The sequence below is a fragment of the Mustela erminea genome, chromosome 4 (assembly GCF_009829155.1).
Source record: "Mustela erminea isolate mMusErm1 chromosome 4, mMusErm1.Pri, whole genome shotgun sequence".
In the NCBI taxonomy this organism is placed as follows: domain Eukaryota; kingdom Metazoa; phylum Chordata; class Mammalia; order Carnivora; family Mustelidae; genus Mustela; species Mustela erminea.
This window is the reverse complement of record NC_045617.1, coordinates 13,848,280-13,992,458: the sequence shown is the minus strand read 5'-3', so window position 1 is coordinate 13,992,458 and position 144,179 is coordinate 13,848,280. Positions and strand designations below refer to the sequence as shown.

General features: G+C 37.3%; 1 protein-coding gene and 1 long non-coding RNA gene across 7 annotated transcripts in view; one reads left to right on the top strand and one right to left on the bottom strand.

Moving 5' to 3' along the window:
* VIP (vasoactive intestinal peptide) overlaps positions 1-8,525 on the top strand; it is a 9,151-nt gene extending 626 nt beyond the window's left edge. Inside the window, exons 2-7 of one of the 2 annotated variants that reach the window (XM_032338687.1) lie at positions 856-970; positions 2,758-2,880; positions 3,690-3,794; positions 4,738-4,869; positions 5,947-6,032; positions 7,793-8,525. In XM_032338687.1, the coding sequence (XP_032194578.1) occupies positions 864-970; positions 2,758-2,880; positions 3,690-3,794; positions 4,738-4,869; positions 5,947-5,989 (510 nt within the window). In that variant the 5' untranslated portion in view covers positions 856-863 and the 3' untranslated portion in view covers positions 5,990-6,032; positions 7,793-8,525. Of the gene's footprint in view, positions 1-855; positions 971-2,757; positions 2,881-3,689; positions 3,795-4,737; positions 4,870-5,943; positions 6,033-7,792 lie in introns of both variants that reach the window. The other variant, XM_032338686.1, reaches the window with a different exon arrangement.
* Positions 8,526-73,621: 65,096 nt separating this feature from the next.
* LOC116587708 lies at positions 73,622-125,225 on the bottom strand. 5 transcript variants are annotated; one of them, XR_004284594.1, is made up of 6 exons: positions 125,058-125,225; positions 118,919-119,006; positions 113,285-113,365; positions 103,881-104,116; positions 96,532-96,587; positions 73,622-74,106 (listed from the first exon to the last, which is right to left on the bottom strand). It is a non-coding gene; the product is annotated as an uncharacterized LOC116587708 (long non-coding RNA). The 5 variants fall into 5 exon arrangements; XR_004284596.1 differs by lacking the exon at positions 73,622-74,106 and adding an exon at positions 91,655-91,750; XR_004284592.1 differs by lacking the exon at positions 73,622-74,106 and having other exon boundaries at positions 96,465-96,587.
* Positions 125,226-144,179: the final 18,954 nt, after the last annotated feature.

The following is a 144,179-nucleotide window of genomic DNA, read 5'->3' as shown; positions in this document are numbered from 1 at the left end:
AACCAAGGAAGCATTCGTTTTCCTCTTTAGGTCTAAATGCTGTGATTTTTATACACAGCAAGAAAAACAAAGCTTAAATTCTAAGTTTCTATCTATGAACTATTTAGAAATGAAATCTGTAAGTGGATTAGATGTAAAAAAGCACAAACATTATTTTTAATATATTTTTCTTTTTGTGGTAAAAATTATTTCAATGGTAATATGCAGTTTAATAATTTTTGGTATTAATTTTCACTATTAAGTTAAGCTTGTTCAAACCTGGGCATAAGAAAATAAATTCCTAATAATCTCTATAGTTAAAAAGGGCAAAAGAAATGTATGTACAATTTTTATACTGATATGGGTATATATATATATATATATACACACATACACACATATACACACACACACACATACATATATAGACCCACATTATTAAATAGATGATACTCTCCAGTGTTATATTAATTAGACACTAGAAAGATAAACTGTTTCTTTAGTTAGAAAAGATACCAAGCATGCATGGTACAACTCTGTTACAAGAAGATTATTCCCACGGATACTTCCAGCACTATGAAAGTATGGCATTCCACATATACTTGGCCCCACTAAGTGCCTAGTGAGAGACAGGTAGCAGTTGAAAAGGACCCTAATTTTTATTCAAGCAGCTGTCACCAAAGAAACAAAACAAAACAAAACAACAAACTTCTTGATTTAAAAGTTAATTATATTGCAGTTTAACTCTTTCTATAAGATGAGAATTACTTTTTGCTAACCCTGCAAGAGCCTTCAGAAATTACTACTAGACACTCAGAATTACTTTGCTGGTGATATCCTTGGCTGGAAAGCTGATGTGATTCTCTCTCTTTCAAGGTACAAAGATGGAAACCAGAAGTAAGTCCCAGCTACTTTTGCTGCTAACACTTGCCAGCATGCTCTTCTCTCACACATTGGCATGGCCTCTCTTTGGAGCACCCTCTGTTCTGAGGTAATTATGCAGACAGTTGAACCTTCCTTTTTTATGTATATGGTAATTCTCTATATATTATTTTCGACAATTCAAATTTTTAAGTTCGTATTATTTATTTAAATTTTTGGTTGACGTGGTAAGCAAGGTTTTTGAACATCAGATCGACATGACTATTCTGTATCGTGGGGTCCACTCCCAGAGCATGAGTGACAGTGTCAATGACTAGTTGTAAGGATAGGTGGACACATTTCCAAACAGGGAGGAGGAAGGATTTGATTTTCTTTTCATTCAAAACCAGTTTTAGATAAGAAATAAGCTTTTATCCATTATCATCTCTGTTCAGTTCAGTTTCTGATAGAAAAAAATAGATGTTTAGTTGCCTACCTCATTATAGTTCATTTTCAAGATCAATCAGTAAATAATCTTAACTAAATAAGTAAATAATCTTAAATAATATTAAGGTTAGTGGCTAATTAGTGAAACATATATTCCATCATGCTGGACAGATCTACCTATCTAGCCACAATCAATTTGCCAATATCATAAATTGTGGAATAACTGATCTACTGGGATACCCTCCCCCAGTGAGTGAATTTTAATATACTTGGTTTCAACCCTAAATTCTTAGTTTCACTGTTCTATGTGTTGCATTTCATATCTCAAATTCAGAAATTATAACACAACTCTTTTTAAAAACTTTATCTGAAATAAAATAAATTTATCTTAAAGAAGTGAACAGTAAATGAAAACTATAGTAGTTTCATATTGTCTTTCCAGTTATGGGTAATACTGAATAATCTCTTAGTTCTTAGCATTTGTGAAATCTGCTTTAAGCCAGATCTTATGTTGCTTTATAACTACACAGAATGATCTGATCTGAATGGTTATATCACATAACACAACAATCACAAGAGTGTTGAAGTTTGCATTGATTGCTAGGCTTCATACAAAGAGGGTTGCTTGTTGCTTCTACCAACTACTACATCATCAAAAGATGCACAAGTACCCAGAAGCTGATCCACTCCTTGGAGGTTTACACTAATAGTCAAAATAGACAAAATAGACACACTCATAATTTTAATAGTGTGCTGGTGTTTAAAATGTGCAAGCACTCAAAAATATAGTCATATTCCATGTATAAGCATGACTATTCTTACTCAGTAAAGCATTGTACATCACTAAAATAGTATTAATACATAAATTAGAAATAAGAAGACCCTACAAAATTTATTGAACTTAAGTAACTACTCAGAAATGGAGAGATTCTTTGTACTTGATTAATACAGAGAAATATATCACACTAAGGTGAATCTTTAGATTAAATGTACAGACCCAGATAAAGAAAAGCAGTAAATATCTGCCTCTTGAGAAATGTTTGACAAATGATACTAAACACCAACAAATACATGAATTGTTCTCGGTTTTTATATTGAACATTTAAATTTGTTTGAAGTTTCTCTTTTGTACAAAATATTTCTACCTGTGAATAACTTTGCAAAGTGAAGATATTGTTAACAAAGTGTACTTTGCTGAATGCACTGAAAAGATTGATCTAAGTAACCCTTATGTTTGTTACATATACCTTGTAAAAGTTGCATGGCATCTATTTTATGGGATAATAAAAAATTTCCCTATTTATTTTCTAAGTAGAATATAGAAGCCAGTAAATCTAACTATGCTATCCATATATTGTGAACGGGTAATTCTTCTCAGAATATCATCTTATTTCCAATGGCTGTATAACCATAAACACTATCTTCTGAGAAAGGAATAGATTATACCTCTACTATATGTTTTCCTAACAGGTTGGATGACAGAATACCACTTGAAGAGGCAAATGAACCTGATCAAGTTTCATTAAAAGTAGACACAGACATCTTGCAAAATGCTTTGGCTGAGAATGACACACCCTATTATGATGTATCCAGGTGAGTATGTTTTCATTGACTTTTATTTTAGAAAATTTATTTTTGAAATAGAAACGACATAATTTGTGTTACTGTGAAACTACTCTTACAGTACAATACTACAGGTTCCCATGCTCCTTTGCTTCATTCAGACTAATTTATTGAAGCTCTAGCAGCTGTACCTGATTATCACGTAGAAAGGGTGTAACAAGCTAGGATCAAAAAGTCCTTCCCTTGCACAGAACCATTTGTTTAGAGCAACATAAAAGTATAGACAGAGCAGTTATATACTGGGACAAAGTATAAAAATTCCTGATTTGGATAGGAAAGTTGGCTGACCCTCCCTAAGGGCCTCTCTCCCTTAAGAGATTTTGTTTCCAAATATTTTGGCAGGAGAAAGAGCAAAAAGTATAATAAAGTTTTTGCTAACATTCAGGATAGTTTCTCCTTGTATGTATCTTTATTTGGCATAGAAGAAACAAAGCACCATAAGTAAATAAAGAGAAATCAATTTTAATATATTATTTTTCCATCAATATTTATTGGAGAATTAGTTTTAGAGTCTCTATCAGAAAGCATTACCTAATATTGAGATAGACTTCTAAATATTTAAATTCTTTTAATTCTTTAAAGTTTTGTGTGAGAAATACATCTCTCAGTATAAGTGACTAGAAAATGTTTTATTAAGTTGTCAAGAAACTTTCTTTTGGACTTACATTTTCACAAGAAGCTTTCAAATAGCTGATACATTTCTTTCTTGTTTAACGAGGCAAAATAATATTTTAGGAAACCATTTACAAAATAATGGCTGTCCCTCCTCCTTCTTTTAGGAATACCAGACATGCTGATGGAGTTTTCACCAGTGACTTTAGCAGACTCTTGGGTCAACTTTCTGCCAAAAAATATCTTGAGTCCCTTATTGGAAAGCGAGTTGGGTAAAGAGAATTTATGATTTTATCAAACACATTATGATTATTTAATCTACAAGTTATTTATTATTATTAATTTTTTTTTACTGTTAACAATTTCCTTATTTGGCTCAAACCTGAGAAGCCTTGATGATGTGCAGTTTAGTTGAAAAATAATTTAGATTCTTCAATAAAATATACCAGGCCCATGGACTAGGAAATCAACTTTTTAGTGATGGCCTACTGCTCACTGACATACTTATTCTTCTTAAGCAGCAATCATTTATAAATCGGTAATCAAATTTATCTAGACACAGTAAAAAAAAAAAAAGGCATAGTATAAACTGAAGCAAATTTTATTTTATTTTTTAAAAGATTTTATTTATTTATTTGACACAGAGAGAGAGAGAGCACAAGCAGGCAGAGGGGCAGGCAGAGGCATAGAGAGAAGCAGACTCCCTGCTGAGCAAGGAGCCCGATGCGGGACTCCGTCCTGGGATCACGACCTGAGCCGAAGGCAGTCGCCTAACCGACTGAGCCTCCCGGGGTCCCTGAAGCAAATTTTAATATTTATTACAGTATTTGTTTTTAAATTCCTGATCCAACCAAGCATTAGACGTTCTTTCTTTAAATGACCAATGGCTGAATATTTAGATGGCACTATTCAGCATGGCAAAGCTTGTAAAGAATGTATTGTTAGAGAAAATTTCCTCCCAGTGGGGCAGAACACAAGTTCAAGTATTCCCCCATTTTTCTTTGATAAATTAGTTTCTCAGTTAGTACAGAATGTGAATTCAGACTCAGCAAGTGCCAGAATGTGCTGGTTTATTCCTTGCTCTCCTGTACTTGGGTTTAGATATATCTTTTAGTCTTTTTGTAAGAGAAAAGGACTGGGCACTGGAATTCTGACTCCAAGACAATTGAAACATTGGCATGTTTATTTTGGTTTCCTTTCACTTACATTCGTTAGCAATAGCCTCTCAGAAGACCGGGGACCGATCAAACGGCACTCTGATGCCGTCTTCACCGACAACTATACCCGCCTCCGAAAGCAGATGGCTGTGAAGAAATACTTGAACTCAATTCTGAATGGGAAGAGGAGGTAAAGGGACAGAGAACTTGCTAAAATGAGAAATTATGCATGAGTTTGGAAATAGAAGCTCCATATGAAGACATTTATCTCTCTATCTCACGATCTATAGTCTGTGAAGCAGTAATGTTCAACCTTGGCTTACATTAGACTACCCTGGAGAATATTTTAAAATCCTGATGTGTGCCTTACCCAAAACCAACTGCTAGAAAATTAGTACCTAGGTATTGGTATTTTTTTAGGAGCTTCCCCACTAGATTGTACTGTGCATCCAGAGTGGAAAATGAGATTGTAGAGACATCTACTCTGAATCTGGGAACAGGTTTTATCAGAAGTGCTAATTTTTTTTTAAGGTTTTAATTTGAGAGAGAGAGAGAGAGAGTGTGTGTGTATGTGTGCACGTGCATGCAGAGAGAGGGGCAGAGGGAGAGGAAAAGAGTCTCAAGCAGACTCCGTGCTGAGCCCAGAGCCTGTCATGGGGCTCCATCTCACCACTCAGAGATCAGGACGTGAGCAGAAACTGACTGAGCCAGCCAGGTACCCTCAGAAGTGCTAGTTTATTAAACATGTTAAGTACCGTCAATTAGCAACTTGATACCATATGGAACTCCCTTCGTATGCATACACAATAACTTTATTTTACCAAATTAAGCCATAAGTTCTTTTGTATTCCAAGGTTCTGTAAGACCCATGTTTCTCTATGGTGAATAAGTGTTGGATTACAATAAGTAGGAAGTATGTACTTACACAATAAGTATATAATTACTTATTATAATTAGTAGGAAGTGGGATGCTCTTTTTATCCCAATTATTTTTGTTTAGATGGTATTAAGAACAAACTTGTTTAGGCAAGATCAGACAAGATGAATGACTTTGCCCACCAGATTATAATTCTGTAAATAAAATTTTAGACACTTTATGATTGAGGATAATCTTAGGTAATAATTAACCTCAAAGACAATTGGTTAGTCCTCAGGACACTTTATAGAGCAACAGAGAGCAGCGAAAGTCACACATCATCAGTTCCCTGGAAGCTTTCTCATCGAAGAACCTTCACATGCACACTTTTCTTTTTCTGGTCTGCAGCAGTGAGGGAGAATCACCTGACTTTCCTGAAGAGCTAGAAAAATAATGGAAAAGCTCTTTGAAGCAAAGCTGCTGACAACTAACCAGTGGTGAGTATATCTATGCATTCTTATTCTTATTTTATTCTTAGAGCAGACATCTAATTATTTCAATAGGTGAGAGTCACTTGATAAAAAACAGCTTAGGGGTCTTACAATGAGGCCTCATGGAAAAAGACACTTCTCTATGGCACTTCTATCTTCTATCTTTCAGTAAACAGCTGAAAATGATTCATGCAGTGCTCTAATAGCAAAAAAAAGAGAAAGCTCACAATAGGCCAACAGTTTGCCACCTGAATAGTACTCCTAGTTTACTCAGACTTATTTCTAACCTTCTGTTGAGATATAAAACAGAGGGATCTGACTCACGATAATGGGAAAAACTGGATTTTTCTTGAGACTTGAGCCATGCTGCTTTTAATAATTTAAAGTTTAGCCCCATGAATGACTGTTAGCACTTCATTTAATTTAAGTACAGGGAAATGTTGACCAAACTGCAATATGGTTCGTTATTATAAAAACACCAAGGCACTCTGGGTTTATTTGTATTCCTTGAACCATAGCAAGCTTCATGCAGCAAAGTTAAATGTAGCTTCTTGTACCTACAAAGTGAGTGTAGGTGCTATGATCCAATAGTCTTTATATTTCAAATACTTTTTGAATAGAGAAAGCACAAGTAGGCTTTTTTCTTTTTTAAGTGATAAGCTTGTTTTCCCAGTTGTTTATGTATATATGGATACAAGACATAATTCTTTCCTGGGTTACAATAATGTTTACATTAGCTCATAAAATATATTTATTTATATAATACATTATATATTTATATATTATATATACACATTTATATAATATACATTATATAAATAAATATATTTATAATATTTGGCCAGTGCCTAATGAAATTTTATGTCATCATTGTATTAGAGGTTGGTTAATTTTTTCTGTAAAGGGCTACTGAGTAAATATTTTTGGCTTTGTGAGTTATATGGTTTCTGTTATAACTACTCAAACTCGGTCTTGTAGCAGGAAAGCAGCCACAGATAATATGTAAAATGAATGGGAGTCACTATTTTATTTGTGAAACCTCAAGTTAGGCTGGACTACATATAACCTCTGACTAAGTCAAGGAGACTAAACTAGACCCACACGCAGAACGAAAACAATCCATGGTCTTTATGAAATTCGTGGCGCAGAAAGCTCAGGTTTTTGTGAGAGTCATCAAGCATGAGCAGTGTCTGAGAAGACACCTGCCTGATTTGTTGCTTTTGTCCACTGAAAGACATGTTCAAGGTCCTGCACTGGCCCCCTCCTTACCAGGTACAGATATTTCAGAGAAACAAGTCCCTTTGCTCAAAGAAGAAAAGTCATACATCTTCCTGAAAACGTTTACAAGAAGAAGCTTGTTTCATTTAATTAAGAAATACAAGAGGAACCAAAATATAAAGGAGGATTAATTGTTCTGTCTTTTGTAAGCTGTAAGATCATTTACGAGATTCCATCCTCCCTTCTTTTCTTTTCCGAATGGGTAATTTTGGGCAGATTCTTTTAATGGGAAATCCTGTGTGTCAACCACGGGTGAAAATTACAAGTGGGTAATTATAATGACAAATTAAAGCACCTCTTCATATGTCAGTTTCTTTCTGACAATGAGTCCTTTGGAAGATACTTTTCTGATATCCCAGAACATGACAGGCTGTTCGCAAAGGGTAAAGGGAAGTAGATGTGATAAAATGAGTGGATGAGTGAATGAAACTAAGATGCTGTAAATAAAAATATTTTCATGCTTAAAACACCGTTTTTTTCTTTTTCAGAATTCGTGAAGGAAAATGATCGGCGGAGTAATTATATTTTGAGTTCTACATGTGTAATTCAAGAAAACAACTTCAATATCAAAACCAAATAAAATATATTGTGTTGTGAATGTTGTGATTTACTTTATCCTAATGTAATAACTGTGATGTTTACATTGCAAGTATTATTTGAGCGTTCTAAAACTTGTCTTTAACTCAAAAAAATCCTGTAATTTCATATGCTGTGTATCCTTTCTGACAAAAATATATTTAGTGATAAGTAAATACTAGGTTAATTCCAATTATGTGAGGCTTTTGGGGAAAGTAGTAATAGAACACAAATGATGTGTTTATTTATAGAGCATACTTAACTATTCAGAAGTGTGGAGCACATAATCAGTGAGTCTAAATTTGAATGTTAAGCAGCTAGAATGCTGTGTTCAGTAAACTGCAAAATGTCTAAGAGAAAACCAAAAACAAAGATAGAAAGACATTCTTTGAAACAGATTTTCAGGAAGTGGTATGTATTTTCACATTTTTAGGCATCATTTATTTTGAATAAGATTTAGTCTCTCCCATTCAGATCTCTTATTTGCCGAAGGCTCTCTTCTGTTGTGGTGTATCAGTGAAAGATAATGGCCTCTGTTTCTGACATCCGACCTTTCCTTTCGGCTTGTGTGAAGTATGTGTAAAATGTAAACTGAATGGAAACTTTGTTTTTCTGTAATAAATTTTTTTTCCATAATTACTCAAATAATGCTTTGGTCATCGGCTTCCTTCAGTGAAAGTATATTTGGAGACATGACTATTTTTCCAAAAGGACTGTAGGAAATTAAATAGAGAAAATAAAGAACTTTGATTATCATTCCAGACACTTTCTATTGTTTTGATTCTGTTAAGTGATACAGCAGTAACTCCTTTTAGCTCCCAAGGCAGACATTAGACGGTCTTTGTGATGTTTGAGGTAGGACTATATTTGATTCTGTGTAAGTTCTAAAATCACAATGACTCAAATATGAGAGAAATTTCTTTCTCACATAATGGTAGAAAGGAAATATCATGGGTTAGTTTGAAGGTATTGTTCCATGAAGCCTTCAGGAAACTAAACCTCTTCTCATGATCCAAAATTGTAGCTGGAGTTCCAGGCATCATGTATGCATCCTAGGCAGTAGGATGGAAGAAAGAGCATAGAAAAAACCAGGGACAAAGAGTGCATGTAGGGACGCCTGGGTGGCTCAGTTGGTTAAGCAGCTCAGGTCATGATCCCAGCGTTCTGGGATCGAGTCCCACATCGGGCTCCTTGCTTGACAGGGAGCCTGTTTCTCCCTCTGCCTCTGCTGCCACTCTGCCTGCCTGTACTCTCTCTCTCTCTCTCTCTCTCTTAAAAAAAAAAAAAAAAGAGTGCATGTAGGTTCTCTTTTAACTGATATTTTATGCTAATGATCTCTTTGACTAGAACATAGATTTATGATCAGAGTCATTTGGAAAACAGGCCAGAAAATGTTTTTGTTTTTGTTTTTTTCTGGATAATCATGTGCCCTACTAAAAACTGGGGTTCTGGTAATATAAAACAAGGAAAGAAGAGACTTCTGCAGGATTTTTTTTTTTTTTTAAATCTTGGGCTATGGATCTTAAATGCTTACCAAAAGCCCTAGAGAAATGATGAAGAAAGTGACAGTCAATAGACCATTTGTGAGGAATAAACCATTAATGAGGAATCATTCTCATCATAAGACAAATTTTGTTCAGGTTCATTTGCTATAATTAGAACAAATGCCTATATAAGGGAAGTCTAGTCTAGAAACACCAGTAAATGCAAAGCAGTTGAAAGAATTTTAAGTGAATTGGACTAACTATATCTTTTGCTCATTTCTGATTCCACTAATCATTAAATATTTGTTGAGTGAACTTTCTGTGCAAAGCATTTACAGTGAAAACCAGAAAATTCTAGTTGTTATTTGCACATAAGAAGCTTGTGAAGATCCAATGGGGACATAATTGTAATGTAATTCAAGTATGTATCTAAAGAGTTTTAATTTCTTATTAATGTGAGTCTTTTTAATTTAGTCACTATTCCTTCACGAAATATTGATCAAGTGAATCTGATGTGTAATTTAGATATCTGAGAGATGAGTGTTCTGGGCCTAGAAAACAGCAGGTGCAAGTGAGGGGAAAATCCTGGCATATCTGGACAGTAAAAAAGCCAGTGTGGCCCGAGCAGTGTGAGCTGGACTGGGCAGAATAGGACATGAGATCATGAAGATTTCCAAGGACCTTGTGGGGCCCCGCAGGCTACAATAAAGACTTAGCAACCAGAGGAGGAGATGTGGCAGTGTTTCAGACAGTGGTGTGATACTATCTGAACTGTACTTTAACAGAATCATTCTGGCTCCTGTGTTGGGAATATGGTGACGGGGTGTTGAGGGTGGAAGCAGGAAGAGGAATGGAAGAGGCTGTTGCTAGAAATCAGGCAAATGATGATGGTGGTGACGGAGGTCCACACAGTGCAGGTGGTGAAAAGTGGAGTCTGCATCTGTCTCAAAAGTAGTGTCAGATTTTTTGTTGATGGCTTGAAGATATGGAAAAGAAAAGTCCAGAATGATTCCAAAGTACATTGCCTGAGCAACTTGAAGAATAAGAGCTATGAACTAGGATGAAAAAGACCAGGGGGAGTTGGGGAAGGAGCTTCCAGGGGAGGATGGGTTTAGCCTTGGACATGTTATGTACCTGAGGGGCTCTGAGGACATGGGGTTGAAGGCCAAAGGTTGGAAGACTTCAGTATAGCAATGAGATTTAAAGACACAAATTGTGAGATCGCAAGGGACTAAATGTAGTTAAAAAGAATCTCAACACATAATCCCTGGGTGTGTTAATTAACTTGGGCTGCCATAACAAGGTACCACAGACTGGGAAATAACAAAGAAAAATTTATTGTCTCACAGTTCTGGGGGTAAAGGTGTTGTGCAAGGTGTCGGTGAGGTTAGTGAGGTTGGTTCTTCCTGGGCACTGAGAAAGAGAATCTGATCCATGCCTTCCCTGACTTCTGATGGTCTGTTGGTAGTCTTTGGTTTATAGACCATCACCTAGATCTCTGCCTTGATCTTCACTCTTGTCCCTCTGTGTGTCTTCGTATTTCCCTTTTTTTTTTTTTTCTTTTTTTATAAGGACCTGGGTCATATTGGATTATGTCCATGTTATTGATTTCATTTTAACCTGGTTACCTCTTATCAAAACCTTATCTCCAAATAAGGTCACATTCTGAAGTACTGTGGGTTAGGACTTCAACATATGAATTTGTGGGGGTGTGAGAATACAATCCAACTATAACTGAAGCACTCCAACATATTTGGGTTGGAATATTGAGAAACAAGTGGGGTAAAAAGAACTGAAAGGAGAAGCTAGGAAAATAGGAGAAAAATTAGAAAACTGTGTAGTTCTGGAAAATAAAAAAAAAGTCTTTTAAAGGAAGAAGTCATCAATTACCAGATTTATATATGTGCCACTATATAAAATAAGATCCATTTGTTGATTTCTTAAGCAAGTATTTGTGTCCCACACAGTTCTAATTTCTGATAATATAATAGTGAACAAAACAGACACAATTCCTGCCCACAGAGAGCTTACATTCTATTGAGGGAAACAGACAATAAACAACATAGTTAAGTAAAATACATATTAAGGTAGAAAGTGGTAAGTGCTAAGGGGAAAACAATAATTCAGGGAAAGAAGATATGAAATGTTGAAAAAGAAGGTTGAAATTTTAGATAAAGTTTCTATAGAAGGTCTCACAAAAGGGTGAATTTGAGAAAAGCCCTGAAAAGAATGACAAAATTAGCTGAGTGTCTCTATGGGAAGAACATTTCAGACAAAGGGAATTCCAGATGCAAAGCCCTTAGGTGGGGACTTACCTAACATTTTAGGCAGAGAGGAGGCCTATTTGGCTTTAAGTGGTGAAAATGACTAAGATACAATGTAAGAGAGAAGTTATGAGGAACCAAGCCACATAGCACATCCCAAGTCATAGCAAAACTCTGGCTTTATTTTGAATCAGATGAGAAACTATTAACAGAATTGGTTGCCATCAGTAGCCTTCATATTGTAATATTGGTGGGATAATGTGGATAGAAGATGGGTTGGAATGGGTCCAAGAGAATGGGTAGGGGGGTGTATATACTGTGAATACTGATGACTCTTTGAGGTGTCTTCCTGCATAGGAGAGCAAAGAAGAGGGGATGGATTTGGTGGAAAAAGAGAGATTGAGTAGTTTATTTTTATGTGGGAGAATATTAAAAGCATGTTTGCACTCTGAAGGAAAGATTGAAGAACAGGAGATCTGGTGATGCTGTAGATAAAGGAAGATCTTAAGATGAAAAGCAAGTGAATGACACACCAGGGGCAGGCTTGACATTTGAGGGGCACAATACTCTGCAACAGGCAGAGTGTTTGGGCCAAAGGTGGATGCAAGGGGGAATGAGGTGGTGGTGAAGTTATGGGTTCCAAAGCCAGGTTCAGCTGCTCGCCGCTTGACGATCAATACTGGAGAGACAAGTAGGAAAGCAATGTTTGCTTTATTCAAGAACTGACAACCTGGGAAGATGGCAGTCTAATGTTCCAAAGACCATCTTCCCTGTCCAGGTGAAGGTGAAAGGTTTTAAAGGTGGGGGGCGGGCAGGAAAAGGGAGAGGGGCTCTGTGTAGGAGAAGCTGGTGCCCAGACGGATACTCAGATATTGACATGACCCTGGACAGACTTGCTGGCATCATCTTCAGCTATTCTCAAATGTGGTCAGGTCTTATCTTCTGGGAAGTTTAGTCCTTCACTCCTTAAGGCCAGTGGTCTACACATCTCAAGGAACCTAAGTTAGTTCTGGTATGGGCCAAGGGATTAGGTTAGTAAGCAGGAAGTGCATAAGCTTGAATCAAGTTGAACTCTTGAGACCCGGTTGGGGTGTTCTTACAACAGAAGCTCATGAAATGCATCTTGAGGACACCTTTACTCCAGGAAATAGCTTAAAGATAGGTAAGGAGATGGTGGAGATGTGAGAATAGTTAAAAGACAATGAAATGGTTTAGTAGATGAGTGGGAAAGTAAATGAACGAGGAAAAATTCTTTTCTGATCTGAACAATCCAGTGATGAATGAAATGATTTAGAAACATGAATCAATTTAAGTAGTCTGAGATTTCTTTTTTATTATTATTTTGAAAGTCTAATGAAAGCTAAGCAGCTTTTCCAGAAGTATGCACGCAATAATTTTTGTGCTTTTAGAACAGTTCCTAAATCTTTTTTGGACCTAGAATTTTAGGGGATTCATTGATTGGTCTTTAAGAATCAGTAGGCTGCTAGTCGTTCTGTTTGGAGTTATGTGGAAGAGACCCTGCAAATAGGGAAAATGGTATGAAGACTGTTAAAGTCATCCAAAGGTGAGACAACAAGAGGTTGGAGCATACTAGTGGTCATGAGAAAGGAAAGGACTGATAGTAAGAGCTAACATTTATTATTATATAGCACACACTTCCCTAGGGTCTTTATGCTGTAATATCATGTCAAATATATGAGGTATGTATTATTTATTCTTCAAGCCAGATGAGGAAGCAGAAGTACAAAATAGACCACAAAAACATGACCCTGGAAACCCACATAGAAAAGCTCCATACAGTCCTCTAGTGAGCCTTAGTGAAGGACCCGGAAGGACTAAATGACTTTCCCCAGGTAACATAATTATTTAGTGGCAGAGTAGGGAATAGGGCTCAGAAGCTTTCTTCCCCTCACTCTCTTTCATGCCCAGTACTGAAATTGTCAAAATTCAGTGCATTCCACACAGATTCCTTTGACGTCTACCCCCGTCTCCGTCCCATCTCTGCAGAGCCTGCCTTGCCCTCCTGGTGTCCCAGAAGCCAGCCTGATAAGCAGCCAGAGTACTCACCTCAGTGGTCAGGCTTTTCTAAACATAGTGCTCCGCTTCTCTTTCCACGCCCAGGGAGCCTCAGAGACCCACGCCCACTCTGTGCTTTAGCCATGACACGGGACGGCAGCCTTTCCCATCCTCACACCCTCCATGGGACGCAGGGAGCCGTGTGTCCCGGGTGTGCCACTCTGCGAACTCCCCTGTGTCCTCTACTTGCCTGAGCTCTTCGATTTCAGAAGCCTTAGCCTGGAAACCCAGCCTCAGCTAGCTCGTGCCCCACTCTTTGCAAAACCTTCCCCCAGTTCCCCTGGGGCTTTCCTTACCTTGTGTGGAACACGAGGGTGACTTGGGAGTGCCTCAAAGGGGCCTTGTCTATGAACAGGGCTTTTGCCCCTCTTTTTCCTCCCACATTCCAGCTTTGTCCTTGGAACTCCGTCTCTGTCTGCCATTGGGCAAAAGTTGCAAAGGTTCACAAAGCTTTTATTTGTGAGTGCGGGTGCAATTCTGAGCAGCCTGCACTATTTCCCACCTGGGATATTCTCACTTCCATTTGTTCTCTCCCTCCGCCCTGCTCTCTCTCTGCGCCCTGCATGTTCTTGTCGTGGCAGACTAGTGCTCTCCTGTGAGTTACTGGAAAAGAAATCTCCAAGAGGTTTAGGTTTTGATATATTTCAAACAATAGAAAATCCCTACCCTTTAACCCATCAGCCGATTGTGCCCGAAACCGTACAAACAGCTTTTTTAGGAACACTTTCTAAAATGATAATCTCTAAAGAAGTTGCCTCTTGATTTACATATGATGTGAATTTAAAAGGACTCGTTTTGGGATGCCTGGGTCTCTCAGTCGCTTAAAGTTAAGCCAGTTAAGCTGGTTAAACCGCTGCCTTAGGCTCAGGCCAGGATCCCAGCATCCTGGCATCTAGTCCTTGCTCTGCAGGGAGCCTGCTTCTCCCTCTGCCTCTGCCTGCCTCTCTGCCTGCCTGTGCTCGCTCTCTGACAAATACATAAATAAAATCTTAAAAAAAAAATAAAAGGACTTGTTTTAATATATTATACAACATTCATCTTAGTGCTTCGGTCATTGGTTGAGGTCCTTTCTGCAGCTTTAATGCTGTGTCTGACTTGGAAAATGACGAGTTTTCATTTTTATCCTGGATTACATTTATAAATTAATATGTAGTACACAATTAGCAATACATTATCCCCTTGCAATTTGAATTACATTTTAAGGTGCCTGCAATATAAGGGCTAATTAGCAAAAAGCTTATTTTGGGGGACACCTGGGTGGCTCAGTTGGTTGTGTCTGCCTTCGGCTCAGGTCACCATACCAGCGTCCTGGAATCAAGCCCCACACAGGACTCCTTGCTCAGCAGAGAGTCTGCTGCTCCCCCATCCCTGCTTGTCCTTGCTTGATCTCTCTTAAAACAAAAACAAAAAACCTTAGTTTTGGTTTATTTTGTAAGAGGGTAAGTATTTGAAATATTAACTGCTGTGTTGGTATTTTATATATCATAAATTGAGTTTGCCCCCTCATCAGGGTAGGCAGAAAAATGGCCCCTGAAGATGTCCATCCCTTCATCTCTGAAATTTATGAATATGTTACCTTACATGGCAAAAGAGACTTTACAAATAAGATTAATGTAAAGATCTTAAAATAGGAAGGTTATCCTGGAGTATTCAAGCATCCCAGTGTAAACACAAGTCTCCAAAAGAGTGAAGTAGTAGTCAGTAGAGTCAGAGAAGATGTGACAATAAAATAGAGATTAGGGACATGGCAGTGCTTGGAGTAGATCAGGGATCAGAGAATGCAGGAGGTTAGAAGCTGGAAAAGGCAAGGAAAAAATTCTCTCCTTAGAGTTTCAGAAGGAATACAGCCCTGCCAGTATCTTGATATTAGCCTCATAAAACGAATTTTTGGATTTTTGATTTCCAGAATTATGCAATAATAAATCTGTGTTGTTTTAAGCCAGGAGGCTTGTGGTAACTTGCTATAGCAGCAATAGGTTACTAATACAATTGTCCTTCAATCACAATAGAACGTGAGTCTGGCATCCATTGTTTTAGGGTAAGTTGATATAATCACTGAAATTAAAATTTTCTTTGAATTTTATGGTATAATCCCAGGGAAAAAGCAAGTTCAAAACCTGAATTTGTTAGGTAAACCTGAATTGACTGAGATGATAATAAATTGAGATTTATAAAAAATAATAAATGCAATGAATGTTTGAGATACAAATTAATTTGTTATAAAACAGTCATATTCTTATATACCTGAGTTCAAAATTTGACTAAGATTAATGTCTTCTAAAATTACATTTATAGACTTGAAAAGAATACTTGTTTCTTCCTTTGCCTTTGTTCTATACACACAAATCTACCAAAAAAATAACAATATTTCAAGGGTTTTTCATACCCCAAATGGTAGACTAGCCTGTGAATATGTTTCTCCTTATTCCTCAAATACCATTCACCTACTGGGAAGTGTAAAGAAATATTATTTCATATAACAAAGGTAATTAAAAGGGAACTATGCGTGGTCAAGGAATAGCAATATATTTTGGGAGGAAGATGGGCAGTGTATTTAAGGGTAGATCCGTGGAACAACTATGGGAGCCTTGACACTGATCTCACGTGACCAGTCTGCAGCTGATGATTTATCCCACAGACAAGCTCAGATGTCCTTGTCATTAGACAAGTACAAAGAATATTGTTTTCATGTTGAAATCCCTCCCTGGAGTTTATTAGAAAACTTGTATTCTTGTTTGAAGGAATTCACTTGTATCTGGGGACCCTCATAACAAAGTACCATAGATTAAGTGGTTTAAACAACAGAAATAAAATGCCACAGAGTTCTGAAGGCTAGAAGTCTAAGATCGAGGCATCATCAGGGTGTTTCCTTTTGAAGCTTCTTTCCTTGACTTGTACTTGGCCATTTTCTCCATTTCCTCACATGGTCTTTCTTCTGTGTCCAACTTTCCTCTTCTTATAATGACACATATGGGATTAGGGTATATGGGATTAGGATATATGGGATTAGGACCCTCCCTGATGATCTGATTTTTAACTTATTTGCCACTTTAAAGACCCTATCTCCAAATGTGGTCACATCCTGTAGTACCAGGGAGTTAGGAATGGACATAATTCAGCCCATGATACCACAGATCTCAAGTCAAAAGCAAGAACAGGAAATGCTGATACATGGAGTTCACTTCTTATGTGTCTTGTTACCAAATTTTTATATCAGGAATAAAAATGTTTTACATGTTACTGAAATATATAATTTTGTCATAATGTATCAGTATAAAATAATAACACAACACGTACATTTATTATTATGTTATTTTTAAAAAAGATTTCTTATTTATTTGACACAAAGGAAACAACAGAAGTAAGCAGAGAGGTAAATAGAGAGAGAGGGGGAAGCAGCTCTCTGCTGAGCAGAGAGCCCAAGGCTGGGCTCAATCCCAGGACCCTGAGATCATGACCTGGGCCAAAGGCAGAGGCTTTAACCCATTGAGCCACCCAGGTGCCCCTATGTTATTTTTTTGTTATAGAAAATCTCTGATTTTAGTATGATCTTATCACAGAAAAATCATTACCTTTATTGTGATTTTCATCATTTGAAAAATATGTAAATAATTTTAATGAAAAATATAAAACATACTTTTGGAAATTCCTGAGAATTTCTGCCAATGCTGAGTAATCTTTCCTGAGTACTAAATATTAATATTTGTCAAAAATGTGACAATACTACAATTGAGGGCAAGATTCTGGAAGAGCTGATGGATAAGTTTATATAAAGGATTGTTGCTCTCTCATACTTGCTAAGAATGCTGAAACCCCTGAGTCCTGAGGAATAAAACTTAGAGAGTTATTCTCTAAAGAAATGGAAAAAAAAAAAAAGAAAAAGAAAACTGCCTGAGGAGAACTAGCATGGTTAGTGTGAGTTGATGCCCCAGAATTAAGCTTTTTCTTTTGGGCTCATCTGAGTTATGTATAGTTCTGTCCTGCTCAGCATGGAAAGAAGCCTGCTGTCAGTTAACTTCATCCACATAGACTGATCCCATCAGACTCTCTTGCTTTTGTTTTTCCTCCTTCTTCCTTTAATAATATACTTAAGCAGAATTTAAGTTAATGGTGGCAGATGCTATTATAAATGCTGAATGTGAGTGAAAAACCAAAGATTTACAGATATCTGAGGAAAATTTGAAAAAGGAAAGACCAGAGTTCAAAGAGAGAGAGAGAGAGAGAGAAAGAATATGGATGAAAAAGACATGTTAGAGAAGAAAAGATAAAATCTAGTCTCAGAGATCCTTAAGAAAAAAAAAAAATGCATATATAAAACAAGAACACGATGTAGGAATAGAGAAAAGAAAAATCTCTTGGACTTTAAAACTGCCAAAATGCAAATAAAATGTAAAAGAAGCGTGATATGTCAAAGTCAAGAAAATGTCTAGAATATTAGAGACAAATTTAGAAATAAAAAAATGAGTCATAAATAATATATGAAGTTTTGCATCTGACAAGTAGAAGTTTCAGGAAGAAAAAAAAGTAGAAAAGGGAGGGGAGAAAATATTCAAAGAAATATCAGAAAAGTCTTTTTTACCTTCCCTACATTATACTTCATGTGGGATCTGACCATGAGCCTCATAGAATCATCAGTAAATGCACATTGGCTACCACGGAAACGATCCCAGAATGTCTGGTTTGTTGAGTTTGTCAATTTAGGACTACATGCTTTTGTGAGGGCACAAGTTTTTCCCTAATAGTGAGTTACAGATATAGCAAATGTACTCTTAACAATGTTTCTATACATTTTAGTTATGTTTATATTTAACTTCCGGTGGGGGGTGGGGCAGGGGGATAAATCCCAAATGTTTTGCTTTCTAACATCTCTATAAAAATTAAAGTGAATTTATCCAGTCTAACAAGCAAAGTTACATCTTTTCTTCTGTTAGTTTTAATGTAAAAAACTTGATAGATTACTTTTAATATATAGTAGTATTAGTATATAATTAATAGCTGTATATAATATATAAAGAATATATAGTTATATTAATAGAAGTATATTAATACTATCACACACACACACACATACACACACGGTTTCTGGGTTTTAGAAACAGAAACTATTTTATAGGGTAACTTAAAGATAAAAACTAAGAATTCTACAATAATACCTAAGAATTCTTGAGAATCCTTGGAGGTGTAGATTTTAGTTGATCTAGATTTCAGAAAAACATACTGTAATTATTTATTTGCCTCTTGTTTGGTATTCCAAACTCAAATGATATCCTCTCTGCTTAACTGATAAGAGGTGCTCCTGAAAGAGACAGGGAAAGACACATTTAAAAGCATCTCCTTTTTCACAAGGTCTGTTTTATGACTTTCTCTCCCTGACTCTCAGAAGGAAAATATTTCCTTGGTCCTTCTCTTTTGCTCTGTGTAATTGCAAGTTTCTTGCAAGACGCGTCTCCTTTCATACTTCAACTTTTCTCATTTTTTTCCCTCCTCTCAATTGTGCTCTTCCTTTCTCTCTTCTTTGGAAACTCGCCCTGGTTTCATAATTTTGCTTCTTTCTCCTTTGCACTTCTGTTCGCTATAGAGTTGTGGGTTCATTCACTTGGGCAGCTTGATCGGCTTCTTGCTTTCCCCATGGTAACCTCATTTGTTCCAAAAGTCATACAGATCTCCCAAGATTTCTCTTTGTCTCTTAGATTTTCTTCTCATTAGGGCTTAGGCACACAGGTGACACTTTGAATGAAATATTTTGTAACTTACATTTTATTTATCATTTTGGTTAGAAAACATGGAGTATTTTGAGCTGGAAGTGGCCATTGCCTGTAAGGTTAGATTTTACTACTAGGGCATAATGATTATGTCATTCTCTTTTTTTTTCCCCCCATGGAATTCCCTTTTATTATAAAATGTATCATATGTACAAAAATGTATAGAATACATTGTTATATATGTAAAAGAATATGAATAAGATAAGCATATTTCTTATAAGATCTTTAAATTTATACTATTATTCTTTTTTTTTTAAGATTTTTTTTTTTTATTTGACAGAGAGAGACCACAAGCAAGCAGAGAGGCAGGCAGAGAGAGAGAGAGAGAGAGGAGGAAGCAGGCTCCCCGCCGAGCAGAGAGCCCGGCGCGGGACTCGATCCCAGGACCGCGAGATCATGACCCGAGCCGAAGGCAGTGGCTCAACCCACTGAGCCACCCATGTTTACTCCAGAGATGTTTTCCACTTACCTTGATGCTTACCCACTTTACTCTCACACAAACACTTTCATCATATTCTTGTAGACTTGAGAAGAGACGAATGACCTAAATGTTTGGAGCAGTAGACATCTTTCAAAAAAAAAAGAGAGAGAGAAGTTATCATTGAAAAATGAGTTTATGGTTCACGAAGGGACGGGGGGTGGGAGGTTGGGGTACCAGGTGGTGGGTATTATAGAGGGCACGGATTGCATGGAGCACGGGGTGTGCTGCAAAAATAATGAATACTGTTATGCTGGAAATAAAGAAAAAAAAATTTAAAAAAAATGAGTTTAAAATTATGTGCAGGTAGTAAAGTTAAGACTAATGGACTAGAATTGAGAAAATTCCCATTTTAAGGTCTTAGCTCTTGTTAAGCAGCTGTTTAGATGAATGGATGTTGGCCTGAAAATATATTTTAAAGTAAAGTAAAGGCACATGAAATAAGTCAAGCAGAGAGAGTCAATTATCATATGGTTTCACTTATTTGTGGAGCATAACAAATAGCATGGAGAACAAGGGGAGATGGAGAGGAGAAGGGAGTTCAGGGAAATTGGAAGGGGAGGTGAACCATGAGAGACTATGGACTCTGAAAACCAATCTGAGGCATTTGAAGGGGCGGGGCTGGGAGGTTGGGGGTACCAGGTAGTGGGTATTAGGGAGGGCACGGATTGCATGGAGCACTGGGTGTGGTGCAAAAATAATGAATACTGTTATGCTGAAAATAAATTAAAAATTTTTTTAAAAAGTAAAAGCACATGGTAAATCAAATGTGATAGCACACTGAGTTCAATGTAGAAGCTAGTGTAGTAATGTTACTTTCAAATGTTATGATGAAGCTGTATAAGATTTTAAAAATGCAGTATATGAGTATTTTATTTCCCAAGTTGAATGTCATTTACTAAATCATGGGACATAACTGCCAGGTTGTTTATAACTAAGAAACTAAATCACAGTGACTAATTTTATTGAAATAATATTTTATGGGTCATTCCAATTCAGAGAATTAGAGATGAAAAGGTAAATTCAAGTTTTTGCCAAGGTTCTCACTTTTGGGGGAAATAATGCACAAGTATCTATGATAAGAGATGTATTGGAAGAAACAAGAAGGCAGAAATAACATATTTGTTCTGTGTGTGATGGTTCTTAATGAGGTATGAGCAGCATGGGCTAAATAGAAAAGGTTGTTTCTCACTGGATAATATCCAGGTGGCCAATGCCTTCTACTCATTAGCTTGAATAAATGAGAAAATCAGTGCCATTAGTCACTGTATATTTAGGATAATCAAAGATGCAAACTGCTGACTCTTTCTTACAGGCCATATTGTGAAAAGGAAAACATGACTTTTTTACAAGAGACCAGTGACTAGTGAGTAACACATCCAAGCATTCTTTGCCTTTCCAAGTGCTAGAAAAATGTCAGCCCCTGAAATTAAATGGCTTTGGAATGTAAAGATAGATGCTCCAGGAAATTCTCTTTTCTATAACTTCTATTGTCTCTATATATCCTCATTGGGACCTAGGAACTCATTCTTGGGTTTGGCAATGAAGCATGAAAACCACAGAACTGGGAGCCAGAGTCTATTACAGAACCACATTGAACTTGACAAGAGAGCAACCTAAGTGACTGTTTCTAATTTGAGCACGGGAGCCATGGTTGAACCAACTTTAGTGCTACTTTGTTTGCCTCCTTAAGGTTTTGAAATCCTACAAGAAAAGATGGAGGTGAGATTTCCCCACTAAATTAAGGAGTCATGAGGACATCAGTCCTACTACCTAGAATGCACAAAAACAACTTCCGCTTTAGGACTCTAAATTCATGTTTAGGAACTGCGCTGCTCATCTCCAGCTGCAGGCAGACCAAGAAGCAAGATTAACTTTTCCAGGAATCAAACACTCAGAGTATTAAAGCGGGAGGCTGTTTGCACCAGGGCTCCTTCCCCAGGGCCATTGGGCAGCTCAAGAGCTGCTTGAGTCACAGATTGTATTTAGTCTCTATAGGCACAGTGACCTTTCTTTAGTCCAATCGCTAGCACAGGGCCAGCACTTCTGCTCTGAAGGGGGCTGAATGGCCTCCAGAGTCTGCCTCAACCTTGGTCAACAATTCATTTCTGCTCAGTGCTGCACTGCAAAGATCAGTTGCTTACTGTTCTGACCTGCAGATCAACTTAGAGACAGAAATAGCTCTCCCCCGCTCCCTTTTAACTAAAACACAAAGAATATTGACTCTTGGCCTTTATTTTTTCCTGAAACAAAACTACAAGGATGCACATAAATGGATCTTTATTCCATGCTTAGTTTCCACATTTCTTTAACTCTTTTCACTTATTATGCTAGAAATGATGACAAGAAAAATCACAGAATAGGTGTTGGGGAAAAGGAAATTATTAGTGAAAGTAGTTCATGTATGAAATGTAATAATAATTCACATTATTATAATTACCACAAAAATATATAATTTGGATGAAATCAGAAGGAATCCAATCTTAAATTCTAACCATGATTCAGAACACAGAATATTTTTTGGGAATTTGGGGTTATTTAACATGAGTTAATTCTGTTCTATCTCACTATAATGAGCTCATTTTAAGTCATAAATTATTACAACAGCCAAAACTAAAGAAATTTTATAGGAAATATGTGGTAAATAGGACAATAAAAGTACTGCATATGCTTTACTGTGGTCAAAACCCAGCGTTCTCACTAGTAATATAGTGCACCAAATCCCTACCAAATTCCAAATTCCCTATTCAAATAAAGTAGTAATTAGTTAACTTCGTTATCCTATGTTTAGAACTGCACTTCTGTAGATATTGCTACTATAAAAATTTCTTTCTCCATCAATATTTTCAAACATTTTATGACCGTCTTAAAAAATAAAATATAACAACAAAAACACAAAACTTGTGGTCCAGTAAAAGTAGAACTTAAAAAAAGTAAAAGCATTTGGGAAAATGCTGTGGCAATGACTGAATTTTCACAGATATTACAGTCTTCTTCCCTGTCCCTACTACTCTCTGAGGCTACCCAAGAATATAGAATTACATGAATATTTCCCATTATTTGTTGAACTAGAGGGGGCATAGTCTACAAGCTGCATCTGAATTGCTGGGTCTCCATAGTCAAGTAGAAGGGTGACTGAGGAAGGGATTCGTTTGAGCGTGGGGGTTTGTGGGAATGGGGACATTGTGAGGATCACTGCTCACCTAGTCTGTCACTGGACTCTCTTAGACAAGTCAGTCCTACTGCCTTCTGAGAGATCTCAGCAGCTTGAATGAAATGGCTATCTTCTCACACAGAAGAGGATTGACTGGTTCTCTCAAATTCTCCTGCTCTGAGGGAAGCTTATGAACTTCTGGACTCCTCCCTGACCCCTCTCACGTTGAGAGAATATCTTAAAGGTCCTTCCAACCTCAACTTTAGCAGAAACAGAATAATTCTTTCCAGTTCATACCTTACTAACTCATAACAGCTTGAAGGAACCCATCAGCCAGATCTACATAGTACTAAGAAAATAAAAACCTAAAACATAAGGTTTTCAAGTGGCTTCAAGAGTCAGGTAGTTAAAATAAATATATGAGAATGCATATACTATTATACCATAGAGACTGGTAGAACTTTGATCTATTGGAGAGGGAATATGCTATATAAAAGAATTTATATAATTTTTAGAAGCATGTATATTGGCCAAGCACACCAGGTCTTTGGATCAAATTTAGACCGTAGGGTTAGTTTATAACTCCTGAATTTTTGAATTTTTACAATTTTGAATTTTTGACATTTGAAGAGTCACTACACAACAAATTACTCTTATACTGCTATGGTATAATTAAAATTGAAGAAGGTAGCTTAGAGCAGGGAGATGTAGTTGAAAAATCGGAGTTAATGAAAGAAACAGGAAAGACCATGATGGGGGATCTCCAATAGGAATATAAATATATAAATACATAGTATATAGGATTTTACCTTCGTAAAACATAAGCCAGATCCCAATAGTCTTAGAAGTTAGAAAATATCAATAGAGACAAATGAATAGTAAAAAAAATGAACACCATTGGAAAGTAATAACCCAAGAAACCAAATTAGCTCAGAATGCAAAGAAATGAAAATTATGAGAGGAAAAAACTGTTAAAAAACAAGAGACTTGGGGGCGCCTGGGTGGCTCAGTGGGTTAAAGCCTCTGCCTTCGGCTCAGGTCATGATCTCAGGGTCTCGGGATCGGGTCCTGCATCGGGTTCTCTGCTCAGCAGAGAGCCTGCTTCCTCCTCTCTCTCTCTCTGCCGGCCTCTCTGCCTACTTGTGATCTCTGTCAAATAAACAAATAAAATCTTTAAAACAAAAACAAAAACAAAAACAAAAAAAACAAGAGACTTGAGGGCTACATCCAGAAGAGCCAATATCTGAAAAAGAGACAAAAAAGGAAAGAAAGAGTAATCACAAGGAAAGCAAAACCAAAGTACTAAGAGAAAGACTTTCAAGGAAGAGTTGATTCCATAGCTAACAGAAACTCTCTATATACAAAGAAGGCACAGGAAAAAATGTTAATCAACTTAGCTATTCAAAGAAAAGGAAATTTTATAAGCTTCCTGATAGTTTATCTTCAAACAGTGAAACTCAAACAAGCCTTGGACTTCTGTAACAATTTATGTGAAATAAGACCTAGCGAATTAGGAGTGAAAAAGAAAGTTAGAGTAGAAGTACACATTCAGCCAACTAAGTATTCATGTGAATGTAAATAAGTACATATTTGGGGGCATTAAGAAAACCACTCAAGGAATTTCTTTTTCCAAGTGAAAATTGGATCTGAATAAACATTTCAATATAGGAAAAGTGATCACATGGAAGAAACAATGTTAAGTCAAGAACTTATATGGATAAGAGTTAAGATGGCGGCTGAATAGGAGGACCCCAGGCCAGTCTTGTCCATGGAACACAATGAGATAACAATCAAATCATCCTAAATCCCAGAAATTGGTCTGAAGAAGGACAGAAAAAAACTCCACAAATAATGGGAGAGAAGAAGCCTTATCGAAAGAGTAGGCAGGGTGGAGACATAGTTTGGAGAAGAAAGGGACCAGAACTGCTGTGGAGGAGAGGAGCCTTGGTCGAAGAGACGAGATAGAGAGAAAGACAGACAGATCACTAGAGGACCACACAAGAGAACCCACAAGGACAACATTTCCCCAAAACCATCTGCTGGGAAAAAGAGACGGGCTGATTTTTGTGAGTTCTTGCAACCAGCAGGGCTTTAAGCCTTGAGTTTGAAGGTTGGTGGGCTTGGCTGGTCTAAAGTCTTGAGGCTACTGCCCAGGTTCTGGAGAGAAGGCAGGCAAGTACCCCTGGGGGCAGAGGGCACAGCTCTCTGAAGGGTGCTTGTAGTGCCCAGGGAGGAGATGATTCGTCCTTCTTGGAGGAATGGCAGAGAGGTAGTTAGTATTCCTGGAGAGGCCTCTCTGGCACACAGGAGCCCACTGACACCTTTTCTTTCCCTGCCCTTCAGCGGAAACACAGATGCACCAGCAGGAGGCAGCACTGGGCCATTCGGACTGCTTCACTTGCTTCCATCAAACAGTACTTCCCTGTACTCCCTGTACTGAGACTGACTTACAGGGTCAAGCTCACCTCATTTCCAGCACAGTGAGACCCTCCTCCAGAAGACCAGAGCAAGCTCCTGCCCACATCATGTCCTTAAAGCCTGGAGTTGCAAAGTCAGCAGACTTGGCTGGGATAGAATCTGTAGGGCTGGTAGGAGACAGGCCAACAAGCCAGGGGCAGGTGGCCTGGATTCAGCAAATGGGTAAGGCCTGGGACACACCAAAGGAAGATGATTTGTTCTTCTCAGAGGGCTTTGCTGAGAGGCAGCGGGCTTGACCCTGCTTTCCAGGGACGAAGAAGGTGGTGCCATTTTCCTCCTCTGCCCCTCAGCATCAACACAGAGCCACCTGGGACGGTAAGCAGCACAGTCAGGATGGGACTGCCTAACCTGCTGATGGAGAAATGGGAAGTTAATTTTACATAGGAAGGTGATTAGAAATAAAATAAGAAGAATATCTTTTATGCTGATAAATTTGAAAATTCCTGGAAAATATAACTGGACAAAACATATTCAAGTAGGAATAGAAGAATAAATTACTTTATATCTATTAAGAAAATTAAAATCATTTTTAATATTGTCGTGGACTGTTACTGCTCTGTCTCTCCCCTTCATATGTTGAAGCCCTAATCCCTAATGTAATAGTGTTTGGAGATGGAGTCTTTGGGAGGTAATTAGAGTCATGAGGTCATACGAGTGGGACCCTGATGATGGGATTAGTGCCCTGATGAGAATAGGTACCAAAAATATTGCTCGCTCTCTCTCTTTTTTTTTTTTCCTTCCTTTTGAGGACAGCAAGAAGATTGTCTAGAAGCCAAGTAGAGTGTGCTCACCAGAAACCAACCATGCCGACACCTTGATCTTGGCCTTCTAGCCTCCAGAACTATGTAAAAAGAAATTTCTGTTGTTTAAACTACCTACTCTGTGGTATATGCTATGGCAGCCCCAGATGACTAAGACAAAAATAATTTCACAAAGGAAAGTCCCGATTCATGTCTTGGATATTTGCATTCTATCAAACATTCAAGGAGACAGATCAGTCCAACCTTAAATCCATTTCTAGGCAATTGAAAACAGATCCACTATTCAGCTCATTCTATAAAGCCACAACTTTTGATAACAAAAGTAGATAAAAAGCACATGGAAAAAAGAACAGTGTAGGCCAATGTCTCTCATGAACATAAATGCAGAAAACTCCAAACAGAGGGGCGCCTGGCTGGCTCAGGTAGTTAAGCAACCTGAGTCTTGACTCAGGTTATGATTTCAGGGTGGTGAGATTAAACCCTGAGTCAGGCTCTGCTCAGTGGGGAGTCTGCGGGAGATTCTCTCTCTCTCCCTCTGTTCATAGGCACATATTCTCTCTCTGTCTAAAATAAATAAAATCTTAAAAAAAAAATCCCAAACTAAGTGTTAGCAAACCAAATTTGTTGCCAGATGAATTGGGAAGACCTTGAGCCCTGAGGTCTTGACTTAGCCTGTCCCAAAGATGAAGGTTCTCAGTTTCATCATGAGAAAGAAGTCAAGGACAGACACAACACCATAGATGAAGGACACAAGCAGGAAAATTTATTAAAGCAAAAATGTTACAGGACTCCTTCCCCTTGAGTGTGCACATTTCTTGGTCACTTTGCTTCAAAGGAAGAGGTAGACCAAAGAGTGGTGGGCAGCAAGCAACATTTACTGAGTGATGGTGAAGTTTATTGAATGAGAGTACAAAGCTCCCAAAGAGATAGGGGACCTGAGAGGGTTGTCACTAGAGTTTCTAAATCTAGGGTTTTTATGGGCTTGTTGGCAAGCTGTTTTAATCTGATTAACTCTTCATGCACTTGTCACCCAATCAAGTTTTGGTCATCTATCTATCACATGGGAAAGGGTGCACGACTCCTTTCAGGGTGGTATAAAATCCTTTTAAGGGTGGTTTCCTTGTACAGTGTGGGGCCCCTTGTCCCCGCCTGCCTTTCTGCCAACTATTTTTCATCAAAGCTATACTCTTGAGATGTGACAGCAGGCAAGCTTTAGAGAGAGAGAGAGTTGTGTGCCCTATTTGGTTTTTTTTATCTTTTATTGAGAGTTGTTAACTAAGGAGTGGAGTATTTATTACTTGGGGCAAGGATTTCTTGGAAGCAGCGTTTCTATTTCCTTATTTGGTCAGGAGTTTCTTGCCATGCACCCACCATTCTGGGCCTATCCAGAATGTTGATCCAATTTTTTGTGGCTTTGTTTTGAAGTGGGGCCAGCACCCACCTCTTACTCCCTCAAAGCAGGCCGTTATTTCCTCTTTGCTGACCTCCAAGCATCCTGTTAGAACCTAACTAACTGCTTGTATAGCAAATTCATCTGTGTTTAAGAAGATAAAACAATAGATTAAGTCAGATTTATCCTAAGAACACAATAGTGTTTAAATATTAACAAAATAAATCTTTCCACTGATTCACTAATTATTTTTTAAAAATACTTTGAAAATATGGGACATCTGGGGGGCTCAGTGGGTTAAGCAATTGCCTTTGGCTCAGGTCATGATCCCAGGGTCCTGGGATTTGTTCCTATGCTGGGCTCCCGGCTCAGAGGAGAGTCTGCTTCTCCCTCTCCTTCTCTTCTCCCCTGCTCATACTCTCTTTTTCTCAAATAATTGGTAAAATCTTAAACAAACAAACAAACAAAAACCTTTAAAACAATTTTAAAGTATTCACCACAAGCAGATGAAAACACCTAAAACTGTATAACAGATGCCCATAAACATGTTATAGATCCCTATATCTTTTGTGCTAAAAAAAATAAAAAAATAAAAAAATAAAAATATATAGTTTAGTAAAAGTTACATACCCAAAACATACAGTACATGATTCTCAGTGAGAAAACATTAAAAACATCCTCATTAAAATTAAGAACATGTCTGAGATGCTTGAAATCATTGTTTCTATTGAAATTTGTACAAGGGGCCCCAGTCAAAGAAAGAACATAAAAATAAACTCTTGCACATGTCCACTATACAAGACCATTCTTGGCAGCACTGTTTGTAAAATCCTCAAATTGGAAAGAGAAGCATAAAACACAGATACTGTTTAACTTACTTGTCTGGGATCCTTGTATAGTTTAATCTTCTCTTCCGGTTATTTTATCCTTTCCTTGTTTGTGGGAGACAGATTCTTTCTTTTGTGAATACACAATGCTTAGTAGCTAAATCAATATGTTGTTTAAAGTATTTTAAAAAATCTTTAGCAAATTATTAATTTAGCAATAACAATTCGATGTAAAGTTAATATTTCATATTTTATTTAAGTGTAGGTGTATAATTTTTATAGTGTATGCTTATAAAATTATCATGTAACATTTGAAGCTAACATCATTTTTAAAGATTTATTATACTTAATATTTTTTGTTCTGTGACTAGTTTCATATAATCCTCATTTGGATCTCCATAAATTTGAGAACAAGTATCAGTGTTTTGAATGAAAATAAGTATAAACACTTGAGTATTTTAATTGAAAATAAGTATAAACATATTTGAATATCCTTCGTTCTTTATAGATGTGTGGGTTATAAAATTACTCACATAGGAAAACATAATGATGCCTAAAGGGAACATGAATATTGCAGATCATGGCTAATTATACTCTTAACGCTCATGGAATTGGTTAATCATATTCATGATTAGCAATGAACTTACTAGAATTTCTACTGCACCCTCTATGCTAGTGAACAGTTACAGTGTTGCCAGTATAACAATCCAATGCCAGGAATGTAGGTGATTTTAGTTGACTGGCATTGAGGAAGGCTTAATGTAATGTAATTTATGTGCAATTAAGATATCATATAGAGCCCAAGAAGATAAGACAATAGAAAGCTCTTGAGATGCCTTACTTTCTTTTCAGTGAAAAGCATAAGCTGAGCTGAGACCACAGTTTAAATTGTGAAAAATGCGTTGTTATGTCCCCCACCTCACTGTTTTTCAACCCCAGTTCTAGCGCCCAGAACCTTCAGGCTGCCTAGAGCCACCCCTCAGGGCCATCCTGCTAGATAGAAGTCTCCCCTGGATCACACAACAGGGTAGAGGAGAGCTCATTTGAATTTTATTTAAAATCTCATTATCTTAACCATTCTCCTGTTCTTTAATATAGTCTCTGAATTCATCTCTGGGAGGCAGAGACATATGTCTTTCTGAGTGATGGTGAACATGTTGATAACCTCTGGGGAAATTTAGCGGAACTCTTCAGACCCAGCACTGATCTGACATTCACAAGCTGTTTGTTTTTCAATTGCTCTGGAACTAAGATTTTGAATTGTCAGTGCCACCAAAAACTGATTGTATCTCTGCAGTCTGATCTTAGAAAAGAAGTAAGGAAAGAAAGAAGGAATATTACATTAGACTGGAAAGTTTATGGTAACAGGATTTTTTTCCAATTTGTTTTAGTTCATTGGTGTATCTTCAAGGCCTAGAAAGTGTCTGGCACATATTTATTCAGTAAATATTTGTGCACGAAAAGAAGGAAAAAAGAAAGAGAGCAAAGAAACACAAATGTTAGCAAATTTCTCTGTGCAGACCATCTATCTGCCTTGTCCTTCTCTTGGTCGACCTGGCTTCCTATTTTTAAAAGGTATTTTTTTAGTATCCAGATACCTCCTAAGGATAAGTTAAACAAACATCAGATCTGCCCTGCTTACTAAGCCATTTTGAAAATATGCTCCAGTGACGACTTCTGACCAGAAATTTAACATTTAATTGAGTGACATGGACTAAATCATCAATTAGTTTAATTAAACTTTCCAGTGGAATTAGTTACAGGTGTTGAAACTCCAAAACAATATAAAGCTATTGAACAACAAGGAATGTCACAGGTAGTGTGAATGCAACTAAATCTAAGAAAATGTCAGCAAAGGAAACACGAAAAAATATCAGAAAATCATATTGTCAAATATAAATTTGAAGGATAAGTCTTCTGTTTTTCTTTCTACAGGTAGAGCTACTCCTTACACAATCCCAGCCGTGGAAGACCTTTCTTGTTTAAGAAAACTTAAACAACTGGCCAACTTCACACTCCGGTCATAAAAAGTCTGTAGTGGTTAGGGGGCAAACATTCTTCTGACCTGCAGCGCGGAAGACTCTCCTTTGACATACACCACCAAGCCAATGCTCAATTGCATCATGTCAAAGCAAAATTTCACCAGGTCAAGTTAAACAGGCAAGGGAGACGTTAGTCAAGACTACTGCCATAGGGGAGAGAGACTGAACTCAACTCTGCTGAAACAAAAGGCAGAAAGGTTTTTAAGAGTTGAATGAGCGGGCACCTGGGTGGCTCAGTGGGTTAAGCCGCTGCCTTCGGCTCAGGTCATGATCTCAGGGTCCTGGGATCGAGGCCCGCATCGGGCTCTCTGCTCAGCAGGGAGCCTGCTTCCCTCTCTCTCTGCCTGCCTCTCCATCTACTTGTGATCTCTCTCTGTCAAATAAATAAATAAAATCTTTAAAAAAAAAAAAAGAGTTGAATGAGCTAGTGGAGAAAGACTGCAAGACATTAGGAAGGAGATTGATCAATGGAAGTAGGCCATCTGTCTTTGCTAATTGATACTCATCAAAGTTAGGCTCCTACTTTCCCGTGACACTGGGAGACAGAGACACTATCACATTCCACGATTACATTTCAAGGGGATGGATCCCAGATCTTTGTTAAAGATATTTCTGGGTTGTTAGTCTAGCAGGAGGCAGGGAAAAGATGAGTGTACATTTCAAAGGGGGCAGAGAAACAATGCAGTCACAAATTCTCTGAAGTAAGAACTCTTAAAGAATTCAGGAGCATATAGTTGGGAAGAGATCTGTCTAAAATTTTATTGGGGTGAAGGAACATTAAGGCTGTCTTGGTTAAGCAGTCATCATAGTTTATAGGAAGCCCCCATATATCTTCATTTCTCTTCTCATCTTTGACAGATAGAACGAATCATTCGTGTCCTCAACAGATTTTCCTTTAATCCCAACCCTATTCCAGGCATTGGGCCCTGAGAACAGAATTAGAAATAGGGGTTTGTAGTGCAATGAGAAAACAGACAAAAGATACATACTCACCTGTGTACCGATAAATTACAAATAAGGCAAATGTCATCAATAACGACCTATCCTGGTCTGTGAGTTTGCACCAGGGTGACCTGACATAGTTTGAGTGGCAGGGAGAATTCGTTCAGGAAGCAACGTTTGAGCAGAGATTGGAAGGGCGAGTAGGAACTGAGTGAGGAAGGGAGGAAAATTTGTAGGGTGAGCTGACAGCTAGTAGAATGGCTCCGAGAATGTGGGTGGAGAAGGGCTGGGAAATAGAGAAAAATGAAAAAGACCGGGGTGGCTGCAGCAGACATTGCCAGAGACAACCCAGCAGGACATGGGCCGGAGGCTGGAGCTGTAGGGGTTGTCACTCACTACTCCAGGGATCTGAGATGGTTAAAGGGAGGCCAGGTTGCAGTTAGGAGTGTGAACCAGGAAAGACCATCCTATGTAAACCTGTGGTTTATCTCCCATGCATTGGCACAGTTTGGAGCATTCTTGCCTAGAACCAGCTTCTTGGGCTCTCTAAGAGCAGGGGGTGAGCAGGAGGTGATTTGACTCACTCTGTTCTCTCACACCACTTCTCCGGGATAACTCACTGATATTTTGGATCTTGGTCTCCCTCACACGTGTCATAGCCAGATAAAGAGTAACGTCAGTATGAAATGGTTGGACTATCATCATGTACACTGGGAAGAAGTCACGCTAACACGTGGAGGTGCACTTGTGAGTAAGGGCAGCAATGAGCTCTTCTCCTGTGTTCCCCACCTTCCAATCTGGCTCTGAGGCACCTGTTCATTCCTTTTGCATCTACGTCATCTTGGGTTTTTTGAAAAACCTAGGAATCAGACTATGGAGACTCACTAAAATGTTAAGCCTAACCAGTTATTACATGTGATGAAGATAGTTTCAAGTTATATTCATCAAAAGTACTGTGCAGTTCTTTTTTTTTTTTTTTTTTGAAAGACTTTATTTCTTTATTTGATAGAGATCGCAGGTAGACAGAGAGGCAGGCAGAGAGAGAGAGGCAGAAGTAGGCTCCCTGCTGAGCAGAGAGCCCGATTCGGGGCTCGATCCCAGGACCCTAGGATCATGACCTGAGCTGAAGGCAGAGGCTTTAACCCACTGAGCTACCCAGGTGCCCATTGTAAAGTTCTTAGAAAGGTACACATGTGACCTATACCATGTGCTGAAACAAAGCATGCAGTAGTTCAAAGAAATAAAAATAGTTTAAGGAATTATTTTATTTCACCTTCTTTCGATGGCAGACTGATGCCTTGGAAGACATAGGGTTCTCACAGAAAGGCGAGGAGTTGGGCTGAGTCTCAGGTCACAGCCCCGTCACATATAATGAGTATGCTGTAATACCAGGATTTCTAAAAAATCATTATTATTATTACTACTATGTTCTCCATTAATGCTCATGGTATTCTCGTTAGCCTTATTGGTGGCCAGATGTGACAATTTCCTGAAGAGCAATGAAAGATGTATTTATAACTGGATACCAAAAACCATTTTGTATGTTATACCGGAAAACACACCAAACTTCTAATTGGTCTGTCTGAAAATATCACATTAAAAAACCACAAGCTAAGGTGAAGGCCGATATGCCCACATGTTTTTAGGAAGTTGTAACAAGCAAAACCGCTAAAAGACTCAAGATCATATAACCTTACCCCAAAGATTACATAGGATTACATAATTGCAGTCTTTCTCTTTTCCTTCCCTGAAATAGAAAATCTTCTAAGAAATAGAACTTTTAAAATGTAAGAATGATCCTTGATGATTTGTGGCCATTTCACCAAGATTTCTATCAATAAGTTGGATCAATTTACTGTTTGCTATTTCTTGTCAGAGATCAGGTGTACTTTGAAAGTTTTCATAACATTATGCTAGCTGTCATTTTAGAAAACCTTCTGGGAGAAGAGAGAGGGTAGCAAACAGAATGGGTCGACTCCTATTGTAGATGATTTTAGATGAAGGAATTCAGGCATGTTTGGGGTCATTTTTCAAAGCCATGCCATTACAGTCAGGATCCTTCAATAACACAAGTTGTTTGAGGCTGATCCACTGTGCTCTCTGAATACACAAAATCCAAGAAAATCGAACACTTTGGTTTTTAGAAGACATCTTTTTAAGAATTTAGGTATAGGTCATGAGATGCTTTGTAGCTAATCTAAGGCCTCATCTTAATTATTGGATCTCTTCTGTAACAGGGGAAAACTAGGTTAGTGTCCAAGTATCTCTATTAGTATCATTTATTTCTATGGCAGATTGTTGGATTTCAAATTAGCATTATTTATCTGTCTGTCTTCAGCTTATTCATCCATCCACCGTCTGCTCATGTATTTATTCTCTTACTCATTTATTCACTATTAATTCAGGACACTTTGGTAGAACATCTATCTGTTATATAATTGGGAGAGGGTAAGCTGAAAATAAATATGAGTAAAACACGGTCTCTGCCCTCAAAGATACCACATTTGTATTTACTTTCAAGCTTGAACTAAACTGGTTTCTAACTCCATTTTTTTTTGTTCTCCACTTACAAGCTTAGTGGTCCTACATTTTCTATCTTTCCCCAACATTGACCCCGATTTCCACACTGCGGTCACTTTTGGGTCCAATCTTTGGCAGCCCCCAGTGTACTAACAACGAACTAAACTCTAGTACTCCTCCACCTTTACTCCACCCTGAAGTGTCTAGCACTAGAACAGTACCTCAGTTTCCTTTTGGGAGAATTATTTTTACCCCACTGGATTTCTGTCTGTTTAATGTCTTACTAAATGCAGCCTGTCAAACAAGGTACTTCCGCTCTGTTAGCCAAAGAGTGAGCATGTGACTGAACTAGGCTAATCAGTTGTTCTTCCTGGAATTTAGGTCACTAACAGAGTGACAAGGAAAAATGTGGAGCTGAAATTCATGCAGGCAAGTCTGTAGGTGCCCATAGCTGCACCGGTTCCTGGCCAATTCTCCTGCCTTCCCCTTAAATCTGTGAGGAACCCCATTCCCTTCCCAGCACCCTGCACCCTACTTCCTATTGCACTGCTCTAATGAGTTTCCTTACTGTGGGGTCACCTGAGTTCCTTTCTGCAGTTCCCAAACAGAAACCCTTCAGTGACAGAACCTCTATTTGTGAAATCTTTATATCCCCGGATTATGTGTAGGGTCTTGCTACTAACATTTTCAAGGAAATCCTGAAAAAAGTCTCGTATGTGCTCACTGTTCAGTCCTCTCGAGTTTCCAGCCCTGCCTCTAGGCATGATGAGCCCCCGGAAGTGTGGTCCCTGCCCACTAGAGCAGACCTCTGGCACTCAGCTACACTCTCCACGTGTCACAGCTCTTCTGACCTCTGAACTTCACATAAGGAAACTCTTCTGTGGTCTTTGCCAACATGGCGCGAAGTTCTTCACGGATAGTGCTGCTTTGCTACGTGGGTCTGTGTTGTGCTGTCTCTTCGTGGTCTTACAGGTACTTAAATTAAATAGTGCTTCCTATTTTCACTTCAGTTTCTTGTCCAGATAATTGAGACAGAAGTCCATGGGAGCTGGGTCTTGGAAAGACAGTAATTAAACCAAACTTTACTTGTGTTATTACACCATGGTAGGGTGATTAAAACTGTTCTCTGTGGGCTAAACGTGTTTCCTTTAATTCTACAGAGAGGTTTTGAAACAACTCTGCCGAAATAGACATCTGCTCATCTGAATAATGCATTTGAGTCTCAATGAAGGTTTGCCTCAATGTCTAAAATATTTAACTGTTTAAAAGGTCAGGTGGGAAACACTTATGAACTACATGATTATATTTGGAATGTTTCCCTTTTATGATATTGAATAACGCCCATTCCTTCTGGTTTATAGGTGTGCCAATTTCTGAGTCTTCTGCAACATTATTATTCTTTGTCTAAATTGTCTCCTGTATTCTGGATCATCATCCATTTCTGTTTGCTTTGTTTAAAAATATGGTTATTACTTCAGATTCCTTTCTTATCTTTTGTTCACCATAAGAAAAAAATATTCTATGGCTGTTGTGCTAATCAAATACAAGCAATGATAAAGCACACATTGTTTTTAGATTTTTAGAAGTGTAATATTTCTTATTCTTTATCTCATAGTTTCCTGTGTCACATGTTTAAATGTTTTAACTTCTGCATGAAATATCAACCCTTATCAATATAGACTCCATTATTAATTCACGTTTTTCTATTGATTTTTAATTTCAATTTCTTTCTTTCTTTTTTTGTTTTGTTTTTGATTGTAATTTTTATTTTTTTGAAGATATTATTTATCTGTGACAGAGAGAGAGTGAAAGAGAGAGAACATGAGCCTGGTGAGGGACAGAGGGAGAAGCAGAACTCCCTGCTAAGCAGAGAGCTGGGTATGGGGCTTGACTGATCTCAGGACTCCACGATCATGACCTGAGCCAAAGGCAGATGTTCAACTAACTAAGGCACCCAGGTGCCTATATTTTGTTTTATTTTTGATGGGCATATACTTTATTTATGAACTGTATAAAATTTTTAAATTAAAATGTAAATTTTATTTTAAAGTTTATTCTTTGTGGTAAGTTGAACAAATATGAAACTTGCTCTTTTGTATCTGTTTTCCTAAGAAGTCAAAGGAGGTATGCTAGGGTATTGGTAAGAAATAGACAGCCTGCTATAATTTCTTTCTATTTCATCTTGTTGGACTCTATTCAGTATTTATATAAGCTTAGAAGAAATGTAGCATTAATAGTTAATTATATACCATAGATTATATGCCAACTCCACTAATCACCCAGTGTTACTTATGCTTCCATCAAAGGTTCAACTCTGTGACCTGCTGTGAGCAAAGTCCAACCTGTTACCCAACCCTTATCCTTCAAATGCCAAGGAAGAAAGTTGGAGAGACGACTTATCATATATAAAATTATTAGTGTACATAACAAAATGCACAAATTTAAACTTTTAATGAATGAACTCTAAAGGTAGAGCAATTATGAGCTGGGGGAAATCAGTGAGGCTTGGAGTACTGTGGGATTAACCTTATGGAATCTGTTTGATGTGAGGCTGTTGGGGCTGACCCAGATCCTCTTTACCAGTCCAATTATCTGTTCCTCCTCCATTGCTGAATGGGTGCTGCCTCTTCTACTCAGTCATTACTCTCAGAGAACAGCCAGAAGTTAATGATTGACTAATCCAAGAAGACAAGGCCATCTCTTTGGTTTAACAGGAAACCAACTCTGGGGTATCATTCCTGATTTAGAGCCCCTATGGGAACAGATATCTTGAGGTCCATTTTCAGCCAAGATGACCTCCGTGCTTGCTTTCTTACTGTTTTGTTTCCCTCACTCCCTGTCTGGCAGAGTACTCCTTGACACATCACTCTTACAAGAATCATTCTCTCAGGATTTGATCTGAGGAATTTCTACCTAAGAGAGTTGGTATCAGACATGGACTTGAGAAGCAGACTCTAATAAGGGAATTCTAAAAGTGGACCAATCACTGACCAGATGGCAATCAGGACACCATTCCTAGTGGAAAGCAGGCTTTTGATAGTGCTAGCATGCTACAGCAGTGGGATTGCTAATGATTTTCACCTGTGGTGAACTTTGGCAGAAAATAGATGAGAGGAGGTGCACTAGCTGGCAAAAAGTCTCTAGCATTTGAGAAATTTAAGGGAACAGTACTCAGGACTATAGAATTGAATGCTTTGATAAGTGCCATTGAAGCACTGAAGAGAGCAGGCTTAAGTATATAGACCCACAATTTAAAACAAAATGTGAGTGTTGGGAGCCTCCTTAGCTGCATTGACAGAAGCAGTTATGTCCTGCAGACAGGAGACCAACGGGGCTGAGACTAGACACTTGATCTAATTGAAAGAATGACAGATATTTCAAAGAAGACTTAATTTTGAACCTAGACCATTCTCCCAAGTCAAAGCCTTGCCCTGACAGGAAAGAAGTGGGATCTGAGACTTATGACCACGTTCTTGAGGGCTCTTTTCTGATTGAAAAGTTGTGCAGAAATCTCAAATGAGACATTTCATAAGACAGTCAATGGTTGCCCTGCTTTGGACTTGCCCTTACTCTCCCTCATGGACACCAGAGAGAAAACCAAGGTTAAGGATCCACATGCCCCTACTGGGAAGTGCGGGGGTGGGGGGGGTCTGCAAAAGTAGTAAAGGGCTCATACCCTAACAGAGCCATGAGCCTCACCTTCACATGTTGGTGGGAACCACAAAGCAGATTTTTGGAGAGAAATTCTCGTCTAGGATGTAAATGAAACAAATTAACCCATAAGGGAATTTAGGTATGGTGGAACAATTAATGTCTCTGCTGTGATTGTCTGTAAGTTTTATTCTAGTGTAATGTTGTGGATTACAGTGTTTTTCTGACTTAAAGAAAAAAATTCCCATTACAAGCTTCTTCATTTGAACAGTAATAGTGCCTACTTACTAGTCTCTCAGACAGCCATGTGCCACCACTGGTCACCAGTTTGGCTAACTGCATACTTCTTGATAAAAAGAGGAATAAAATAAAACTATATTTTATAGCTAGCATCATTATATAATCTAGCTACATGTTTATTATTGGCACCAGAAAAGTACCTTTTAAAAATTTACTTATACGGTTGCCTGGGTGGCTCAGTGGGTTGAAGCCTCTGCCTTCAGCTCAGCTCATGATCCCAGGGTCCTGGGATTGAGCCCCGCATTGGGCTCTCTGCTCAGCGGGGAGCCTGCTTCCTCCTCTCTCTCTGCCTGCCTCTCTGCCTACTTGTGATCTGTCAAATAAATAAATAAAATCTTTAAAAAAATAAAAATAAAAATTTATTTATTTATTTGAGTTATTTATTTATTTAAGGATTTATTTATTTGAGAGAGAGGGAGAGCTCATGCACTCAGGCACACACTAGTTGGGGGAGGGGCAGAGGAAGAGATCCCAAGAAGACTCCCCACTGAGCACAGAGCCCGAAGAGGGGCTCCATCTCACCACACTGAGATGGCTACCTGAGCTGAAACCAAAAGTAGGACGCTTCACCGACTGGGACACCCAGGTGCCTCCAAACTGTGCTTCCAAACACTATTCATGCAGCAACCATCGGCACATTTTTATGTTCTTAACTTTATACGTTCTTTTAATTGTGCCTGTATTTTTGGTCAGTTCTTTTGTGCCTCCTCTTTCATAGCCACACCTTCCTTTCACAGTTCCTCTCAGTAGCCTGAATCTGAAGAACAGTTTCCTCTCATCCTCTTCAGTTTCTCTTTCATGGTTCTTCAGCCATCAGCAGAGTTTCACTGCTGTCCCTGAACAGAAATACAGGAGCAGGGACTCCCTGAGTGCTCGTGGATGATGACAGAACAGCACATTAAAATGCCATTTCCTGTGTCCCTGGATAAGAAAATGTCTTGTAGATTTGTGTGTGTGAATGCTCTCTTTCAAACTGTGATGCAACAGTGCCATCATACCCAGCTGAAATAATCATGGACTGGGGGAAATAATGTGTGGACAAGGAATTGTTTCTGTCCATAAGGAAGTCATAACTGAAAATAGACTTGCTAAACATTGGCCATCTACAGTGAATAAAGAATAAATTCTCTGTATAGACCATTTGTGAGGGATGTGTTGTGAGGTATTTTACTTTCTGCCAATTCTTCATACATAATTACCATACTGTATATATTGTTAAATTTAGATGAAAAGAGCAGTCATATGTCTCCAGGTAATAGTTGGAACTGGTTCTTTTTAACAGTCCATTTACTGAAAAACCAAGACATGAGAATATTCTATGCTAACCATCCTTATTTGGAAACTCTAATGCTATCCAGAGTTGATCTATGTAAGTTGGAGTAGGGGAAAGGAGAATTTTCTAGTAAAGCTTTTTTCAGCTGTAAGGGCCTATTTAGCTAGAGCGATTCCATCTGGTTAAACAATGATTTTGTTGTTTATGCAGTAAAACTTAAACTGACCCTGCCCACCCACCCCTCCGCCTGCCCCAAAGGGAACTTACTTAAAAGCAAGTCCGGGAAACCAGTCCCATGAACAAAGCCCAAATATAAGGGCAGGTCAGGCCAGGTGGAGATATCCAATCAGTGGGGCACATATACTGTCTCCCTAGCTACCAAGGAATATGGGCCCCACCTTTTGGGCACCTTTTGGGCGCCAATTCTGACCAAGGTGATAGGTTAGTTCAAATAGCTACTATAGGGTGATTTGTAATTCAATTGGCCACCTGTGTGTGACCTAGCATGACTGTGCAGCTTTTTCTGTGTGTTGCAATCTTATTGGCCACCTGTGTGTGGCTGGGCTCAACCACATGACCCCTGCCCTTTAAAAGTTAGTTGGCAAGGTAGGGAGGGGTCACCCTTTCTGTAAGAGGCGGCCCTGAATGGGGTTGGTTTGATTCTCCATGCTTGGCGTGAAATAAAGCTTTGCTTGACTTTCGCTTTGTATCAGTCTCCCTCCTTTGATCATGGACCTTTCATTGGGGGACCTTTCACAACCTTAATATTTGGCATAAGTATTCTTTTTATTTATTTATTTTTTGGTTATGTTTCAAGATTTTATTTAAATTCCAGTTAGTTAACATATAGTGTAATAGTGGTTTAAGGAATAGAATTAAGTGATTCATCACTTAAATACAACACCCAGTGCTCCTAAGTGTTCTTTTGAGGGTAGAAAACACTTTGTAGAGGTGAGTATCTTAAAACAGTTTTGGTAAAAGTTCAGGCCTCCAGGGCATAGGTACTATCAGGAGGCAAGGCAACATAAGAAATGGCCAAATGATTTCTTAACAGAGTGATTTGGGCTTGGGGGGTTTTGTTTTTGTTTATTATATTTAGGGAGTAAATGAGAGAGACAAAAAAACAAAAACAAAAACAAAACAAAACAAAAAAAAACAAAAAAAACCCAAAAAACGCCAGAGAAGAAAGAGAGGGAAGCTGAGAACTTGGGCTTGCTTGGAGAAGACAGGCAGAAGGCACCTGAGTTGGGCAATTGAAGGACTTGAGAACAGAGTGACTAGCATTGACACTGTGCTGTAACACTAGGCATTCTGCTGTTTTCCTCCACCAAATCATTATTATTATTTACAAAGATTTTATTTATTTATTTGACAGAGAAAGTGAGAGATGGAACACAAGCAGGCGGAGGGGCAGAGGGAGAGGAAGAAGCAGGCTCCCCACCAAGCAAGGAGCCAGATGCGGGACTTGATCCCAGGACGCTGGGACCTTAACTGCAGCTGAAGGCAGACCCTTAACTGATTGAGCCACCCATGCACCCCCACCAAATTATGATGTGTGTTCTATTTCTAAACTCTAGGCAAAGTCTGTGGGGTAAGGGAGATCATGGATAGCACTAATAAGATACATGTCATATCTGATTGAATGTGTTGCCCAAACAGAGATAGAGCATCAGAGAACTCAGGGTAATCTTTTCCTATATTTCAAAGATCAACCAATGTATCATTAGAGGAATACTCAAGATGGACAAAATGGGTGAACAGTATTTATGTGAGAAAGAATAAAAAGGCAAATATTTAGTCAGTGTGGTGCATGTGGCTATCTCATTGTCATTCAATTAATAAGTCATGAGAATCAACATATAATAAAGTTGATATTACTATTCTACCAGTGGATCCTTTATAATAGCTTCCACAGCCCTCTATCTCCCTCTCTACTCTCACTGTAAATAGTCTTCTCCTATAAAATGAAGGGCATTTATTTTCCAGTGATACTGACTTCTCAAAGGGGAATAGTCAACCATAAGCCTATGATGAGTGAATAAAGAAATTGTGGTGGATGTAAATACAGTGAAATATTATTCAGCCTTAAAAAAAAAAGGAGACTCTGACTTTTACAACAACATAGATGAACTGGGAGTACGTTATGCTAAATGAAATAAACATACACGGAAAGAAGATAGTGCATGCTCTCACTTCTATGTGGAATGAGAAAATGGAATACTCAGGGATGCCTGGGTGGCTCAGTGGGTTGAATCCTCTGCCTTTGGCCCAGGTCATGATCTCAGGGTCCTGGGATCAAGTCCCGCACTGAGCCCCCCATCAGGCTATCTGCTCAGCAGAGAACCTGCTTCCCCACTTCCCCAACTCTCTCTGCCTACTGCTCTGCCTACTTGTGATCTCTGCCAAATAAATAAATAAAATCTTAAAAAAAAAAGAAAATGGAATACACAGACATAGAGAGTAAATGCTCCTATGAATGTAACACTAAGTAGAAACTGTATAAACCATTTTCAAGGATACGTTTGCAGTAGGATTATATTTTACTTAAGGATTATTTCTTAAAGTTAGCAAATAAGATCAGAATAGAATTAAATCCAAATTCCTCTAAAAAAAAATTATCCCTTAATCTGCCCATGATATACTTTACACATTGCTCATTATATTTATGTAAAATATGAACCTATATCTAAAAATGGATTTATCAATATACCATATTTACCAAAACATAGAGTATATATGTTAAATCTATTCTATAATACTTTAATTGCCCCAAAGAGAAAATAAGTGTAATTGAATTTGTGTAAGTTATGCTCAAAAATACTGTAAATCTTCATAACGTATATAAGGATTATATGCCTTGATACTATACACACACACACAGACACACACACACACACACAGACACACACATATATATACACAGATTATATGCTTTTCATACTTTTTTCCCAAAAAAGCTCACTGAAGATATATTTTTTTCATAAAAGTATTCTAGAGTGAATAAGTTAGAAAAGTGTGAGTTGTGATTCTCATGATGAATAATAGGAATGAGGGAAATTGCTTTGGGTTGAAGGTGAGGAGCTTTTAGAGACTATCACATTGGAAAGTTGTACTAAAAATATGTTTCCATGTCTGGTGAACTCAAAATTTTAATCTTCTTCAAACTCGGATTTTTCTGAACCAACACAATTTAAGGCTCATTCCAAGTATTCTGTTTATAATGTGTTAGGTTAACCATTTTAAATTCTCTGTCCCTGTCCCAAATGTCAGTGAACTAATTTGGCAGTAACTGACTTCTTTTACAGATGAATGCTATTTCCTGGTTCCATCTAAGTCAAAATATTGGACCATAAGCATAACCCTTTCTGTGGCTCTAATTATGATTCACAGCAAAAAATAAAGGCAGAAAAAATTAATAGTCTCAAAATAGAGGCACTTTTGTTGTTTGAAGGAAACAAAATTTTAATTCATAACATTGTTTACACTGACCTTAAATAGGCATTCCTTCTTAATAAAATTTGGCATGGAGCATTTCTTGCTAAAGAAGAAATATTTTTAAGGATCAACAGCAGGTTTTTAAAATCTAGACAAAAGCTAGGTGATGAGAAGAATAAGCCACTGCTTTGTTCAGAGTTGTTCATGCCATGGGCACATACCAAGCACTGTGAGAGCAAAGTGCTCTATCAAAATGCACGTGTGTGAATGACATGATCAAAGACACAGGGTGGTAGATGGTGAGTGTGGGGTTGAGGGAGAGTTTCTGAGTTTTGTTTTTGTTTTTGTTTTTTTTTAATGGATGTTGAGCTAGTGTAGAAGGGAGGTCTGGGTAAAATACTCTCAGACCTATCTCATATACAGCCAGCCTAGAAAGGACTCCAGTTCTCTTAGATTTCCATTCCAAATTAGACATATTCAGAGAGCCACACCATATTTCCTGATAACTTTCTGGTATTACCTGTCGCATTTTGATATTGTTCATGGTCTTGTGACTCTGTGTTATTGTGGGAAACAGCTTCCCTTGTGGAGAATGTTAAATTCCTATTCCATTTACCACTCCCTGGCCCAGAGAATTTCATCTCCCAAATTTTCTCAGTTTTGAACCAGGGTTGTGTCTGTTTAAAGCAGAGGGAATCCGACGTGATTTTTAACACAAAATTTAGTCCCTTCTAACAAGGACCTATTTCGACTGGCAAGAAAAAAAAAATATTTTCCTCCACTAAGAATTCTTTCCCTTGTCTAAGAAGTATGATGCATGAGTCAAAGATGGTGACTTCGTAGATGTTTGGGTTTTGAGCTTGGATGAATCAAAAATGACAACAAATCTTATGATTGTATTTCTTCAAATCTCTAGAGGATCAGAAAGCATAAACATTTATATTTATCACTCATTCCGGGCTTAGAGGGTCTTAGGAAGCTAGCCTTGCTGCATGACATTCCTCAAGGCTGACACAAAACTAACCTGTCACCCCACCTACGCCTCCACACCCTCAGACTAGCATCTCAGACCCATACATCTAAATGTCAAAACCCAGAACACGAGCAAACTGGTATGTATCACTTATTTGCTAGTGTAACTTGGTAAATTACATGAAGAAATTTGGTTGAAGGAATGCATTGTATATATTTCTCTTTCTTAAGAATTCAAGGATAGGAAATGTGACATAACTTGGAGAAATGTGATGATCTTTAAGGACTTAACATTGCCTAGTCAGCTGGGAACATGCTTCCTAATGTACAGAAGAAATGTATTGGGTTTGCCTGGCTCACTGGGGGGACAGAAAAAAAATTCCCTACCCTCAGCTAAGAGGAGCATTTTTCCCAGAAGGCACTACCTGTGACGTTTAAAGAAAAAGTTCTGTCAAGTCAGTAACCTTTTGCCTCTTTATACCACCTAAAACTGCTCTAATTTATCAGTGACAGCCTGAAAATGCAATCCAGTTTAAACCCAGTACTGAAAATCCATTCTCATTCTACTTGACCACCCTCTAGCAAATGAGGCTGAAAAATATTCTTTCTCAAACCTCTTTCTCCTTCCTTGGAATCTAGTACATAATTATCCCATGTACCCCTTATGCTTCTAAAATTATCAGCTGTCATTCTTTTGGGGGGATTTTTGTTCTTGAATTTAAGCCAACTGGGGAAGAAATAATATCTTATTAATCACAACATATCCTACAATATCTAGTACAACTAGTACAATGTCCACCAAAATGAATTGATTTCTTAAAAATCGATTAACATTAGGGCTGAGGGGAAAATAACATAACTTGGCCCATTCTTGAGACCTAGAAACAGAGATGAATAAAAATTCAGATCTGTCTATGGTCACAGCATCAGTAACAACTGAAACATGTAAACCCTGAATTCATGTAAACCCTGAATTATTTTCTTTATACCATGTGCTAAGTGCTTCTTCCTTACTAATAATAGATATAGTTTAAGTCACAGATATTTTGTCTAAAATCCCATAGAAATCTGGGACTGGAAAGAGCTCAAAGGGACCATACCATTTAAATTACCTCTTATTCATACAAATAGAGAATTCATACATAATAAAATACAGAATTCATACATAATAAAAATATGCCACTAAAATGCCTGGTTCATAATGTCCTTATAAATTAAGTCTTTCAAATTATTCCTCCAAAGGCTTTTTCTTTATTTTTCTTGAATATTCTTCAAAATTAGTCTACATTTGCCAAACAGTGAAAGGGTTACAATGAGTCAGAAAATGATGTTGGTTCTTAAGCCACTAAATCACTTAGAGGATTACATTTTAAGGAATATTAAAATTCTAGAATCATCTGATTGGAAGGGACCAGAGAGGTCCTCCATTCTGAAATGTGCTAAAGCAGCACTTGGTTCCCAGTTGATCTGGAATAGAATATTGTACTGAAATCTTGCTGCATTTACTGTCATTTCTTTCAGCAGAAGTAGGTTAACAATGATGATATCTTCTCTTTCCAGTAATCAAGGGTTCCCGACTTTTTATAGTAGATTTTCTACACATTGCATGAAATGTATTTTCTTTCTCAGTAGCCTCAATATTTCATGGGAGGCATGAATGGGCTCTTCAGTGCAAAACAGTCTGAGCTCAAACCCTTTTATTGTCACTTGATAGCTGTGCGATCTTAGATTAACTAATGCTTCTGAATCTTGGTTTCCTCCTTTCTAGAACAGAGGTGCTTAAACACAGAACTAAAAGAAGGAAGGGTTGTCTTCATGCCACACAGTGACAAGTGTTCAGTAAGGAGTAATTATTAAAATCATCATTATGTACAGTTATGTCGAGTCCTCTCTCCTCTGTCATGTCCTAATGCTGACAATTTCTTGGTGGAGTCTTTGAGTCTCTGACTTCCTTTTGGTTCCTTTCTTCTCTTTAGAGATTTTTTACTCTTTCCAAATAGAGTGAACACTGTGGAGCTTTTGTAAGCCCTTTTATGTTCTCTACACTGAGGTTCGCCAACTTCCACGTAGAATTTATATCTCATCGCGACGCAAAGACAAACAAAACGTCTTTCTAGGAAGGCACAGGAAGTCTTCCCTGACACTCATACTTCAAATTTCATAGGTCCTATGTCAAACTAATTCTCTCAGGATCCCCTTTGAAAATTCCACATGTTAATTTCAGATTATGTGAAGGAGCCTCAAAGTTTTTATTGTAAATCTACTGGATGGCTATCCTCACCTTGATTCTTCCTGCTGATTGTCAGCTGTTGACCTTCCTCCTTTGGGAAAACATAAAAGCACCTGCCTATCACCCCCATCACCCTGGAAAGGACTGTTGCTTTTTTAGTTTCCCCAGGCCTTGGGATTTCAATTGAATAGCCTCACATTTAATCGGCTCCTCTTATAATAGCTCATCTGTTTTATCTTTTTTCCTTCTTCCTAATTACAGCCTATTACCTGATATGTTTTTATTTTGCTATATTCTTTGTTAAAAATTCATCAGTCGATGCTTGGCATTATACATCTACTTTGCTTCCTGAATGTTCCAAACCTTTGTGAACTTCTTTGACCCTTGTCCATGCCTTTCAACTAAGGGTTCATTTTTTTCTACCAAAAGTTAGGTGATTTTTTAAAAAAAGCTTTTATTTATTTATTTCTCAGAGTGAGCATAGGCAGACAGAGAGGCAGGCAGAGGCAGTGGGAGAAGCAGGCTCCCCGCTGAGCAAGGAGCCCGATGTGGGGACCTGATCCCAGGACCCTGGGATCATGACCTGAGCCGAAGGCAGCCGCTTAACCAACTGAGACACCCAGGCGTCCCATGTGATCCTAGTCTTATTCCTGATATGAATTCTAGTTATGAACTGATTAATATCTTGGAGAAAGAAAGCTCATGGCTAAGCCAAAGCAAAATTGTGAACAGTTCTGTCTCTCTTTATACTTTCTGTGCATGGTCTTTCTTCCTTTCTTCCTTCCTCTCTCCTTCCTTCCTTCCTTCCTGCCTTTCCTGCTTTCCCAGTGCATCCTAACCTGAGGAAAACTCTTTCTCCTCCTCACTGGGACTAACCCTCCCCTAGCCCATATGTTTCTACTCTCTTAGGATTATATTCTTGGGCAAAATTTGGAAACAAATGAAATGTTTCCCACACCATTTCCCTCAACAATACCACTTTGGAATTTACTCTAAAGAAACAACAGAAGTAAAATGTCAGAATCACAAAGAAATCCATAATATTTACAATGATAAACTGTAGCAACCAAAATACCATATATCTACTAGGTCGAATAATAAGTAGTATCACATTAAAGACTTTGTAGTAACTTGGGAAACTGTTCGTGGTATAAAATTAAAAGATCTATAAAATTAAAATTATATGCCAGAAATTATGAAGTTTAATGTCACATAACACTTGATTCTCATGAAGGAGGACAAATAATGTGTTTTTTTCCCTCCAATTTACTTATAAGTAGAATAGTTGTTGTGCATTCACTTCAGGATTGCCCCCTCTTAACTTTTTCCATTCCCAAATAACTCAAAATTAATTTTTTAAGCTCTAATGGAGTTTTAGAAATTTAGTTTCTACTATTTTCTAATCTCTTTAGGTTAAATTGAACATATTTGCAATGGAAGTTACTCTTAATTTTTAGAGTTCACAAAATACTACATAGTAACCTGCTAGCAGAATCTTGAGATTCTTTTTCTGAATATGTGTATTCACCATATCTTAATACTCTTTAATGCTTGTGTTGCATAACTTCCCTTGTGAAAATTGTACAAGTTATGTAATCATAAATGAACCAATCCCTACACTTCTGTACTTTTCTGATTGAGTCACAGGGAGCAAAAATAACTCTAGATCTTTTCTACCGGTTGAGCTTCTTGTACCTACTAAACAGGAGTGGGAATTGGAAAAAGGATTATGGGTCCACACTGAGAACCTGGAAACAGACACATTACTATAGCAGAAATGTTTGCCATGAATCTGAACAAGCAGGGTGTAAAACGAAAAGTTTTAAATAATGGAGTGCTGAATACTTTGCTACTTAGCTCTTTGAATAATTCATCTTTTTTAAAACCCAAGAACAAAGAAATATGTAGCAAAACTGTATCAAAGAAGAAGCCATGGTATGTTATGTTTCCAAAAAAAAGGAAAATAAAGGAACCCTTGAATTATTTAATCAATCATGAATATAAGAAAACAACAAGGAGAATAGTTTTAATTAGAGGCTAACTTAAGCCCTGGCACAGAGCCCTGCTGAAAAACCAGAATTTTAATTCATTAGAGGAAAACATTATATACTGATCTGTCATACAAATTCAAAATTTCATTATAGGCAAGAGAAAACTGAATTTCTGATTGCTTTTAGAGCTGCTGCCAAGTGAATTAGATCTATGAAATTAAAGGTAAAAGATATTTGCTGTAGTTTTAACTTTTTTATTAATAAAAAGCTTACCTCATGACCATGAACACTGAATCAACACATTATTCATTTCAGTAGATTTTTTTGTAAGTATTTAAAAACTTAAAAGATTGTATCATGTGAAATCTGGAAGTACCAACTGAATAAAAATTTTAGAGTTTGGCACTTCTTTCCCTGTCATCTGGCTTGTATTGTTCTGTTAAGAAGTCGTCCATTGTTAGGTATAGCATAATCATCCTGGGATCAAGTCCCCCTGGGCTCCTTGCTCAGCAGGGAGCCTGCTTCTCTTTCTGCCACTCTGCCTGCTTGTGTATACTCACTCTCTCTCCCTCTCTCTGACAAACAAATAAATAAAATCTTAACAAAAAAAAAAAAAAAAAAAAAAAAAACGGAAAACAAGAAAGCACCTGTTCTCTTTCAGATCCCTTCTCTGTAGGGGGTCTATTTCTTACCCATCCTTCTACAATATGGGTAGTACTTGGAGTACAAGAAGTTATTTTTATTTTTCTGCTTATTATCCCAATAATTCCACAAGTTTTAGTTGTCTTTGGGCATTATCTCTGACCTTTCTGTCCCCAAACCAATGAAATCTGAAGTTCAAGCTAACCCAGGATGGCAAATGTCCTCAAGGCAAAAGCTTTATTCCATTTAAGAGCTGTTTCATTTACATTTCTTTTTTTTTTCCATTTACATTTCTGACTTTACTTATTCACTTACTTTTTGACCTTTAAAGATTTCTCTTTTTTGTTTCCAGCTCATCCATGTATTTAAAAGATCTTTAAATTTTTTTTAATCCAGTAATTTTAGTTTTCTTTTTACTTCTTGCAGTGCGAGAGTTAATGAAATATGTAGTATAACTAAGCTAAGAGATATAGAAATATGACCTAAGTTTCTTGGCCTCTTTAGATTTACATACGTAAATCTAATAAACTCAGACCATCTCTCACATGACTATAACATGTTATCACCTGAGTCTGTACTCCTTCTGAAAATTTAAATTCAAAATGCTGTTCTCTTAGTGCAAACTTCTTATGCTTCTATTTCTCCTTGTCTTCAATATCGTAGACATTCACTGCCTATCAATTTTTCTGTTTCCCTGCGGTTTCCGAATGTTTTCCTATTTTCCTTCCTCAAGTGAACCTGTATTGAATCACTCAGACACTCTCTGATCAGCAAGATCATGCCCCCGAATTCCTTTTTACTTTGTCTATGATCCAAACCTCGATCTCTAGACCAGTTATGTTCATCAGCTCTGCTTCCATGCTCAGGCTGATGAAAGTGATGGGGAAGCACAATGAGCTTGTGTGCATGGATTATCATGATTCCCAACCATAGGCTCAAACTGGGTAACTTTTCAACCCCTTTCACATAGTCCTGAATGACTAATAAATATATTAATATACATATTAATATATATTATATTAAGTATAATATATAAACATATATACTATATTAAATATAATACATATAAAAACATATATGCACATATATAAAACCATTCTCCAGCCATGTATCTTACCTCTACTCTTGTTTTTCTCAGAAAATTTTACCTCATATTTTATAGGAAAGTGTCCTTAATTTCCACCTTTTCCTACCGAACATATTTAAGGCCACAACCATCATTCTCATCAGGAGAGTTGTTCTTCCTGTTCATAGACAATCAGCTACTTTTAAAATCCAATGGTTTCTTTTCCATCAAACCTCTTTGTATCTGAAGATTGGCATTCCTTTCTCTTGATTTCATATCTTTCTCTTTCTTAAAACTTCCATAGTTTACTTTATTGGCTTCTAACAACCCCTTAAAGTTTGGTTTTCTTTAGAGTTTCATCTTGTACTCTTCTATTTTAGTTTTATGTACTCTCTCTGGTTGATGTCATCAACTCCATGATTCCCAAATTTAATTCTTTGCTCTAGACCTTTCTATAGAGTTTCAGAAACATATATTTATTGTCCTACCTAACATTTCCACCTGTATATCCTGTGTTCACTTCAAACCCAATGACATATCCTGAGTATCCATAAAAAAGATGAAGAATAGATGTATTACTATGAATGAATCAAAATGGTGAATATTTGGGGGTTCTAGGCCAAGTTACACTCGGAGATTCTTGCCTTTCTTCAGGTGAAATCATCCAATATGACTCATGCTTATGTACCATATCGCATCCAAGGCAATCTACTCCTCACTGTCTGGACTCTTAAAAGTGCTTTTAAATGAACTCAGATAAGAAACATGCCATTCATTGGTAAGAGCTGTGTGTTAGCCAGGCACGGACACTAAGCAGATCTTTCAGCAAAGAGATGGATGATATCAGACTTTTCATGAAATTATTAGCAATGGTTCACCCAGATCATGTCTAGATTCATTACCTCTCCCTGTTCCTATTTAATTGCAAGAGTAGATTATTTGTTAAATAACATTTCTTAAGAATGAGTGTCACAAAATCCTATAAAAGTCTTCCAAATCAAAATTTGACTTTTATATTAGATTCCCTTTAAAAACAAATATTCATATTTGACTCTTGTTTTCAAGGAAATTATACAATGATTTTATAAATTGAGTCCCAAGTAAAGTGAATGAGCTCTCCAGCACACAATAAAACTGATATGTTAAAGTTATTTTTATAAAAATTCTTATATCTCCAAGATTTTTCAAGAAAATAATAGAAATGTATTACATAGCAGTAGTGCTTAAAAGGGTGATAACAAATAGAAGGACTGATTGAATAAAGTTCAAAAAGTAAGCCCAATATATACAAATTACATATGGCATGAAGGTGGTACTTCAAATTAGTAGGACTCTATAATAAGCTACTTTTCAATCTCTACCTCATACCATGCAGAAAAATAAATGTCAGGAGGATTAAAGAATCAATGGGAAAATAAAAATAAATGGGAAGTCAATTCACATAAATTTTAAATAACAACTAGAAGAAAACACAAGGCAGTTATTGTTACCCATTTTTCTAGGAGTTTTTATCAATTACATGGGGCTTAGTATTAAACTCCAAGTTTCATAATGTCTGTCATGTCCATCAACCCTTTCTAAAGGACGTGCACCTCCATTTTCCTTGTACATAACATGCCTTATAGGAACAATCTGATCTTTCCTCTTAGTGCCATAACTGATGTTCCATGAAAGATTGTAAAATCCAAATCTCAGTTATAAAATTATATGAATCTAATGAAAACAATGCAGCCTGAACAAATAAGCTAATCCAAAAATAGTAATGTGAATAGATCTTAGAATCATAAAGTTAAATAAAAAGTAAAATTAGAGAGAAAATTCATTTATAAATTTGAAGTGTCTTCTATGTGTGAGGAACTGTATTAGGTACTGGGGACAAGTCAGCAAACAAAATAACCAAGTTACTCAGGAAGATTACATTCTAAAGATGAGAACTATGATAAATATGTCTATTTATCCTTCAGACCCCCATGAAACAACACTATATATTTCAGGGATATATAATATCTGATGAAATAAAAACAGATGGAAGGTGGAATTTTTTCTTTTCTCCTAATTAGCAAGTGGGTGAAAGAACTTGTGTTGAAATGATAAAGCCCAGATCTCTACCAGGAGTGAAGTTTGCCAGTAGACCAAGCTCTACATCAGTGCTTCTCCTGATGTAAGTCCACAGAATTTTCACCAATCTATCACAGAACATACATCTGTAATACAAAATAATAATAATAATAATAATAATAATAATAATAATAATTTTATTATAATAAAATTATAATGAAGATATAATTATTATTTACCATGTAACAAGTATGGCTACGTGCTTTTCTAAAGATAATTTTTTTAAAATTTATTTATTCGAGAGAGAGAGAGCATGAGTGAGGAGAAGGTCAGAGGGAGAAGCAGACTCCCTGTGGAGCTGGGAGCCCGATGCGGGACTCAATCCCAGGACTCCAGGATCATGACCTGAGCTGAAGGCAGTCGTCTAACCAACTGAGCCACCCAGGTGCTCCTAAAGATAAATTTTTTTATAAAAACATCCAAATACACTCCCATATTTTTTATAATTAAAGTACACAAATACAAATGTATCCTCTCAAATTTCTGTAAAGTTTCTAAAAGTGTACTCTTATATCATGAAATTGTCTTGCAGTCAGCATGTAAAAAGCAGCTCATAGACCAGCGGGGGCCAAGTCTGTTTTCCAGTAACTTCTCCCTGGTAGCCATATGATTCATTATAGGGGTACTTAAACATCATCACATTCAGTGGGCTGTTTTGATAAAGTCACAGAATTCCACGCCACCAAAGTGATGGCTTCACCTTCCCTCATTATAAGGTGAAAAATGGGCCTTGTGTTCTGTTCTCATAAATGTTGTCAGTTATTTGTTTGACAGTTTTCAACAAAATAAAAAAGGGGCCATGCACATTAATTTTCTGTTTTGTGTTTGGAACCAGCAGAGCAGGTAGGTGGGCAGTTGTCAGAACTACTTGTATGTAGCTTTCAGCATTGCCTCTCCTTTCTGAGAGTCAACTCTTTGTTCCATTAAACTTATACGAAAAAGCTACAGGGGTGAAGACAGAATTGGCTAGAATCCTAGCTCACATATTTATCAGCCACAAAATCTTGGCAAGTTATTCTCAGCCTTCGTTTTTTTCCACTCTGAAATAGGGATAAAAATGCCTTCACGGTGGTGATGTAAAGATTGAATGATAAATGGTATAGAAAACACCTAGCACCACACCTGCTACGTGGTCAAAAGATTCAACAAGTCTTAAGTTTCCCATCATCAATGGGATCTAAGATAATTTTCAAGATAGAGCTCAAACTTAAAACGTATTCAGATTTTTCCTTACAGAAAATAAAACTATTTTGTTTGCTCAAAAACAATCTTAAATTATATTACACTAAAAAGAACTCTTAAAGATACAATACAGACTTCAGGTGGGACTGTTTCTTTCAATATCACAAAATTGTTTTATCTCTTTCTCCATTAGTTTTTGAGTAAATAAATAAAACTGTGTTTTATTAGGAATAATAAAGAGGATAAAACATCAGTGTGTCTTCGAAGGAGATTAGAATGAGTAAAAGTTTCAGGAGCATCTTGTTAATAAATTCTATTAGAATATAGGGGATAATATGCAAACAGAAAATGAAATATGAGTCACAGTTGCAGCTAAAACTAGATAAGCAATTAACTGTTAAACCAATTGATAATTTAGAAAACAGATAATTTAGAAAACAATTGATAATTTAGAAAACTTTATATCTAAAGTGTAATATAGGTAATAGCAAATAAAAATCCCAGTAGCAAAAGGGATAATTGACAATTCATCAACAATCAAATCCAAATGTTTAATAAACTTGAGAAAACACTCAAACTGAAAGTCACAGAAATGCAATATTAGCGTGATATATTTTCTACCTATTAGAGTATTAAAAAAGCTTTACAGGAACCTTACTGCTGACAGGCACCAGGAAAAAAAGTTTTCTAATGTGTTACTGTTATATGATATGCAATGGTTTTAAGAGCAGTAATATGCAATCATCTATTAAATTAAAAATACTGTGTCCACTTACTTGTGGAGCATAAGGAATAACACGGAGGACATTGGGAGATGGAGAGGAGAAGTGAGTTGGGGGAATCAGAGGGGGAGACGAACCATGAGAGACTGTGGACTCTGAGAAACAAACGGAGGTTTTTGGAAGGGAGAGGGGTGGGCGGTTTGGTGAGCCTGGTGGTGGGTATTAAGGAGGACACGTATTGCATGGAGGACTGGGTGAGGTGCATAAACAATGAATTTTGGAACACACACACACGCACATTAAATTAAATTAAAAAAAAACAGTTTTTGATAAAAAAAAATACTAAGTCCTTTGATCCAATGGTCCATTTGGAAATCTATCCCACAGAAATCAAAGTACCAGTATAAAACATTGCTCATCTGGAAAAACACATCAATAAAGGAATAAATGGACACATTATGGTATACCCATGCCATTAAACATATACTCTTTATATTATGCACCCATTAAAAAGAATAAATCATGCTACTTAGGTTGCCCATAGGAGTTACTGAGTGTGTAATGATACAGATAAGTGTGTAAAATCTCATCCCATTTAGAAAAAGAAAACATGGAGAAAATATGGATTGATATGTACTAGGTTGTCAATATGAGTTACCTGGGGAGGAGAGTGTTAAGTTGATGAGGTAAGGAAAAGAGAGTAAAAAAAAAAGGGAGAAAAGAAAAGAAAAAACTGCTTATGGCCATTTCTATGAATGTGTATCATCACATTTAAACAAAGTTATATGCATGTGTAAATAATAAAATTTTAAAATGAATTAGAAATGGTTTTTGAATCCAAAATTATCTCCATCCTCTGACTCTAGAAGTCCCATGTGGTTTAGCTGGTTGAAAGCGAATCTTTCATTTAGTCTTTTCTAGTGTAAGATTGTGGAGAAGCTCTTTGTGATAGATAATGGTAGAAGGTAAATAAATATGTATGTTCCTCAATTCTGAATTCAAGGAATTTTCTTGTCAACTTTTTTCTCCATTACAATTGTTTTATTAATTCATGCTCTGAAAATGCCACTAAAGAATCCGACTCTATTCAGGAACCTATGGGATGGGAAGGAAGAACATTCTGTTGTTAAATGACCAAAAAGGGGCCCCTTTGTGGCTCAGTGGGCTAAAGCTTCTGCCTTCTGCTTGGGTCATGATTCCAGAGTCCTGGGGTTGAGCCCCATATTGGGTTCTCTGCTCAGGAGGGAGCCTGCTTCTTCCTGTCTCTCCGCCTGCTTCTCTTCCTACTTGTGATCTCTCTCTCTGTCAAATAAAGAAATAAAATCTTAAAAAAAATAAATTAGATAAATAAATGACCAAAGAAAGAGAATATTTTTTAAAGATTTTATTTGTTTATTTGGCAGAGAGAGACACAGTGAGAGAAGGAACACAAGCAGGGCAAGTGGGAGAGGGATAAGCAGGCTTCCTACTGAGCAGGGAGCCCAATCCCAGGACCCTGGGATCATGACCTGTGCCAAAGGCAGACACTTAACAACTGAGCCACCCAGGGGCTCCAAAGAAAGAGGAAAAGGCAACATGGGTCTTTGCTTAAAAATTCTCTAAGAATTAGTCATATTTGTAAATGAAACATGAACAAGGCAAAACTAAATGTTCTAGATGAATGTGAAAATTCCAGGGAAAAAGAGAAGAAGGGAAAAAACATCCTCGAGAAACAGGCTCAATATACAACATGCAATATTTTAGGGCAAAATATTATGTATTTCCAGGACAATAAAACAAAACATCACAGCTAGGAAAAAAAGATCATAAGTAATTTTGCAAAAGAACAAATAAGATTTTGGGACGCCTGGGTGGCTCAGTTGGTTAAGCGACTGCCTTCGGTTCAGGTCATGATCCCAGCGTCCTGGGATCAAGTCCCGCATCGGGCTCCTTGCTCAGCGGGGAGCCTGCTTCTCCCTCTGCCTCTGCCTGCCATTCTGTCTGCCTGCGCTTGCTCTCTCTCCCTCTCTCTCTCTGACAAATAAATAAAATCTTTATAAAAAAAAAAAGAACAAATAAGATTTCTATTGCAAGCAATATGTGGAAGAATCAATTCTACCAAAATGAACAAAAATTATAAAAGGCATAGGTAATAACAAATAGAGAAAAAATAATTAGTGAAAAGAACAAGAAAGAAAAAGGACAACTGTGGAAGCTAAAATGTAGAAAGCCAACAAAATAGTAGGAATTATTAAGAATGAAAACAGAATATGAAAAAGATTTTATAGTCAGTCATCAAGTAAACAACAAAAAAATAGCATTGGCTATTCAAAGTACTTTTGTATTGCAAGCAAAATCAATCACAAGTCAGCCCATAGACATAGTCTGGTGAAATGTTACACTTTAAAGATTAAAAAAAATTATTTGGGGGTGCCTGGGTGGCTCAGTCAGTTAAGCATCTGCCTTCAGCTCAGGTCATGATCCCGAGACCCTGGAATTGAGCCCTGAGCAGGGCTCCCGGCTCTTCCAGGAGACTTCTCCCTCTCCCTCTGCCTCTGCCTCTCCTCTCCACTCTTGCCCTCTCTCTCTCAGATAAATAAATAAAATCTTAAAAAAAAAAAAAATTCTTCAAGCCTTCATGCAAAGAAAGCTTACTTTCAAGTCCATCAAAATTAGGACCCCTTTGAATCTTATTACAAATATCAACGTCGGTTCATGGACTAGTATGTGAAAGGAAACAGATCAAACATACCAAAACACTTAGCCAGGTGTCATTTGTGTGTGAAAACAGTAGGAAGATATTTCTAGAACTGCAAGATCACAGATGACTTCTCACCCAAGACTTGTTTTTGTAAAATACACAGAAGGATATATGGATATCCTAAATGATATGGAAACTGTCTGATTATACTATGGACTGCGGGGTGAGGGTAGATCTAATGCCTTTGATGAACTCTGAAACCTGCCTCATTATAGAACAAAGTCATGAAAGTACCTGGGTTATTGCTCAATGATAGTAAAAGAAGGTCCTCCAAGGCTCAGAGCTGATGCCGATTAGTCTAAATCACTAGTGCAACAAACAAAAGCTTGTTCAGGAATAAAAATAATCGGGGTTTCAGATTCTGGAATTTAATTAATGAGCTATGAAAAGTCATACGGCTTTGAGGTTACACCTAATATTCTCTAGGAGAGAATTGAAAGCAACCTAAAAATAAAATATAAATGCATAATTGTCACCTTAGAAAAAAATGAGTTTGGCTTGAGCCTCATGAAAGCAACAGTAAGTGAAAACAGAAAAATCAATGTTTCAAAATTACTTAGGAAGATCTGGAAGAAGCATTTAAAAAATGAAATAGGTTTAATTAATATGATAGCTATTTTTAAAACTGTAGAAGTATGGGAAAATATTTGTCATGTGGTGTCAAATGAAAGGAAAAATGGGCAAATTAAATGTGCATTATAGATGCATGTGGATAAACCAACACAGAAATAATCAGAAATAGGAATAAGCATAGCATAATGTGGAATTATGCATAATTGCTTTACTTATCCATAAAACTTAAAAAATAGCACTCAAAAACCTTTTTAGAAACTTAGAGACAACTTCTTAATACTGTTGTTAAATTACATTTAAAAATTTTAAATAGGTCAAAATTCAGTTTTAAGACAGTGGATATTGCCTCTTCTGACCAAGAATAACTTGCACTATCAAAAACCATTGGCTTTTTTTTTATCATCAGTATTAAAAGCATGTAAAGAATTACTAACCTACTGTCTTACCATATCTGGTAAGATAAATTAGAAAAGAGGAATATATCTGATGAGTCTATACGACCCGTGTAACAACTAGTGATATTTTTGCACTAAAGTAAATAGATCTTTTAAAGTTGGAGGGGCTCTAACTAAATATACCATATGTACAGTTTATAGAAATAAAAATAAAAGGTCTTTGTGACATTTGCCGATACTAAAAGTGATACTTACATTCAAACACAATTTTCCCACTGGAGACTGAAGCCTTGCTGCTAAGAAAAGAGCATTGCTTTCAGAATTCCCTTCCGACCTCTAGGCAAGTCTCTAGGATTAGTCTGCATCCTCCCAAATCAGGTAAGTCACTGAATTTAAGGTAATCCAAGATCGCAAATCATGGGTCCCCACAACATCAGAGATCATGGGAAAACTTAACACTTCGGAAAAATGAGGGCATCAGTAATAGTGAAGGCTTTAATTTATAATTATGCTTACTCATTTGCTTTATTAATGATATTAATTTAAAAAAATCCATTCCGCCTCCCTTCCACCATCCTCATGCATCTTCCATTGTAACCAGATTGTTCTACTCTCTGTTAACCCAAACGAGACCATCAAATCCAACATCCACACCTTTTTCACACTGTTTTTTCTGTCTCCTGTTTGCAGCTCTAACAATTCCAGTCAATCTACAAAGCCCACATCAAACCACAGTGCCTCTCGGAGGGACCCCAGGGATCATTGTGCTGGCAGCTGCTCTAATCGTCAGTGCAGAATCATTAACACACCACTGTCTACACTACTAGTTACCTTCGGATGTTCCCACAGCTTTCTGTGAATTCTCCCAAGGGTGGGAATCAAAACTTTCCCTTCTTTGTAGCCCCAAGGCACTAAGAACTATGATTTCCTACCATTATTGAAGGAATAATTTGCAGAAATATTTAACTTAGTGTGCAAGCATATATGAGAAACAAAAAGATAGATTTGGGGAATAGGTTGATACAGTAAGTTTGTAAATAGAGCTTTAGAGGTTTTCACAACTTGAAGGATAGTGCGATGTGAAAACTAGTTCCTTAAATATAAAAATAAAAGATAAACCAAGGTTCCCTAAAAACTGCTTTTCTTAGTGCTAATCGCTTTTAGTTTAAAATTTATTCTTAAATGTTCCTTGTATCACCAGTCAAAACTTTGGACCACACATAGAGGTTTTTAGTTGTTGAAGAATACTTTGTTGGCTTTCTTTTATTTATTTTTATTTATTTTTTTGTTGACTTTCTTTTTAAAAAAAATTACCTAAAAATAAGAAGTAGTCCCCATTCTTCACTCTTCATGGAGTTGTCTGTAATTGCGTGTACATTTAGTTGCCTTTTATCCCCACTTGGGTTTCTCCTTTCTGATTTCAGTGGTATTAATCAAAAGCATTGTGCCGGGTGGCTGTATATTCTCTTGGATAAGCAAAAAGGATGCTGGACTTGTACAATTGTGTGCCGCTGATCACATACATCTTTAAATAAATGTGAGGGGCATGGCTTTGTAAAGAGCCTTTGAATTTCCTGACTTCAAGTCTCACTTCTAATCATTCAGGCAATTGGAATTCTCTTTCTGGTCATTTCAGAGACTATTATAAACTGTTACTATCTACCTGCTTTTCAGGTTTAAAGCACTTGAAGTTTTCCCCTTTATCTTTGAAAGAAGGCATACATCTCTATTATTACAACCTGTCTCCACACAGCATGATGGGGATGGCCATTTTTTCTTCAGGGAGTGTTGTATTGTCATTTGATCTCGCCAAGATTCGGGATGTGATGTTTATAATCTGAACTTCCAGGAGCCAGCAAGTACAATTAAATAATTCTGATGAAGCCAGCCACAAAGATCTGGGTTATGACATTTACTTCCTCATTTAATTACATAGCACAACAAACATTAATAGAAGAAGTTGATATTTCAATCATACGAACATGCAGAGATGGAAAATATGTGAACATTCTCCTGCACACCCCATCTTCATTTCTGCTTTTGTCATTTCTCTACCGTTAACCTAGAAATGTCTTCCTAAATCTTTTCCATTATCTGAATTGTAGACATCTTTATTTATTTTCTGAGCTCGATAACCCACAAGAGAACACTTGATTGTTGACTGTTCTTTCCTCTCTGGTTTCATACACGTGTCTTCTGTTTTCCAGATAGCTGCTAAGCCTCCGAAAGGAAGAGACCATGGAATAGCAGTCCACAACTCCATCTCTCTAATAAACATATGGAGAATCTGAGGTCCAAAAAACTTGTACTTTTTCATTCATGTATTCAGTAAATGTTTGTGCTTTAATTCTGTGCTTGGATCTGCGCTAAATTCTGGGTATAGAACACGTAGTGATAACAGTATTCCTGTTCTCATGGACTTAAGTCTGGTGAGGCATTCAGCCATTAATCAAATAATTATTTAAAATGTGAAATTTGTAGTTGTGATAAGCATCTGGAGGTAAGGTCCGTAGTGATACATATAACAGGATATGTAATAGGGGAACAATCATTCCCTAGGTTCCCTGAAATAACATATAAATAACATATAAATTTTTTTTCCCTTCAACTAAAATAACATATAAATTACAACTAAAATAACATATAAATTACAGCCCAGATCTTCTATTTTACAGAATAATCCTTTAGACTATCTACCACACTGTGCGTGTCAGATAAATTCATCCTAATGAGTTGATTGACTACTGCTCAAGTGGTTTAGAGTTGACAATAAAATTGATATACAAATCTGAGGCCTGAGGTCATTCTTCACTTTAGCTTTGACTTTGTATGACTGATTTTCTGTTCTCCTGAAACCAGTTTTCAGAAAAACATGCAGAAATCACTGTTTATATTAAATTTGCCAACATGGCACAAACTGATCAATCACACTTGTAGTTTCTGTGTTCTATGTCTAGTTTCTCACCAGTGGGACTTATGGGTCAGCCAAAAATGTTTAACCATTGTCTAGTGCTTGAAATTCCAATTCAACATCACAGCTATATTACTATCTAGAGGATTCTATAACACCTCTAGTGTTGAAAACAGTCCTCTTAAAACAGCAATTCCAAATTCAGTGAGTCCTTTAGACTGATAAGGATGTTTGTTTGATACTGGTTTAAAGTATTATTACCTCTTGAGGAGTGCATGGATGGCTCAGTGGGTTATGCCTCTGCCTTTGGCTCAGGTCATGATCTCAGGATCCTGGGATCAAGCCCTGCATCAGGCTCTCTGCTCAGTGGGGAGCCTACTACCCCCTCCCCCCGCCTGCCTTTCTGCCTACTTGTGATCTCTCTCTGTCAAATAAATAAAAATCTTTAAAAAGATTACCTCTTGAGAGTTAAGACTCCATTTTAGCCCCATATTCTGATACACTGAGATATGGGACAACAGGAGTTAATGGTGATACTAAATATACATGCACACACATCTATTACTGGTCGAAACAGGATTTTTCAGGTTTCCGACTTTAATCTTCTAAGTGATTGTGTACTTGACATCGCCGGTTCACGGAAGGGGAAAAAAAAAAAACCACCACTAAAACTTCCTGTGTGTATTAACACATTGGTTTAAGGGGCGCCTGGGTGGCTCAATGGGTTAAAGCCTCTGCCTTCCGCTCAGGTCATGATCCCAGGGTCCTGGGATCAAGCCCCGCATCGGGCTCTCTGCTCAGCAGGGAGCCTGCTTCCCTCTCTCTCTGTCTCTGCCTGCCTTTCTGCCTACTTGTGACCTCTGTCTGTCAAATAAATAAATAAATAAATCTTTAAAAACAACAACATTTATTTAAAAATACTTCGAAATAACTACCAAACACCTGTAAGCATCTGTGCATATACCAGCAGTTCTTTTTGGTCTGAAAACTATGCAAGTGGAAAGTTACCACTCTGTTTCATAAGTAACAGCAATTTGTGACAATCATAGAATATGCTGGGCATCATCAACTGCTTTGTTATCTGCTGCAGTACAATTTAATTAGGAAGCCTTAGTTGATTATCAGCCAGTGCCTGCTACCTTAACTGCTCTGTTCCAGTTTGATGACTAAATTTTATCCTATCAAGTTAATATATTTGAGAAGCTACCTAAATATTCTCAAGTGTTTTGTTTGTCATATTATACTCCCCCCATCAAGAAAATTATATTACAATGTTTGACGTCAGCTTAAAATGTTCTATAATAAATTAAATATATATCTCTGGATGTAAGAATACTTTGATTTTATTTTAGATATGATTTCATAACTTACAGTGTTGACTATATCAAGTAAAATATAAGGGAATATATCAATCACCATAATTTCAAGGTTTTTTTCTGGCTTTTCTGTGGTGTTTGTGCATATACGTGGCATTTCAGAATGAGTGGTTATATTTTGAAAATTAACCCCTTATCAGATATATAATGTGCAAGTATTTTCTCCCATTTCATGGGTTGCCTTTTCATTCTATTGATTATTTCCTTTGCTGTGCAAAAACTTTTTAGCTTTTTTTTTTGTAGTTTCAGGCTTTTATTTAAATTGCAGTTAGTTAACATATAGTAATATTGTTTCAGGAGTAGAATAAAACTTTTTAGCTTTATGTAGTCCCACTTCTTGGCTTTTGCTTTTGTTGCCTATGCTTCTGGGGTCATATCCAAAAACTCATTGCTGATTTCCACATCGAGAATCTCTCCCCTTATGAATAAACAAATTCTGGCTTCAGATTAAAAAAAAAAAAATAGTCCAGACTGATAAGAAGAGAACTGAGTAGTTAAAAAGCCATGTAAAGATAGTAAAAGATTGTCCAGGCACTCAAAAACAAGAAAGTCAAGAAGGGGCTACCACCTGTCTTCCAAAGCAAAAAGGAACTAAGGCAAATAGTCACAACAAGGATTGGTCAGTGTAATTTCACCTTTGCCTGAGCTTCAGATGTTAGAAACAATAAACAAGCGGGCTTTAACTTTTTCGTTTTGGCTCTCGATGGAGAAATTTTTAATTTGCTGAATTTTTGAAATGTTGATTATTTTCACTGGTGTTTCCTCACTCCCATATGCGATTAATAGTAGTAAGTATAAATGTATCATCAGATCTAACATGAAAAGCATGGACTCAAAGAGGATATATAGGTGGTATTTGAAGAAAATATGAGAAGGTTTAACATATGGCATTTAATTTTTTCTAACATTACACAAGTGCAATATTTTTTAAACTTTTGTTTCTTATGAATATTAGCAGGATCTATTTTATAAATCAACTCAGGTCTTTTGTATAACTTATAAAGTGCTTCAGAAGAAAGTGATATGCCTTATCTTACACACCTTTGTGCCCTCTGTTACCTAGCATTCTGAGAATTACGTAGCATCTGCCCAATCAGTATTTCCTCGATTTAATATATAGTGTCCTTCATGCACTGAAATCACTAGTAATGTGCTAACTGCCATGTGAAAGCATTAAAGGAAAAATGATGCAAAATTCACACTGTGCTAAATTTCATCTCATCTGAATGCACCTGTTTGCTGCAGCAGTGGCTTGATGGGTTATAGACATGAATACTTTTATTTTTCTTCAACCACTGCCTTTAACAAAGTTCTAATATCCCTTTCCTATCACATCATGACATCTTTAAAGCATCAACCTCAAACTATATTTAAATCTACCATCTTTTCCTTTCCAGGAGGAAATGAGAGTGAGGAAAAGACTAGTCTGATTTTTCTCCCCTCCTCCCACACCAGGGTCTCAGAGTGGGTGGGGCCCTGACGGTGGAGCTCCTTAGGTATACACCTTCTTCTGCTTTTTCTTCTCTGCCTAGCTTTTCTGGGGTTGTAGCAGGGAGGGAAAGGGGGAACTAAGGAAATTTCAGGTTTATCTAACTTTGCCACATATTGGTGGTGGGGAGGTCAATCTGGTCGCACTCTGGTGACACTCGTAGACACCTGGTCTCATTCTCGTGCAAACTGTTCTTTTCTGCCACTGGTGATCTCCACAACTTCAAGGCTTCCTGCCAATGGCTTTCTTGATGTGACCTTTAGAACCTTCTCAGTGAGACACAGTCGCTTCTCCCTGTGGCACCACCAATGGCTAGTACTGTTCATCTTGGGCCTCCATCTTGCTCTGTCCATTTATATCTTAGAAGAAGATCACATATTATTTCCTCTCCCTTACATTCATATTTCTTCACATAAAGATATAGGAACCTTTATATTTTCTTCCACACCCGTGACAGCACTGAAAAACTGGAATAGGGTGATGGGGTTGCCTCCAAATTCTTCCTCAAGACAATGGAGGTGGTCCTCCTTGCCATGCTCTTATAAGTTTTTCAAGCAGGTACTTCTCTTATAATCCTTAGAGGCAAACTAAACATCATTCTCTCCCTTACATAAACCTACAAGCTCCAGAGACCAAGTAGTAGTAAGCCTCTTTTCCACCTTTATCTAGAATGAACATTTCTGAAAGGAAAGCTTCACTCTTAAGCTTGAGAGTAGTACCTCTTCAGCTTGTGACAACACTCTCCAGCAAATCTTTCACCTATAATCATGAAAATGTTAAGCTTATCATCCAGATTTTTTCATTTCACAAATACTATCCTTAAGCTAAATACATTTTTATTACCTATATCCATATATATTTACTCTGAATCTATTTTGAAAAATAACATTTTAATTTAAGAAGACAAACAATAATCTACTTGCAATGTAGAACAGAGAAAATTTATTATAACAAGGAATTATTGATTTTTTGGATGTCAGAACAAATTCCTGCATAGTCTATAATTTTTTACTAAAAATCATTAGCAGATTAAAATACATACAAACAAGGAAATAGTTAAAATAGGTATGAGTACAAATAAATACTTTAAAAAGTCTTCTGGGGAAAAAAATTTGCACTGTGGCATAGTAGTGAAAAGTAGAGGAATTTTGAGTCAGAAAGATCTGGGTCCAGCTTATTGACTGGGTCCTTGAGCATGTCGTGATTTCTGAGAGCTTCAGTTTTCTTATCTGTAACATGAGCATAACAATATGTAACTTGTAGGGGCGCCTGGGTGGCTCAGTGGGTTAAAGCCTCTGCCTTCCGCTCAAGTCATGATCCCAGGATCCTGGGATTGAGCCCCATGCGAAGCAGAGAGCCTGCTTCCTCCCCTCTCTCTCTCTGCCTGCCTCTCTGCCTACTTGTGATTTCTCTCTTTCTGTCAAATAAATAAAGTCTTTAAAAAAAAAATATGTAACTTGTAGAATTGTGGTAGGGATGGAAATAGATAATACATGTAGGAATCCAGGAAGCTTTATAGTAAATCACAGCTGTCTTTGTTATGATGATGACAAAAGTATCCTTGATTTCTGGAAATAATAGAGAGAAATCCTATTTTAATGGAGATGTTTCTGAATGAAAAAGGATGAAAGTTATTCTTCCATTTCAGACTTAAGAACTCATTCTCTTAACAATGAAAGTTTCATTCAAGGAAATATTAAGATAAGATAAATATATAGAATGTCACTCTGTCACTGAAAATGATGTGATCCACTAAGTCACTTGCATTTATAACAGAAGATCCAGTTCTTTAGATGGGAAATTAAAACAAAATGCTACTGTTGATGAAATTAAAAATTTCAACTCCAAAGAGGTTGATAATGGAAGTTAGGTTTTAGATCTGCTGAGGCTCATAGTTGTTAAGCCCAAGGTTGACCCTAACAACTCTGTGCTTGTGTGGGATCTCATTGACACTAAAACACAACGTAGGTGTAAAACCAAGCAGTTGCTAAGATCCCTTCAGGCTCCAAATTTCCATGATTAAGCAATTGAAATTTTGTTGACTACAATTGTTCCAAGATTATGTTTCATTCTTGTCCAGACTTCCTAAAGCAAATATCATCTTGCCCAACCTCCAAATTCCAAGAACTATGAAGTGGTTTTTCCTAGTCAGAAAAGACATATTTCAAACTCAAGAATTTTTTTGTCCCTTCTCCTTCTAAATGAATATTTTGAGCATCACTTAATCAGTAGACCCTATTGCTTCCACCTAAAAAATGCATTATAACAAAAATAACACCCTAAACTCTGTACCCTTTATTTCTGTTCACTAACAATACAAATTCATCATATTTGGGACTCGAATTACCCCCAGAAAATCCTAGTCTTCAATAAAAAAGTAAGGAAAAAAAAACTATTTCTTTATAAGTCGTGATACCTCTTTTTATGAATTCATTTCACAAACTAAAAAGATTAATACAATAATTGAGTTCTGTTTTGAATTCAAAATGATACAATTTATTCAACATGAGAAACAATGTAGACAAGAAAAGACAAGTGAACTTTGACACGGAAGAACTCCATACATATTAATAATGATAATGATGGTGGTTAATGCCTGCTGGGTTGGGCAATTGCTGTACAACAGGCAGTGTTCTGGGCACTTGGCACATGTTGATTCCCCGGATCCCTCAGCAGTTCGTGAGCTGGATATGAATCATGTCCTCATTATTGTAGTGGGAATACTAACAAACAGAAATTTCAGCCATTTACCAGGTTTGTCCAGCTGGTAAATAATACAGACAATATATTGGGAGAAAAAACATTAGTGAAAAGCATTTACATGTCATCCTGTGAATATTTTTTAATTGCACAATGTACTCAAAATTATGGGTGATAATTCATTATAGCAATTACATTGTGAAATAAAATGCTATCAAATTATATAAAATTAAAAATGTTAAATAACACATAATATGTGTATTAAAATGATGGAAGGAAAATGAATATATTTACAATAAATAATGTTTAGAGTCTACATGATTAGTATGATGTATGAGTACTCAATTTTTCTCCTTACAGAGTCAGGGGAAAGTCTGTTTTTTGAGACTGTGATTGGTACAATCCCATTTGATTCAAGGGGGAAAATGACATTTAAACACAGCCACTCAGAAATTGTTCTCCATTCTAGTTTGTTACTAGATAACCAACTCCTGATTCCCAAGTAATAAACTTGACACTAACCCCCCCAACTTTTTTTAAGGAAATAGGAAAGGAGGTGCATGGTCTGGGCCACTTTGAAAGCAGGTTGGTATTTGAATTAAATGTATATAAAAATTTATAATTTTAAGTCTCATTGTTCTCAAAGTCCCAAAGTATGAGAACTGGAAGTGGCATGGCTGCCAGAGAGGGCAGCAGGTGGTGACATAATGCTACTGAGAGCAGAATAGAGGTCCACAAAGATGAGGCAAAGGTTCAAGAAGTCTAGAGAGTCATTGTAAGGGAGAGGGAGAAGGTCTGGGATGGAATCCTGGACCTTAACATTCAGTGACCAAGTTAAATGAGGCTGAGTAGTTAAAGGGACTCAGAGGAGAGACCTTAAAGGGAGAAACATGTTGAAACCACGGAAGAGCAATTTGTCTGATGTACCAGATGATGAGCTCTTGAAGATGGACTTTCTTCTCCTTTCCCAGCTCTAACTTCTCCAAAGGGTATTGATAGTCAAAAAGCTGAACCTAGTGAAAAGTCAGAGGAAGAAGTACATGTTTCCTTTTTCCCTTGAAGGGAAAGATTAACGGAATGTATCATGTTGAATGCTCAGAGGTTAATTATGAAGAGAAGTTCAAGCTCGGGACAGGGTTAGGGTGTGGTCAGTGACACATTTACTTGGGCACAACATTTAAGAGGGTGCCAAAAACCTCAGTAATCAAGATAAATAATACTTAATTCAGTATTTTAAAAACTAAGAATTAATGGAAAAAATCCAATGAACAAGATGCCAAAATTTTAAATAAATTCATGTTGTTTTACACACCAGATTATTGCTCAATGGGAAAACTCTCAACCCAGGTCCAGGAAGTCTGAGGGTTGACAATGGTGTAAAAACAGATTGGACAACACAGGAATTTATATGGTCAAATTTCATTAAATTCTGGAGCTATAATTGACTTTTCCATTTAGTTCAAATATGAGAGGATATTTTTGATAAATACAGATAGGGACACATATTTTTTTCCTTTTGCTTAGGGCTCCAATACAGCTTAGCAGCACTGTTCCAGCCTCCAGATATTTGTTAGATAAGGCAAAATTCAGAAGGGAATGCCAGCAAGCTGAATACTTTACTTCTAAAGACAGATTAGAAATTCAGAGTTGAGAGATGGGACCGGATCAGCCTCCCTAAAGTGGTCAATAATAAATTGGTATTTTATCTGGAATCCATATTACTGAGGTTGGATAGTACTCCATTTTAAGAGACAATTTATCTCTTAACTTGTTGTCTTCAGAACTTAGAATTTTACATTTTCACCTGTTTTGAGTCAAAAGCTTTTGTAGATAATTTTTAAAGATTCAGTATTAATTTAAAAAATTTTGTGGCATAGTTGATACGCACTGTTACATTAATTTCAGGGGTACAACATATTGATGCTATGCCCATCACAAGCGTTAGCTACCATCTGTCACCAGACCACGCTATTACAATACCGTTACCTATAGCCCCTATGTTATAGCTTTCATCCTCATAACTTATTCATTCCATAACTAGTATTTAAAATTATTATCATTTACTTATTAACCTCAAAGTATATTCTTCTTAAATGTTATTAGATGCTTTGTTATAAATAAATGGGTAATGCTTCAAACATATGTCTCTCCAGAGATCTGCAACAGGGATTTTGATAGGCTTCCTGACTCCTAGTTGCCTGGGCAGGTAAGTGATCATACCCATCAGTGTCTTTCCACAGCTTGGTTTCAAACATAAAGAGTTGTTCCAGGGTCACAGTAGTCTTAACTGAAGATAATAAGAAATGTCTGTGGTTAGGTGAAAGGCCTCTGACTACTTTGGGTGCAACCTTTGTTAATCAGCGGTTTCCTGTGTACAAATGGTTTGGAAATTGGAAATTATTCAGGAAATTGCCCAAAAAAGACAGAATGGCTTCATATTTTAATGTCAAGTAGTTTAAATAATTGTACTGGAGACATACAAAACCCAGAGGTCAGTTTTGAATCATACAATTGAGTTATATACTTCAGTGTCTAGAATCTATGCTACTAGAAGAAGCTGAGAATTTAATCACATACAGAGGAAGACAGATTAAACCACAATTTGATTAAAAAAAATCACCTGGTTACAAAAAAATGATTTGATCTGTGAAATGGAGTAGATAACATAAACAATATAGTCTTCACAACCTAGATTGAAGGGCGATTTCAAAGACAAAATAACCTATGACTGTGCAGTACAGGTAAAGTTATCAAAAAATCTGGAAAAGTCTGAGTGAGCATTTCTGAATTTAGCATGATAACCCTCAGGTACATTCTTGACCATGACAACAGGAGTTACCTACACTGGATTTTCCCACCTTTTAAGTGGTCAGACACTTACCTGGAATTGCTCGATTAGAAAATGAAGATTTTTCTGTAACTGAATATATAGGTTTTATTTGTTCATTTGTTGAATATATATAGGTTCATTTGTTGAATATATATAGGTTCATTTGTTGCAAGAGAATTCTCTCGTATGAGCCATGACATATATTATAAACACAGAGGATTTGAGACAGCCAGAAAGAACAAGCATTCCTGGTTCAAGAACTAAGATGATTCTAGGCTATCAACTAAGACACAAGACATCCTTACTCTGTTTGCCTTATCAATGTTCAGCTCCATGTAAAAGAGTGGACATTTGGATAGAATTATACCTGGTGTTAGAGCAGTGGTAAGACATATAAACCAGCAGTGTAAGACATATAAACTTGGACTTTATGTCTGGTGTCTATTGCATCTTCTTCTTATGGAAGGAGAAAGTACAATTCTATTTTCAGAATTCCGTTGAATATGCTTCTTCATTTTCTTCTTGAAAATAGAAGAATAAGTAGGGGCACCTGGGTGGCTCAGTGGGTTAAAGCCTCTGCTTTCGGCTCAGGTCATGATCCCAGGGTCCTGGGATCAAGCTCCACATCGGGCTCTCTGCTCAGCAGGGAGCCTGCTTCCTCCTCTCTCTGCCTGCCTCTCTGCCTACTTGTGATCTCTGTCAAATAAAATAAAATAATATAAAATAAAAAGAAAAAAGAAAATAGAAGAATAAGTAAATTTGAAAACCAGTCTCATTGACTGTCAGCCTCAGGATTCTGGCAGTTCTTTGATTAGGTCATTTGAAGAATAATGAAATTAATCTAAGTAGAGGGAAAAATCTGTAACCACCAAGGGAGAAATGGCTAATCTGTGTGGCAGAGGAGCAGACAGGGAAAGGCCAAAGGGGACAAAGACTTAATGAGACAATGAAAGTCATGTACTCAAAGGTGACCCATTCCTGTCACACCTAAATCTTCAGTAAGAAATATCAGTCTCACAAAAGGCCTAATGCATGTTGATTTCTTATGGAAAAATGTGACCTATGTCTGGACTGATATTCACAAAATAGAACATTATATATGAATCAAGGAGCCTGGCACGTAAGAGAGGGCCAGCTCCTAGGATTTGTGGAAAATGCTGAAAGGGCTTTGAAGTCCTAAAGGAGATCTGAAGATACCTGACATTGCAAGAGACAAGAGGGCTCCAGCCAACTTATGGATTACAAAAGAAATTGCAGCTGTGTACATAATTTTATACATTTGTTAAAAACAAGACAACAGGCCCTAAATCAAGTTGCTTATTCTAAACTCCACATCACCACACCAAGACATAAGAGTTTCTCCTCTCCCAGGAATGGAATCTTAGGCCGGTCACACAGGAACCCCAGTGTACCCCTGCTGCCCCAAAAGAAAATAACCCTGCAACAACCAGTTTTTGCTTAATATAACTTCTTTGTTCCTGCTCCCTTTGCCTATAAAAGTCTTCCATTCTGTGCAGTTCCTTAAAGTGCCTTTATGTCTGCTAGATGGGATGTTACCCAATTCATGAATCATTGAATAAAAACAATAAAATCTTAAAAATTACTCAGTTGAATTGTGTTTTTTAACAGTTTAAAAAATTTAAATCACCTCCAAGTAAGAGTTGTAAGAGTTATGGAAGAAACATGGAGTTGCAAACTCATAAGTGAATCTTTTTTACCCCGTTCTTTCAGCTTCAGGAATCACCAGGAGGAAGCAGGGCTTTCATTCTGTTCCCCAGAAAGATACAGTTAAAAACAACTTTTACCTCAGTGAGATTCTATGTTGCATTATAAGTAAGTGCCATTTGGTTATTAAAATAGAACTGGTGTAGATAATAAAGGACCTGAAAATAAAAACAAAGTAAACACATACCCATGGAAATGTACAACCCTTGTTTTAGTTTCGCTTGGTCTTGGTTTGACTTCAAAGAATCACCTACAGGAATATTTTTATCATGTAATCCCGATGTCAGGGTAAGGTTGCAACAGAGAGAACTACAGTGTTTGGCAAATGAAAGACCTTTCCGAGGTAGAAGAATGAAGGCAGACTATTATAAGAATGCTTTTCTTTTAGATGTAGAGCATGTTTTTCCCTTCCAGTTGTCTCTTGGAGCAGAGAGAAGAGTACATCAAGGAAAATGGCCATCCTACTCTTGCCCTTCCTGCAACAATCTTTACCCCTTCGGCTTTGACTACAGACAGTTCCGTTTCTTGCCTGAGGAACTCATCGGGGTCTTGGGTTTAGACCTCTCATGTCAATCATCAAGTTTCTCTTTATGATTTATGATCACATTTTCGCTTCAATGCTTTTCTACCTCCAGATTAAAAAAGAAAGAAGTCTTCAGGGCTCTGCTTTTACTAGTCCTTATTCCATCGGCCTCTGATTTTTTCTTGGCTTTATCTATTCATTCCCTTTTACCTATTTAGTTATATTTTAATAGCTTGCAAAAATCATTTAACTCGCTGGTTTCTTATTTGGTTTGTAAGTTTATACTACATAAATTTTTTATTTGCCAAGTCACTTTATCTCAAGCATATTACACCTAACAACCTTTTTCTTCATATATTATGACCAGTTGAAATTCTTTCACATACTATTGGTTTAATTTTAGAAGATTATAATTTTATGCTTTGTCAGAATCAGAGGTATGTTTTTGAAATTAGACATATTTTGCACAGCCTGGGACGGAGACCAGAGTCACTGCAGTATGCACTGCTGTTAACTATGATGGATGGTAAGGAACTTGGGGAGCGTGGCCAACCATGGTTCACAAATAGGCATTTTATTTTTTATTTTTATTTTTATTTTTTATTTTTTATTTTTTTAAAGATTTTATTTATTTATTTGACAGAGAGAGAGATCACAGTAGGAGAGAGGAAGGGAAGAGATCACAGAGAGAGGGGAAGGGAAGCAGGCCCCCCGCCGAGCAGAGAGCCCGATGTGGAGAGAAATAAAAGTACTACCCACTTCCATATATGCTTTTTTCATTTTTGACATTGACACGTTTTGTGGAGTGGAGGGTGCTTATAAAGTAATCATCTAAATTGGGGCTGGGTTGATGTCAGGTAGAACCCAAAGTATTTTTATACTAGTAGGTTCTAAAAACACGATTAAGACAGTAAGATCATAGTTATGTACCATGAATTATAACCATTGATCGCAGAATTTTATTATAAAGTTCTGCAAATGTGCACACATGGTCAGTATTGTAATCTCCAAAAAGTAATGGCAGCTATCTCAGAAGTCAGAGGATGCTGTGATGTGATCAAAGAGACAAAGGACATTTGCCACATCAAATACGACACCCCCCACGGTGAAAGAAACATGATTAAGCAGGGAAAGAATCTATTTAATAAATGTAATGATATGAAAGAAGCAGAAATTTCCTCTAATTTATAGTAATGCTGCATATATCTTAGAGGTCATTTTTTTTTTTTTCCTTTGAAGAATACCGTTAGTGAAGTAGAAAGCAAAACCCAGACTGGAGTAAAATGTAGGCAATGCGTGCACAGGACACTGGGCTCGTGTCAGAACATGGGAAGACCATTTGCCACTCAAAAATAAGAAAGCAAAAAAACTTTTTAATAGGCAAATAAAAGGACTTGACTTCCAAATTGGCAAAGTAAGGGCCTCTGAAAAATCCCGTTTCTCCATAAAAACAGTGAGAACGTTAGTAAAAGTTGTCAAAAATCAACTTTCAGAACTTTGAAAACTAACCAAAAGTTTGTAACAATCTGAGGAAGATTTACTCAGTAAGTGGCTAAATCTGGGTAAGAACAGGGAGCTTTGGGGCACCTGGGTGCTCAGTGGGTTAAGCCTCTGCCTTCAGCTCAGGTCACAGTCTCGGGGTCCTGGGATTGAGTCTCGCATCAGGCTCTCTGGTCAGCAGGGAGCCTGCTTCCCCCTCTCTCTCTGCCTGCCTCTCTGCCTACTTGTAATCTCTCCCTCTCTGTCAAATAAATAAACAAAATCTTAAAAAAATGTAAACATGAACCTAACCCAGAACTCTGACCTTGTTCCTATTTCAGCAACACCATCATTCATGACTCTACTTCCTCTGCGCACAGTAAATTCTATGCTTCTTGCACATGCCGTATCTTTGGGGCTTCCCTTCCATTCCAGCTGTTTGAATGCCTCCTCCTTATTCTTCTGTTCTCCCCCATCAGAGTTGATGTGCATGGGCATGAAAAAAATAGTCAGAAATATTTTTCATCTGAGAAACCAAGGACAAGGCAGAGAATTCTCATGAAGGCAGTTCTGGGATTCAGAGTGTTGGATGAAACTGAGAACATGGCAAGACAGAGTAACACAGGCCCTAGGGCTCTGTGTTGGAGAAAGAGTGAAATCAAATCAGGAACAGACAAGGGAGACCCAGATAATGACCCAGAATGGTTTTGTAGTACCTGCAGTTTACCAGCATTGGATGGCAACTGACTGACTATGTCGTGAACCTTCTTTAAGGTCCAGGGCCTTGACAGACAAAAACTTTATTTGTATTTTAGAAGGAGTAGCGCTTGCTGTGTTATATACCCAGGAACAATTATACCCTTAAACAAGTGTTGGGCATTAAAATTTAAAAGTGTTCTTTATATATTATGATATCACAATTGATTATCATAACTCGGTCATTAGACTTATTGTTATTATTACTAACAATAATGACAAAACAAACTCAAGGAGGCTAAGTGAACCGACCAGGGTCACACACTAGTATATGCCAGAGCTGTGCCCAAACCTTCTGACCCCAGGCTCTTTCTTTGTGTGAAATCATCTTGCAAAGCTTTGTTTCCCACAAAGTGTATTTCAGGCATTATTCAGTAGGTTGGGGGGAGAGTCATTTTGTAGATACAGAGGTTCTTCCTTGGTGCTCTGAACTCAAACAATGAATGGATGATGTATTCATTTGTTTACTTGTTCATTCCTTTATTCCCAGCTGGAATCCCAAGTCATATCTAAGAACGCTTATTCCGGGGTCCAGACATTCTGAGCACCATATCAAAGAAGGGAGCCAAGGAAGTGACCAAGGAGAAACCACAGGGGCAGCAAGAACGGTAATAAAAGATGAAAACCAGGAGGAAAACCTCAAAAGCTGTGAGAGAGTTTCAAAGGACAGAAGCAGAGAAGGGTGTCATTGATGCTGAGAGTCAAATAAAATTATAACCAAACAGTGCTCATTGGATTTGGCAACATGGAAGCAATTCTCAGTCTTAGAGAAAAGCTTCTGTAAATGTTTTTGGTCAGAAGCCAAACTACAGTGGATTAAGGAGTGCAGGGATATGTTCTAGAAGGCACTATAGATGCAGGCTACTGTTTCCGGTGCCCCAACTATCAGTCGGAGAGGTCTGTGGGCAGTTAGGGGGCTCCGCACTGCCTAGACCTGGGGCCAGGTCAGCTTCAGTGACTTCTTCATACCTGGGTATGGGAAAAAAGGAAAAAAAGTTGTGAGATTTTTTTTTTTAAGATTTTATTTTTTTTGACAGGCAGAGATTACAAGTAGGCTGAGAGGTAGGCAGAGAGAGAGGAGGAAGCAGGCTCCCCACTGAGCAGAGAGCACAATGCGGGGCTCGATCCCAGGACCCTGGGATCATGACCTGAGCCGAAGGCAGAGGCTCTAACCCACCAAGCCACCCAGGCGCCCCTGAAATTTTTTTATATAAACATATACAAAAATTTTTTTTTAAAGATTTATGTATTTATTTTAGGGGCATCTGGATGGCTCAGTTGGTTATGTGTCAGCTCAGGTCATGGTCCCAGGGTCCTGGGACTGAGCTCTTCATGGGGCTCCCTGCCTGCTGTGTTCCCTCCCTTGCATGCTCTCTCTCTCTCTGTCAAATACATTTTTATCTTAGAGAGCAGGGAAGGGGCAAAGTGAAAGGGAGAGAGAGGATCTCAAGCAGACTCCCTGCTGAGCCCAGAGCTGGACCTCAGGACCCTGAGATCATGACCTGAACCCAAACCAAGAGATGGACACTCAACAGACTGACCCACCCAGGTGCCCCCCAAAAGTTTTTTTTAAATATAAAACTTGCTTTTAGCTGAATTTCAAATTTCTTTATTGTAAATAAACATTTTAGAAAGCAGGACTTATTTTCTATGCTTCTGTATTATAAAGGATTTTGTCATTTAAGAGCAAATTTTTCTGGATATAGTTTTATTAAAACATGATCATTTGTTCACCAAATGGTCCTAAAGAAAGGGCAGATTACTTTTTCATATGAACTTTTACTTTTCTATGTCGTGAAGGATCAGGTAACAGGAAAACAACACAACGTGAGGACATATAGCATTTTATGAGATGAATTCCAAAGCAACAGAAAATAAAATTATCAGTGAGTAATGAAATAGAAGAAGAGAAATATGGATCTGTAGTTGCTGTTCAGAGACTCAGAAATCTAATCATCACAACTTCAGTGAAACAAATAAATCTTAATGAATCATCTAGTACTCCCTTGAGATTTCATCACATAAATATTTAAAAGTAGGTAACTTCGGCACCTCTGCACTAACTCTTTTTTGTGGCCTAAAGTGTTGGGAGAATCTAATACCTGTTCTTTTCCTGCCTAAAATTATAACATAAGCTTATGATAAAAGCACATTTGCTGTACTTCCTCCATGATGGTTCATTGGACTGTTGAGGAGCGGAGAGCATCTTTTGAAGGTAAATATTCAAGGACAGAGATGGTCTCTTCACATAAATGTCCAGCACATGCAAATCCCAGAAAAGTTACATAGTAAATACATTGACATAAAAACTTCTTAACAAGCTAGTCCTGATTTTCATTGTCTACTTTTCTTAAAATACTGTGTGATTTTTTGAGATTATTTTGCAACCCAAACATTCTATTTTATTCGTAATGTACTAAAGCTTCGTGCAACTAAATCTGATTATGAGTAAGTGGGCTAAATTATTTACTTGTAATGTGCAGTGAAATTCTGAGCTGACTCAGTTTTGAAAATAATTCTGATTTCTTTTACTTACAGATGTTAAATCTTTTGGTGGAAAAGACATGATTATGTTGAAAGCAGGAACTCCTGCTGACACACTGATACCAACGGGGGTTAGTGGCCAGTGTGGGAAAGATGCTGCTTTGATTCTGCCACGAAAGGAGCGAGGTTAAAAGGAGGAAACAACAGGAATTGATAAAGTGCAGAACTTGAACAGAATCAAGAACTTCGGGGAAAGGATTAGCCATTGCAAAGAGGGATATATGCTTCTCTGAGAGAAAGACGAAAGGGGAGAAATGAATTCACAGAAGCCCAGTTTTGTGAAGGATGGGAAAGAGACAGTTTGTTGTAAATAACCTTAAATTTCTTAACATTTCTGTAGGCCACTGGCAAGAAGAGGTGTAGTCATGGAATTGAGGGGTTTGGAAAAAAAAAAAAAAAAAGCAAGTTTAGAGAAGCTGTTTAACCTGATGCAACAGAGTCCTGGAGAAAAATTTTCCAGCAGTAGAAAAGGTCCGGGTAACCTGGCAAAGCAGGGCACAAACCATTCAGGATAGTGTTGTGATTTGAACCATTAGCTTTTATAAACGTCCCCAAATGCAGAAACCAAAACCCTAAAGCAAATTAGAGATTACCACGTTGCTTGTAGTAAAACATACATAAGTGTGAACTTTTGGCCACGTTCCAATTATGTGAACCATGCACTTGCAGGTACTCAGTGGTGTGCCTGGAATGAATGAAGGAACACACGAGTGGATAAATCTGTGCATTATATATGTTGTGTTCCCTCTGGGAGTTCATTATCAAGATGACCACAATAGCCTATTGTCTTGGCTTTTTGCTGATAATGGCTACAGAGAAAAATATGCCAACGTTTTGCAGAATTGATGGCCATCTGGAGAAAAATAGTCACTATTTCCTTTTATTTTTTTTTAAATAGTCACTATTTCTTAATGGGAGGATTCTAAATATGTATGGTTATAATTTGGAAATTAGTAGAAGCTTTATTGCTTCTTTCCTTCCGGACTCAAATTTCTTATCTAAGAAAGACAGCTAATAATATTGGTAATCTGTGCTATTTCCAGGTACCATACTAGGCATTTCACTTCTAGTTTATATAGTACCTAAAAGGTAGGTATTACATTCACCTTTATTTTATAGGTGAAAAAACAAAGGAATAGAACAGTTAAGAAGGTCAAATTCATTTGTCAAAAAAAAAAAAGTCAGTTTTCAAATCCAAATCATTAGACTTACAAGCCTACATACCTAAAACCATGGTAAATATCTATTTACATACTTAAAAGAGTTCCTTTGGAATTCTGAAAGTTAAAAGGTCGTTGGAGCATAAAACTATAGTCATCAAGAAGGATTTATAAGAAAGTCTTCAATATCCACAAAATTCAGAAAAAAGCTAACTTCTCAGGGGGATAAAAGTAAAAAGAAAGACACTTGAATGGGATCAGAGGCAAATGAAGTCACGGATCCTTGTGAGGCATCTTTCTTCTTGTTTTCAAATCCAGAATGCACAGAGCCCAGGAATGAGAGAATGTGCCAAGGTACCCTCAGATTCGCAACATAAACTTTACACAAGCATTTTTTAAAAAAATTTATTTATTTGACAGACAGAGATCAAAAGAGGCAGAGAGGCAGACAGAGAGAGAAGGGGAAGCAGGCTCCCTGCCGAGCAGAGCCCAATGCGGGGCTCGATTCCAGGACCCCGGGACCACGACCCAAGCCGAAGGCAGAGGCTCCAACCCACTGAGCCACCCAGGTGCCGCTTCACACAAGCTTTTGCAACATGAATTCCTCACTGACAGTTATGATGATACATAAAATGTATCTTTTTGTTAGAACACAAAACTAGTATATCTTTAAGTTAAAATTTAGGATTAACAAAACCTTCCCTCATCGTATGCTGTGACCCCAGCCTTCCAAGGATGGGTAGTACCTTTCCTCTATCATTGAAAGTATACTATAGGAAATTTTGAAAAGCACTGTTCAAGGGCAATAATTATGTGTAGCAAATTTATCTAGGAATTAAAGCTAAAATATTTCTATCTTTAGGAAAAATATTTTAGAAGCCACAAAGAATTTTAAAACATGGAGACTGTAATTCCTTCATCTCTGCTTCTTGGTGGGTAGAATTAGCCATGAGCTGGAAGGGCTTCAGTGTGCATTATAGGGAAGAGAGTGCACAGTCCAGATCATTGTAATAATTAATTTGCCATCGCTACTCTGTACCGAGAATACCAGTGCAGAAAGAGCCCGCGACGTAATTGCTGACAAATATGCTGTGTGTATTGAAAACCAGAAAATTTGCAGCTGCCGCCCAGACTTCCCCATTGTGCAGACTGACAATGAGCCACAAAAGGGACATGAGGTAAATGTAGGGTGTACGTTGCAAGCCATTTTGATCAAATATCTGGGGGGACAATTTAATATGAAATATCAGCTGGTAGAAGACAGCAGCTGCCCATTTCGAGGGATGACTCAAGCTAAAAACTTTAGCTCCTATTTTATAATGAAAGATTGACAATATGTCAACCTTCATTTGGGGGACGCTGGAGGAAATGCTGGGTTTGCATGTGTAAGGGGTATGCATGCAAACTTCCAAAGATCTGAAGCAACGGTTTTTCTCAATCTTGTCAGAAGTTATTTGGAAATCCAGTATGCAGAATCTGCCTTAGGTGACTTCTCGTTATTTCTAAATCTTTCTGTATACATAGCGTGGACTCCCAGAGACAGAAATCTCAGTTTCTCTTACGTAGACCTCTACAGTCCTCAGTTCCAGGCCAGATGGACCTCATTTATAGAGTGACTGGATATATCTAATTCCTGTACTTTCTGAGATGTTGGCAGCACTAATGAACTTGCTTCTGGGCTCCGGCCACTACCAGCTTCGCTTGGAGCTTTCTGTGGCCTGGGAGTGGATTACTTCCCAGCTTCTAGAATTTTGTTGCTGTCACCTCTGCTTCTGATCTTCTTGTTCCCGTGGGTAAAAGCCCTTATAAACATATCTGTCCATTTGATCCAGCAATGTTACCTAGAGGTCCTGCTAATTTTTAATGGAAAATATTTGGACAAGGGAAATCTCTTTTAAATGTCGAAATTCTGAATATTTACACAGTAATGAAGGAGTGAATTTGAAGACTAAAGATCTTGGAGTTCATCAACTTCCACTGCATTTAAGGGGAAATAAAATCATCCAGTTTTTTATGACTCTCAGATTCCTGTAGGATATGAGGTTTATAGAATTGCTTCTATTTTCACATCAGGACTTTTCAATCCATTCGAAAATTCATTTCTCTCTGAATTTTGCTTCTGTGACTCTTTCCCATTGAATGTCTGGCTGGTGAGGCTGTGGGCTGGCCCAGTACTCAGGCCCAAATCCACTGACATCCAGGAAGTCCAGACAGCCATGTGTCTGCTGCTGCCTGAGGATCTGGCCAAGTGTGCTGTATCTGAGGGAACCAAGGCTGTCACCTACTACACCAGCTCTAAGTGACCCGGGCCTAACATGAATAAAGGGTAGACTACTAAAAAAAAAAAAAAAAAAAAAAAAATGAGGAGGAGGAGGAGAGGGGGCAAAGAGACTCTCAAGGCAGGCTCCACGCTCAGCACAGACTTCAATATGGGGCTCATCTCAAGACCCTGATCATGACCTGAGCCAAAATCAAGAGTTGGGGGCCATCTGGGTGGTTCAGTGGGTCAAAGCCTCTGCCTTTGGCTCAGGTCATGATCCCAGGACCCTGGGATCGAGCCCCACATCAGGCTCTCTGCTCGGCGGGGAGCCTGCTTCCTCCAATCTCTCTCTCTGCCTACTTGTGATCTCTGTCTGTCAAATAAATAAATACAAATCTTTAAAAAAAAAAAAAATCAAGAGTCGGATGCTTAACTGACTGAGCCACTCAAGTGCTCCCCGCTATTGTCATTTCTAAATCAAGTGTGTTCACAAGTAGCTGAGATGCTTCAACCATTTTCCCACTGTCTCCCTCCAGCCTTTCTTCAACGAAGCGCGAGCCCTCTTCCTTCCTTCATCCCTTCCTCCCTTTTGCCTTCCCTCCCCCCTTCTTCCTCCCCTCCCTATGCCTCCCTCCCTTTCTGTATTTCTTTCTACTAAACTGATACAGATCATATTCTGTTGTGCACATGTTTTGTTCCTTTTTCTACCAAAGGATCTTCCACTACCATCAACTCTTCAGTGAGAATACATTTTAATGACTAATGTTTAACCATTTACACTTTACACAATCCTTTTATTTCACACCTTTTTTTCCCCCTCCCACTGTAAACCATGCATGTTTGCTGCTGCCTTCCTGACAGGGATACTTAGTTCCTCGTTAAGTGTTTCACTTTCACTCCATAGTCCCCAAACTTTCACTCCGTAGTCCCCAACCTTCTCCTTCTCTTGGTCTTAATCCTCTTTTTTTTTCACCCTTTGATCTCTCAGTCTCTACAACATCTGATCCTTTGCCTGATAATCTTAGGTACTTTCTCATCAATTAAAAAAACAACAACTCAAAACCACTTTGACTTTCTGTCCCCTCAGAGCATTGTTCTAAGTCCTTTTCTCACAACTGGCGTGCACCAGATCTCATTTTCCGATTTCCCCAGCTCCTCTTTAAACTCTTCCAATCAAACTATTGTTGCCTCCCCTCTATCAAAGATGAACTCAAAGGCAACCATAAGCTTCCTAGTAGGGTCAGGAGCCTGAACCTGGCCAATGGTCCTTCAATGGTCTTCCTCTTCCTCAGCATCCTTCAAAATACTATAATCCTTGGCTCTATGGCTTGTCTTCCTAGATCTCCCCCCGCCCTCACTGCCTTTACATCTTATTCTCTACTAACTCCCACTTCATTTCTACCCCATTTGTCTTACACTTCGTTTTTTCCTTTAGCAACCAAGTCAAGTGTCATGGAAATTTCTGAACTTGAATTCTAGTCCTCCCACCTGGGTCTAGAGCTCTGTTTACTATTATCTTCTACTTGCTACCAATTATAGTTAGAATCAGAAGTAGGTATCAGTATAAGTTGACTGATGCCTATCTATAATTAAATACCTTTCATTTTTATGAAACTGATCTATTGATGCATCTGTATATTTATATCTGTTTATTTCTTTCTATATATCAAAAGCAAGAAAAGCAGCCTGAAGGCTATCAAATATAACTAAAAAATAAATCAATGAGAATCAAAGGGCTTATTCAACCAATATCTTAAATGTATGGGAAAAGAAGTACATGAATAAGGACTACCAAAAAAACTCTTTAGCAAATAGATTCCAAGACATTTTTGTGTAATATACAAATGGAATAATTAGTGAATCCCCTGTTAATATATAGATTTATGAAAGTCTATCTAAAAATAAAGTGAAAGATAAAATTCATTTAAAATAAAATAAGCAGTTTGGAGTCAAGTAAAGTTTATGAGATAAATTATATTTCTCTTGAGTTTGGTTTAGCAGACAAAATAGACCTTAATTTTATACCTAGTTGAGTCTGTATTATTGAGTGTATAGAGTCCATGGTAGCTAGGTCTTAGGTAAAATCTGCTTCATCACCCCCTATAATGATATCTGTCTACAAAGTAAATTTTGCAACCATAAAATAAAGAATGTAGTTGAAAGGCTTATGCCCAAATGTTTCTGGCTTGTAAGTAAAAATATGAGTACCTAAGTTTTGGAAGGTTGTCTTAGAAAGGAAGACAAAAGTTGTTTAGAGTTTAGGGTCTGGTCTAAAGAGTTAGCATTTAGAGTATGGTCTTCAGGGAAGATTAACAGTCCTTGTTCTCAAGGGTTTTTGTTTTCTTTGATCTTTTACCATATCTCTTTGGAAAAATATCTTCAACAATATCCCGTAGTCCTTTGTTATTATTATTTCTTGCCATTCCTTTTTCCTGATAAAGAGCCACTTTGTGTTTTCATATGTTGAAGGGTATAATTCTCCCCTGTAAGTACATATAACAAAGACTATACAGAAGGTAACACAACGTAATCAAAAGAACATTAAGAGAAAAAATTTGCTTCAGTAGTTGAACCAGTATTAAATTTTTCTTAGATATTTATTTCAAAGCAAGTTGAAGACAAACGCCAGAATCTGGCCAGTTCTAGCTTTTTTTTCCCCCCAGTGTTCCAAGATTCATTGTTTATGTGCCACACCCAGTGCTCCAAGTAATATGTGCCCTCCTTAGTACCTATCCAGAGGCTCATCTAACCCCCTCCATAAAACCTCAGTTTGTTTCTCAGAGTCCACAGTCTCTCGCGGTTCATCTCCTCCTCTGATTTCCTCCAATTCACTTCTCCTCTCCATCTCCCAATGCCCTCCGTGTCACCTCTTATGCTCCACAAGTAAGTGAAACCATATGATAATTGATTTTCTGTGCTTGACTTATTTTACTCAGCAGAATCTTTTCTAGTCCCGTCCATGTTGTTACAAAAGTTGGATATTCATCTTTTCTGATGGAGATGTAATATTCCATTGTACACAGTCGCCAAACTGTGGAAAGAGCCAAGATGCCCTTCAACAGAACAATGAATAAAAAAGATATGGTCCATATATACAATTCTGGCTCTTTAATTCTCACTTCGCACCAGCGGATGCTCATGAACACCCAATCCCATTTTTTTTTTTTAGATCCAAGACTGATCCTGGGCAGGGAGAAAGGATGGAGGTGGGGAAACATCAGGCGCTGTGATGGGGGACCTGACATCAGAGCACCATCACTGCTACTCCAGACCTGACCTTGTGCCTCATAGCTGACCCCCGGGTTTGGTGTCCTGTACCTAAGCAACTGTCTCAGGATCCTGCCTCATGTCCTAGAAGGGAATTGTCACATTCATTAATTCACTTGTTCACTCACTCAATAAAATTTACAGTGTTAGTATGTGCCAGATGCTAGGCTATTTGTTAGTACAGAAAAGTGAAGAGGTGTCTAACCTACAGAATTATAAATAAGTAATGCACACATCTTAGAGGACTTTACACCTTGTTGGCATTCTCCTACCACCAGAACCACTGTGCTCTACCTAGGTGACACCCATCCCAAATTTGTACTTCTTCTTCTGCAAGGAAGACCCTTTCTATGTCCTAAAGCCCTTTGATGATAGGAACTAGTTATTCCCTGTGATTGTGTGACTTTTTGGAAAGAGAGAAAACCCAAGAGACTAATAACAAGAATAATGACTTCATGATTGAGTTGTCTAAGAGACAGCAGTAACGCATTGGAGTAGTAAAGATAGCCAAGCATGGCTTTTTCTCTCATTTTCTTTTCTGTTCTTAATCTTAGTTCCTGGTACCTGGTTTTCCTTCCTCTTACATAGATTCTCCATGTCTTCATACATTTTATTACTAGCTACAGCATGTCCACTCAACTTCCTGGGCAAGACACAAATATGAAACTTTTTCCCGCCTTGTTTCATCTAATACCTACAATGGCACCATAGGGAAAACTCTACGTCAATTTTGGGTCTGTCACTTCTTTTAAGTTCACTTGGTTGAAATGTTGTAATATTTTTTTCTGACAAATATAAGTATTTCAAATTCAGCAAAGAAAAACTGATAAGTAACAAAATTAGGGGTAAATTACCATTCTACTTAGATTCCCTATAAAATTATAAATACCATTAATATTTTGATACATTTGCCTTTAAATCTCAAAAGGTAGGATTTTTCTAAACAAAAACATGGTCCATTTTATATGTTATTTGCTATAGCATATCCTCACTTACTATATTCCTTACAACAGGAAGTAATATTTTAGATGTAATTTTAATAGCATAAAATTCTATGTGATGGGTACTGAATAATTAGCTAATTCCACTTCCTAATTAATGTTTATTAAGTTGTCTATTACAAATTATTCTGGGATGAATATCCCCACACCATCTCAGTTTGGTAGTCATTGGGATGATCATTTGACCCATCATTGCTCAATGAGATATAAGCAGAAATGTACAAAGTAGAGCTTTCAAATAAAAACAGACCAAATCAGGGCATTAGGGTCTTTCATTTTGTATCTTTCTCCTTTATTTCTATCTGGAATATGGAAGTGATGCCTAGAGATGCATCTCTGCCAGCTTGCAAGCCTACAGAAAGATGCCATACCATAAGGAAGGTGAGGTTCAATCCTTGAACTAACTCAATCAGAATTCCCCCAGGCATCCTATACCTGGGAAATACAATCCTTTTCTAATTTAATTTTGCTAAAATTCTCCACATAACTATGATTTTTTTTTCTCCTTGAGTGGTGGCTCAGTAGAATGCAAGTGTTTTTGGAGTTTACTATTTAAAAATGTGTTTAGTTGCCACTCAATTCCAAAACAAAGAGCTTAAATAAAACATGGTCAAAGATGTAAATAGACTGTCTCCACAAAAAGAAAAGAAAAAGAAGGTATGCAAATTGCTAATAAGAACATAAAATGCTGAACTCATTGCTAATTAGGAAAATGCAAAATCAAATCACAATGAAATGTACAAGAATCACTAATGACTTCTCGTGAATTAGAATAGCTATAATTAAAATTAATTAAATTAGTTAAAAAAATGAAAATATCCTGCATTGGTGAGGATATGGGAAACTGAGTCCTATTACTTTACTGACAAGAATTGAACATAGCCACTTTGGAAAATAATTTGGCAGTTTCTTATAAAGTTAAACATAAATTACCATTTGACCCAGCAATTCCAATCCTTGGACTCTATCAAGGAAATGAAAACATATATTCACACAAAGACATGTATACCGATGTTTACAGAAGCGTTGTTCATCTAAACCCAGAGTGAAAATTATCCACATACCCATCAGTTGGTACATGAATAAATAAATAAAAATATATATACATACTGTATCCATTCAATGAAATCTGTACAGCATTAAAAAAGAAGATATATACTGATACATGTCACAGCGTGAGTGAATCCCCAAAACAGTACCCTCAGTGAATGAAGTCAAAGCAATAATCTACATATTGTATGATCTCATTTATTTAAAATGTTAAAAGGCAAACTGCTAGAGATAAGAGAGATTGGTGGCTGTAGAAGCTGGCTTTAACTGTAGAACCAAGGCTGGCTATAGAAGTTGGCTTTAACTGCTAAAGGAATTAACAGACTTTGGGAAAGGGCGATAGAAGTGTTTGAAAACACGACTGTAGTACTGATTATGCAACTACAAGTTACTAAAATTATTAAGCTATTCACTTACACCAGGTGAATTTTAAGGTATATAAGGTATATACCTCAATGCAGCTGTTTTTTAAATATTTCTGAACATTCTCATCACAAGGGGACTATGCCAGTTAAATTATTTTGGGTAGTTAGAACAGTAAGGCCAAAGGGTATAGATAAAATAGTCTTGAGGCAGTTTAAAAACTTGACTTAAGCATGAGTTACAATTTATGCAGAAGAAAAATCTCAAGCTACAAACGGGGATGATTCAGAAGAGAAGGGAGAGAGGAGCCCCTGCCCAGTATACAGACCAACATATGAAAGGAGACCAAGTTAGGTCACTCTTGGGAAGCCGAAAAAATTTTTTGAAACCTTCCCAAATAGACAGATGTCCTAAACCCTCGGTCTAAGACAGGACCATTTATTTTCATTCTTACCGGAGCATGTTAGACAGTTTCCAACATTTGTTCTTTACTAATTCGCCGCTCTGTGAAGTATTAACAATCTCCAGTTTGCAGATGAGAGAACAGACTCCCCAGCAGCCAGAAAAGGTGAAACAGAGCCTCAGAGCCAACCCAGTGTAATTCCAGATGGAAGCCCTCAGCGTTAACCTTTACAACGTGTTGTTTCAATCTCCTTTGCCCACCCTACCAGTGCTTAAAACAGCAAAAGACACTTCGAAAGTAACTAATATTTCTCAGATGAATTTCAGTCTTTATACATATGGAGGTAACTAATTATGTTGCGTTCTTAATAATCTTGTAGGAATAGGCTGAAATTATTAGCCATAATATTTTTTTAATATTATATGGTTTCTTCCCTTCTCAATTACTAACACTAATGGGAGTATTTTATAATGTAGAGCCTCCAGAAATCATTCTCGTTTTGTTGTTTTTATAGTGCTGTGGATTTTAGAGCCTAAATCCTACTCCCTTAGAAGGCTAACTGTCTTGATTTAGGAATGCACAATTGCATTGTCCTTCCCAAACTCCATCTCTACAATTCTAGAATTCTATTATCCATTTATCCCTTGGTGTCCAGACAGAAGACCAAGTAATTCTTTCCACTGATATTCTCCTCTTCCTCATTTTCTTATCTACCTTTACTAGGAATAATATCCTCCCTGTCACTCAGACTTAGAAATCTGATAACCATGCCCAGTAATTGCCCAATTCCTATCGTTTCTGCCACCACAACATCCCTCAGAACATGGACATCTGATTCCTGCATGTAACCCTCTAGTCCTTTACAAAACATCTCATCTCACTGGGTTTTTATTACCAAAGAATTGATCCCTGGTTGTCAACTTTGTTTTTTTTGTCCCATAAAGAATTTCCCCAAGGGGAAGTTCATAATATCTCATTAGCTCCAGCTTGGTGACTTCTGAACATGGCTGGGTATGATTCAACATGAAACCAGAGTGTGAAACATGGAACCAAGAGAGATACGACCACAAATGGAAATGTCAAATGTCAAGGAATTCATGTAGCCTGTGCTGTGTGTCTGACCCAGTTTACTGTTGTCGTTTGAGTTTTGTTCGTTTGTCTGTTTTTGTTGGGGAAGAGCAGAAAGCTTTGATGAAAGCTATTATGTGGTAAGCCAATTATGGATGAGAGAAAAATATGGGGAAGCAGGAGTAAATGTTTGGAAATGAACCGGGAATATGTATTTGGCATATGTACATATTTGGGGATGTTGGATGGCATGCTAGAGAATTTGGACTTATTTCTACATAATTAATGTGATAAAAACGTAAGCCGGAAGTTGTTTTGTAGAACATTTAATAGTGATTATTGTGTTTTTATATATAGAAGTATATTTCCATTTGAAAAGCCCATTTTACTCCAGAGAGCTGGAAGTCAAATCATTTAGAAAATGAAACCTCAGGATTAATATTTAAGACATAAGAACAATAAACACAGAGTTATGATTTTCAAAAGATCAATCTATTACAAAATTAAGTTTGCTAACTTGCTTATACATCCCCAGCCCACAGAAACACCATCCTCCTATAATAGATTTACAAATAAAGTTTGTGTAGCCTAGAACACTCAGCTTCCATTGTCATGTCCCTTGAACATCTTAGAATTTCATTTTACTGAGCTTTTTTTATTGAGGCGGGGGATGGGGGAGAAGAGACAGTGGGAGAGAATCTTAAGCAGACTCCACACACAGTGCAGAGCGTGACACAGGGCTCAATCGCACAACGCTGAGATCATGACCTGACCTGACATCAAGAGTTGGACGCTTAATCGACTAAGCCAACCAAGCACCCCTCATTTTACTGGACTTTTTATGCAAAATTCATATGAACTTTTCTCCAGAATTCTGCCTCTGTGCCTTTACAATATATTATTAGAGTGTCCATTGAAGAATGTATTTTATTTTGCAGGCGTACACATGAATTCACTTCTCTGGAGTGCATTTATTTTGGTTTCTACTATCTCATCTCATTTTGGTGGAGCTCTGCATTGCTTTATTGAGGGTAGGACATCATTCTCCTGGTGCATGAACTGGCAGCCATTCCACTGTTATGCTTTCTCTGGCATTTTGTTCGCTTCCTTTACATACTTGTCACACCAGTTTGTTCTTCTGCACTCCAATACTTTTTATAATTTAGTAAGACTGAAGCAACTTCAACATACTATGAAAATAATGACTATTACAAAATCATGATTGCAGTTGTTATGAATACTAATAGCTTTGACTGCCATTATGAGCACTTTAGCCTTTACTGGAACACTTTGGGTTGCTTCTAAGAGTTTATTAACATAATAACAAACTTAATATAACACACTGGACACTTAGTTGGTGCCAAGCATTGGGTTAGACCCAAGGAAATTCTGAAGCAAAGAGGACATACACATTTACCACAGAGAGGATAAAATACAGTAAAACAAAAGGTCTTTTCTTAAATAACTATGTGAACTAACCAAAGATCATCCACTTAATTGTTTTTTCTTTTTGCTACAGATCTAATAAATGTTTGGTTTTTTATTGTTATATGGAGACATAGGAAGAGAGACAACTCTCTGAATTCACTGGTCTTTTTGATCTAGTAATATACAATAATGGAGTGAATTACAACTAGAATTTAGAATTTCAAAATGCCCTTTAAGTGAATTATCTCAGTAATTCTTCATAAACTCTATGAGTTAAAGAAAACGGGTTTTTTCTACATGCTTTACTAGTGAGACAAAAGTTAGTCACAGAGGCCAATATTACTTGTTTGAAGATTTACAAATATAAGCCCCCAAATCATTTTATTCCAAGAGATTATATGAGAGTTGGTAGTTACACAAGATAGACATTTAACAAATATATATTAAATGAGTAATATGCTTTTGATATTTGTTGCCACAATTTCATCCAAATTCAATATGAGGTCTGCCTCGTTGAAAGGTTTTTCATCCACAACCAATTAAAAGTAGGGCAAATCAAGTACAATAAAGTGTAAGGGTTTCAACAGGGAAACATTTTTAAGTTGCATTGTTGTCCAAATCAAATAACTGTCTCATAAAAAAAATCATAATTAGATTCATCTCACAATCCCAGAAATACATAAATATTTATGGAAATTGCTCATCAGAGTTATACAACAGAACTCTGCCATACCATTGTTTCTCCTTTTTCCTCTGTAACCTATCATGAGAGGAACTTAAATTTTATGATGTTGTTTTAGAAAATTGGAATTATATTAGACAGTGTATAAAATATCACCAAGCTATATAGTCAATGTTCTAGGATTTTTATTCTTAATGTGCTAGGCTTTTGCATCTGTTAATTCCCCGTTGGTTACTTGAAATTCTTTCTCATTCTGCCAAACATCAGTTACCAAGGCCTCTTGATTTCCCAGTCCTGGTGGCTCTTCTCCTACTAAACTGAAAAATCTGAAAACCTACAGAAGGAATTACAGTCACACCACCTCAGAGGCATTGTGTCAGGACTAATGAAGTAATAGACTATGAAGTGCTTTGAACTTTCAAGAGAAAGGTTTATAATAAATGCAAAATTGCAGTCATCACACCAAAGTGGCATCATTTTATACTTTGTCAGAAGTAAAAATGTGATATAAAATATTCTCATGAAATCCAGCTGATTACTCTGAGAAGAATGAGTATTGAGTTCATTTCTTATGACTGGGATAGATCCACATACTGTGAAAGTTTTAACAACCAAAAATTTCCCTTTGGTCACAGAAGATGCTAGCATGTGTCACAACGGAGACATTCTAGGTATATTTAATTAGATGAAGTATTATGCATTCAGAAACCTATGTGGATGGCTAAGATTGGCTATTGGACAGACATTATCAATAACCCATGATGCCCCTCTCTACAATCCACAGGAATTTTAAGGAAGTACAATACGTAGATAAAGATTTAGAAGGTGGTCATTTACCCCAACAGTCAACCTTGGCCATTTAAGGGATGGTACTTGACAATGGAAAGTCCCAAGTTTCCTCTTGTGGTACAGAAACATCTGCAGAGATTTTCAACAGACTAAGGATTCAGTTCTTTGTCTCAATGAGCCCAAGATCAGCACTTTATCACTCCTTATAGGTCTTGTAATGCCTAACATAAAAAAATAAATCTACTTGAAAAGTGGTAGTTTCCTCCATTTATTTAGAAAGACAGACTCCCTGGATTAACTTACCAAAAGCTTGATCTTCAAAGGGGCAATCTTAGTGACATATTTGGCAAAAACTAATTAATGGAAGAATGGTGCGTAATTGCAAAGCGGATCGTGTAGATAATAGTCTTTTTTCTTTTTCCTTTTTTTAAAAAAGAACACCCAGTGCTCAAATGACCACGTGAGGGCGCCAAAGCAGAAGCAAAGAGCCCTCAACCTAGAGCTTCTGAGACAGGCTTTCTCTCCCCCTCTGAAGAGATGGTCCTTGCACAGCAAGGTAAAGAAGGTCTTTTGGAAAAGGCAGATGTGATGAGAGATGCATGCTTGCACATTACTATACATTTGGTCACTCACAAATTCTACAACAAACCTAGGAGTCTCTGCATCACATCCTTCATTCTCAGCAGGAACTTCATGTGAAACTGAGACTTCCCTCCAAGGCCACTGGATGTAACTTAATTCCTTTTCTCTCACAGTTCTTGCTTCATCTTCCATTCGATGATTGGTATTCTTTTCCACTAGCGTTTTCCCCATGGCTCTGACTCCTTTCTACACTCAAAAGTTCAAATTCCATTTATGATATTAATCTCAAAGCCACTTAACTAAGGACTTTCTGTGCTTGCTGGAGTGTTGGAGTGGGTTTTTCAGTCATTCCCTCTGCTAGGGAGTAGAGGGGTCCTTTGTTTGTTTAAAAGATTTCATTTTATTTCATTAAGATTTTATTTATTTGAGAGAGAGACAGAGAGAGAGAGGGCACGCACACAAGCAGGAAGAGCAGGAGAGGGAGAGGGAGAAGCAGGCTCCTTGCTGAGCAGGGAGTTCAATGCAGGGATCATGACCTGAGCCAAACACTTAAGCTACTAACCTACCGAGTCACCCAGGCACCCCCACATCTTTTAGCTCTTTTGCTTCTGAATTTTGATTAGTTATTTATATATGTTTTCCCATGCAACTGTAAGTTCCTTGTACACAGGAACATGTATTAACTTTACACTCTGTCCTCTGGGAAAGCTCTCAATAAAAGGTGCACAAACGAAAGAGAAAAAAAATTCAATCTCTACTTTCAAGTAGAATGTAATTTTGTAGGGACCTTGAATGAGGCACCTTAAAAAACTAATTAAAACTGAAGAGTTCATAAAAAAAAAAAAAAAAAACTGAAGAGTTCATAATAATACATAGTCACAAAATGAATTGCCCATAGCAATATTGTCCAGTAGAAATTAGGTAATTTAAAATTCTTTTAGTAGTCACATTAAAAAAGTAAAAGGAAACTAGTGGAATTAATTTTAATAACATATTTTCTTAGCCCAATGTTAAGAAAATGTTATCTGAAGAAAATGTACCCAAAATGTTATCACTTCAACATGTGATCAATATAAAATATTTATTACGAGGTATTTTACATATTTATTTTGTCTTTGAAATCCAGTGTATATTTTACACTTGTCAGAAATCTCAATACATTTGCAAAATTTTCATCAGAAATACTTAATCTGCATTTAGATTTTATAACATTACAATTGAAAAGGTAAAGTTGAAAACATGTTCAAGTTGTTCCAAACACAAGTAAAAGTTTCTGATAATTAAATGTAGTAAAAAAAAAAGTTATTTTCCTTTAATATTTATATCCATGTTAACAAAACTGGTTCATCTTTTTTTAAAAAATTAGCTTGACTTTTAAAAATTAGCCTATTCATTAAGTATATTCCCTAACTTTTATGTCAACTCAGGATTGCTAACATTAAATGCAAAGGCTGTGCATAAATTAAAAATCAACTCTAAGTTAACATTAACAAAGCATTCTTCCAATTTTTCCTGTGTTTCTGCAAGCAATTTAAGATTGTCAATTACAGTTAGCATGTTTTGACACTGGTTCATAAAGGTGTGTAAAATCTTTATTGTTTTGTATTATGTACAGTTTTAATTTGATGTAAGTTACCATACATCTCTACCTAGTCACAAAGGTTTTCCTTTCCTTGGAGATTCAATTTTATATTATTCATTTATAGTGTAGTGTCAGTGAAAGAATATAAACCATACTGCTATTTTTTGTCTTTATTTATAAAATATTTGGCAAGCATGTCTTTGTTTTGAAAAAATCTTGAATTGGAATTAATAGTACAGTATAATAGTACAGTAAATCTTTTTAAAACTCCCCCACAACTCAACTCATCACCGTAGGTGAGGAACTCAAGATCATTAGATTTCCTCATCTTGCATTTCTCCAATAGTTCCTCAAACTGGAAGCGAATCATAGTCTACCGCCACATACACTGAGCAGGTGGATTCATGAGACATTTTGTAGAATCATAGAATGGACTAAAGGAAGAAGGAAACAAAAAGTCTCTTGTAAAATTCCAAGATGCTAGAGCACTGTCATCATGATGGCAACTAGTTTTTTCAATTTAGCTAAAATTCTTCTTTGGAGATATAGGAGATTCAGATGTATCTATTCCACGCAGCTATGAATTGACCTTTCTTTGCATCTTTGGAAGTCCTTAGATAAAATATGCCCACCGTACTAATTGTACCATATCTCCTTTATTGTAACACTCAACTAAAGGGAAAGAAAAGGACATCCAGTTTAGGTCCAGCTGATAAATGATGCTGTTAGAAAGCTCTTGTATTATGGCTGTATGCTGGCTTAGTTGCAGATATTTCCTTTTTCATAAAATATCTCTTTAAGATTGTCTAACATTAGCTACCTCTCTGAAATAATAACTCCTTTTATATATTTCCTTTCAAAATGATTTTCTCTGTGTATACAAAAATCCAAGTCATTTAAAGCTTCTTTAATAGGCTACAGTTACAAGCTCAGATTCTGTTAAAGTTTTAATATTTTGTTGTGATTGGACTATTTTTTTAAAGATATTTATTATTTTTGAGAAATAATAAATTTGAGAAAGAGAAAGAGAATGAGGGGGAGAGGCAGAGGAAGAAGCAGACTTCCAGCTGGGCAGGGATCTGATCTGGAGCTCGATCCCAGGACCCTGGCTTCATGACCTGAGCCAAAGGCAGATGGTTAACCACCAACTGAGCCACTCAGGCACCCCTGATTGGACTGTTAATTCTGATTTTAGGTGACTGATTTTGTTGGTTCCTTTTCAACTTTTTACCCTTGGAAAGAGAGTTGTTATCAAATTCACTATGCATCTGCTAAAAATACCTGTTCATATTATCCACTTTATTATCTTTAAAAACCTTTTCCACAACAAATAGTTTCTCCTTTCCTTCTGCTGGGGCAAATTCTAATTGCCACTCATTGGGAGATTTGAGACCTATTTCTCTCCAGTTTTTCTCACTCTCTCACTGTACCCAGCACAGTGCTAGCTTGTGGCAATCTTGATTCTAGATCAGTAATATACTTCATTTAAATTTTAAAATTATGACCATATTTATTTTTTAACTAGAAAAGTTATTTAATTATAATTGAAATAGTGTAAGTATTCTCATATTATTAATTGTGGTTAAGTAGATATCACAGTGACTTAGAGTGTTAAAAACTGAAATAAACACCATCCAATGTTACATCAAGGCATAGAAAACATTTGTACTGAGTCATTCTGTTAATACTGTCTGGAGGGATGATGGATTTGTTTGTAATACTAGGAAGGATACCTAGCACTCTCGCCCACCCCACACACAACCTGCAGTGCAGTAATAGTTTTTATGTGATGCAACAAAGTACAATATATTTCTGCCAAAATAATACACTTGTGTTTAACAGAAAAACCCTTTACACTACTTCAGATTTTAAATTTAAATGTAAGTTAATAAAAATTAAATAAAATTCAAAACTCAATTCCTCAGTCACATTAGCCATATTTTGAAGTTCTGAATAGCCTTGGGTGGTGATTGACTACCCTACTGAGCAGCACAGATCTAGACTGGACATTCCCCAAGATTACGGATAAACATAATATTCTTATGGCCCACAGCACCCAATCTGTAAACAATAAACAATTATGGATGGAATTTGATATCTTTATTTTTCCATTTATTTATTTTCAGCATAACACTATCATTATTTTTTCACCACACCCAATGCCATATCCAATTAATGATATATGTAAACACATGTTTATTTTACTTATTTATTTTTAAAGATATTATTTATTTACTTGTCAGAGGGAGAGGGAGACCATGAGCACAAATAGGGGGAGTGGCAGCGGCAGGCAGAGAGAGAAGCCATCACCTCGTGGAGTAAGAACCCCGACGTGGGACTCGATCCCAGCACCCCGGGATGATGACCTAAGCTGAAGGCAGATGCTTAACCGACTGAGCCACCCAGGCATCCCTAAACACATGTTTATAAATGCTATAAAACTCCCCTCCCCACTGCCCAAATTGAGACTTTACCTGGCATTAAATATTTGAAGGTAAAAAGGGGCAGAGAAAGGGCAACCCAGGCAGTAAGTGACAAGCCAAAAGAAAGCACAGATGGGAGATAGTGCAGGGGGAAAAAAAAGAAAGAAAGAAAGAAAGAAAGAAAGAACGAAAACTCCAGAAAGGTAAATGGAAGGTAGGAGCAGAAGGCCTTCAGGGCCAAGAGTTCACATGATGCAATAAGTAATGTGGAATCTTTGAGGACTGCAAACAAGAAAGTTACTATGAAGGACGTATTTTAGGAAAACTCATCTGGCAGCAGAATAGACAGTGCATGGGAGAAGAAACCAGAAGAGTATCACTAATTAGAGTCAGGTGATAAGGATCTGGATTGTGGCAGCTGGAAAGGAAATGCAGGAGAAATGGGAGCAAAGCATGGCAAAGGAACCTCCTTGGGGCTTGGCTGAACGGAAACACAGGGCATGAGGAAACTGTACATGGTATTAAGAGATTAGTGTAGGGGGCAGCTGGATGGCTAAGTGGATCAAGTGTCCAATTTCTGGTTTTAGCTCAGGACATGATCTCATGGGTTGTGGGATCCAGCCCCTTGTGGAGCTCTGAGCAGCTCTCTGGGGAGTCTGCTTCAAAGATTCTCTCTCTCCTGACCCTCCCCTGCTCCTGGGAGAGTGCACTCTCTCTCTCTCTAAAAAATTAAAAAAATAAATTAATAATAATAATAATAAATCTTTTTTTAAAAAGAGATTAATTTACAAAAGTCTTTGTAATTCCTTCTAAAGAGGTATCATAATTATTTTTCTTTTCCTTCCTACCAAGTTGAGAATTCTAATCTGAAGAACAATGATGGCTATAAGCATATTTGGAGGAGATATCGGGACAGTAGTGCAACTACAAGGAGCCAAAAGAGGAAGAAAAGTAGGAAAAGCAAGAGAACCAGAAGAATGTTGTGCCATGGCAGCCCCACCCGGAAAATGGTTTTAAAAGGAAAGATTGTCGACAGTTTGCAAAAGGCTTTGGTGATACCAAATCAGAGTTCAAACTTCATTTCCTTTGATTCCGGTTTTGGTGTGTTCTCTTTCAGTGATATTTGCTGATACTTTCTGCCCTGTACAAACTCTCCAAATGTAATCCTGAGTCCTCATCAATTTATTAATATGCATCATGTTCTCTCTTAATGAAAAAAAAGTAATCTCTCTGATCCCAGTGATAAGTCCTTAGGTAAAATAAAAAAAAATTTACATATGTTATGAAAAAAATTCTGTTTACTATTCTATTGAGGTAAAAATATCTGAAGAATAGAAAATACTGATTTTCTTCTTAACATATCTTAGACTAGACCATATAATTACAGAGGAGCCAGTAAGCATATGAGCTAAACAAAAATGATTGAGATATGAGAGCTAATATTTAAATATATGTGATCTAGAAAAATAAACATTACATTAACTACTGAAGAATATTCAAATCAGTCAATCATTCAGGTCTATATATTTTATTTTTAATTATATCACATGAAACTAAGCACACAAAATATGGAACTTAGTTTTCCTAATCAATGTATCTGTTATTTAAAATTTTAATTGTACTTTCTTGTCTTCTATAGTTATTCCTGCAAATATTAAAAAATTCAAATGAAAATATTGCCATTTAATTAAAGAGCAAATTCTATTTAAAATACTAAAAAAAACCAGAGATGTTATGTGTTATTTTACATCCAATGAAATAAAATATATTGTATTATAAATAAATAAACATAAAACAGGATACATATGTGTAAAAAAATAATATGTGTGTAAAAAATCTCCAACTACATACATACGTACTAATAGATAAGAAGCCATATCAAAATGACAACACCCTCTATGTTTAATTATGTTGGAACAGGGGGATATTTTTCATCTTTTTCTTTTATTTCAAAATGTCTATGATAACAGTGGTTATATTTTGGAATCACATTTAAAGATGTACAGTTAAAAAGAATGTTCTAAATGATTTTTTTAAGTTCACTGGGTCTTTTGGGATTAGTTTTATTCAACTTTTCTGCTCATGCTGATACTGTCATAGATCCAAGTATTTAACATGGAATTAAAAAAATGTAAGCACAAGGGCACCTGGGTGGCTCAGCTAGTTAAGCATCTGCCTTCTGCTCAGGTCATGATCTCCAGGTCCTGGGCTCAGTCTCCCAGCTCAGCGGGGAGTCTGCTTCTCCCTCTCCCTTTCCTTCCCCTGTTTGCACTTTACCTGTCTTTCTTTCCCTCTCCTTCAAATGAATAAATAAAATCTTTAAAAAATTCAGACACAAAGTTTATTATATTAGCTAACTTTTTATGCCATTTTTCGTGTTTGATAATTAGTTGGCAAATCCGAAAAGCAAAGAAAGGAATTCACGAAATTACTTAGATGAACCCATAACATACATTAAAAATTGTCAAGAGAATGACAGAGGAAAGGAAACTAGTTTCATTAAATCCATCTTTTGTGAAAAACCACTGTTCTGATGAAAATGAATATTTCTTTATACCTGCATACTTGCAGGTACAAATATCCACTGCATGGCATTGTTTTTAAGGACTCAATCATATTCCTAAAGTACTTTTTTAATAAAAAATAAATGATGTAGTGATGAAACACGTTTGTGTTTGCTACAAAAATTCAATGAAACAATTTAATAATCTTCATAAAACATTTATTTACTTGAGTGTATTATTTGAGTAATCAATGGAAATTGATTTAGTTCTCCACGACCATGTACTCACATGATGTGTTCTCGGCCCAGAATTCAAAAATCCTCCTCTGTGGTGCGGACAGCATTCTAGACACATTGGATAAAAACTCTATTATAGTGACTGAACTTTATAGATGAAGATTTCATAGAAATAATAAGAAAGGAAAAATTAAAAAACAGAACACCTTGATCCCATGTTCTTGGTCACAGCTATAGGTTTTCCTTGGGAAACAACTCTGGACAGAATTTGAGAGCCAAACTGAAGTTCCGGATACATGGCAACAGTAAATAAATAAATAGTCCATAGCAAAACAAAAACAAAAACAGGACAAGCGAAGTCAAGAGAGATGACAGACTGCAAGAATTAATCTGCAAAGGGTGTTATAAATACCTAATCCATACATAGCTTAAAATATGAGGGAAATGTAGAAAAATCAGAGAAAATGGACAAAGTACACAAATAGTTTTCTCTTTCTCACACAAAACACACACACACAAAGAAAGATATAAATGGTTCGCAAACATGTGAAAATATGTTCAACCTCACTCTTAGTAACAGAAATGCAAATTAAAAAATAAACAGGTACAATTTGTGATGATATCATAGCCTCAAAATTCAAAAACTTTATTACATACTGTTACTAAGGCTATGGGAAATAGGTTCTATCATACATTATTGGTAGGTATCCAAAATGGTAAAATCTATTATTTTATGTATGTATGTATGTATGTATATATGTATATATGTATGTATGTATATATGTATGTATTTGACAGAGAGAGAGAGATCACAAGCAGGCAGAGAGGCAGGCAGAGAGGGAAGCAGGCTCCCTGCTGAGCAGAGAGCCCGATGTGGGACAGATCCCAGGACCCTGAGATCATGACCTGAGCCGAAGGCAGAGGCTTAACCCACTGAGCCACCCAGGCACCCCGGTAAAATCTATTTAGTGCAGATTTGAAAATAACTCATAAAACGGCATATTAATTTACCCATTGCTTCAATGATCTTATTTCTAGGAATTTATGCTAAAGATGTATTTCAACAATACCAAAATATATGAACAAGTTTGTTCACTGTGGCATTATGTCTAACTGCAAAATAGAGGAAATGTTTCATTGCTCATAAATAGAATAGTTAAATATAGTAAATTATGTCCACATAATGGAAAACTCTGCAACTGAAAAAAAAAGTAGAAAAAGTTCTATGAACATATGATATGGAGTGACTTTTAAAATACATTGTTAAGTGAAAAAAATCAAGTTGGAAGGATATATATTCTTGTATATATACTTTGTATGCATATACAATACATATATTTTGTATATTTTATATAAAATGGAGGGGAAGAGAAAATGTATGTATTTAGTTTTTGTATGAAAAGCAGCCTAGGAAGGAAGGATATATCCAAAATGAATGGCATCACTGAGAACAAAAGGGTTGTGAGAAAAGAGATCAGACAAAGAAATTTCTCTGTTATATCTATTCATATAATCTTTACTTTTCAATAATGTTAGTACTTTAGCAGTCAAAAAATAAAAAAAGATCCATAAGGACCAGAGGAAAAAGAAAAATAGAACACAGTTAGGAAAAAAGAAAACTATATCTATATCAAATTAATAATATAACAATAAAGGATAAAACTAAATAACTTTTTAAAAAGATTTTGTTTATATATTTGAGAGAAGGAGAGAGCTTGAGTGAGGGGAGGGGCAAAGGGAGAGGGAGAGAGACACTCTCAAGCAGACTCCCCCCTACCTGCCCGTCCTCCTGCCGCCCTCCCCACTACCCTACGCTGAACACTGAGTCCATCTCCGGGCTCAATCTTATGACCCTGAGATCATGACCTGAGCCAAAATCAAGAGTTAGTCGCCTAATTCACTGAGTCAACCAGTTGTCCCCAAAGTAACTTTTGAATATAGTACTCCGATGGTACCCCAAGTGGAATATATGCTAAGGATAGAAATAACTGCCAAGAAATTGTGAAGTTTACTTGATTTGTTTGTTGTTGAAAGTGATGTTACTGGAGGAATAAAAAATTTTATTGTAAAATAGAGTCCATGAATAAGTGTGTTGACATTGTTGAACAAGACACAAATATGAAATTGAGGATGGAGATGAATTATCTTATATGTTGAATTGGACCTTGAGATATCAGTGTGAACTATCTCTTATTCTCTTCTCTCTCTCTCTCTCTCTCTCTCTCTCTCTCTATATATATATATATATATATATATATAACATATATATTTGTCTGTCTGTGTATACACACACACACCCCACACATAGTCTAGGGGCAGTGAGAACTCCAGCACTTATCCTTGCAAATTAAAGCAAGGAAATTATGAGAAGAGGGTAGAACATTTTGTTTTGCCACAAAATTAGAAAATTCATTAAAACGTATAAGCACAAGATCCAGGGGTTATTACAGGTAAAAAATATGGGTGGATTTGAATTTAAAAATTAATCAAAAGAATTTATTATAAGATATTAAGTTTTAAAAATAATGTGAGTTCCTCTCCCTGATATGAGGAAGTGGAGCTGCAACAAGGGGGGTTAAGGGGGTAGAAGAAGAATCAATGAAACAAGATGGGATTGGGAGGGAGACAAACCATAAGTGACTCTTAATCTCACAAAACAAACTGAGGGTTGCTAGGGGGAGGGGGGTTGGGAGAAGGGGGGTGAGGTTATGGACATTGGGGAGGGTATGTGCTATGGTGAGTGCTATGAAGTGTGTAAACCTGGCGATTCACAGACCTGTACCCCTGGGGATAAAAATACATTATATGTTTATAAAAACATAAAAATTATAATAAAAATTTTAAAAATGAGGAAAAAAATAATGTGAGTTTCTAATTTTTTTAAGCAGGGAAGGAAAGAAAGAATTGACTTCTTTACAAAAGAATACCAGCTAATAGATCAAGAAGGAATTACAGAATTAGGAAATCATTGTTTCAGAATTCTCAATATAATAATTAATTCAGACAAGAATTACCAACTGATGCTAAAACCATTGGGTAAGATGTGTTTGTTTAACAAGATAATCTTGAAGTCTTCAATTACTGCCCCAAACATTACCAACCTCAAAGTGTAGGAAGATGTCTTTTCAGAAGAGAAAACCTAGAGACCAAACTCCGCAGTAATTGGATAAACGTATTATTTGCTTCCTAATGTGATGCATTGAAAAGGATACCTATGGAGTGAAATTTTTTCCCCCAAAAATATTTCAAACAGCATCTAATCATGAGGAAACAATCAGATAAATCCTAATTATGGGCGCATATTAATTTTGGGACATCATGCAGAACAACTTGGCTGGATAATTCAAAAATATCAATGTCACAAAGGAAATATGTAGATTAATTATTCTAGCTTAAAGAAATCTAAAAAGAGGGGCACCTGGATGACTCAGTCTTTAAGCATCTGCTTTTGGCTCATGTCATGATCCCAGGGTCCTGGGTTTAGGCTCCCTGCTCAGCAGGGAACATGCTTCTCCCTTTCCCACTCCCCCTGCCTGTGTTCCCTCTATCACTCTCTCTCTCTCTGTCAAATAAATAAATAAAATCTTAAAAATAAATTAATCTAAAAAGACATCCAGTCAATCATAGAATTAACACCTCTATGCAGAGTACATAGCAGGGTTTGGGAGAAACATTTGATTAACTCATTTTTCCTATGCATCACAAGAGTGTCTACTTTCAAAGTAAAGATACTGTCTCTACTGTGACCACACCTGCACTTAGCTAAATTTATCATTTATTTTTTTAAAGATTTATTTATTTATTTGACAGATAGAGATCATAAGTAGGCAGAGAGGCAGGCAGATAGAGAGAGGAGGAAGAAGGCTCCCTGCGGAGCAGAGAGCCTGATTCGGGGGCTTGATCCCAGGACCATGGAAACATGACCTGAGCTGAAGGCAGAGGCTTTAACCCACTGAGCCACCCAGGTGCCCCTAAATTTATCATTTAAAGTTTATCCTTTCTAACATCCACTCTAGAGAACAAATTGCTGTTAGAAAATTTTATTCCAAGGAATGGGCAAAAAACTCAAAATGGCTCAAAACTACTTGTTCGTTCACAGGACTGGAAAGTCAAGGGTAGCTCTGGCATGAGTTCTGGAACTGAAAAAAATATTATCAGCTCTGCCTTATCTCTGCTTCCCTCTGAAGTGATGATCTTATTCTATGGGGCCAACCAAGATAGCCATCAACCGCTTAAGATTCACAGCGTCTCGGTAGCAACAACCAGAGAACGGCTTCCTATCCAGGAGTACAAATGCAAATACCAACGCCACAAGACTGATAACCCGGTATCAATCAGGTGCCTGATCATTGAATGGATGTCTGTGGTTCTGGGGTGTGTGTGTGTGTGTGTGTGTGTGTGTGTGTGTGTGTGTGTGTATACACATGTCTGTGTGCATGGGTGGCAGAAGGAGAGAGGGGTTTTTTTTGTTGTTGTTGTTTTTTGCTTTTTAAAATTTCATTTATTTATTTGTCAGACAGCGAGAGAGCACAAGCGGGGGGAACAGCAGAGGGAGAGGAGAAAGCAGGCTCTCTGCTGAGCAGGGAACTCAAAGCAGGGCATGATCCCTGGACCATGGGACCATGACCTGAGCCAAAGGCAGATGCTTAACCATCTGAGCCACCCAGGTGCCCTAATTAATTAATTTTTTAAAAAGGTTTTATTTATTTGAGAGAAAGAGAGAGAGAGCGCGAGAGCGCGCATGGCCAGGGGAGGGGCAGAGGGAGAAGAAGCAGACTCCCCACTGAACAGGAAGCCCAAAGCCTGTCTCAGTCCTAGGACCCTGGGCTCACGACCTGAGCTGAAGGCATACACTTAACCGACTGAGCCACTCAGGCACCCCAGAAGGAGTTCTTTGGTCAAATAGAAGCCATTTTATATCCATATGTAAGATGAAGGGGGAAATGTGGTTGACAGCCCCACCAGCACCGACAGAATTGGAAGGGCATGGTTCCCCTACAGATGGGTGGTAGGCAGTCAAAATCTTGCAGAATTTCCCTTCCTGATACTGAATATTCAGGCACTACTCACATTACACAGGACTGAAAGTTTGTGGCTTTGTTTCTAATTCTGATTCAAGACTGTTCAAGTTACTCCTTTTCCGAATTTTAGACTCCACTTTCCAATTGTTTTAACATATGTCTTTCCTTTCCAACTCCAGTCTACTTCTGAAAACATTTAGGGCCAGAAAGACCCGGCCTTGAATCTCCACTCTCCCATGTCCTAATGGGGTATGTTCTAGTGATTTACTTAACACCTCTAAACCCTAGATTTTCTAATCTGCAATGGGAATAATAACAGGATCTTACTCGTAAATATGTTTTGTGAAGTGAAGTTAATCAGTTAAAGATTTTAACACATGACTGGTCACATAGGAAAGATTCCAAAAGGTTTATTATTATTACTCTTATCAATCATAAAATTGCTCTTGGGAAGATGAAGATAATTGCAAAAAAGACCATAAATACTTTAAATATGACTATCTTTATAATTTATAACTTCTGATGAGTCATACCATTAAGTTTCACAAGTAATTTCCTTGTCATTTATTTATAGTTTTAAATGTAAGAATGAGAAATCCAGAGAGGTACTATGTCTGAGACGTATTGTTGAGTAATACATCACTGTGAGATAAGATGTCACATGTGTGTTTAACGAGAACATGAGTCGGTACATCAACCCAAACTTTGTAAGTGCTATGTGCCGGGCGATGTGCTTTATTTTAAAAGGTCTGGATCAAGGATCCAGCTTTTGTTAAATGGTGAGAGCGCCATGGCACATTCTGCTAATAATGAAATATTATGCAATTATGTAAAGGACGGTTTGAGTGGATTGAAGGGTGAGCTGTATAATGAGAAGCTAATTACAGGGAGAGATCCTGGCTGCAGATATTTGCAGACTATTTCTTGGTTGACAAAATGCAGAGTATTTATGTAACATTTATGGGAATTGTTTCATTTATAGAATGAAATGGTGAAGCAAAAGACTGTTATCTTAAATCAAGAGGAAGGATTCTCTGTGCCCATTATTTCAAACTCAGACTTCATGTTCTTTCATAATCAACTGAAACACAAATGATGATTTTGCCACCTGTGTACAAGTAGAGCTGAGAAAGATGAATATGCAATTATGTTCTCTCTGTAAGTATATGTAACTTGTGGACTCTTAATGAACTCCTTTCTGACTCTAAAGTTTTTGTAATAAACCATGCCTTGCCCATGAAATAAAATATAGAATCACCAACAGTAGAACTGTATACTTTCTACCCTGTATTTGATGACTCAGTCCTTGCTCAGTGTGCCTAAAATATCTCAAAAGGTTTGATAAAGCAACACTCTCCCTCTCCTCCCAACTTGGTCCAGCCTCCAAGAAGCTAAGGTAGTCACTAGAACCATCTGAACTCAACTAAGGAAAGTTAGACTAGAATAAACAGATCTTGAATACCAGCAATGTGGGGATTGTGAAATGTTGGTGTTAGTTTTGATAAGTCTAGGTCCTCATCAGGTAGCTTTAGAAGCTAATTGGCATATGTAGGATTATAGTTGATTATTGTATATTTCAAACCAAAAATCAAGTCCTACATTTAACATGTGGTTTTAGAAATGGGACGGAAGATATGTAATCCAGGCTGCCCCAGAATATCTTATTTGAATGATCATGATAGATATACATATGAAATATAATAACCACAATAGAAATTTAGTTTTTTGCCATACTTTGTAGTTTGTAAATTGCCTTCACATACATTAGTACCTTCCGCATTAGCCAGTGAGCATCTCAAGAGCAGAGATTTTCATTCATTCATGTTGTAACCTTCAGGCCTCACACATTCTGTGGGTGCTCTCATAAGTTTCGATGCTAGTAATTATAGCAAGAGAGCCCTCTTCCTCACAGGTCCTGGTCTTGACTCCACAATCTCTACTGTTAACTTCTAAATTTAATAATCCCGGTGTTTTCTCTTTTATCCCATCCATAGGGGTGAACCTAGGTCCTGCAGTTACCCTCTTTGTGAATCACTAGTCCTATCTATTTAAATGTTCAGTTCCCTAATGGACAATTCTTCAAATTAAACCCTGTTATATTAACTGGTGTGGTTTTTCTTTCTTGCCTGGATCCTGACTAGTAGAGGAAAGGGGATTGAAACAATGCCTGAAAGACTGGGTAAGTGCCCTGACTGAGTTCATCATGTTGAAAGCTTACCTGGAGGGGATGCGTGGGTGGCTCAGTAGGTTAAGCATCTGCCTTTGGGTCAGATCATGACCTCAGGGTTCTGGGTTCTAGCCCCATGGCTCCTGTTCTCTCCCTCTCTCAAATAAATAAGTAAAATCTTAATAAAAAAAGAAAGAAAGAAAGAAAGCTTACCTATATACTTAATATCCAGAACATTGTACACAAATGCTTTTTTTCTTTTAATAAACTCTTCCACTGGGTCTTGCTGGTGTTAGCTTCCACTTCCACTGCTTCTGCTGGTGAATGTGTGACGGCTTCTTATAATATTAACCAGGAATTTTCTGATGCTGGCTAATTTCCTGGGAAATAGTTGCCGTTGGCTTCAGTTTTTCCCACCTTATTTTGCAGTGTTCTTGTTCTTGTGGTTGCTAGGAGAAAGAGAAATACATGAAGAATTAAGACAAACATTTCCTTCAGTCCATTCCCTTGATGGAAAGAAAAAGAAGTGCATAAAACTGAGAGTCCAAACCTGGTTATCAACTGCATTGTAGGATAAATGATCAGGTGAATTGGTCTTTAGTTTCTTAGTTTTATTGGGCACACTGAAGAAACTTAGGTCTCTTTGTGTTGACATGGAACAATACTGTCCAGCATTGGGGACTCTTTTTAAAGAAAGTGTTTCAGAAATTCTGAAAAAAATCTTTCTGATGAGTCAAATTTTAAAGCTAGCTGACTTCATTTGTTTTGACCTAAAAACAGGCAACTACTCTAGAAACTAAGGTATTGCACACCCTTTCTTTAAGAACCCAGTTTGGTTGCCATCTAACTCATATTTACTGAATAATTCCCACATCCCACCCATCGGCAATCTCCTTGCCAAACCTGTGACTAGATGGAAAGACAGTGTGGTCATTGTTATAGTCCTTCCTTCAATATTCCTTCTTTTTTTTTTTTTTAAAGATTTTATTTATTTATTGACAGATAGAGATCACAAGTAGGCAGAGAGGCAGGCAGAGCAAGAGAGAGGAGGAAGCAGGCTCCCTGCTGAGCAGAGAACCCGACGTGGGGCTCCATCCCAGGACCCTGGGATCATGACCCAAGCTGAAGGCAGAGGCTTTAACCCACTGAGCCACCCAAATGCCCCTCAATATTCCTTCTTTGGCCATTACAAGCAATCATTCTTTTTGGCAAGATATTCCTTTTTACTGGCATTTTCAAATAAAGTCTTAAAATACCTTCAAATGACAGCCTTCTAAAAAGAGAATAAACCTCTGGAAATCACATAAGTCCTTCATACCTCCAGTTCCAAGTCTAGCACTCTCTTGCTTTCATCCAATAAGCTTTTTGATCACCTGCTGGGTGCCAGGCCCTGTGTCCCTGTGCCGAGTACTGGAAAGAGAGACAACCCAGATCGAGAGGCTGCAGTGGCGGATATCACAGCTTCTTAAGATGGATATATATGTATAAAACAAGATGGGATGTGGTGACTAACAAAAAAGGGAAACAAATAGAGAGCACTGAAAGTTCAGAGAAGGACAGGAAGAGGTGACATTTGGATTTAATTCGATGCTGTGTGTTTCATCATACAGCCAAGTGGCTGGCATGTTCACAGCAGCAGGATGGAGTAGACCTAAATGAGTTAAGACTTGAATAAGATCTACCCACTAAATAGGAACCAAAACTTAGGGAAATGAACCTAGCTGTAGGTTCTTTTTTTTTTTTTTTCTTTAAAGATTTTATTTATTTGTCAGAAAGAGAGAGAGAGAGAGCACAAGTGGGGGGAGCAGCAGGCAGGGGGAGAAGCAGACTCCCTGCTGAACAAGGAGCTGGACACAGATCTCCATCCCAGGACCCTGGAACCATGACCTCAGCCAAAGGCATCTGATATGCTTAACCGATTGAGCCACGTGGGCATCTCCGTAGGTTCTTTTTCTTAATGTGCGATTCAGCTGTATGTCCATCAGAATTATCTGGATGCTTCTAAAAATCTAGATTCTTAAGATCAATTCCCAGGGTTTCTGATTTATTAGCAAGCAAAAGAGTGCAAAAATCTATTTAACATACATAGCAGCTGATGTACATGAGTGTCTAAATCTGAGAATCCCGATGCAGGAACTTGATGTCAGGCAGCAGGTGGTAGTGTCAAGGAGTTGCTGAAGTTAGGATCATCCTCTATGGCAGGCGGACAAACAGAGCACAGCACAGGGTCAGGAAACCCAGGAGAAGACAAGACGCAAGTCCAGACAGGCCTGCAACAAGGCATTCTGTTCCCTTTTATATGGCCCAAGTTATTTGGGATTTAGAATTTAGGACCGTATGGTAGGTGAGCATATGGGGAGAAAGTCAACTGGAAAACACCAAGTAGAGCCCACAGACTTGGGCATGGGAACGCATAGGCAGGATTTAGTTCCTGGAAATGGGGGACAAGGTAAGAAAGACCAAGGCCGAATTACTAAAAGCACAACCAGAAGAGCATTTCCTTTAGTAAGCTTTAAATTCTGGGTTCATGACCAAAAACACTTAAAGTGTTTTATGATATGGGCTCCTGAGCCCCACACTGAACCTGTGAAAATCAGAATCTCTTGGCATGGATCCCAGAACTATGCCTTTTAATAGCAGTTCTTCTAGGTCATTCTGCTATTATTCAGGTTGGAGGAGGACTAAACAAAGACTCCTCAAGCTTTTCTTCTTTCACCACAACCATCACAGCTACCCCCACCAAACAAAGGTCATGGCTGAGCTATCCTTGGACCCTAGGGGTCGATGCTGAGAAGGAAAGAATTCGTGGATTGGTTGGCCAACACAGTGAGTTCATGGTGGAGAAAATGTGTTCTTGAAAGTTCTGTGGGTTTTGCAGCCAATAAGAGATTTCCAGCACAGAAAGTCATCCAAGTTTGTTGTGTAACAACATTTATGATAGTTCTTTGGGACATTAATACTTAAAACAATTTTTTAAAAATTCCCTTTTGTCTATTCTCTTGCTCCATCTCAACAAAGATCATTTTCAGGTATCACTGAGCCTTCTCCCTGTTCGAGATTTCTTTCATAGAGTGACAATTGACAAAGAACAGTGTTGAGAATGGTGTTAAATTAAATGGCACTGGCATTAGAATATTTGTTTGTTTCACGGTTCCACACCACATGCTATTTTTTAAGTGAATTTTACCTTTAATTTTAGTTTTAATTTTTATCTCTACCTGAGACACAAATGGCATTGATAAATCACCCAGAAGCGAAGGATGAGCTAGAAAGGAGGTAGCCATGCAAAGCTTCATAGCAGATAAACCTCTCTTCGTAAGGAAAGGAGCAGTAAAATCACAAGACAATCTGTTTCAAAAATCAGTAAATTTATGCTAAATAGTGTCCAGTTCCATGAGGTGCCACCCAGTTGAAATGGAGCCAGGCCACCTGATTCCTTCTTCTACTGGTAAAGACTGTGTCACAGAAACCAGCTGCCATGGATGTTGTTCAGAACGCTGTCCCTGAAAAGAACTCTGGGCCATCTGTGCTTGCAGTTCTATTAATAGATTGTTCTCCAAACCATAGACTTTCATCCAGTAACCTCACATCAAGACTCTTTCAAATATGAGATTTGGAGAACATCACTGATGGGCATTTCTTGTGATCCACTGGGAGGGCATTTTTCAAAGTGATGGTTTGAAAGAAAGAGGTGACCAGGATGTGTTGGGAACCCAACAAGATGGTGAACTTGCTGAGTGCAGAAACCTGTCTTTGCACCTCTATCCTGCCAGGGTCGGCACCATGCCTGACCAAACAGCATGTGTTGAATTGTACTGAAGCACCTTGGACGTGCCAAGTATAGTGCAAGAAATTTTACGAGGTTGTTTCATAAGGAGAAAAAAAGTAGTTTTTATTGTCGTAATGAAAGATGAGAAATCTTAGGTTCATCTGCTTAGTAACTTACTCAAGTTGATATAAGTTGATACAAATAGTGGCAAATCCAAGATGTACATATAGCTGCTGACTTCACTTCTCTATTTGGCAGTTTTCAGCATTTTATGCTTTTTCTTTATTTTTTTCTTTCTTCCCTGTTTTGTTTTTTGTCTTTTTTGGTAATACTCTGGAAGTGCAGTTGTCATTGTGATTTGTTTCTCCTAGGCCAAGCTTTGACACACATTCTCCATGACTCTTGAGAGAAAGGTGAAATGACTAACAGAATGAGGCTGAAGTAGCAATGAGATAACTTTCTAAATTTATTTTTAGGATATAAAGAGGCTTAAAACATGTGGAAATAATAACAGAGGATATGAGACGCCAGATAAATTCAAACCAGGCCAAAAAATATATTTCATAAACTTAGAAGAAATAGTGAGATACACTAAAGGAAAGAATATTTATTACATTTAAGTATTTCCTTAAGACTTTTGCTAATGCCATTAGTTTCTTTTCAAGACTCTAGTTAGTGGCTTCCAGAAACATTGAAAGCATATCTAAAGACATTTAGGTGAAAAGTGGAAGGAACATGACCAGATGTAACATGCTGCTGAGGAAAGAAGTATAAGTAAGCCAAGGTTGCCTCTGACCACATGTCCCTTATGCTACTGGTCCACCATGGCTCCAATCTTAAGAACAGTATCAGAGGTTCCTGGGTGGCTCAGTCCATTGAGCTGCTAACTCTTGATTTCAGCTCAAGTCATGACCTCATGGCTGTGGGATTGAGCCCCTTGTCAGGCTCCCTGCTCAATGCAGAGTCTGCTTGAGAGTCTCTGGCTCTCCCTCTGCCTCTCTCCCTGCTCACATGCTCTCTTTATCTCAAATAAATATTTTTTTTTTTAAAAAAGAACAGCATCAACTATGAGACTTGATTAATGTAGGTAGAACTTATGAAGATGGAATTAATGAAGTTTTATATATATATATATATATATATATATATAAAATGGAAACCAGAGTTGAAAATCTAAGCAGACAAAACCATTTAAGCCACATAAAATTAAATCTAGCTTATTTCAAGAATGTCAGCTAAACTCAACTTGGATTATTTCTTGTGAATGCCTCTACTACTCATAAATGAAACAAGTCATCATCCTAAATTGGCATAAGATAATCACTTTAAACCACTCCCTTGCCATCTGGAAATTGACATTGTAATTACCACTCACTGTAAAGGTGAAACAATGTGTCCATTTTCACTTCAAAAGCCATCCCCTGACATCATGTCTCTGAACTTCACACCAGCCTGGGTGTGAAGACTCCCTGTGTGATTTTTTTTTTCCCCTCACTCAGTAAAATATGCATATCTAGTAAAGTTTTCTGAATTTTCTTTTGCCTATATATAATGTGTGTGTGTGTGTGTATGTATATATATAAAAAAATAAAATATTATCATACATTATAACATAATATATATTTATAATACTAGCATATAATTATATATTTATATATAACACATAACAATACTTTCAAGAACAGGAAAAGTAAGAGAGGAGATTATTAAAATATGCTTAAAAAATCTGACACAGAAGTTGGGATATAAATCAAGTGAAAAAAGAGTCTAAGAAACACAATTCATTCAGTTATGCATTCATCTCCCAGACAGTGATAAGCGTTAGAGACAAAATGAGGTTCAGTATCTTTTCAACCTTAGGTATGTTTTTGGCTCGGTGAAGAAGATGTAAGTATTCAACATGCCTTATGTTGGGAGAAGAATTAGAAAAGACTCCTAACAATGGGTAAATGAATATGTAAAATTGGAACTTTGACAAATGAGAATCCTTGAAGTACATTTTGAAGACTAAACACACACATACAGAAATAGATAAAAAGGAGAAACTAGGAAATATGGAGAAAATAAAGAATTTAAAGTTTATTTTAAAACACAAGATAAGAGTGATCAAGTTGTTCCTGGGGCCAAATTTTGGTTTAGGAGCTGTACCTTACCACTGCAACACAAGGTGAACTGTGGTTTACTGAGGAAAACCTTTCCAAGGTATTCTAGAAGCAATTTAGAACCTCGCTTCATGCTAGTGTGGTCAGTAAAAGACGACTTTTTAGTTTTGCTTTATTTTTATTTGTCAATATTAAAATTGAGAACAGTAATTGACAAAGATGCTTCTAATTCCTTTCTTGTGTAGAAATATTGTATAGAAGAGAAAGACCTTCCAAAAATGGCAAAGAGACCCTGGAAAGGCAGCATTCCAAAGTAACAGCCAAGAAGAGAATAATGTCCTCAGATGTTAAAAGAATTAAGAAATAGCAGAGGAAATTTTAACTTAACATCAAAAAAGAGACATTGTATCAGTAACATGGAGGGTAGAAGAAAGAGGGAAAATGTCTCCAAATGTGGGTGGTGTTACAACACCACATCACACACACACATGCATACACACATACACACACACACACACACACACGTGCGCCCACACACACGCCACTCAGGCATCAACAATCTGATGTATTCACGAGAGTGACATCTCCTGGGACTGAGAATCAGGGCCCTGACAAGCCACTCTTGTAATTAAGGAGAAGTGTGTGTCTGTATACAGACATCAAAAGATCATTAAAAGAGTGCAAGTAACAGAAAAATTAAGGCAAATGGACATGCCAGGATTGCGGGGGTGGGGTGGGGCGGGGTGGTGGTCAGGCTAGGATTACCTTTTTCCCTAGCGAAGTGTCAGCATCAAAGCAGTTGAGTTTCTAGAGGAATGTCACTCTGTCTGCTTCCAGGGCTTGTCAATGGGCTGTAGGTAGTAAGAAAATTTAATAATTTTTCCTCTGTGTTTGTTTTCCATATCAGGGGTTAATTTTTATTTACTGATGGAAACCATAAACCAGAGGAAAATTTTTGTTTTAGCATGTTGTTAGGAAAAGGAATTTCAACCAAGTACATTTGAAGATCTAATTGGCTCTCTTAAGCAACTTGTGGATCAGCACCATTCCATCTAGAAAATAGAGAGACTCTCCAAGGAGTCCTAGGAAATGGAAGGTTTTTATTGGAAGAAGGTTGGAGCAAGAATTGATTAGCAAAACAAAAGAAAGGATGGTTTCAGGCCAGGACATCTTTTGTCCAGGAAGGAAAGGCAGAGATTTACCATGAAGATGACCTGAGCAGTGCTGATCAGAAAATTCAGATTGACTCTTAAAAGGCTACAATTCCTGGAATAGGATGAAACAGTAATTAAGCCTGAGTTTGTTGTCAGTGGGGACAGATGAGGCCAATTTGGGCTTATTTGTTCTCATTTATCAATGTCTGTACTGTGGGTTTCTTTCTTTACCATCTGAAATATTCCAAATGTTCGTCTTTCATTAGATCCTCTTTCTTCAAGTAAAAATCAGTTGAGTGTTAATACTTCATATCAGAAACAAACAAACAAACAAACACATTTTTAATGAACAGCATACTCATCTTTGGTCTCTGCTGAAGTCACCTGCATGAGTTTTTTTCAAGCTGCCAACATTGCTTCAAGTTTTAGTTCCCCAACTACTGTTTTTGTTTGTTTGTTTGTTTGTTTGTTTTTGTCCCTTGAAGAAATCCTCTGGGGAGAATGGGCGGTTTCAAGTTTAAGGCTTAGTGGATCCTTTGATTAACACATGATGATGAGAGAACCTTGCCTCCAGCTCGCTTCTGAGCTCCTGGCCTCCCTAAATTGGCACAAACACAACCTTCAGTGACCTTTGGAATAGTGAAAGTGCATGAATCATCCCGGTAAGGAAACTGGACTGAGGCAGCTGTGCACCCTGGTTTTCAAAGCCTTCACTCCTTCTTGCTCACACTTCAGCAGTGAAACTACCTATAGATCCAGATACTTGATCAACTCAGGTAAAACATTCCTGCCTTTAGCAACTAGAGTAAACATATGATTTAAAACTCTATGCAGCTCACCAAGATCAAGAGAATGACTTATTTGAAAATGCTTGTATAAAAAAAATTCAGTTTCCAAAATCTATTGTACCATTGCCACTCAAAATGAAGCTTCATATGATATATTGCACTCCTACACAGACAAATACTTTAAGATGGCCGTTTCATAATTACTTCTTTGGTCTCCATCATTAATTAGAGATGTCCTTTCCTAGATCTCATTTGTCCATTACACTAGCCTGCAAAGACTGGGATTTCCTGACTCTCCATGAAAAATGATTGAATTAATTTGAATCATGTTGAAGTTGGGAAAATAGTTGGGCTTTAGGTTAATGAAGATGATGTTTCTGAAAAAGAAATTGAGGAAAATGCATCTGCTACTGAAGTATATTTTATCCCATATCAAGTAACAATATTATTTTCATAAATAAGAGGAGCAGCCTAGAAGTTTTTCCAAGTTATTGATACAGTAACTGATATAAGAAATAAGATGAATACAGATGTGGAAATGTTGGGGTTTGGAGCAAATGGTCAAGAAAGAAATCTCTAGTCATCGTTGGTGCAAAAAGGTGGTTTTATTAAAGCACAGAGACAGGACCTATGGGCAGAAAGAGCTGCAGTGGGATTGTGATTGGTGAATGATTCTATACCTTCAGGTTGGGAGGGGGTTAGAGACAACACAACCCTCCAAGGTATTTTAGAAACAAGGTTTCCAGGACCCTGAGGGGGTTAGCTATTTTTAGGAAAAGGTCTTTTATTACTGTTAAGTAAAACCTCAGTCATAAGACCCTTCAGATGTGTATCAGTGGACGAGATGTTTGGTGGATGATTGTCCACTTATATCTTGAGGCGGGGTAGAGATAAAGCCAGTTTCCAAAGGAATTTCTGTATGTTTAAAGTAGACTCCCAGGTTCCTGGGGTGGGGTCAGGACAATGTTAAGCCAAGATTGTCTTTTGCCCTTAGCAAAGTGTCAACGATGAGACAGCGGAGCTCCCAGAGGAAGGTCACTCTGCCTATTTCAAGGACTTGTCAATGAGCTGTAAGTAGTAAGGAAATTTAATTTTTTTCTTTTGCCTTTGTTCCCCACATCAAATACTTTAAAGGGCCAGTTCAGAAATTTTCTATCATTTTCCCTGTATATAAATAGTAACCCTCAAGTCCCTACTCCAGTATCACTTTTGTGAGGTCTTTGTAAATGTCAGAACGACCTCCCCGTGTGGAGGGAGCTCTCTCCCCTGAGCCTTATGGGAGGCATCTGTTAAAAAGAAACAGGCCCCAAATGGAGTCACTCGTACTAAGCGCTACAAAGACTTATGCCTAATCTAATTGCAATTTCAGCCTCTGCTAGGAGTGGAATTTTAAACCAATCAGTCTTGAATTTCCTGATCAGCCCTTAGTGAAGTAATGGGCAGGATGATTCCTCCTGTCCTTCTCCCTAAGGGAAGGTGACTCTGCCTGAAACTATCCTGTCTCTTTTTTTTTTTTCCCTAATAACCTCTTCATCCCATTTTTCCATCCGCCTATAAAGACCTTTCATTTGTACAACTCCCTGGGAGCTCCGTCCTATTTGCTAGAATGCGATGTTGTTACCCAGCTCATGAATCATTGAATAAAGCCAATTAGATCTTTAAATTTACTCAGCTGCATCTTGTTTTTTAACATCTCTAGGCCAATCTTGTTACATTTAGTTTGTAGAATGACAAATTCAGGATCCATGTCAGTAGCAAATGAGGACTCCTAAATCCTGGAGGATGATAGTTGTGCTGGACTTACCAGTTTACTGGTACTGGTATAGGAGTTGGGTAGGGTAGGTGTAGAGGCCACTTTTAGGCAACAGGCATGAGCAATATAAGCCTGGAAAGCAAAAAGGCCCACAGTGACCACCGGGCCTGAATGCAAACAAGCTCATTAGGCAACCACCTCCAAATATCCATAAACCCTAGCTGACCAATGCACCACTTACCAGCATGCACAGGTACCAAAAAAGGAAAAGTCCATATGTTCTCATACCTCCTTGCCTCCCTCACTTAACAACAGTCCCCTGCCACCCTCCCTACCCCATCAGTGCCTTCTGGCAGACAGTCTCTCCTTTCCTTTGCTTCCCTGTCTACTGCTCCCTTGCAATGTAGTCAATAAATTTCCATCTCCTTTGTTCTGTCTTGGTGAATCCTTTCCCTGCCCATGTTGCTGGCCTCCACCTGATCTGGTCATCCTATGGTAGTATATTAAATTTGTGACTTACCTTTAGATACAAAGGCTTTTTTTTTTTTTTTTTTTTTTTGCAAAACCCCCATTAATGATGAAGTTGAAGTTAAAGAAATGCTAAATTTAGAAAATTCTTCTAATGGATCATTTGCTGAATAAAGTATGAAGAATTTTATGAGTGTTTTTTGTCAGTGTTCAGATAGGGGAATGGTCCTATGCCTGATGAAAATGTCATTGAGAAGTTTCTTCAAGGCTTTGGGTTCCTGTGTTGCCTCTCCCTTAGACTTCTTAGAACCCTCATGATAACAAGATGTACTCTCCACTAACATCATTAAAGTTAATATAACATTGTGCTGGGATTGATTTGACACGTACATTCTAAATTGCCCTAAGTTTTTGTTATGTTAGTAGAAAAAATAAATGAAAGGCTTCATAGAACCTTGGAGACTATAGAGTAAAATTCAAAAGATTACTTCACTCAGTGGAATATAAATTATATTTTCTCTGAGCTCATCCTTGCTTAAGACATGTTGTATATATGTGGTGTCAGTATTCATGAGACAGGCAGCTAGTAACTTCTGCATGAGTTGTTTACATCAAGTACAATGACAAGTGAAATTTCAGTGTCTTTTTTGTTAAAAAGCTAAAGGACAGAGTGCACTTGGGTGGCTCAGGCGGTTGGGCTGTGGACACTTGACTTCAGCTCAGGTCATGATCTGAGGGTACTGAGATATAATTATATAGGGCTCCATGCTCAGCAGGGGGTCTGCTTCAGGATTCTCTCTCCTTCTGCCCCTCTGACCTCATCTAAAACACATAAATAAATCCTAAAACAAAAACAAAAACTAATGCCCAGGCAATCAGACTAAATCAAGAAAATCACTGCATTGTCATCATCAGACCAAATTATTCATGTGAACGTGGAACAAATTCTTTCATTATTCTGAATATTTTACAAACATTTAATTCTGGCTAGCAAAAAAGCCTGAATATGTTCAACTTATTCTCTTATTCTTGATTTGTTCGCTCTGACCAAGTTTAGAAAACCAGAAAAGCAATTTGCCATCACACTTCAAATAGCCCACAGTATTCATTTCTCCAACAAAAACTCCCAAATCACTGTTAAAACTATATCCAACAGAAACAGACAAAATTAGTCAAAGAAACAATCGACAAACCTATGATATAAGAAACTTTTCTTTATTCTTAGATACTTCTTTATTAAGTGAATTGTTCTGTTTGGGAAGTATCGGTCTAGACTCTAAGTCCATTGAGAAAGGAGCTTGGGATTTTACCTCCATGAATGGACTAATTAGACATTAGATAATGCAATGGAAATTATTATTACCAGGATTCCTGGAAACAGTAAATATAACTGTGAAAGGATTTCCAGCTTCATAAAGGAGGAAAGGACACTGCAGTTGTGGGAAGAAGAAACTCCACTCTCTATCTTTATACCATCTAAAAAATATATGCAGTAAGAAATAATGGTGAACAAAGGAAGGAAGAACTAAGTAAAAGGATTCCTTCAATATATTGCTTATTAAGAAACCAACTTTTGGAGTGGATAAACTTGTTTAAGACTTTCCTGTGTATTATGTTAAGACATCTCAGAAAAGAAAACGATAAATCCTAATTCAGCTGAGTTAATAAACATCAAATTTACAAGTCACTCTTGTGGGAAACTTGAGTAGTCATAGCTCCAAAGTTTGTCCAAACAGAAGGACAGAATATATGCAAGACAGCATGGCCAAAAAAGTTCTCTCTAGGAAACAAAGCTGAAGAGGAAAAAATGGAATTTCCACAGGGGCATCTGATTAAATGAAAAGAGCCAGGACAGATAGAAGCACACAGGATATGTAATAGTTATTTTGATCCAGTGAATATTGGCCACAGAGAGAAAAGGGCTTTACATTATTATACTTACTCCTATCCAACAATGTCTAAAGGTTTCTAGGTCACCATGTACCCAGTTTTATCAAAGTCACTTTCAGATGTCACATAACTATATAATTTGTCTTTTGGCTGAAGTTAATCAAATAAACTAAGAGGTCTTTGAGGACCAGGTTGACTGTGACCTGGATGTATTCATTCTCCATTGCTTGTTCAATGAGGGAACTATTCAGTCCTGGGAGGTCTTAAAAATAACAGAAGGAATATTTTTGCCAGAACCTATACATTGGTTCGGGGTGGGAGGGAATAACCATTTTCAGATGGTTTTTCTTTCCAACAATCAATTACACTCATTACGTTTTGATGTTAGACTTTCAACCTGGCCAACATTTATAGGAATGAGAAAAGAAAAGCTACAATGACTGGTCACAAACACCACTGACTGAGAAGAAAGAATAATCTATAAAAATATGGTGAAATTCACACATCTATATTGGGCTATTAGGGATATCCAACTCTGACCTGGAGAATCAAAGATAAATTGTCCTGAGTGTCAAGATTTATGGGAAAGCCCCCCCACCATCAGACTACAAGAAATGATAATACCTGAAAAAACTATTCCCTGCAATATTTAACAAAAAAAAAAAATAGATGAATGACTTAAAAAACAAGTTCTTCCTTTTTTTAGTGTCATCTGTGTGTTATTATTGATTCCCTCTACTGAATTTAAGATGAGTAACATTTAGATTAAATTACATGAACCATAATATATTTGATTACAATTATCCACTCATTTATCTTGGTTTGTGCTTAATCTCCTAAGACTTCACTTATGCAGGATCAGAAGTGTTTAATCATTTGTGAATAAATTGTGGTTTTGGTTTTTTAAACTTTTCTTAAATCCATACATGCACATACTGAGTCAAAGAGCCCTCAAAATTATTCAAGCACATATTTTAAAGAGTCAAATAGTTCCACATGGCTTACCAAGAAAACAACTCCCTTACCCCTTCACCTCCATCTCACCTTCCAGGCAACAATTTCAATTTTCTGGTTTTTGTCTCTGTAATCTATAGAGACCAGCCAATCCTAAATTTGCTGTTTTAGGAATGATTTATGAATTTGGCACTATGAAAGCAGAGTACTGACTTCTTTTTCTCTATAAGTACCTGCGGGCTGCTTCTTATTTTTCCATTTTCCCAATTTTCTATATCACCGTTGTGACTGGTTAGCTCTTTAGTACCAAGCCATGAAGTATACTACGGTGACTTGAATTTTTTTCTCCCTGGAATCTTCTACTATTTGGTTGCGTGGTTTTCTGTGTACTTGTAATTAATTCAACTCTCATGTGTCCCCTATTTGTGTAGCTCTTGTGTCATTAAGTTGAAACACTTAGACATATTCTGTTAATTTTATCTTTTGGAGGAAACTTTCCTGAAGCCTCCTGACCTAATCCCATAAGATCTGCTTTCCTTCTGGGTCTGCTGCCCAGGTCAACATCCTAAGAGCTTTTGGACCATAATCCTGGGGACTCCCTGAATGTCTCTTTTGTATTTCACGTTTCTTTTTCTTACCCTCTGGATGTCCTCTTGTTCTAGTGGAACCCATCTTCCAGTAGCTTCCATATAAAGGATGAATGGACCTGATTCACTGTTGCCTTGCTTCACGTATTTCTATGAGAAATCAATTTCATTTTATCTCATCATTTTAAACTGGTTTTTTTTTCCTATTAGTAATTATAATTTCTTCTAAGTGTTCTAAAATACCATCATGATATACTTCCGTGGTTTTGTTTCATTTATTTTTATAAGGCATCTCTGTGGACATTTTCAATATGGAAACAGGTCATTCAGGTCTGGAAATTTTTCTTGAACTATTTTTGACAATTTCTCCCTTTTGTTTTTTTTTATATTCTCTTTCTAATTTCCTATTTTATGAAGTTCGTCTTCCAGAGCTAATCCTCTGGTTGTATCCTTTTGTTCCCATTAATATATCTGCCTTTTTATATATTTTGTAGAATATTACTTTATCTTTCAAAATATTTTACTATTTGTCATCTCTGCTATTATATATTTAACTCCCATAAACTCATTTTATTCTCTGACTGCTTTCTTTTTGTTTTCCTACTCTCTTCCATCATTTTTTTTTCAAATTATTTCAGTTTATGCTTTATTTTTATTGCTAATGACAGCTTTGAGACAGTGGTTTCCTATTGTTTATTTAGTTTTGTCTTTATCACATGGGGTTTCTTAAGCTGTCTGGTGAGACTGGGTTGTCAAGTCTTTTCAATATCTGTTTATATATATAAGATTCATCTTCCTAGTTTGTTGTGAACCTGTACTTATCTCCAGTGTTACCTGGAACCATGGTAGTATTCCTTGACCAAACAGAGTTAAATACGCTGACTCATATTGATGAAGATGTATTTGGGTCTGATAGAGCTTTGGAGCATTGCTAGAGAAAATGCCCATGTTCTTTTTTTTTTTTTTTTTAAAGATTTTATTTATTTATTTGACAGAGAGAGATAACAAGTAGACAGAGAGGCAGGCAGAGAGAGAGAGAGGGAAGCAGGCTCCCTTTGACCAGAGAGCCTGATGTGGGACTCGATCCCAGGACCCTGAGATCATGACCTGAGCCGAAGGCAGAGGCTTAACCCACTAAGCCACCCAGGTGCCCCTGGGTTGTCAAGTCATACAGAAATGTAGAACAAGAAGAGCTGCTTGGTAGTTTTGCACAAGAATGGAGATTTCACTCATGAATTTCACTCAAAGATCCATGCTGTAGTGGAAGAAAGTCTTGAGGAGAATTAGAAGTCTGTGCAAGACATCTACCTCACAGGAGACCTGTACAGCCTCTACAGGTAAGGGCACACTAACTTTCTAAAACAGGAGAGAAGATGATGCTCCTAGTGACGAGAGTGGCTTGACAAAATTTAGGGTTTGATTATCTCAACTGCATCAGAATCTGCTCTTCTGCTCTCATTTTATCATCCCAATTTTTCAGGCATAATAGATGCCCTAACATTAACCTAAGAGACTAGGGAGAGTTGGGATTCATCTTGCATTATTATTTAACCAACTCCAGGATTAGATTTTGAACTTGGTTTTCCAAAGTCTTGATCCTATATGTCTAGGAAACAGATATTTCTTTTAGGGCAATCAAAAAACTGTGGCCTTTTACTTAGATGACCCTGAACTCAAATTTTCTTTCTCTAAGTTGGTTTCTTTTAGAAATAATCAACAAAACCCTCTACTTCTTATGTTCACTAAAAAGCTTTAGGTGACAACTACATGATCAACCAACACTTACTTTCTATCAGCATTTCATTATATATGATTCAAGGTGATGATTGCAAGGTGATGATTGAAGTAAACCTTTTACCACCAAACGCCATGACCTTGAAAAAGACATATAAGCAGGTTTAGGGGAAGGTGAACTCAGGTTTCCTTTTAAGTGGTATGGTTTACAGGATAGTGAAAGTGAATAAAAAGGTAATATAAGGACATAACAGCAAAGATCACAGGACTTTTGCTTCATGGTTAAAATACATGTTACATTTGTTTTAAAAACTTTTAAGGACATTCATATTTATATAAATTTACACCTGGATCTTACAGTTTTTGTATAACTGATAAAGGCAACAACTTCAGTTAATATAAGAAGTGCATTTAAATTCTGAACAAATTTTGTCAAATTTTGATGAATCTCTGTGTATTCTTTTCCCAAACAAAATTTAAATTTCTTCTTACTAATGATCCAGAATCTTATTCTTCTGAAAATCTTCTTGCTTGATTTAAACTCCGATCCTTTTTGCTTTGTTTCATTATTTCATATATTTTACCTGTCATAATCCCTGGATGGACAAACTGGCCTTCACTACCCCCTTCCCACAATGTTTCCCAAAAAGATTTTGAAGACAGTTAATGATTTAGATAAATGCATCTGTAATAAAGGCCTTGAGATCTCTTAATGAGTTTGACTCACATGCTGAAATTTTGGGGGGCACCTTGGTGGCTCAGTTGGTTAAGCATCTGATTCTTGATTTTGGCTCAGGTCATGATCTTGGGGTGATAAGGTTGATCTCCATGCTACGGAGGGAGTCTGCTTGAGATTCTTTCACTTTCCCTCTGTCCCTCTTCCCTGTCTCTCTGTTTCTCTCCCTCTAAAATAAATAAATAAATCTTAAAAACAAAAAACAAAAAACCCAAATGTTGAAATTTTCTAAATGTTGAAATTTTCTATTCTGGCCAAACAAATGTTGGGTGAGTTGGGAGATATGATCTGTATTTATAATTCTTAAATAGCTTAAAATTTCTGATTTTGGTTATTAATTAGTTACATCTAATTAATGTTGATTTCTTTTGGGGGGAAATAAAATACAGAATTATCAGACACCAGAACAGTAATAAAATTCATTCAGTAACTATTACTCTGCTCCTCAAGTTTCTACTTGAAAGCTCCTTTAAAAGTCATGATCACTTTTTTTCTTTTTTGATAAATTCCTTTTTAATGCATCTGTGAGAAAATTAAAATTCAATTCGTTTTTAAGTTGTAAGTGACCATTAAACTATGGGTTCAGCTCTAGAGGGACATATCTGGGTTTATAATTTTTCATAGCTACTGTTGTGGTCATTATTCCTGGAGCAAGGACTTTCCTCCACTAGTCTGTTGTTCAACACTAAGTGCCTGCCCCAACTTCACCACTCCCAGAACACATATGAAAGGAAGGCAGGCAGGAAGGTATTTCCCTTTTATGCAGATTTTTCCCAGAATATGGTGAGTTTTTGCCAACATAATAGTGAACATTTATAAAGTGCTTTCAAGTTTATCAGAATATTTCCATGCACATTTTAAGTATAAATTTTCTCATAACATTTTTTAACAAAATAGAACACTGATTTATTAATTTATTCCTAAAATTCAACTATTACATGGGCTAAAATACTTAGATTCAGTCAGTACATTCTCTTCTCTACAGCACAGTTTCCATGGGAATGGAAATTATAATTAGAAGGTTATTAAAGCAACCTCGGGATAGAACAAGGGACATGAACTCAATGATTTTCACTCCTATTGCCAATCAGCAGTGATGGTGGTGCACCCACTTCCGCTGAAGGGGTGGAGTTACTGAGCCAACATCCGCGTTGGTCCGGGAACACTTTTTCTCCTGGATTGTGCCTCTGTCATACCTCCTCCCAATATTCCTATTTCAAAATCAACCATCCCTCTTCTGTTATCCAAATCTTTAGCCTTATTAATATTATTGATTAGGTTGCAATCTAGTACTGTCTTCAAACTTTTTCCCTGGAAGACACTTTTTCTCTTGTGATATCTGTCTATATCTGAGCTCATCCACTGTGTGTTACTTTTATTAGTGTAACTCAATTGTGAAGGGGCTTCTCCATGACTTCTAAGAGCACTTGCATTATAGTATCTGTGGTGGTTTGTACCCAAGAATACATACATTTTAACCATATTAACGCATGTTTCAACAAGTACTCATTGTCTGGCACTGTGCTGAGCACTTCATGTGCTCTTTCTTTCTTTCTTACTTTCCTTCTTCCCTTTTCTTTCTTTCTTGCTTCCTTGAGAGAGAGTGGAAGAGAGTGGGGGTGGGATGGGAAGAGGCAGGGGGAGAGAGAAAGAGAATCTTAAGCAGGGTACGTGTTCAAAAAGGAGCCTGACACAGAACTCAATCCCACAACCCTGAGATCATGACTTGAGCTAAAGTCATGAGTCAGATGCCCAACTGACTGAGCCACCCAGGTGTCCCTTCACATGCATTTTCTCATGACAGCCTAGGTGGCAGGCAGTTATTTATTCTCATTAACATAGATGGGGAACCTGAAGCACAGGAGTTAAGAAACTTCCCCAAGGTCACACAGCTGGTAAATTTAGGTGCTAACTCTTGCCTTTCTAACTCCAGGCACTGTGGTGTCATTACTCTTTCATTCTTACATATATGTGTGTATACACATGTGCGCACACACATACACACACATACATGCCTTAACATAATACATCACATACATAACAGCATTTGATTCAGGAATCTTTCTCTAGACATTTATCTAAAGGAAATTATGCAGGATAAATACAAATATTTACTTAGAAGGATATTCATTTTGTTTTGTATTGTTTTGATTAAAAAGATGATAATTAACTAAATGTACAAGAAGGTTGAATAAACTGTGGTACCTTCATACAATGAAAAAGTAATAATGAACCCTAAATTTATTGAACTAGGAAGATGTTCAAAATTGTGTATTAAGTGAAAAACCCAAGTTTAAATCCACATATGGAAGGGTTCCTTCCTGGTTCAGTAGGAAGAGTATGCAGCTCTTAATCTGAGAGTCATGAGTTTGAGCCTCATGTTGGTCATACATATTACTTTAGAAAAATTAAAAATAAATCAGTACATGGAGTAGGATCTTTTTTTCTTTAGTCTCTTTTGCAACCAACTTTATTGAGATATAATTGCATCATAACATTGTATGAGTTTAAAGGGTGCAGTTATGATTTGATCATGCATATATTATGAAAGGACTACCTCAATAAGCTTAGTTTTAACACCTCAATCACCTCATATAGTTACCTTTTGCGTATGTGTGGAGAATATGTAAGGTCTACACTTTTACAGTATTGCTCACTGTACTCACCGTGCTATACAGGAGATCCCCTAAGTTTATTCATCTTATACCCGGAAGTTTGTCCTCTTTAAAATCTCCCCATGTCTCCCACACTCTCCTCCAGCCCCTGGTAACCACCATTCTACCATCTACTTCTATTAACTCAACATTTTAAGATTCTGCCTATAAGTGGACAAATACAAGCAGTATTTGTCTTTCCCTGACTTGTTTCACTTAGGATGATGCCTTCCAGGTGAATCCATGTTGCTGCAACTTGCAGGATTTTCTTCTTCTTCTTCTTCTCCTTCTCCTTCTCCTTCTCCTTCTCCTTCTCCTTCTCCTTCTCCTTCTCCTTCTCCTTCTTCTTCTTCTTCTTCTTCTTCTTCTTCTTCTTCTTCTTCCTTCTTCTTCTTCTTCTTCCTTCTTCTTCTTCTTCTTCTTCTTCTCCTTCTCCTTCTCCTTCTCCTTCTCCTCCTTCTTCTTCTTCTTCTCCTTCTTCTTCTCCTCCTCCTCCTCCTCCTCCTCCTCCTCCTCCTCCTCCTTCTTCTTCTTCTTCTTCTTGCCAAATAATATGCCTTTGCATCTATATACCACATTTTCTTTATCCATTCATCCATCAATGGACGCTTAGGTTATTTCCATGTCTCAGCTACTGTGTGTAATGCTGCAATGAACAATCAACATGGGAGTGCAGAAATCTCTTTGAGATAGTGATTGCTGGATAGTATGGTAGTTCTAATTTTATTTTTTGAATAGTCTCCAAAATGTTTTCCATAATGGCTGAACCAACTCACAATCTGAGCATCAGTGCACAAAGTTACCCTTTTCTCCATATTCTTGGTAACACTTGTTATTTCTTATCTTTTTGATAACCATGCTAACCCAAATAACCCCCTCTTCATTTCTAATCCTGAAGGGGCCCCATTGGATTCCAAAACCAGAGAATTTTACAAAGTATTCTCCCTAATTATAGGGCAGTTCTATTACATTTTATTGGAACTGCCAAAACCATTAAAAAGTACTGGAGGACATTGACATGGTTGCTAGACATGGAAGAAATTCCCACCTAAATACTCAGATACTCCACTTATATCCCTCTGCCTCTGTTGTCTCACGGGGGTTACCCTTACACAAATTTCCCTAATAAAAGGAGGTTCCCGCTCCCTTTTATTCCCACTCCCTTATTTCTAATAAATCCCTGATCTAATTTTGCCCCTTGTGAGAATACATAGACAAACCTCTACTGAGAGTTATGAAATCTCACAATTCCTGGACACTTTATCTTTGGACAGCCTGTCTCTAAACTGCAGACCCTAAAACTAGTAATATCCCAGCTACATCCCCCTTCTACAGACCATCCACCTTCCATGTAACTACCCTCTAACTGCTCTGCCTCCATATCAGTCCCTGATATTCCCTCTGCCCCTTTCTTGACCCCCAACACTGGCAGACCCCTTAGCACCTACCCTAAGAAATTGGTAGCCCCGCAGGGCTTATCTCACCTCCTGGTGATAGTCTCCCCTGTACCACTCTGATGGTCCACTGGGACAATAAAAACACAGTCTCTTTGGCCCAATTAGATTTGGGTTTCCAAGTCACTGCCATTCTAAAATTCCTAAATTCATTCCTAATTCATTCCTAAATTCATTCCCAAAGAGGGAGCTCTTCTCCATAGTGGGCATTGCCCATAAAATACCAGAAAGTGTACAAATCCATCTTGATGCAAATGTTGGTACCACTTGCCTTAAACACCTTCCTCTGGTTGTGGTTGGCTCTTTGTTTGCTATTACAGGCATGGATGCATTGACACCACTCTGTATGGAACAAGCCCAAGTTTTTGGCCTTCCTGGTAGAACCCACCAGTGGACACTGATGCCTCTTTCTCTTCCAGTCAGGATGGTGAACATCCTCCAATATCAACTTAAATAGAGCACTGAGACCCTACACCCTGTTATTCAAAATATGCTGGGGACAGAATTATTAAGGCCACAGTCTCCCCTTTCAATAGCCCCATTTGGCTTGTATTTAATCCAGGACCACTAATTATGGAAACTTCAGCTATGTTCCCCTTATTAAGGATCCTATTGCGGTAAAATTGATAGAAGACCTACAATTGGCCCAAGGAGTGTCCTGTGTGGCCACTGTTCTAGCTAATGTGTTCAATTCTGTTCTCATCAAATTCTAGTTTGATTTGGAAGTACAGGCAGTGTGTCTGGGAAACCACATCCCACAAGATCCAAGACATAGCCTCATCTGTTAAGCTTCTGAGCATCATTTGGTTATCTAGGGGCTGAGAGATTCTCCTGGTCATCAAACTTCAATTACTCACTATTGAACCACTTGTTATACTCAGATAGGCACCGCACATACTAGGTCTTTTCATGTTCTCTCCTAATGCTTTGCCCTCTATATGCAATCATTCACAATTCTGCCAGCTTCCATAGGGGTAAGGCTCAACAGTGCATTTTAGAAGCTGCCTAACTGGCATTCCAGCAAGCCTCAACATTACTCCCACCTGGCTCTACATCTTTGGTCACACTTGACCAAACCTCCTGGAAGCTCTGGACCAAACATAAATCTAACTGACTTTCTATGGGGTCTTAGACTAAGTGCCCATCTCAGTGGCAGCCCAATATATCCCTATTGAGTGAGTGCCAACTTTTGGCATCCTGTTGGGCTCTTTTGGAAACCCAGGTCCTAATCAACCCCCACTCATTACTACTCTGTATTCAAGTTCCTACAATGCCCTGGGCTAGACATGCCTCCCAACAGAAGGTCAGCAAAGCCTCTGATGGAAAATGGTAAAATGGAAATTTTACCTTCAGGACAGAGCTCAAAATGACAACAAAGGTCTTTCTAAATTAGAGGAGAATGTGAATTCCACCAGGCTCAGATCCTTGCCTGAGAGCCTTGTGGAATTGGGAATGGTACTCCCACTTCTTCTTCTTCTGGCTACTTGGTGAACCCCTCAGGACCAACTGTCTGAGATGGGAGTCAGTGTTCTTCACTGATGGCATCATAAACAATGAACTCACTGTCCAGCAGCCTCAGGCATCTCTCTGGTAGAGAGGGGCACTGCCAGCTCAGTCCAAACAGTGGAACTTGTGGCTGTTCAACTAACCCTTAAGAAGGTGGCCTTTTGTAAAGCCATATTTTCACAGACACCTGGGTTTTTGTTAATGGTCTTGCAGTTTGGTCTGGCAATTCCATCTGTTTTCAGAAATGCATAATTAACACACAGTCCAGACACAGATTCAGATGACACGTAAGCCATTCATCACTCCACTTTTTCGGGATATTTTTCAAAATGTTTTGCTGAATCTTATATCCTACTGGAGTTCCATCTAGCTGCATTATGTTAGAAAATTTGTAAATAGCTGAAAAAAGAACCCCAAAGACTTCTTTATTTGCATCACAGCTAAAACATATAATTAGAACTCAATGATCTGATACTCCAGTAAAGCTACATGGGAAATGACAAAATCCAGATGTGTGCCTCCAAATGCTATCTTGGGAGTAAATAAGACTGTCTTCAAGATCTTGGCGGAAATCATGAAGAATAAGTACAACCCCACTAATAACTATTTACTCTCCTTAGCAGCTGCTCTTTAAAACTGGATATTTCATGTTGCCAAAAGACAACAGACATTGGAGTGGAGATAAACAATTCCACGTATACTTATTTTTCCTAGCACATAGAATTAGGAAAAATGACCCAGAAAAATAATGGAATTAGAAATTCTCAATGTTCAAGTGTTAACAAAAGTATTGTTATAATTATTTTACATATTATTGTAGAAAATTTAGAAAACAAGAATATTAACAAATTTGTCTATAATCCCACAATATACTGATCACCATGCTTTCTATACTTTTCTGCTGTTCTTCTTTTATGCATAAAAAAAATGTTTACTGTGTTTGCACAATATCTAGTTCCAGGAAAAAAAAAAAAGTGTATCTTTACATGCTTCTTGACATTCTTTGTTACTGTGACTAAAGCAGCCTGGTCTTCAGAGAATGGAACGCTGGAGAAATTAGGAGTTTATCTGAGGCCACTGTAGTTAGGTGCCTGATCAGTGTGATAATTTATCTACATAATTCTTCATTTTCCTTCCTCTTGTTTTTACTGGAAAGAAGAGATTTATAATGCACATTCTAAATGAATCCAATGAGAGGCAATAAATTTCTATGGCTTGAATCACCCAGGCTGTGGTACTATGTTACAGTAGCCCTAGCAAACTAATATAGCACAAGAGTTTGTTTTTAACTCTATTTCCCCAACATCTTCCATTCTGGCTTCCTGCCCTCATTAATTCTTGCCTTCCACAAATATTTACGTCATATTGTGGGCCAAGTTCTAGAGACACCATGTATAAGAGTCCGTGGCCTTTAGAGACAAGCCGCTAAATGAACAACTATTAAGTGTGACAGATGAATTTGCAGGCTTCATTCATGCTGTTTTCCACCACATCTTCAGTGTCTCGCTCTTGGAATCATCTATAGTTGGCACTAAATAAATACTTGTTGAATGAATGAAGGGGGATGCCCAGACGAGGAGTAACCAAATTGGACTTGTGGGTCAGAGAGGAATTCCAAGAGAAGGAGATATTTAAGCTGAATTTTAAAAGATAAGTAGGAGTAAACTATTTGCCGGTACAAAGAAAATTTCAGGCTGAGGAAATAGCATGTTTACCACCATATGGTATGAATCAGAGGAATACAATGAAAGAATTTTGTGCTGCAAATTATGGGAGCTAATATGGGAGCAAAAAAGAAATGAGTGACAGTCCTTGACCTTGAGCTCTGTCCTAAGGTCACTTAGTCCAGTGTTAGCAAGGATTCTGCTGAGTTAATTTAGGGAAAATCTTCACCCTTGGAACCTGCTCACCCTCCATATCTGCTTAAATTCCTCATCCCTCAGCACAGTGCCTCTCATCCTGGCCTGCCTTCCATAAGAAGCCATTTAAGCCAATCTAGCAAGAATCCCTGAAGACTTGATGTTTCTTTTCAGTAATTTTCCATCCATGGACCTTGGCTATAAATTGCTGCTTGCCCTTGTGTTTAGAAGGTGAGTTGCAAGGTCCTTGGGTGACTCAGTTGGTAAGCGTCTGCCTTTGGCTCAGGCAGGTCATGGTCCCAGGGTCCTGGGATCTAGTCCTGCTCACATGGGGCTCCTCTGCCCCTCCCCCCACTCATGCTTGCTCTCTCTCTCTCTCTCTCACAAAAATAAATGAATAAAATCTTAAAAAAATAAAAAAAAAAGAAGGTGAGCTGCCTCTCTTTTCCCCACTCCCAATCACTCATTGTTGTGGTCCCTCTTAAATAAAATCTTTCTTAACCATCTTTAAGGAGCGTCATGAATGGCCTGAATAATTTTTCTTTAACAAAATGATAAAGAAACAAGATTTCAGAATTAAGGTTGGCCCTTTGCAATTTGAGGACAATCTTATTGCTTGACTTTTGTCCTGAAAACTAAGGCAGACACTGAAGAATTTTAAACAGCAAGTGACTTTATGGGGCTAATTTAGAGGTGGAAAATCAGCTATTGCAGATGAATGAGAAGGGATGAAGGCATGGAACAAGAAACAGACAGAAAGAACGGAAGTAAGCATAAAACACAGGTGAGAATAATCTCAAAAGGTACTCCTATAGGAAAGTAGCTGTGTAAATAAGTTAGTAAGATAAGAAACAGCAAACTGTGTCTAGTTGTTCCCAGGTACCTCAGCAGACAGTAAAAGGGATTGCTAATAGGGATTCATGAGTTCCTAGAATTAAAACAAAAAGTAAACCTGTTTGTTCTATTTCATTTGCTTAAAAAAATGTATTTTCAAATCATCTTTTCTGTTCTGCTGTACAAGAAAGGATGGTATGTGCTGTATGGTGGTTTTTAAACCTTGGGTTGTTCAATGGTTGATGATATAAATTTGAACCAATAAATTAAGAATGATGTTTTCAAAATGACTTTTGTTGCCGTCCCAGGAAGAAACAGCCAGTACACAGACTAAATGGAAAAAAAATTAATGAAATCACTATTTACAGAGATGTGGGCAGAGATAGGTATTAAACTAGCAATAAGAGGAAGCCAAGGCCCAGAGCCACAGAAAAGAGGCTGACAAAATCTTGACCATGGACAAACAAAATCTTGTCCATGGACCATGGACAAACTCAGTTACTATTAGAACCATGAAGCAGTGACGGGGTTGGGGGTGAAGTATTCCACTCCCACTGTCCTCCTACCTTCTGATCTCCTGCCTTTATATAGTGCCGGCTAAAGACAACAGGATACCGGAGGTCAAGGTCACCTAATGAAGTAGGATTGAGAGGCGAGCCTCCCAGGGCATAGGTAGTCAGAGAAGAGCAAACGGTTGATCTCAGAGAATGAATGAAAGTATCGTCTCCAGTTGGGCTCCTGCGGAACAAATTTTCACAGAAAGATATGAGTGGAGGAAAAATAAGAAGGTCCTCTTGAGAACACCTGGATGAGAGAACCATGACTGGATGGAGCAAAAAGTAGACTGCGGTTCAGTTATAAGAAATGCCTCAGTTGATTTCTGCAAGCGTCTGAGGCTGAGGCCATTCTTCAGAGATGTCCTGAACTGGGACAGCTGGTTTGGGTTGTTGTTTTGGGTTTAACCAGTCAGCGAATGCCATCTGCCCCTGTTGAGGAGGACATCTCAGGAGAGGCAGCTCCTTTTAGCTGGGGGTGATTCTTGGGCAGAGATTTGGCTCTGAGCTTTCTGTCAGCCATCATGGCTGGCCTCTGAGAAGTGAGGACTTGATCATGAAGGGGGATTCGAGTGCTGATCATGGTGTCTACCATAGCATCCACTGGGATAAAAGCAATCCAGAAAAACAGCTATCTGAGGCACTAGGGAATTAAATATTCTATTTTTTAAATGTTTTAATAATTATATGTAAAACTAATTTTAATCGTTCTTGAAATAATTTTAATTTTGAAACACCTTGAAAAAAGATTACCCTTTAGTCTCAGTTAACCTGCAGCAAGACTGACACGTTTTCCTGTGAAGCTGCACTTCTGAGGATTCACCAGTAACTTGCAAACAAAACCTGCCCGCCAACCAAAGAGAAAACTGCAAAATAAAATGTGTGCTTTTGTTGGGAGTCTTAGGCATTGCATTATGGGAGAGACAGGTTGACTGAAAGTGGGCTCTGGAGAGACAAATGAGGTTAAAGTTTTTAAAGAGAAAGGAGGGGATTTACATAAATGTTTTGAACAAAACGGGATTGGTGCTGATAGAGCTACCGTTACACTGATCTACATGTGATTAGTTGCTAGGGCTAGTGTTGGGCACAAAGTCCATTTATGTCCATTTTAACACATAGCAGAAGCCTTGGGTTTTAGCTGAAATCAGCACAAATTTTGAGAATTTCAGATGGAAGACAGACATAAGCCCCACTTACCCAGTGTCCTCCTAGCTTTTAAATAATCCTGTTAGCAGTGCTTATACCATTTAATTCTCTCCATTATCAAACCTAATCAGAAAACCGACATCCAACCTCATGAGGATTCTTTCTCCAGGAGGGCAGAGGTATGTCCTCTCAATCCCCATCCCCATTTCTATGTTTATTTCTTATTTTTCAAAAATCGTTTTAGGGGCACCTGGGTGCACAGTAGGTTAAGAGTCCAACTCTTGATTTCAGTTCAGGTCACGATCTCAGGGTTGTGGAATTGAGCCCTGCATCAGGCTCTGTGCTCAGTGTGCAATCTGCTTGGGATTCTTCCCTTCCGCTCTCCCTCCCCCTCTGGTCCTCCCCCTGCTCCTCCTTTAAATTTTTTAAAGTCTTTTTAAAAAATTGTTTTAGACACTATAACTCCTAGTCCGTGATCTGGACAGAATACAATGTGGCAAGAAGTAATACCTCGCTTCTTGGAATGTATAGGCAGACAAGTTAAATGGGTGAAGGCATAGATAACCATATAAGAAAATAAAATAACCAAACGCCTAACCCATTAAAAAAAAAATTAAACAACCAGCCATGTAGCTGACATTCTCTATAGTTGTACAGTAACCCCAAAATAAAGGCATATAAGATATCAGGTTAGCTAGATGAATATCTACTAGAGGTTGAAAGTCTTCTTTACTTTGCATACTCAACCTGCAATTCTGGTACAGACCCAGGTAAGAAGCTCGGCCAGCCCTCAGGAGGTAGTGAGAAAGCCAAGGACATTTCTCACACATTATTTAAAAGCTGAGCAAAGCACGGGGCAGATCTTCGTGTTGTAGACAAAACGTCTTGCCTCGTTATTGTGTTTTCCCAAAAACACAGAGAAAGTTACCTCTAAATACAATTCTCAATAAGAACTGGGGGAACATTTTAGAAAAGATTTCCTTGGTAAGCTCAAGAACAATGCAATGAAACAGAAGCAGAAAAAAGTCATAAAAGAAGGTAGTGTGAGATCAAGTAAAAAATGAAGAGTTAGCCGACTGAAGTAAGAAGAAAATTTCAGAAGTAAGAGAAGAGGTAAAGCTGTAATGTTTGTAACCAGCCCTGCAAAAGTGAAATCAGTGATCAGGAAAACAAAGAAGTATGCTCTTTAAGAACATACAGAAAAGGGGGCAAAATGGATGAAAGACACAGTGATAGATACCTGGGAATGGAAATTTTGGATGAAGGCTAGAAATAGCAATAATCACCTAAATAATAAAAGCAAATTTATCTAAATTAAAAAAAAAAAGAGTGTGCAGCTGAAACCTATAGAATATAGAGAAGCTTCTCTCAGAGATAACCTTATATTTACTTAAGTTATTCTGGCTACAAGTAACAGGAAATTATGTTAGCTAGAGGAAATATTGGGAAATATTGAGCATCAGAACTCTCAATGAACTGCTAGATTTATTTATAAACACACAGTAGTTTGGTGTGCAGATTCTGAGATTCTTCCTGATTTGGAAACTATTGAGTCAACTTTTAGTATTGCAGCATTTAAAAAGTTTATTGTTGGATACTTATGGATTCCAGTCTGACATGTAAAGAGTTTGGAGGTCATCACTCTTTTTTTTTTTTTTTTAAAGATTTTATTCATTTATTTGACAGACAGAGATCATGAGTAGGCAGAGAGGCAGGCAGAGAGAGAGGGGGAAGCAGGCTCCCTGCTGAGCAGAGAGCCCAACACGGGGCTCGATCCCAGGACCCTGAGATCATGACCTGAGCCGAAGGCAGAGGCCCTAACCCACTGAGCCACCCAGGTGCCCTCATCACTCTTTTCTAACAAAAAACCTTAGAATGAAAAAATAAGTGTTTTAGAAAACCTTAAAAAACCCTTTCTTCAATCCATGAGAGAACCGGGGTCACAGGGAAGCCACTGCCCTGAAAACTGGCACGAAACGAACACAGAAAATTGCAGGATACCTAGAGTAGCATTTGCTGCTAGAGTCAGTAGCAGGAACACTAAATTGTGGTGGATGGATTGCTGGAAGGATAATGTAGACTAGTTTGAGAGCTAAAGTGGCCCATCTTAAGAGGGTCTCCACCTTTTCATGAGTTTTGCCTCTAGGAGCCCCACCAGATTCTCCTTGTGAAAACTGGAGAAAATCCCCTGTGTTTCCAGCAGGTGGAGAAGTAAAGTAGTCATTTCGAAATATGCCCAGAACATTCTCTTCTCCTTAACAAAGGATTGCCCTCCAGGGAACCTGTTTTACTGGATCCTAATCAATGTGGGAGAAGGAAAGTGCCCCAGTCTGGCCCCTTCCAGCCTTCCTGTCTCACTTGAGGGATAGGAGAAAGGGAAAGCAGAGAAGCATTTGTGAAGGTCATAAGTCACTAAAGTCACAAGTTCACTAAAGAACTGAGACCTAATCATTGGCCTATGGATTGCTTCCCTAACCCCTCCCCATGTTATCACCAATCAATAGGGCACCTGCATAATAATGGGATGACAACTGAAAGAACTTCAAAGCTCAGAGTCTATGTAAGAAAAAGTCTCTAGGGAAATCCAAAGAGGACAGAGGAAGCAAAAACAGGAAGGACGGAGGAAATTTTAGCTTCCAAAAGTCACCAAAAAGATCAATAAACACAACCTAAGTTCTAACCAGATAAACATCAAAACTCACACTAAAGGCCTACTTATCTCAGTTCCCTTGGCCTACTATGTCACATCCAGCTTTCAACAAAAAACTACAAGGCATGACAAAAGGCAAAGAATACAGTCTGGAGAAACAGAACAAGAGTCAGAACCAGATTCAAATGTGGCAGAGGTTTTAGAATGATCAGACAGCAAATTTAAAGTAACTATGATTAGGGGGATCTGGGCGGCTCAGTCAGTTAAGTATCTGAATTTTGATCTCAGGTCTTGATCTCACAGTCATGAGTTCAGGGCCAGGGCCAGGTTCCAAGCTGGGTGTGGAGCTTACTTAAAAAATAATAATAAAATAAAATAAAATAAAGTAACTATGATTAATATGCTAAGGACTCTAAAGGAAAAAATAACATTTAAGAAAAGATGAACAGTGATATATGGAGATAGAAACTATAAGAAAATGTACTGTCTTTTTTCTCTTTAGTTTTTTCTTAAGTAAGGGAAGAACTAACTGAAAGTATTCATTTCATAGGGTTAGTGCTTATAAAGCTCTGATACTGTACCTCATGCCTTATACTTATCTCATGATAATTACTCAAAACATAACAGCTATTATTACTATTACAAAATGTATAGCTCTTCTAGGTAGCACAATATGTCACGTACAATGTTCCATTTATTATAATAATAAGAATACATAAAATCATGGATATAATCTCACAAGTTATAAAGGGCTACTAAATGAAAAAAAAAATGGCATCAAGAGGTTTTTTTTTTTTTTTTTTAGTCACCTGACTGAATAGAAGGAGATCTATGATCATGAATTGGAAGACCAAGAAGATGTGATTTTCTTTGATTTGTTTAATTTCTATTGAAATTTAATATTTCAATGATTAATGTGGAGCTTGACCAAATGATTATAAAAATTCATCTGGAATAAGTAGAAGAATAGCTTTAAAATGTTGGGATTGAAAAATAAGAGCTCTAAAAGAATGCTTTCAAGTTAAAATAATTAAATTCTACACAAATGAATGGATATATCAGTGGCACTGAAGGGATAATCCTAGATAATAAAGTAATTTGTAACATACCCTCTATGATTTTGTTGCTTCTTTTATCAAATACTTTGCATTCACATTAGATGTTACAAACCATAGGGCATCAGGGGGGCTCAGTTGGATATGTGTCTGACTCTTGATTTTGGCTTGGGTGGTGGTCTCAGGGTCATGATATCGAGCCTTGCAATGGGGTCCATGTTGAGTGTGGAACCTGCTTGCGATTCTCTCTCTCACCCTCTTCTACCCTCCTCCCGACTTGGTTACAAACCAAAGAAGAAAATTCCACTGGGATTTGAACTATGATTATAATCTCTCTATATATTAACTGGATTAAATTGACATTTTAAAATATGGTGTGGGTTTCTCCAGATATTTAAGCATTCTTTAATGACCCTCAGAAGAATTTTATAGTTTTTTTTCAAATAGGCTTTATAATTAAACAGAAAATTCTCAAATAAAATTTAAAAATATCCCCTCATTCTATAAATTATATGTGGTTATAGGTATATAGATATAGATAAATCACTATAGATTATAGGTATATAGATATATCTACATATATATTATATCAGGATATATGTGAAGAGAATCATACTTATTTGGATGTGTTTACAATTTAAGTATATTAATTAGATATGAGTCAAATTTTCAAAAATTTAAGCAAGGGAGACAAATCTAATTAATATTCTATTTTGCTATTTCTGAATTCATGATATCTTGTTTTTCTTTTGTTTGTATTGGTTTTATTTTATATATTTTATTTTGTGTCTTCCTTTTCCTTTTTTGTCACCATTTATTATGTCCTGCCTTATGCCTCTCCCTTCTTCTGAAAACACATTGCTCCTTCACATATCTTATGGGAAATTCTTCTTCCTTCACTCTAATTTCTTCATTCAAGGGGGAGATGTTACATTGCCTCAGAACCCATACCATATATGACAGTCGATCGACCTATGGTTATTGAAGAAGTGTCTGCAAAAATTTTCATTCTTGGCTTACTTTTCTCCTGACAATAGTGTCGATGAATTGTGCAACATTTCTCCAAAATTATGTTCATATCAAATAAAAGTTTGTTTTTTTTTTTTCCTGTAGTGCCTGGGTGGCTCAGTCAGTTAAGCTTCTGCTTCTTGATTTTGGCTCAGGTCATTATCTCATGATCTTGAGTTCAAGCCACACACTGAGCATGGAGCCTCTTGGATTCTCTTGCTCCCTTTCCCTCTGCCCCTCTCCAACCCCACCCCAACTCTCTCTCTCTCTCTCTTAAAAAAACAAACAAAAAACTTATTTTTTGTTAAGAACATCACAGAATGTACAGAGTATTTCTATGACTATATGCGGTCTGCAATAGGTGGTGAATGTGCTCAACTTGGAATTTATTTGAAAGATAAAAGCATTCATTAATATTCAAAGCTGCTTTCCTGAAGATCAAAAAAAAAAAAAAAGACTATGGCAGCAAATTTTTCAAGCTATGAAAACCTTTGGATCTCTGGAAACTTCTGGGGAAAGGAAGTTTTCACATTCACACACAATGATTATGTTCTATGCTAAAGTATTAATATATGATAAGATTTAAAAGCATACAATGGCTTCTCACACAATAGAGAATCATCAATTTATAACAAAAGGATATTCAATATTTCTCCCCATCTTCCAGCATTATTCCTTTCAACAAGAATCAGTTTACAATAGACTTATAGTTTTTGTAGTGGGCAGGTGTTACATGAATAACAAATTCTAATTATGTGTATAGAATTTCCAGAATAGTTTATTCTGATAAATCCTAGTTCTATATGTTTTTAATATGAGAGTGTCAAGTATCATGGGACCAGCTATCCTAGCAGTGTGGAAAACTATTCAAAAGCAATAAATACTCAGAATTTCAGAATAAGGGATTTTTACCTGTTAGACTAAGAACTCAAGAACTAACTGCTATTTGAAAGTTTGAATATTCAGACTGGTGAATATTCCATTTCCAATCAGAATGCAGTCATAAAGGCTGGGTTTACTCTTAAATGCTAAGCAAATAGAAGACTGGAAGAAATATATGACACAAGTGCTTTCGAATATTGTTCAAGAGGCAACACAGGACACTGATCCCTAAGGAATGCAGAGCATTGAGAACAGACCTGTACCACTGGTGACGTTCGACTAGGAGGTGATTATTGACCACAGAACACTCACACATTTACTGATCTTGATAAGCTGAGGAGATGGAAACATTTTGCTAATTTTTGACAAAACCGTTTTTGAGGTGGTTATTTAACTTTTTATGTTTTCGCTTTCCTTCTTTTCTAGTAGAAACAGGGAAGGATAGATACTTCCTCTTCATTAGCTGATATATGGTGTCTTTGTTACTGTTCAGATCAAAATGGCATCTATTTCTCCATGGACTATTTACAGATATGTTTTCAAAGTTTGACACAAATGGGTTTTTTTTAACTATCATTTTATTACTGATGTCTAAATTAGTTGCCTTCTGGTGAGTTAGAACATAATCTATGCAATTTCAGACTTCTAAAATTTGTTGAAATTTGCCTTATGGACCAAGAGTTTTATAAATATGCCATGTGTACTTAAAAATAATGTATATACTCTGCACTTTTTAGGTGCAGTGTGCCTTTTGTCAATTTTGTTTGCTGTGTTCAAATCTCCTTTATCTTTTTTTTCTAGGCTTGTTCAATCATTGACTGAAAAATACATCACATTTTCTATTATATATATGATTTTGCCAATTTTCCTTATAAGTTTGTCAATGTTTGCTATATGAAGTTTGTAACTATGTTACTAGATGCATTTGATTTCATTTCCTATTTTTTAAAAGATTTTATTTATTTATTTGAGACAGTGAGAGAGAGAGAGAAAGAGAGAGTGCGCACAAGCTGGGGGAGCAGCAGAGGGAAAGGAAGGAGCAGACTCCCACCGAAGAGGGAGCCCCATGCAGGACTTGATGTGGAACTTGATGTGGACTTGATCCTGAGCTGAAGGCAAATGCTCAACCAACTGAGCCACCCAAATGTCCCTAGAGGCATTTAATTCTAAAACAACTGTGTCTTCCTTGGAAATCAAACCTTCTAGTATTATGATAGATTACAACTCTCATCTCGAATGATTTTTTGCCTTAAAATTTATTTTGGCTGATTTTTAATAAAGCTACATCAAGTTTTTGTTTTAGAATAGAATATGCCTTAGATTTTTAAATTTATTTTGAAAACCTGAAGCTTCTGTATACACAACCCTGGACATGTATTTCAGTAAATTTGTTTTAGGTTATTTCTAATAGATGTCTTTTCTTCTCAGCTAGATTAAACCTGCTTTCAATGGCTTTTCACACACAAAAAAATTACATACATTCCTCATTAAATTATTATATTTTGAATTTAAATGCTTTCAAATATCAAGAGGAATAATTTGTATTTTCTAAATAAAAAATGATATTATAATATTACCAGATTCATCATAATTCTCAATATTTGAGAAGATAAATAATTCATCATAGCATGAAAGAAATCAGATTAGAACTTAGAGATGGAATTTTTAGAGTTTAGCAGTGTGCTTAATATTAAGCCAAGAACTAAAAAGAAATACTAAAATACACAAATTAAGACCATTGAAAAGAAATTATCTAGACTTGCTTACATATGAAAGTGTACTTGATAAATGTTTATTATCATAATAGAACCATTCAACACTTACTAAATGTTAACTCCAAAAATTTTATGGAAAATTATTCCTTGAAGTTTTGTAAAATTTATATAAACTGTTTTGTTCAACTACTTACAAAACTTATAAAATAATATATATAACCTAATATTGTTTGACAATAAACATGGAAACATACACGTAAATTCTTTTAAAACAGCAAAGGAAAGTTTAATTATTACTGTTGCTTAACCAGACCAGAGACGATTAAATTACAAGTCAGAATCATTTGTCCAGGGTGCATGGGTGGCTCAGATGGTTAAATGTCTGCCTTCAGCTCAGGTCAGGATCTTCAGGATGGAGCCCCACATCAGGCTCCCAGTTCAGTGAGGAGTCTCTTTCTCACTCTCCCTCTGCCTCTCCCCCTGCTTGTACTCTCTATGTCTCTCAGTCTCTCAAATAAACAAATCTTAAAAAAAAAAAAGAAAGAAAGAAAGAATTGTTTATCCAGTGGTTCTATCGGTATGTGGGGGGAGGGGGAGTAAAGAATCCTGAGCATAGGTTAATTCAGAAGACAAGAAACCACTTTGTTGTGTATTTCTGCATTCACAAATAGATCTGATGGGTCTCTTACTCTTCACATACTTAATTTAATTAATTGAGCTTAAGTGACTCATAAGATGCATTAAACTGTATTTCATCTGACTTCTGCATCATGAGATCTGCATTAGTTATTAAAACACCCTGCAGAATATTTCTTCTTCTACTCCATTTCTTAAACTTAGATAATAACTAAAGTATTTTCCATGACTTTCATAAACTTCTGTTTATTGGTACTTGCGTAAGCAATGGAGAGATCTCTGAGGATGGTTCTTTGTAAGGAAAAAAAATAATAAAAAAACAGGAGGGGTGCCTGGGTAGCTCAGTTGGTTAAGGGTCCGGCTCTGAATATCGACTCAGGTCATGATCTCAAGGCTGTGAAATCGATCCCCAGGTTGGGCTCCTCGCTGGACATGGAGCATGATTAAGATTCTCTCTCACCCTCTCCTTCTGCCCCTCCCGCATTACAAAAATTCATTATTTCATAAATGAGCCAAAGATGTCTTCTGTGTATTGGCCCCTAGATTGTGTCTTCACTGCAGGCTGCAACATGTTAGTTCAAAAGTTCATGAAGCACCAAATGCAAACGTTTACCCATTCTATTATTTTTAAAATGGCAAGAAAAGAAGCAGATTTTGAGTCATTTAGAACCTCTCTACTTTATCTCACTGCAAAATTTCACCAGGTGTCTGCTGGCCATCAAGATCTAGCCTTGTGGTTATAAGACCTCACATGACTATAGCCCTTGGGACCCTGAGGTTTCCCATGGTGCTGCTGAGTGATATCATCACTAAGACCTTTCTCTGATTCCCTCATCCCCCAGGAGGGAGGGAGGACACCCCCCACCCCCGAGCCTCTGGACAGCCTCCTGCTATGAGAGGTAATTTCCCCTCTCATGCAACCTTGTCCAAGTGCAGATCAATTTTGTTGTGTAGGCAAATCTGTTTCTTTGGATTAGTCCCCAGGTATCTTAAACCCTGACACTCATTATCAGTCTAGTACTGTGCAAATCTTACTTGCAAGAAACCTAATTTCTGCTTTACAGATCTGTCTTTTAGATAGGTGGAGAGTTTGAGGAACAAGCCTCTGAAGAAGAAATTGCAGACATTGCTGGCAAAGTGACTGTTGGGCATTTACAGGAAGGCAATAGAAATGTTCTCTGCCACGCCCGGAGGAGGAACTCCCTGGGGTGTGACAAAAGTGGGTACAGTAGTCTGTCCATCTGGGATATGGAATATGCTCTTTACTTATCTGTAACATCTAGATTAAACTGTCATACTGAATCAGATCATCAAAAATCTCTCAGCCTGACTATACTTCTTTATTTCCTTCAAGAATGTCCTCATGGAGGTAAAATACAGTACATGATTGCATTATCATTTATTGCCAAATATTGATTTTAGAAAAATACACTCTTTTTGTTTATTTTATTTTATTTCTTTCCAGTGTTCTGAAATCCATTGCTTATGGAAATATGCTCTTTTTAAAATTCTCTGTATTTATTTGTATAACCACAGAAGTAGTGTCAGCTTTGTTTTGCATTTCACTCAGAAAAACTCAAGCATGATAAATTTAGTGTCATAAAAATAATTCTAAGAAAGTCTTATGATTCCTCTTATTAGAGGATAATATAAATGAGTTATCATTTATAACAGGGTTTTATTAGCCCAGGGTTTTTTGGTTTGTTTGCTTGTTTGTTTTGTTTGTTTTTATATCTGCCACTACCTGGTGCAGGACTCTTGTTCCTTTGTCAGAATGGTAATGATTTTGTGGTCTTACTGCGTTTGTTTTTTCTTACTGCATTAGAGCACTTTGCTCACATTACCTCTGCAGTCCTGACTGTTTCAGCTATAAGTTAATTATTAGCCTCTAGAAGGCAGCGAGCTTCTTGGGTGCAGAGAACACACCTCATCCATTCTTGTATCCCCATCACATCCTGCTGAGCCAGGCACACAGAAGATACCAATATATTTTGACTGATTTGCTTCATTGAATTATTGTCAAGCTTCCTCAAGTCCTTTTTGGTTAGAAAGTTACGTAAAACATAAACAGTCATTTTAAGTCAGATATCACAAAGACTGTCTGTACCTTTTGACATTCAAATAGAATAAATATTTTCTTGTCATTTCTCTGGTAGAAGATAAGAGCCTATACTATTTTTATAACTAAGAATTTCATAGAGAATCCTAAATGTCAGCACATATTCATTTCTTCAACAAAATCCACTATGTATAAATGACCACTGTAGACTGTGAGGAAATGGTGACTATCCCAAAACCTTAAAGAATAGTGAGAAAGAAATAATTTATCATACCAGGAGTCTGTTAATTGGCCCTGACTCTCCTTTACTTACTTCTCAGAGTGTGAGAACTTAGAAGAACAGTGAATGTGGTCATAGTCTCTGCCCTTTAACTGAATCTCTTTAAGCACCCAAAGGAGGCTTTGAAATAAGTGTCATTTAGATAGATGGAGGTGAAGGTGGGGGCACAGACACAAATCTATTTCCCATAATCTCTTTAAGATTGATTTATTTATTTCAGAGAGCACACATGTGTGTATGTGAGGGGAGGGGCAGAGGGAGAGAGTCTCAAGCAGACTCCCTGCTGAGCCTGAGATCATGACCTGAACTGAAATCAAGAGTTGGTCACTCAACCGATTGAGCCACCCAGGTGCCCCTATTTCCTATAGTTTTTTTTTTTAAACCTTCATTTTGATAATGAAAGTGTTATGGAAATAAAAGCCAAAGTTATCATGGGATTTTAAAGCCTAGCTTATGTAGAAAGTCTTTATATGCAAACACTAGGTTTGACTTTCTCTAGAAAGTTGTCCAAGGTTAACAGGAAATTCAGGGTTTCATGTTCCAGTCCATAGCCAATCTCTGACATCAGGAGAGTCACACTTTCTGGATGAAGTTCTAGGTAGTGTGCAAGTGATAGAAGTACTAATATTTGCTAACCCCCTTCTTCTTTCTCTACCTTACTAAATACTATTAAATGATTATTTTGTATTCATACTTTCCTACATAGGAAGTATGGATTCAATACCATGAAGCTAGGAAACAAAAGAAAATAAATGAAGCAGTAATATTATTCATGTTCTTTCTATTTTAAAGCAATGGGAAATAGAGGGAGAATGCTGTCTTGGCATTTTATTTAGAAAGGATGAGATCTCAATAGGTTCACAAGATGGAAAAGTTAATGTAGTCTTTTTGGACACATTTCTTTAATAGACTAAGACATTGTTTTTAGTATATAGAAGTTAGTTGGAAAACTAAATGTTTCTATGTCTAAATTAGAATAAGATCTTTTCTATGGAAGGAAGCAGTTAAAAAGATACAAGCATCGTGTATGCTATTGTCAAATCCCAGTAGTGAAGCAAAGTGAAAAATCTACCTATCCTACTTCTCTGCCCCATTGGCAGCCACCCTGTAGCTCCCTTCTGGTCTTGAAATAGCCCACAGTGCTGCAGAATCAGCCTCAACCATCTAACCTTTCCCGTCTCTCCTCTCCTTACCTGTTCTCTGCACACACAGGCCTTCTGGCTCCCAAGAGTCTCCCAGGTTCAGACCCTCTTTAGGGCCTTTGCATTGGCTACTTGCCCTGCCTACCCTGCTTTTCTCCTAGATTTTCCATGACTGTTTCCTCTCATCAAGTTCCAGTGCCAATGCTGCCACCTCCAAAGAGACACCCCTAACTCACCAGTCTGGAGTATAAATATAAATTCCGTCTTGGTCACTTTCTTTCCCATTGCTTTATTTTGTTCTCTTCACAGAACTTCTAAATATCTGAAACTCTTAACATATTGGTTCCTTCACTGTCTATTCCTCCTCCTATAATGTAAGATTTAAGAAACCAGGGATTGTATATTTTGTACATTAGTTGTTTTTCAAGAAATACTTGTTGAATGAGTGAATGAATGAATGAATGAACATGATTCTCTCTTAAAAAGATAATGTTTTAACTAACTGTCTAGTTGAATTGATTGTAGGGAAGGTTTTTTGTTTTGTTTCTGAGCCTATTTCAAAATCCTCATCTTTTAGCTAGAGTTTTGGCGTGTTTTTTTTTTTTTCTTGTTCTGTTCTTAGAGAAGATACCACGTTCTTGAAAAAATTTCCCAGATTAAGTAACTTTAGTTTCTTTAGTCTCCTCTCTTGGGATTTATGCATTAATATTCTAACAATGTGGATGTCTGGTTCTCCCCCGAATCCTATTCATGTTTTCCACCTTGCTTTAAAATGTGATGACTTAGAAAAGTAGCCATTGTATAAATAATGCTCTGATCAGTGTTGAATGCATATGAATCATCATTTAATATACAAAAGGGGTAGACTGATGGCCAATTGCAATTTATTTCCTTCATCTTTTTCTAGTAAAAATTAGAATTTTATTACGACGGTACACATGCATGTCAAAATATTAAATTAAAGTTATATTCCATATAGTTGTAATTTCCTATTTCCATTATTTTTGGAAAGAAATAAGGATGACTTAATGTTTCCAGACTTTTAAAATGTAGCTAAATAACCTTTAAATATTGAGTAACCATAAACAAATGTTTTCTTCAGATCCTAATTGACAATTAATCCCCTTTTGTCCTTCCTTCTTTGTCATCAGTTTCAACAATATTATGTTCAATTTGTTGAGTGGTGTCTAACATCTGGGCTGCACAAATCCAATCAATGGCACTTAACATTCTAGAATTGCTCATGCCATACCAGACTCCACATCACCTTTGAAGCACAGTCTCTTAAAGAATCTAGAAGAGATGATGGTCTCATGTCATGAATATGGTTAGAAAGTTGTTTACTCTGCAAGTAGAAAGAATATCATGTAGTAATGAGACCTCTGACATTAGGCATATTCCTTCGGATACTACAATAGATTGCCTAGAAAAGGGTTTTCTGAGAATATTTCATTTGTACCACTTTTTTTTTTTTTGCTGAATATAAACATCTATCTTGCCTTTTATCTTTTTATTGGAGTCTTTACTATGTAACACTTTTTTTTTTTAACACTTTTTAAGTGACCAGTATCTAAAGATTTATGGATATATGATGTATAAGGCAGAGAGAGAAATCTTTCCATTATGCAAATAAATGACAGTCATTGATGCATCTTAACACCTGATTACTATTTGATGATGTCTTATTGGTTTTGGGGGGCTCTTTTTCTTTGTTTACATGAAGCATGTGAGTACATAGGATTTTTGAGCAGATTCAAATGAAAAAAGAGAATGGTTCCCAAACCGGTTTTCCTGGCTCTTTATTTGGAACTGCTGCTGCATGATCCACCTGATTTGAACACAGCCATCAACATCAATCTGCCTCACTCACTCTGTCTACCTCAACTATTTGTTTGGTTTTCAGAGTCTTTCATAATTTGGCTTTAAAGTATCCAATATAATTTTGCAATAAACCCACAATACATATTCTCCAGTACTGTGCTACACCCTACAGTTGTAATCCCTATGAAGATACTTCTTACTTCTCCTTTCCCCCCTGCTGTCACCCATAATCTTCCCTCTTTTGTCCAGAGAAAGTCCTCTTCCCATCACAGTGTCTTCCCATCCTTCAAATTCCAGACCATGTTACATCTCTTCCGTGATCTGCAGCCCTCTCATTCCCAGTAGCCCAACATCTTCCAACCAGATCAAGTCCCTGTTAGGTTTCCTCTTCCTAGAATCTCAGAATAGTTCAAAATTAAGCATTTAAATACATGTGTACTATTCGTTATGTCATACATATTACTCATGTCCCTCAAATTTGTCTATAAGTTCCTGAAAAATCAAAGCATCATGTCTTCAACTTTTCTCTCCCAAAACGCACAACACAGGATGGCTCTTGGCCTGCAATGTGTAGAAGAGGGATTCCAAGCATCTCTCAAGTCCAATAGCACCATTCATAAAGTTGATGGTAAATCAATGCATCTGTTGATTGACTGGTTTTAAGTAAATTTTAAATTATTATCTTTTGGGGAACCTGGGTGGCTCAGTGGGTTAAAGCCTCTGCTTTCGGCTCAGGTCAAGATCCCAGGGTCCTGGGATCAAGCACCACATTAGGCTCTCTGCTCAGCAAGGAGCCTGCTTCCCCCTCTCTCTCTGCCTGCTTCCCTGCCTACTTGTGATCTCTGTCTGTCAAATAAATAAATAAAATCTTTAAAAAAATTACAGTCTTTTAAGGGATGAAAGGAGGTGATAAACAATGGTGTGGACAGAAAGGAAACAGTACCTTGGACAAGGACAAGGCAAAAATACAGAAGCCCATAGTCCTAATTTCGGGAGCTTAATAATTTTTGAAAGTATTTTCAAGTAGAATGCACTGTATTGTTATCTGTTTAGAAAGATTTGGTAAATGGTATAAATCACCTCCACAAGTCTTTTATAAACCTTCAAGTCAATGGTGCATGGTTTATCTGGTCATCACAAGTGAAATGTTGGATGTTAGTCCTCACCAGAGGGACTAACATCTCCTGAACCACAGCCCATTCAGTGTCTGCCACACAGTAATTGTCCAGTCAGTACTTACTGACAGAAGTAATCAATTAATGAATTTCTAAATATCTAAACTAGGAGCATTGATGACTGGAGCTAGCTACTTAGTCTTAATT